At 36.9% G+C, this 144,179-nt stretch overlaps 7 protein-coding genes and 1 pseudogene across 8 annotated transcripts; 5 read left to right on the forward strand and 3 right to left on the reverse strand.

Moving 5' to 3' along the window:
* Nucleotides 1-1,249: 1,249 nt before the first annotated feature.
* LOC106710059 (protein groucho) lies at nucleotides 1,250-53,531 on the reverse strand. The gene is made up of 16 exons (XM_045682756.1): nucleotides 53,258-53,531; nucleotides 46,705-46,802; nucleotides 45,077-45,140; nucleotides 44,093-44,137; nucleotides 28,999-29,136; nucleotides 20,162-20,360; nucleotides 17,071-17,096; nucleotides 6,373-6,474; nucleotides 5,702-5,823; nucleotides 4,423-4,707; nucleotides 3,128-3,374; nucleotides 2,743-2,922; nucleotides 2,279-2,439; nucleotides 2,089-2,171; nucleotides 1,685-1,884; nucleotides 1,250-1,390 (listed from the first exon to the last, which is right to left on the reverse strand). The coding sequence occupies exons 1-16, from the start codon at nucleotides 53,324-53,326 to the stop codon at nucleotides 1,283-1,285; spliced, it is 2,127 nt and encodes a 708-aa protein (XP_045538712.1). The 5' UTR covers nucleotides 53,327-53,531; the 3' UTR covers nucleotides 1,250-1,282.
* A 13,386-nt stretch (nucleotides 53,532-66,917) lies between these two features.
* LOC123722150 lies at nucleotides 66,918-67,341 on the forward strand (annotated as a pseudogene).
* A 5,343-nt stretch (nucleotides 67,342-72,684) lies between these two features.
* On the forward strand, nucleotides 72,685-79,835 carry LOC106710026 (phosphomevalonate kinase). 2 transcript variants are annotated; one of them, XM_045682892.1, is made up of 4 exons: nucleotides 72,685-72,883; nucleotides 73,006-73,202; nucleotides 73,482-73,778; nucleotides 79,800-79,835. In XM_045682892.1, the coding sequence occupies exons 1-3, from the start codon at nucleotides 72,807-72,809 to the stop codon at nucleotides 73,766-73,768; spliced, it is 561 nt and encodes a 186-aa protein (XP_045538848.1). In that variant the 5' UTR covers nucleotides 72,685-72,806; the 3' UTR covers nucleotides 73,769-73,778; nucleotides 79,800-79,835. The 2 variants fall into 2 exon arrangements, with proteins under 2 accessions (XP_045538848.1, XP_045538849.1); XM_045682893.1 differs by lacking the exon at nucleotides 79,800-79,835 and adding an exon at nucleotides 79,618-79,635.
* Nucleotides 74,546-76,205, reverse strand: LOC106710044 (cytochrome P450 6B5). Its single transcript, XM_014502017.2, has 2 exons — nucleotides 74,816-76,205; nucleotides 74,546-74,730 (listed from the first exon to the last, which is right to left on the reverse strand). The coding sequence occupies exons 1-2, from the start codon at nucleotides 76,161-76,163 to the stop codon at nucleotides 74,561-74,563; spliced, it is 1,518 nt and encodes a 505-aa protein (XP_014357503.2). The 5' UTR covers nucleotides 76,164-76,205; the 3' UTR covers nucleotides 74,546-74,560.
* A 2,864-nt stretch (nucleotides 79,836-82,699) lies between the features above and the next one.
* On the reverse strand, nucleotides 82,700-85,742 carry LOC106710043 (cytochrome P450 6B5). The gene is made up of 2 exons (XM_014502016.2): nucleotides 84,353-85,742; nucleotides 82,700-82,927 (listed from the first exon to the last, which is right to left on the reverse strand). The coding sequence occupies exons 1-2, from the start codon at nucleotides 85,701-85,703 to the stop codon at nucleotides 82,758-82,760; spliced, it is 1,521 nt and encodes a 506-aa protein (XP_014357502.2). The 5' UTR covers nucleotides 85,704-85,742; the 3' UTR covers nucleotides 82,700-82,757.
* A 16,068-nt stretch (nucleotides 85,743-101,810) lies between these two features.
* Nucleotides 101,811-103,408, forward strand: LOC123722140 (cytochrome P450 6B5-like). The gene is made up of 2 exons (XM_045682922.1): nucleotides 101,811-103,143; nucleotides 103,245-103,408. Exons 1-2 carry the CDS (start codon nucleotides 101,811-101,813, stop codon nucleotides 103,406-103,408), a joined length of 1,497 nt encoding a protein of 498 aa, XP_045538878.1.
* Nucleotides 103,409-124,596: 21,188 nt separating this feature from the next.
* Nucleotides 124,597-126,201, forward strand: LOC123722141 (cytochrome P450 6B5-like). Its single transcript, XM_045682923.1, has 2 exons — nucleotides 124,597-125,929; nucleotides 126,038-126,201. The coding sequence occupies exons 1-2, from the start codon at nucleotides 124,597-124,599 to the stop codon at nucleotides 126,199-126,201; spliced, it is 1,497 nt and encodes a 498-aa protein (XP_045538879.1).
* A 12,485-nt stretch (nucleotides 126,202-138,686) lies between these two features.
* Nucleotides 138,687-141,726, forward strand: LOC106710052 (cytochrome P450 6B5). The gene is made up of 2 exons (XM_014502023.2): nucleotides 138,687-140,029; nucleotides 141,518-141,726. The coding sequence occupies exons 1-2, from the start codon at nucleotides 138,697-138,699 to the stop codon at nucleotides 141,679-141,681; spliced, it is 1,497 nt and encodes a 498-aa protein (XP_014357509.2). The 5' UTR covers nucleotides 138,687-138,696; the 3' UTR covers nucleotides 141,682-141,726.
* The last annotated feature ends 2,453 nt before the right edge of the window (nucleotides 141,727-144,179 follow it).

Here is a 144,179-nt window from a genome sequence, read left to right on the forward strand (position 1 = left end):
ATCCGTTGCGTAGTTTTAAAGATCTAAGCATACATACGGACATACAGCGAAAGCGACTTTGTTTTATACTATGTATTGATTGATATAGTTTATGTCACACCCTTTTTTATTATTAATACCATATTAAATAATTTTGTATTTTTTGTATTACAGAGCTTGGTAAAGCTTTATGACATTACTAACATTCTCTTTCAAAAAACAAGACATCAACATGTCTCAAAACATGTTTGTCAACAAAAAAAATGCAGTCGAAACGAACGTTTAGATAAAAACGTCATTAGGACAATGGTTTCGTATCAATTGACGCGTGTTTGCGTACAAATAGGAAATCCATTGATAACGATGGTTTCCTATTACAAATTGTTAAATTGAAAACCGACCTTAGTGCGTATAAATGTTTGTTATGTGAAATATAGTTGTGTTCTAAAAGATTCTTATGTTTTACCTTTAGCTCAATTTCTGCTATAAACAAGCTTAAAAATTAAATGAAAGTGAAAACTATTTTTGCATTCTATTGCAACACAATTTTCTTCAAAAACAAAATGTAAACATTTTATCAACATCTGTCTGCGCAGAATTAAAAAAACACCGTAATTAATAGGCTTATGTGTTCTTCAATAATATGGACTACATCTATACTAAATTTCAACGAGATCGCTCTAGCCGTTCTGGACCTTCTAACAAACATTCATCCATACATCTAAACATTCTCATTTATAATATTAGTAAGATGGGTACTTAAGTAAGGGCTAAATGTCTCAAATTGAATATGTCGCGCTACAAAGCAATAATTCTGACATACAATTTTGCAAGCCATACTAATCAATAAAACTGCTGGTTGAGGAGATTCAACGGTTTATTTTTCAAGAAGAATAGATAAGTTATTTTTAAATAGTGACGTGACGGTATCACCGAGTTAACGGATACACACAGGATAACGGGTAAATAATACAAAGATAATACTGTTTGCGCATATTTTTTTCTTTAATACGAGCATTATACAACAATATTGAAACGTAATCGTCAGTTTTGAGATCTGCAGCCAACATGCACTACGGGCGCTCAACAAATAAACATAAACCGCGCACACTAATCTATATAAACAAGTCGCATAAGTACAACAGGCTCTCCCAGGACTGTACACTAAAGCTATATCACCGGCCGCGTCCCGCCCCACTCCACGCCCCGCGCTCTGCCCCGCGCCACGCCCCACTCCACGCCCCGCGCTCTGCCCCGCGCCACGCCCCACTTCACGCCCCGCGCCCCCGCCCCCGCCCCCGCGTTAGTAGATCACCTCGTACACGGTGGCCTTCTTGTCGCCGGAGCCAGTCACTATGTATTTGTCGTCAGACGATATGTCACAGCTCAACACCGACGACGATTCCTTTGACTGCAAACAAATTATTTCATTTACAATCTTCTCCAACTAACTCACTACTCGATTTTTGTTACTAATCGATTATTCTAATGAGTAAGTGCTAGTAAATGCTTTCGATTTCTACGGCGCCTTCTTTTTATTGGCTTTAGAGAGAGATTAAAGGGGTTATGTGGGACTTTGTAATTCGCAGATCTGTGGCGCTGTGTAAGCAATTCAAAAGAATCAAACAAAAAGTCCAGTATTTCTGAAGACAAGTAGATATGACCAAAGTTCTATAGTAAAAAATATACGGTGATGTGTGTATACCTGGAATATGCTGGCACCGTATGGCGTGCGCCAGGCGTTGAGCAGATTGTCCTTTCCTGTGGACACGAACCATTTGCCGCATGAGGCGAAGCGCAATGAGAGCACACACGACTCGTGTAAATGCAACTGGTACTTGTCCGGCTTCACCGCGTGCAGCACTTCCACGTTGCTGTTCTCCATACCCACTGCTAACCACTCGCCTGTAAACAACATATATTACTATCATTTGCCGAAAGATGGCGCTGTAATTAAAACAGTGAAATTTATCAGGCGCGACGTAAGATGGCGCTGTACTTAAAGTCTAATATTGTCTTTTACATGTTATTATAACGGTCCTATTTCAAATGGTATTTTTAATTTATCATAGTTAAATGCTCATAATATAACTAAGCAATATAAAATACCTGTGGGGCAGTAGCCAAGTGAGAATATCTGTGAACTGAAGTCGTGTTGCTGAAGTTGTCTGCCTTCTCTTAAGTCCCATGATCTATGGAAATAAGACATAATTGTTAGTTAGTAATATTTATTTTACGACTTAACAAAAACTTACAAAATTTTGATCGTTGCAGTTACACGAGTGGCGACAAAACTAACCTGACAGTGTTGTCAAGTCCGCCGGTCCAGAGTTTGGTGCCATCAGCGGATATATCGATGCAAGATGCGCCGTCTGTATGTCCTTGGAATTGACGCACCAGTGTCTGGTTGTGTAAGTCCCACACCGCTATGTTGCCATCTGAACAGCAGCTGAAGCACACCTGGAATGGTAAATAAATTATATTAGTACAATGACTGAAGGATCTTTAAATCTGTGCGTTTCCACTACTGAAACATATGTACAAAAATATTTTGGCATATTGGGAATAAGAATACTCTTCTCTCTGACGTACCATCTCAGTATACTGGTTTAGACACCTTGTAAAACAATCTAAAACATTAAAGTATGTTTTTATATTATTTTATAGGTACTTCGACATTAACATACTAAAGCACCACATCTTGTGTGCAGTCATCATAGACAGGATATGTGTTTCTATCTCTCTTGTTTATAACTTATGTACCTTGGAGTCAGGGCTAATGGCGAGGGCGTAGCACGCTGGTGCTGATGAGGTGAGCTCTGCCTTGATCCTGGGCGTGGGCGAGGCGAGGTCCCAGATGGACAGGTTGGACGCCTCGCCGCCCACTATCAGCGTACGCCCATCCGGCAACAGCTTCACTGAACGAATGTAGTTATCCCTTTGCTGGAATATAACAATGCAAATGAGACTTAAAGTGGCAGACGATTTTGGAATAGATAACAATATTAGATATAAAACCAGGTAACGTAAAAGGATGAGTGAGAATGTAAAGCGATAATGGCTTATTTATTAAGATACATATGAAAATAATAGTATAATGTGGGGTATTGTTGTTATAAGGAATGTTATCGGACAGTTACCGACTCACCAGACAGTCGAGCTGGCTGACGGGCGCCTTGCTGGGCTGGCTGATGTCCCACACCTTGACGCAGCCCTTGCCGCCGGTGTAGACGTACTTGGTGGGCGAGGAGACGGTCACCGCGCAGACCACCTCGCCGTGCGCCAGCGCCGACACCTGGCGCGCGTGTCGCGGGATGCCCGGCCCCATTAGTGCGTCCGGCGGGAACGGCACCGGCTGCATCTGACCCTCCGCAGACACGTGGAACGAGTAAGCCCTGCAAGGACGCGGAGACAAAACTAAAACCTCATCTTCACTCAATTTGATCGTTTACTTGGTGACACATAGTATGTCGAGCACCTATCGTAGGCGTCATGGTTAATTATATCAAAATTATTATGATATTTTTGGTGTACTTTACGACCAATAGGGCTTTTAGTAAAAATTTTGTCGATACCGATATGAATAAACGTGTTCGGCTCACAGCACGAATCTGGTCTTTTTCTAAAATATAATTTATAAACATACTCGGTGAATACTTTAAATTACTTGATTATACATGTGTGATAAGTATACTTCTAACGTTAGTGTCTAGAAGTTAAAATATTAAAATTTTGCTATTTGTAAGCGGATATCAAGTGTTATAAAGGTGTTCTTTTTATCACTTCAAGTTCGAATTGAACAAGTAATCATAAAATGTTATTCAACAAACGCTAATAACTGGTATTGAGGTTAATATAAATGATTAATCGTTTCCGATCATCAATTATAATTTAAATAAATTGATACTCATAGTAACGGAAACCGACAATACGTAGGCGGTACTAACATTCACTTGCTGTTTAATAATCATATAAAATTGCTAATTGAGTAACATAGATTATTATATAACTATCTGTCGCCCGCGAGTTCGTCTACGCGGAATTAAAAAAACGTTAATATATAGCCTATATGTTAAGCTTTCTGGAGATACCTTCAAACAAAAATCATTATGCATGTATTTATCCATTCATCCATCTAAATTTTTAAATTTTTTCTGTCATAAGAACCTTTCCCTGACAATAACAAACACAACAAAGTGAAATCGGTCCAGCCGTTCACACATGATGGCGTGACCAAGGGATATAGGGATTAATTTTTATATATATATAGATTTTATGACCAATGTAAACTAATTAATAACTACTGTGTATTGTTTTAAAAAAATATTTAATTTTTGGAACAGTGTATTGTCGAATGTTCGGCATAGTTCATGCGGAAGAAGTTCAAGAATCACATTTTCATTGAGGTTATAGTATTTCTGTTTTGTCAAAGATTATACTTACGGTTTGCCTCCGGGTATGGGCGCGAGTGCGGAGGGACCTATAGGCGCTCGCAGGGGTTCATAGGCTAGGGCCGCTCTTGCAGAGTATCCCGCTAGGCCGTAGGCGTCGTGGGCGCCGTTGCCGAGGTAGGGGTACTGCAGTGCTGGAGGTTTGACAGCGCCTTTGAGTGGCGCTGCACTGGCCCCGCTTGCTGATGTCGGTGTTACGGGCTTAGATATCGGCGTGCTCGGCTTCTCGTCTAACTTTTTTGCCGATGGTGTGGATGCATTGCTCGACGTCCCTGATCTGTTGATTGTTAATATTATTATTTGTTTCCCATTGTCTAACAAAGTAGGTAGGTTAGGTATAGGTGGATACCTAGACCTAGAATACCCATTCTAGTTGATTTTATGGTCTTACGTTCACAGCGATTAATTAAACTCTAGTCATTTTTTTGTATAGAAAAAACAATCGACAATTCCTTTGATAAACTCAATATAAAATAATAATCAGCTTAAATAGTCATTACAAATGTAACCGTTTTTATACGTAGCCGGAGTGACGCGGTATTCGTGTGTTTAAGTGATTAACGAACGGACGGCCATTAGCGTGCTTACCCCATTGTGACCTTAAGCGCGTGTAATGCACCAGTTCACAGAATACGGCTTCGCTAAACGGATACGGAGATTATATCGACGTTTATCGGGCTCGACATAATGCCCGCTCGACTGTAGGCGTAACATTAAACGTAATTCAATACGAAACTCGAAATACGGACTAAAGTTCTGTGTATTACTACGGCCGATACGGATTTACCAAATTAAAAAAAAAAAACTAAGCGGTTATATTTTTGTGTCTCTGTTAATTATGATGATGTAATTTTCAAAGAAGAGATTAATTAACTTCGAGATCGCTCATTAACATTAAATTTATATGGAAGAATAGTTAGCGACACGTCAGTAATTTTGAATAATTTAGCTCCAATTACTTAGTTTATAGTATATTTAATTTTAAGATATTCCCCCCAAGTGACGACAGGCAGGCTGATGCCGTAAAAATTAAGCCAAAACCTTGTGCGCCGAACCACGTGACTGGGTTAAGGCCAGAAAAATTATGGAGTTATAGACTCGTCAGTTCACAAAGTGCCTCTTAACTTTGTCTTAAAAATTAGTTAACAAACTTTTACTTCAAATTTTACAAAAATCATCAGAATACTACATTTTTTTAAAGCGATCAGTCATTTTTAAGAACTAAAGGGGCTATAAACACCATCTTTTTTTAACTACAAACATATACGAACCTGGGACTATGAGGCGGGTGTTCTTTTTTAGGCTGCAGTTTGTCCAGTCCATTTTCTCTTGGTGACGGAGCACCATTATGTGGTGACGTTGGCTCTTCGCTCGCGTCGTCTACTACTAATTCCTGCAAAACAAAAAGAAAACCCAATATTAAATACATAGAATTATAAATGTAACATTAAATTATCAAAAGTAAATAAATTTGTCAAACATATAAAAGTAGAGGAAGTTTGTATAATAATCCGGTTTCTTGTAACAAGCGATGTTTCCTTGAAAGTATTCTGCTTAGCTGTGCGACGGCACATCTGCAGTCTAATGCAAAATTCATATCTTAGTTCCCATCTCGCAACCAGGTGTTCACAACTGTGGGATAACTTTTATAAAAGGACGTGGCTCAGTAAAATGTTTTAGTGGTAAGAATTTTTACATTATTCCTATGTATGTTGGATTTAAGTGTGTAGATACATTTTAAATAACTTTGTTAATATCTTAAACAGAAACATAACTCATTAAATAGTAAAACCCACTTTATCTTAAAACATATTTTTTTTGGTGAAGCATAAATGTATGTGAAATATTCACATAGATTATTGATTCCACGACAAACCACTGCGCGGCTTTATTTTTTAATTGAATGAATAAAATAAAAATATCGGTAGCGCTTTTAACTTACATGACCCATATCCTTTTCCTCTTTTTTGAGTTTTTTGTGTTCCGGTTCAGCGGGGCTTCGCGTTCTGTACTTCTCCCGCTCGCCCGGTGATATGGAATTTCTCTGCAAAACGAAAACATAAAAGGTGAGAGGTCGATACTCGATGCACGCTATCTCTTGTTAGTAGTACAAATAAGAGAGGGTAAACATAATCAAAACGTTTACGGGCTTACGTACGTATTGGCAATCAATCGATCATTGTTCGCAAATAAATCGACACGCAGCGAGGCGGACGCTACGGTCAATATCGATATCAAAACACGTTGAGGCAGAACAAACTGACCGCATGATTAGCTGCGGGTGAGGCTGCCCGGGGGAGACGAGATAAAAGGGGAGGAAGCGTGTGGGGAATGTGGGGGAGGCTGCAGGTTTTGCCCCGACAGTACGACCTAATGAAATAATCATATGTGACCAACCACGGCCACTATAACTCGTTCCATTTCGTAGTCCGCCTGAAACTGTCAAATGTCTATGGCTCTCGAAGCACTTTGTGCGCGTTTGCGCTTCAAATATTCCACATTTCGGAATATTGAGTGACGTTGTTAATTTGGTAGCGAGTGGTTCCCTTTGTTGCATCGACGTGAAGCACTTGAATTGTCTAATGCCTAATAAAGTGTAGGTATATTAAGCTCAGCTAATATTTCAACATCTTACACTTTCACTACCTAATCTATATAACTTGTTTACATAGGTAAATGTAGAAATCATTAGTGTCGCAAGATCAATAAATATTACAAAAAAGCACATTAATAAGATTCGGTTTTGAGTAGTATAAGTACGTAATTTTAAAAGTGGGAATTACTTTCAGGCTTTTAGATACAAGTTATTACAAAATCTAGTATGTTAATGTCTGTTGTACATTGTTGCTTACATATAAATTGGTTAGGTCGTTTATAATTGGAATGAGAAATGTCTGTTGTCTAATCCGGGTTTCTCAGGGGATCTGCAGCGCTCGGCAGCGCCTCGCCGGAGGGGTCTAACAGGCCTAATTTTACGAGGCACTACGTTAGAGACCAGCGGAAAACGGCTGTTAATTTGACCGCCACGTCGCCTGTCGCCGCCCGTTCTGACTTACGACCCTCCCTCCGCGCCTGCCGCCCGATACCGACACAATAACCCTAACGTAGAGATTCCAATCAGCTTATCGCTATACCACAAACTATTAAAGCAATAATAATTATTAGCAGAATAAATACGTATGATCCTTTGTTTACGATCACAGCGGGCTGGGCGGTGGATTTATTATGCATATAATCGTAGAATATACCTTGTTTGGAATTAGGCCGTCCACAAATAAAACCTAACGTTGTAAACAGAGATGCTCTCAACACTGATTGTTATACTCCAACATTTTTATAGTAAATACAATGCGTAAGACAATGTGTACCTTATATTGGATTCTTGGATATTTGATAGGTCAGACGTAACGTATAAAGTTTTATTGCGGGTGCGAAAAGCGAGAATACGTGGCCGTGCGGGTATTACGTGTTGGGGCACGGATCGCTTCGAGGGTCAAATTTTACGAGCGGCCGATCTCCACAGCATCGGGTATCGAATTTCGAGCGTTGCTATTCCGAGAGGCGAGTAATGCGACGTGTCGGTCTCGATTGGATGGATTTTATGTCGAAGGAGAGAACGGTTCTAGGGCGCGCCATTTGCGGTTAATCGCTAATTTAATAGATTGAATTTGCGGTTCGCTTCCGAATCTAGGCGGTTCACTCTGTTATTATTATATTTGGAAACTTTAATGAAGACAGATTTGCATCTTTTGAATTTATTATATTAAATGTTGTGCTTATCATCACATGCTTCATAAAAATTCGGAGCGATATTGCCAAAACATATTTATTAATTCTATGCCAACATAGATTAGTATTTCAAGTAATAAGATCAAAAAGAAAACAAATAGAAATTTCAACTTTAAAGAAAAATATGTCAATATAAAGTGTATCGAAAACTTTTCCCCATTTTCGAGTAGAAAAGCGAATAGAGCTAATCTGTACTTTATCCCATTACTTGGGTCGACCTCAAGAAAAAGGCAATTGAGTCGGTCCCGGGGGTCGCGAGACGGGGCGGGCGGGTCGGAGGGGGGGGGAATCGGTGCTAAACAAGTACGAGGCACTACAAGCTCCAACAACACGACTTATCGGCTACCGCGGCACTGCGCAGGGCTCGCACATGTGTCGCGTGCAAGCGGGAGCGGAGGCAGACGCGGGACGGGGGCGTGACGTAACGTATAAAGTGGTAACACACAGGCGCGCCGCTAACGCTGGCCGGGCTTATTGTCTGCGGTCACGCGACGAGCCGTTTAGCCGCGCGCGCCTCGCCGCCGCCCGGTTAACCGGAAGGGGGGCGGTTAACCGGACGTCGGGGGCGGAAGCGGGGGAAATAGATAAATAGACCGCCCGCCCGCCACTCGGAAATGTGCGGATTGAGTTCTGACTATATTTCAGAAGTAATAGTTTTCCAAATGTTACACGATTTACACGCGAGGCTTTACCACTTTTTATCATGACTACCGTTGTGTAAGGTCTTTTTTCTGTATGACATTGAAAAGTTTTCTTGTTTATCGTTCCTTAGAAAAAAATATTTTTTCGTGTGAAATTAGTAGGTAAGTTTGTTCGCCGTACTTAATCAAGTAACTGTAAAACACTGTTTGTCACTCAAGAAACAAGAAGAAAAAGTTAACTAGCGGAATCCGAAAAAGATAAAGAAAATGTTTTGCGAAAAATAAAATGAATTCGTCATTGCGCGTGCAAACCGCGGCGCGGGGTGCTGAGCGACTTTAAAATTAACTTTACCGGTTCATTCGTATACATAAATAATGAAGGAATTTCTGAATACACATTAAACTCCAATAAAGAATACATTAGCATGAATTTATAGCGGCGAGTCGGAGTCGCGAGCCCGTTTTTCCGTGACTCGTAAAGTTTACAGTCGCGAGTGCCGGATTGCGTTTACTGCGCCCGCTATCGGTTTATGGCCCGACCCCAAATAACCGAATCGCTTGATGCTCGCTCTCTGACGTGTCCTCGCCCGCCGTACGGCACGGCATGCACCACGCCATCCTGCCCTCCCCGTCTCCATTCGCCCGTCGAATACACGCTTGGACACTTGCCCAACATTATTGTTATGTGCTCCGGTCACTGCTGAGGCATTAAGTTCACAATAAATGCCACGCTGCATGCATTCTGTCACAGTTTCACAATGCAACTGAAGCTGTATTTAACATATTTAAACATTTATATTGCACATTAAGATGTGCGAATAAAAAAATACCATTATTACAACTGATATGAACACAATTTAAAATCAACTACATTAACTAACGATAACGGTTAGTTAAAATAAATATGACATGATTTATATCTACATGTGTATCGTAATGCGATTGAAAACACGCAATATAAAACACAAAACATTAAAAAGGAACGATTAAATAATTAACAAAAACAATATGGAGTTATTTAATTAAGTAATGAAGTGAAATTTGAAGCAGATGTATCAGTCGAGATCAGGGTAGCGGGCGATAAGCAATCTCACCCCAGCGTTGTTCGATTACAGGAGTAATTAGCACAATTAACAGCGGGAGGGTTAGATTAAGGCGCGCGGTGGGATGTGGGGTTGGAGGGAGGGGGCTCGGCTGCGATCGTTTTCATGCACGCAAACAAATGTCACGTGGCGCGCCGGGGCCTTAATTAAAACGGTAATTGAGTTGACTTGCGAAACTCATCCGACGATTTGGGAGTTGACAAAGTTTACGACGCAACCCTTGCGAACTGCGAGGCCCTTAAGTGTCGACTGTCGACGACTTTAATTTTGTGTTAGCGTCTACTTTGCGGTCTGGGGGCAAATTTTAATACGTCTAGTAATACGCGTTGGCACTCTCTACTGCTGTGGAAATAAATTAACAGTCTAATTGAACGTCTGTTGCAACGCGATGGGTTAGTAAATTACAAGCGTTAAAACATAGTGCAACTAAATTATAATATAGCTGGTACATTTTAAGACAAGTGGCTATATATTCAAAATAATGTTAATAATGAATGAACTACTTGTTTTTTTCTGTTTCTGTTGGTACAATTTACTAATATGAACCAGTATTGAATGCACACATAAACATGCATTTCATACTGGTCTAACCATTAATTGACGCCAGCTTATTAAAAATAATTTTATTTATTATTACAATAAGCATGTTGATTGATTTTAATAAAAGTATAAATGAAAACGATAAATAATCGTTCACGATATAATAATGCAAGAGTTCAATATCAAGGGTCCTATGGCACAAGTTATGGACAAAAGGCGTTTCATTTAATTGGCAGAGGAGGGGTAGGCGCGTCAATCCCTCGCAGAATTCGTGCGCAATATGTGCCCTGCTCTGCCTGCGCCTTTCTTGTACCCTCTCTGCGCTTGCCTGCGCCTAGCCAGCCCCCGCCGACTAATGCTCGAGATAAACAATTCGTTCCGGCTCCGAGACCGATTCGCCGTGACCAAGTAATAGCTATTCAAATGGATTTGTAAGGGTGAACGGCCTGCGAAAATAACACACAAACAGCTAACTAGTTATTTTTTAAAGTTTTGCTTTACGTAAAAGAATTAAAACATCATGATCAAAAACATATTTAGATATTTAGAGATGTTTTGTCGTTTTTTTTTTGACAGCTTTTTAGACGTCAAGCAATGATTAAGTCAAGTGCAGTACACGAATCTTTAAACTAGAAAGCCAGTGACAAATACAGATCGCGTAACTGATATTTCCGTAACGAAACCCCCGAGACGTGTATAATAAACACCAAGTTATTACTTTAGACTACCATTCATGTGTATCTTTATAAAGAAGCATTATGATGTCTCGCTATAGAAGGATCATAAAGCTATTTAGTAACACGATAAAATGTGTAGAAGACGGCGGCGGCGCGGGCGACGGTATTTAAACGACCACTCCCCCGTCGGCCGTCAATAAAACATTAAACACGTAACAAGTTTACGCGGCAACCCTACAGGATTCCAGCACTTCGTTAATCCTTGGCGGGGGTAGCCCTGAATTAGGGTCGACACGAGCCTTAATCCCCCGTTCGTCGCGACGGGGGATTTATATTGTTATTGCTACGTCCGGAATTATACGAGGGTTGAGGGACTAATGAAAGGGGAAATTTAATTCCTAATGATTCTCGTCTTAGCCCTTAACGAGGAACTCGAAAAAGGTCGCAGACCTTTTTATTTTGAATTGGTTTATGCGAATTGGTGGATTGTATAAATCTAAATGGCATACAAATATTTTCTGTTATTACAGAAGTGATACGGACAATAAAGGGTCTTCATATATCAGAGATAAGTTGTATCTACCTACAAAGGATAATTAGTCTATAGTACATAAGGACAAATAATTGGTGGTTGTCTTTTATTCTTTCTCGGTATAATTGCTGAATAAATGTAATTAAATCTTGGTGTTGTTGGATAACACTAGTTAATCTATTAATTGTTTGTTATTAACAATTACAATGCGAACTTCGTTCAGTGTTTTGACGTTGCAAAATATTACTGTGATCAAAGTGACTTTGGTGGCTTCAATGTATGTAACATTTAGAATGTACTGTAGTGTGTACAATGCTTGTGTAAAGCGGGGCGGGTGTAGGAGGGAGGGGTGAGGAAACACCGCACGCTGCATTGTTACACACGTACCCGACGACCGCAGAGGACGCTTTCCTACCACACCGCAAAGCTCGCCCTTGCTCTTTAATTACACTAAGTAAAAATAAACAGTAAACAATTTTATTATCAGATTTAAATATTAACTTTTTTAACAACATTTACAAATTGCTTCCACTATGACATCAGGATTTAGACGATTTTAGGTTTATGGTTAATTAAAGGGTTAAGGTAAATTTATGTACGATTATTTTACATAATGTTTAACAATTAAATTAGGTTTATGAAACATTTTGCCGGGCAATGACAATTCATTAAAATGTTGTTTATAGTTTAACAAGTGACAACACTATGTGATTATAACAACGTTATTTATTTAAACAATATATGTGAGGTAAAGGTTGTTATGTGCAGGTGTGTAGTATGTGTGACCACATTATGGAGTCGTAACGTCGGACTCAACTTGCGGTTTCGGTACAGACATTATTTATGACCCGTGTCAAATCAACGCTGACTACTGTGACCTGAATATACGGTGTATCTTTTGAAATACTTCACGTTTATATCCTTTCTTAGAATATTTGCTGTTTAAAATTAATGTATTGTTTTCGATAATAAACTCCTTTATTATGTTAAATTAACATAAAAATAACGCATATAATGTATTAAAGCAAATTGGAATGATTAATTTATAACGGTTATGTTACCTACTTAATTAAGTTGCATAAAGACATTACACCCGGGGTAACCAATTTCAATTAACAGTTTAAAGTAAAGAACATTGAAACAGAGTATTCGCTAGTCACACGATAATCCGTACTAACGCGGTAATCCTTTGTATCCAGGCAACAGGGACGCGAGCAGGTACTGCTGCGGGGGTTGCGCGGGGTGAAGTGCGCGGTGGGGGGGAGTGCGATTCGATCAGGCCTGCATAAATCTACGCGATCCGGATCGGGAACAAAGCCGCAAGCCAGCAGAGCAATACCTCCCTCCTACCCTAGCCCCCCGCTGCCGCCTGACGCGCCCCTCCATTGTGTCACATCGGTAAGCATTTTACGAAGAATGCTACTTCCTTTGTTGCTTTTCTGTGAACTTTTCAATTCATATTTCTGCTGTTATTTCTTGATTTGTTATTTTTATTTCCAATAGCAGTTCGCGGCCAGTTGCTCGAATGAATTTCAATATTGCATGTTATAAAAATAATAATAGCCTGTGTTACTTCTGAATGATGAGTTTTCTTATGATAAAAGAACCAATAACATTAGTCTGCTTTTCATTAGAAACATAACCTCATTTTGTTATGTTCTGTGTATTTAACTTATATTGTAGTTAGTTAGTAGTAGGGGCTCAGTTCTCCGCAACTCCACGACAAGCGCGTATTTTGCGTGAAGGCAGGCTGTGGGTTACTCCAGCCAGCCCAGCTCGCCAAAGAACCCCAGCAATCCCTTAATGTTGCTGGTGATCTCTGGCGGCGACCTCGGCGGACCGAGGTATCTGTCCCTGTAGTCGGACACTGCCGGGCAGTGTTGTATAACGTGCAATGCTGTTTCTTCTTCCTCCATGCACGCCCTGCATAAAGGACTGTCTGTGATACCTAAGTTAAAAAGGTGTTTGTTAAAGTGGCCGTGACCTGTCAGAGCAGCTACAGCTATTCTGAGCTGTGGCTTACTTAAACTTAAACTTATATTGTAACAAAGAACTTTAAGTAGATATCAGGTAAAGACCATTTATATCACATTAAATCAGTGTTTAATCGCAATGCGACTTACATTATACAAGCTACAGGAGTGAGAAATTGCAATCTACGGACATCAGGTACCGTAATATCAAGATGGATTTGCTAACGCTTCCACTCAAGTTATCTCTTGTCAGATGCAATCTATAAGCGAGACTTTGATGTGCCAATTATTATTATTCAAAAGATTTACTGTTGGTGTTCTATTATCTTTTAACGAAAATCTTGTATAAAAATTCGTTGACAGAAAAATACAAATTATAATGAAAAGCAAAAGGCATGTTTATTTCGTTTATTGTCGGGAAAAAGCTAAAGCATGTCGAGGAGCGCTATCGTACAATCTGTTTCAGTTTAGGGCGTCTTAATAATTACAAGTGGCCATTTCTTCCAATTAAGAAAAGTCTCGGGCGATAAATTGCGAGGAGGGCTGCCGCGCTCCTCGTGCCCGCCGCCCTCTGCCGACGACGCGCGTAAACATGCCGCCACTGGTGCACAAACACCTCCGTACGATTTCGTTTTAATGGTTTAATAAAGCGGCCGGGCGCCAGCGCAATAAATAAGTCGCATTTACACGCACCGCCGCTACCTTAATTAAAGTCGCGCGGGCACTTTCCGACATGAAACGAGCGAGGCGTATCGGAGAACAAACGCAAATTTATTCCGAGTGGAGTTTTTTCGGCATCTATTAAATAAAGAAGTCGAGGAGAATGCTAAACAAGGTCGAGCAGCCCTCGCCCTGCGAGTTTTCCACTCGAAGCGGTTTGAGAGCGGCGTGGGGCGGTGGGGTCGCGGGGGCGCTATCCACGGCGGCTTAGATAAGGTAAGGAGGATGAAGAGGCGAGATGCGCGCCGTAATGAACCCGCTCTGAGCACTTTTTGTGCGGTTCACCCGCTAAATTGAATATTAGACGCGATTTGGTAGCGAACGAACGGGCGACCGGAATAACTCCGCGGTTATTATGTTACCTAAATGAGATTGCGGCGCGGCGGCCCCGGTAGGCGCCGCTGCTCAATTATGTGTTCGTAAAACTGCCAGAGTTTATACCGATTCAATTGAGGAAACTTTAAATCATTTCTTCCCTTCGACTATGAGCAGCAGCGGTGTATTAAATTAAATTACATTTACTATTAACAAAATGTTACTAACGCTGTCGGTTGGCGCTTTCCTATTTCTATTTTTCAACAAAATAAAAACGAACGAGAGTTGCGAAAATAAATATTTGCTATGACGAGTAAATAAAATGCGGACATAAAAAGTTGGACACACGCGGGCTAGATAAAATTTTGCTCAGCTGTAAAATAGAAATCTGAGAAGCGAACACGACGTGTCCGTAAATAAATAACGGAATTGCAACAGAGTAGAGTCTGCGTGATTCGCAACAAAAAGACGACGGTCGCGTCTCTCTGTGTAAACCTTATTACGGTGCCCTTCTGCTGCTTTATCGAGTGGCAAGGCGATGCATTACCCAGCCGGCATCGGCAACTCCGTGAGCTGACTGCTAACGACCCCGTATCGGTGTCACGCTGCAATTCTAGACATGTTACACGACGTTTCGAAACTATGTTTTGGTAAATATTTTAAATGGTTGTGACAATCGATTTGATATTTGTAAAATATCACAATGTAGCAAATATGTTTTACTCTTAGTTGTACTATCTTTAACACTATCAACATAATTTAAACCTTGTCAAACTGGAATTCTTAACAAAATTGGTATTAACCACCAATCTTTTATAAAGATAATATGTCTGCGAGCTTTGCATTAGTAAGAAAAAATATCTAAAAAAAGTAATATAACAGAACTTTCAACGAAGAAATGTAGTACGAGCATTGTTAGAGGGAGCGTTGATTGCAGGAGCTGATGCAAATATCCCTGCGTCGCGTCGCACAGTTCAGACATTAACGCGCGTCAAAGTGACAAAAGCATTCGGCGTGAGAGTTCGCGAAGTAGGTTAGTCAACAAAGTGTTAGGAGGTGACGGTGTGCGGTATCGATTCCCGTGCATGCCGGTTGCCGGAAGCACTTCACTTTAGGGCTGTACAAACATTTCGTATTATAATCGACATTGTAATTTAAAAAAAACAATACCCTTTTGGTCAGCCGCTTAATAAACATACGAGTAATACTGAGTGTATGCTAGTGTATTTTTTGGAGTTTCAAAAGTATATAGTAGTCTTTATTACATCTTACAATTGTAATTGGAGCACTTCTTCTTTAAAACAGATTAATCTCATTACACTTTGTATTTTTTAATTGTATATTTCATCATAGTTTCTGTTTTTAAAGTATTAGTGTATGATAAGCTTAATTTGTGTCCAACTTCACATCAAAATTTTTAATAGTTTTTATTTCATTAGAAAGTCTCCAAACCGCAATTATCCAAAGAGGAACAACCAAAATCATCGCAATCATCCCAATTGCTTAATGTAATCCAGTTGCACGTTGCATTACACTTAATAAAAATTCACTCCCTCTCGAAATACTTGAAATCCCGTGAGGCATGTCGGGAATAAACTTGTCAATGTGGATCAACCCTGACGCGCTGCGTTCAGTGGAGTGGCAAGGGTGGTGCAACCCCCGCCCGTCGTACCCCGCCGCTGACACCTCGCTAACGTATGCCGCTGCACTTCACGCTAGGGTTGACATATATTGATTTTTTTGCTAGTGTTAAGGGACGTATTTGATGAAGTTATTTTATGAATATCGTAGCTACTTACACCTCCTAAATATAGGTGCGATAGAATAACTGTAACTGCAATTGATAGCTGATAAAAAATGCTTTGGTATTTATTGAAAACTGAGTCATGTTTTAAATAAAATATATTCATTTTTCTTGTAACTTCTGAAATATTTCTTCAATATTTTGTCCTGATAGTGTCGACAATATTTTCATATATTTTATTAATAAATTGTTGTCAACCCTAGATGTGAGCCGCGTCAGTGGCAACCGCCCTCTTGTTTCAGGCGGCGCGGCGGCGGCGCGGTGTTATGAAATCAACGTGTTCGAGCGACACTCGAGGTTCGCGTTCTCGAATAGAAATTCTTGCATATGTGCCTGAATTTTTGCAAAGCGAAATGCGGCCAAATATTTTACCACGTTTCAATAATAAATTGCTGCACATTACGAATATCGTTTGTATAAAATTCTACTAGATTGCATAGGTATGCATACTTCGTAATAAACAATACAGTAATCAGCGTTTTATGTTACAAAATCGATATTGTGCAATGCAATAAAATGTTTCTATAAAACTTTTAATCAACTTACATGTCTTTCTTCCGCTGAACTGATACCTGTGAACAAATTAATTTATATGAGTATCAATTACGTGAAATGAATAAATCACAATAAATCAATAAGAGCAACCGAAACCGACGTGCATGTACGAAGGTGTATAGATGTAGAAGAAGCGAGAAAGATGTGTCAGGACCGCGCCAAGGGGTATGTGTATCTGCCTACCCCGCTGGGTTACAGACGTGAGTTATATTGGCGTAAATAATATAGGCAAGGCTAAATCGTCACGACGATGCCATGACCTTCTTGTGATAGACTACAATTATATCGATCCTATTAACAAAATATTAGGAAGTCGTCAAGTTCATGTCACGTCTCGACATATTATCAAAGCTATAACCTTAGGAAATGGAACACAAGTAGATGTATAGGTAAGGTTCAGGTGCGGCTGTAAAGTGGTGTATTAATACTGCAGCAGTTGTCGGCGCGAGTGTACGCGCCCCCGTCTGTCAAACGATACCTTAATTATGTATCAAGCTTATCCGTTCTATTTATGTTATTTGGAGTGTCGCTGAATTGTTTATCTCATTTATTATCTTACTAATATTATAATGCGAATGTTTGGATGGATGTTTTTAAAAGGTATCTTCGAACGGCTACATAGATCATGCTGAAAAGCATAGATATAAAACATACCATGAACATATACGCTAATAATTTCCATTTTTCTTAAATTCCGCGCGGACAGTCGCAGGCGACAGCTAGTAATCTATGATCAATATATTGATTTATAAATATGAATCTTAATTATAAATAAATAATATAATAATGATTTAATCTAAAATGGGGGGCGGAGGGATTCTATATTATTGAAAAAGGGGATGTACGAAAATAAATACTTTCATTGTTTATGACTTGAGACAATAACATGAAATTAGATATTCGATTGAGCTGCATAATAATCACCAGCAATACATAGTACTACATATATATGCTTACGTGTTAGATTGTCTGTCTCACTATCGCTCATATTAATTTAAGCATATAGCATCAATTAGCCGGAAGATGGCGCTGTATTCCACGACCACTGCCGCCCAATTAAATACATCTAATATGCACGTTTGTGTACAAAGTGCTGCATTATGCTGTTTGTGCGCTATACCGAGTAATTTATGCATGTATCTATTAGTTCTGCGTTTGTTAGAACAGGTGTCGCATAAATGTGCTGAGAAGAAAGATATGTTAATTATAAACAAGTACATTTTATTACTGGTTATTAATGAAAGATTACCTACGATACTCGTAGTTACCTATACTTGTTAATTTTGGTATCTAAAGTTTGTATGTAAAAGTTGAATAAGGAATTTAAAAAACGTAAAGTTGTTCACTTCCATATAAATATTTACTTGTGTGTTTACCCAATCAATTTATAAAAAGTGATATTTAAGTTTACATAGCTTAAATAAAAAAGCATTAACAAGGGAGCAGCACGTTAAAGAGCGGGCAGCCATTAGGGCAATTATTCGTAATAACACACCTATGCCATTATCATTGTAATTACGGCCGCCGCCGGACATTAATCATATTAATCCTCGCATGTATAATTTAGCGAGCACTAAAACGCTGCGCTCGAGTCGGGCGGCGGCGGTGGCAGCGGCGGCGGCGGTGGCGGCGGGCGGCGGGCGATGGCGCGCACTCAAGTCACCCGCAAAATTACGTTACTAATTGACTAAAACACGCGACTCTCACACCAGCCGGGAATAATTAATTGAGCGCGGGCTGTGTGAGGGGCGGGGGCAGGGCGGGTGGGGGCCATCTGCGCGGTAACTCTTACATCAGTACACCGATAATGGCACAAATTAGCCGGGGAAGTGGCAGGCGAGGCACCGGGCTACCGGGGGGCGGGGTGGTGGATGCCGGAACATCCCGGAGCGCAGATTACCGCTTGCTTTTGTAATTAACCGGGGCGTCGGGCGACGGGCGGCTTCCAAATCCATTTCTGTGTTACATTTTCATTTGCGGCGTTCTCGCAGCCCCCCGTCCCAACAGCTCCGCCGCCGCCGCGCGGATTACCCGTTCCACACCACCGACTCGCTTCCTGTTTGCGAGGATAAGTATACAATCCGCAACTGCTGAAAAGCTATCCCTTATCCCGTCCCCATAGTATTTATTTATATGACTGTATTACGAACTATATATTACTTTAGCCTTCTTATGAAGAGGGCTTATAAGGGCAACATTGAATCAACTTCTGTTTTTTGACAAGAAGACTAATATAAAAAAACTCCATGATATTATTAATAGGAAACGAAAAATTATTAGATAAGTTAATGATTTCATTATATGTATAATATCGTTTCCAAAACTGCAAAACAACTTATATGAATTTTATCACATACACTTAGTACACGTAAAATCAAATACTTTAAGGTTTGATATCGGCGTTTACGAGTAGTGTCGCTGCAAGTGTTTGTTTAGTCTGCGCAAACATAAGGGTAGGTACGATTTGAGGAAGTGAATCAGGCGCACACGAACCGATATCTCCGGAGGCGTAGCCGTCAGCGATCCGAAAACACGCAAACATCGAGTTCAAAAAGCCTCTCGAAGATTGTAAATATTGATAGAGAAGCGGGATCGAGCTGGCGGCGCGGAACGAGGGCTCTAATAGTCCCCATACCCGGCACAACACAAACAAGACGGTCTCACGACGAGGCTTTTAAAGTATTCACTCGGAGGTTATCGATCCGAAATAATTCTAAGTTTTCTCAACTATGAACCGGAGGCAACGTTACACAATTCTATATTTTACTCAAAAGACATGAATAATTTTTTTAAATGTTGTTTTACGAGCGTGCTAATGAACTTGTGCTTAAATTGCTTTAAAAATATTTCAATTTTTAAAATGTTTAAATAACATTATACCGTAACCAAATAAAGATAAAGTAAATTATCAGTTTTATCAGTACTTGTGTTAAAGTTCTTACTAAATAGGCTTATGTAGGATAAGTGTAATTACAATTAATATTATTAGTATCTTTTGTGCATTTGGATCAGCCCAGCCCATACGAGTGACTTTTTTTTAAGTAAATGAAGTGCTTGTATTGAGTTAAGATTATTAACTTACCGTTTCCCTTGTCGTCAGGTCTGTGAATTTCCGGTGGTTTAGCTAAAACTGACAGTGGATGGTGCGGCACGCCGAGGCCGAGCAGACCCGCAGGTGGTAACGCGCCCTGGCCCAGCAGAGGAAGCGGCGGCGCACCGTGCGCGGGTAGGTGCGCCGCGTGCATCTGTTGCAGTAACCGTGGCAGATCTGGCCGTTGTTGCTGGTAACAAAATAAAATACAATAATTAATATAAAATACAGAAATTACGAAACCGCTTCAAAATACAAATTGGCAACGGAACAATTTTATTTCTTTAGTTTGCCAACATCGTTATATGTTTTCTTAAGCTGTATCATTTTTATTGGGTAGCTTAAACATAGTAAAATCTTCCAATACATTTACACAGTTCGACAAATTATACATCGTTCCGTTAATAAATAGTTGGGAGTTTAGTTTGTATTTAAGATTTGATGGCTACTTTATTAATATTTTAGGAGCACTCACTACAAAATTATGAAGAGGTTATACACAAAAACGTATGATTAGTGGTAAAGATTCCCTCTGGCACTATAAACAATCGTGCACGGATCAAGTGATTGTGTCGTAGGGAGACGTGCATTTTTAAACTATCAAATTAAAAAGTCCCTCACGGGTCTCTCCCCTACGCGCGGTGATATTTTAAAATTTAAATGAGAGCCCCGCTGCCGGCGGCGTCGAGTGGGCGAAATTGATTACTCCTTCTGAATTATTCCCCTTTTTCCACTCAACGTTCGGGGCTACCCTCTCCTATCTCGTCTCGTTTAAGTTTATTAATACCGCGCCCTGATCTTCACTCGTTACTACTCTATCGCTTCCTCTCCCGCGTGCGCATCCGCCTCCGCCCTGACCCTCTCAACTCCGCTGCCCGGGATTTTTTTCGCTCCGCCGAGCGGGATATTTTTTTCACTCGTCGAAAATTAATTGGTTTTTCGGCGAGGGTGGAACATGTTTTTTATTGGCCGCTCGCTGCTGTGATTTATTGTGTGTCAAAAGGTGGCGAGCGACACTTAGCCCGAAGTGCGTTTTCATCGAGGGGATTTTCGTAGGTATAGTAAATTAGTTTTATACCAATTACTTCAAAACAAATTCTAATAACATCAAATATCATTTGATAGCATCTATTAGGTAATTAACGTTGCGTGTGGTGTGGGCGTCGGTACCTAATGGTCATGTTTTTATAATTAGACGGCGGCTTTGAGTTATAATCATTAGATTACCATTCCAAACATTAGACCGGTTTTTTAAAGTAAAACTTGTATATCGCATAAAAACAAGGTAAAAATGTATCAAAAATAGAAACAATTTACGATCCGAACATGTTTTGTTTTAGTTTTTTTATTATTATTAAAGGCAACGTGTAAAAGTAGAGAGATGGGTAAGTGCAAAACCCCTGGAGGAATCTAAACTAGAGTGGAGACACAAAGCCGTGGCACGTTGAAACGGCTGGTACAACACGAGCCGCTATCGAGAGCGACGCGCCCCTAACCTCAACGCCCACCCCCTGCCTGCACCCGCCGCCTCCTCGCGCCTGTTATGAATGACAATAACGTGGCGTGTTGATATTTCGCTGCGATATTTTTTTGGCTCGCATACTCTGAAGTGATTAAATGTGGGTAATAGTCTCCGGGGTATTATGTTTTTTTGCCTCAATGTTGTAAGTAATATTTGATATTTTTGTCCTCATACCCTTGTAGTTGTTCATAGATTCATATCTCATTGGGAAGACAAAATATTTCATTTTCTTTTATCAAAACTTGTATTTCGATACAATTAGTAAATTATGTGATATTTAAAATAAATAAATAAATAAAAATCATTTAATTCAGACCATTACAAGTCCATAAGTTTAAAAGAGGCTCGATAAAAACTTGAACATTATTGTCTTTTTTATTATTTAAAACTTATGTAGATATTTCTGAGACGAAACATCGTTTTTTAACTTTAATTTGCATATTTATTAGTCGACATGTTTAATATCTTAATGCCTATGCTAATTTCGTATCACATTTTATGAATTATACATAACAAGTCAACAGTGTAACTAGTTTTTTTTTTAATTTTTGTCATACAAAAAATCTCGGTAAATTTATTTTAATATAACTTTTAATGTGGTATTACAAAAATAGAATAAATCATATTCGACATCCAACATTAAACGTTTGAACAATTTCTTGTAATTTAAAATAGAGATAGAAAACTACATTGGTGTTAACGTTAAAAAGACGTTGTTACGTTCGAAGCGTGAAAAGATTGTTCAAAAAAGTTGTACGTACTAAAAGAAAGAATAACAAAAATGGTCTCCCCCACGTTCAATGTAATGTTATTAGGATGCGAGAGAGCAGACGTGCTCGCTCTTGAAAGCTATTGTCACGAGAATAATGCCCCAACGCGTTCTGGTTTTCACGCCGCATTTACTGTCTCAATGTCATAGGATTATTATTTATTTATTCAGATATTTTAAGCTTACGTATGTCTACTTAAAGTCAACACGTCTTCAGTTCAATTAAAGTAAAATACTTTTGATTTGCTGTCTGAATTCTTAGCCCATCACACAAAAAGGTAAACTTAAAAATTCTTATTATAAAATAATACTAGCAGTTGCATAAATAAAACCCATATAAATATGCCTTGAAATAGCGTAGCTTCCCAACAGTGAAAGTATTTTTAAATCGGTTCAGTAGTTTCGGACCATATTCAATGCAAACAAGCAATCAAATCTTTTCTCTTTATAATATTAGTATATCATAAATTATCATAAATTAATTTATTAATACCTACAGATTTAAACACTATATTTATTGGATTAAGGTTATATAATATTTAAAGTTTATTTATTTAATTAACTAAGAAAACTATAAACACTTTAACAAGTTTGTTAACAATGTTGGATATTTAATAATTAGGTAGCGAGAAACGTCCAATAAACTAAAGTAATACGAAAAGAATTTTACAAATTCAAAGCGCTGCAGCAATAGAAATGGAAAAACAAGAGGTGGCGAAACAGTCCCCTGGTAAAGGCTAACCGAAGCCGACAGCGTTCGCTGTAAAGAGGGCAGTTTATCGAGACGGGGTGGCAGGGGTGTGAGGTGGGAGTGAAGGCGGCAGGGGGCAGGGGAATGGGATCAGTCCTCACGCACCATTAGACGGGAAGCCTCGAGGCGGCACGCGACGTCGACACGTGTTACACTTTCAACGTAATTGCTTCTAATGATACATCAGTTATATTGCGCCCTATCGACAAATCTAAACACCATTTGTGGAACTGGAGCCGTTTCTTGTTAACTTTTCAATTACGTTGGTTTGAGACTTGGTTTGTTATAATGTATTTTTTTATAAAGAATGTAATAAAGAAGTTATGGAACGAGCATATGGCATTTAGAAAGCTAATTTCTATCTGTTTTATATGTTTATGAAAAATATATGGATTAGAAAATTAACACAGTAAAAGAACATAGCACTCAAGACGTTTCTATTAACATAATATAATATTTTAAAAAACATTTGCTGAAAACTGGTAGATGCTTGGTAAATAAAAAAATGTAATGAACATATATAGACAAACTTAACAGGTAGTGTTTATGAGAGAAACTAGAGTTTCATTAGTAAGTAAAGAGTGCAAGGTGTTAACATAAATTTAATTTAAGATTATAAAAACGTAGTTCAAGAAAAACATCAGCAATGCAATATTCATTATCCGCTTCGAAACGTTCTCTAGGAAAAAATGACAAATTCCCGCAGCTCGCTTGAGTGTCAGTAGTTACCCGAGCGAGCGGCATTTCATTTCCTGTCATCATTTTTTCACTCGACTCGCAAACTGGTTGAGAATCTAACATTATAGAGTTATCGACGAAGAAATAAACGGCGCTAGTGTTTGTTGGAAGCGTCGTGTTTGTTTCTATGTCACCGGAGGTAATGTTCCGCAAACTAGATACCACATAATAATTTCTCTGCGGTATTATGTCAATTATGGTATTCATATTTATCTTTAGTGGTGTATACTACATGTATATTTATTATGGTATAACAACAAAAGACATGTCGCAAGATTTATATCGTGTATAGTTGAGTCGGGGTTCCATGTCCTATCGATTTGCAGATGTTTCGTGAATATTGTTTCAATGTGAAGAACATTTGTGTCATGTATAGGTGAGCCGAGGGGGGATTGTATCTGGAAGCTATTACCTCGATGGTCGGGCACCACCCCTGCTCGACGATGCGGAATAAAATCAAAACGAGAAATGATATACCCGCCCGCTGCGCCCGTTAGCGTGCCGTAGCGACGACGTCAAGATAAATTCTCTGTTATTGTTGATCAGTTCACGCATATTACCTTCACACAATAGTCACTTGGCACATTCAAACGTCGTTCCCGGGATCTTGATTTGTACGAAATAAGGGAAAATGTATTTTCGTTGCGCACTAATAAACATAATAAATCAAATAGAAGAGAAAAATTGCTGAAGCTTATAAACAAATTTAATGGAAAAGACGACTTTATTAAAAACAATGAATCTTATGTTCGAAGGAGGTTCACTTGAGACGGTAAGTGATTTTAATAGTCGAGCAAATAGTCCCCAATTTGAGGAGTATTCCCTGTTCACAAATCGGCGTGCGGCGGAATCGTTGCAAATCAGACGGTGTGGAGCGGCGACGCGGGCGCGGGGCTGCTCCCGAGGGAGAGCCCCTTTGATCCCTCGCTGACCCCAAAATAAAAAAGGTTCGTAATAAAAAAGGACCGACATACGGAAGGTGGCGCCGCTTTTTTATTTAAATTAGAGTGCTTTATAGGGGAAAAGCGATATTGCGTTTTGCCGGCTTCTCTCCAAGAACGGTAAAACATACCTATAGCAATTTTGTAAATTTCGGAGTCAATGAACTTTAAGAAGATGTAAAAGAAAAATTTGCAAGAATGCAAATTCTACAAAATATTGCTACCTCAAATGTAATATGTATTAATATAACATGTTGATAACATCAACAAATCTAATTTTGCCCCCAATAAATCTTTATTCAATTCTAAAATAATTATTTAAAAACATTGTATTTCGTGTGACCTTCAAATATATAAGATGATAGACTGGTGTGGCCGGACAGGTAATTATCAATGACTATTAACACGACGCAATTTTAAAGATTTATATTAATAATGCATGAAATAGTTGATTCGCGGCCAACATTTTATATCACTTTCAATAAATATTTATTAAAATATTTGATGATGGGAAAATTAAAACCACATAAAGTGACAGAATTCTGATACCTTCCGATATCAATTTATTTACATTATTTTCTCTTTACAAATATGATTTCAATTGCTATGGAACTTAAAGTTTATGATTCCATATGAAGCATATTTATTATTTGCGAAAACACATGTTAAATACACGATAGTAAAAAAAAAACAAATCCATGTAGCGTGGTCATAGACTGGCCTGTATTTGACAATTGATAAAATGTGAAGTGTTCTCAGTTCACTCAATAAAACATATAAGATTTTTGTGTGATAAATCCATGTCAGGTGGTGATTTGAATTGATAAGTGGCGAGTGTCTGGTGAGGTTACTAATCGTGTTGGCGTAAGTCCAACTCGGCTCGAGCTATCGAGCGCACTGACTGCTGACGAACGACGAGTGTTTCACCGCTTTATTTTGGAACTCATTATCTACAAAGTGATTAATTTTAGCCGTCGACTACCCTGGATACCAAACGACTCGTTGAAATGTGCGAACGATTTAATGATTTGCTTATTATTTCTACACATTGCGGTTGTAGAATTGTGTGGTTTAAAAATATATTTAATTATTTACATTAAATTACAATATTAACATTTTGGAAGTTAAGAGTGTAAAAAATGAAACGTAAATAACTATAAGACTTCATTCAAAAGTAACGCTATTTGTTAGACTAGAATTTTCGCTTGTGAGTCTTTTGAACTTATTGAAACTTGAGCTTTATTATAGGTATATTATAAATCTTACTAATATTATAAATTCGAATGTTTAGATGGATGGATGTTTGTTTGAAGGTATCTCCGGAACGGCTGAACGGATCTACATGAAATTTAGCACAGACATAGAATTTAGTCTGAAAGAATACACAAGCTACCTATTAAGCTTTTTATCAATTCCGCGCGGTTGCGTGTGATAGCTAGTTCTATTATAATTTAAACCCACAACTAAAGAACAACATAACATCGCTGGAAGGTTACAGTAACACCATACGTTAAATTCTTTAAATGTAAGATTTCGATGTGTAAAGCTAACAATAACTAAAGACATAAATAAATGAAGCAATTGTGATATTACTTAGAAAAACACTTCGCTAGATTTGTTTAACGAGCGTATGCGAATTGATGTGAGCGCTAATAAGAGTGTAATGTACGTGTTTTCATTAGGCGGTACACACTAATAGTGTAGCCTCGTTCACATGTCACAACCAGTTAAACATATACTATTTTATTGTTGAGATTGTTTTTACACTTTGTTTTTGTTTACATTCTACACCACTAATTACATTGCAAAGACGGCAAAATTGGCATTGGAATATTTAGAGTTTAAATTTATCCAAGGATTTCTAAAAAAAATACTCTTTCTTGAAATTCAACAACATAATTTGTCACTCAAATATCTAATTACATTACGTAATGTTTGTTTTTAAACGTAAAATCATCATGGGATGGAAAGACATCGAGTTAATGAGGCAAAATATTTTCATCTCAGACGTATTCGAGTTGGTAGCAATTTTATCAATTCGCTGTCGTTGGCGAGGAGCCAACTCTACGGCTTAGACCGTTTAATTAACGATCGTGGAACTTTCGACCTGTTGAAAGCAGCGCCTTCATGGAATTAACTTATTTTACACAACTCCCCCCTCACCCCTCGTTCGGTTCCAACGGATATATTGCACGGTTTACCGCTACCACCGACTTGGAGTTCCACTTGTTATATTCTAATGTAAATCTTGTTATACAAAGCCGTGCTGAGCGGTTAACATTATTAATTAATGTTCAACAATTAATTTTATTAGCTTGTATTATATTAATTTAACAAGTTGAACAACGTTATAATCCAAAAGATAAAGTTGAATGGATTATTTTATTTTAAGGCGAAGTTCATTGAAATAAGACTGGCCGAAAGTAATACTTATCAGAGCCGTCTTTTGAATTAAACTCCTCAATTTGTTAAAACGCTTGTGATATCATGATATTCATTATTGGTACAAGTCACATTTCTAAACAGAATCAATCACGTATTTAGATAGATCCTTCACCATGGCTTACCTGCGTAATTTAACATTTAAATATGAAACGACAGAGCAAATTGAGACTGTTGTAAAATGTAGAGCGAAGGCCAAATACTATTTGATCTATTAAAAACAACAAGAGCTGTTTAATCAATTAAACTAGACAGAATGAAGTCTTATATTCTCGTAACCTATGGTAGAGGCAAAGAGTAATAAAGTACGGCATCGAGCAGTGGATTGTTTGGACAGATGCCACAAGGCGCGGGGGCAGCCGGGAGAGGGCAGCACTGCTAAACATTCCACGGCACATTTACATCGGGCCGCTGTACAAACAAAACACGTGTTTAAATCGCTCCAGCCACGTTACCTCGCCAACAAATTAATAGTTATATCTTAGCTAGAATTTTAACATGATTTATGATATGTTATACCCGCTGCGTTTAAATGTTTACGCGTTTCTATCGACGCCCCGTGTAAATTGCTTAACGGGATTAATACTTAATGATGAATATATTCATTCGTGATTTTTATGATTAAAACATAGAGTCGCGCGTAGAATAGAAAGCTAGATGCATGTTAATATTATCGATTAAACCAATCAAAAAGGTTTTTATTTAGTTGTCATTTAACTTTCAGGTTTATTAGGATCTACAAAGGTCAGAAGACGTAGGAAACAAGAGTATCTTATATGATTAGACTATATATTAAAGCAACCTCTACCGATCTCTGTATATGGTTAAGTTTCATATTGATTTTACATGTATCGAAAATTAATATACTGTATAAGCGATCTCTTGTACTTCATACTAATAGTATAAATGCGAATGTTAACACAGATGGATGTATGGATGTTTATTTGAATGTATCTCCGAAACGGCTCAATTGATCTTGATGAAATATGGCACAAATGTAGAACATAGTCTGGAAGGACACAGGCTACTTGTTACGTTTTTTTTTAAATTCCTCGCGAACGAAGTCGCTGGCGACAGCTAGTATTTTATAAATATTCTTTTTAATAGATATTTGAGAGTCGTAATTGATCACTTTACTGGACCATCTGTGCAAATATTCTGGCGTTGACGTTTGTACTTCGATACTTGTTTCAACATCTGAATAAACTAACATTTTACATCACTCGATATGAACATTACAATGTGCAGTTTTCAATAGCTAAATAAACAATGCTTACACAGTATAATGATGTCATAATGATTCATGAACATGTAACAATCACGCCCATTATCGAAAGGTATATAATATAATATACGAGTGACATTAAAGACCACGTCAATTTGGTCAATATTTTAGCCGCTGTTATTATGGATTTGGTGCAAGAAATGACAAAGAATGTCACATAAATCAATGTCTTTTTGCCCTGGTATTTTATGTAAATGCACTACTTTCCACCTTCCAGATTATTTAAGTCTTGCGGTTCCACAATACATTTTACAGAGAGCCGCATAATAGGGAAGGCAGCAGTGGACTGAATAAAGGCAGATGTTAATGTTGATAAAAAGTTCTAAACTGTGCTAAAGATGTCAGTTAGGTGAGAAGATTAGTTTCAAATGTATGCTTACCCCAATGATTGCGTTGAGTTCCGTCATGGTGACCTGTTTCGCTCGCTCCACGGCAGACGCGACTTGCTGTTGGTGCTCTTGCGACAGGAATGGTAGAATCTGAGCTATTATTGCGTTCAGTCTTTTTGCGATCTCCGTCTGTAACACAAAAATAATGTAAGAAAAATAAAAGCTTTACTAAATAAAAAAATTAAATAAAAACTAACTGTCGTTTCATGAGAAGATACTTATTATTGGTCATAATATGTTACTATTAATTACGGAACATATCAAGAATTTACGTTGACAGTATAGCTAATTAATTTCATATACTATTAATAGCCATATTGAAAGGCAATTCACAAAGCTCATCGAGGTAACTATGCACGTAATTAACATATTATCGTACGATATAACGGCAGTAATCAATGAAGTGGCGTGCCGTTAATAATTACACGTATAAATACTGCACCGCAAAACGTTGCCGCAACACAAAGCGGTACAAATTCAATAATAACCCGACTATACATAATTGCAACCGATAAAGCGAGCGGGCGCGATGTATAAATTATAGTGATAAACAATGCACGAGGGAAATAAACTGGATCCCTTGTTACGGTCGCCGCACACTCACTATTTGATTGCGAGATCTACGCATGCGAACTTAGGGCCGTGCCACATAAACAACTTCGAAAGCAGCAGCTTAGAGCTGTCCGTGTACAGTAACCCTTACTCGTGGGAAGTATTTGCGTAATGTCTGTTATTAGTAAAGTCGTTAAGTCAACGTTTAGATTTAAGCTATTTACCCATGCTTGACGTTTCCGACATTGTATAGTATTCCTGCATTCTTAATAACAGAACGAAAATAGAAGAAACTAGTATGGTATCTTACTAATATTATAAATGCGAATTTTTAGATGGGTAGATAGATAAATGGATGTTTGTTTGAAGGTATCTCCAGAACGGCTAAACGAATCTTGCTGAAATTTGGCAAAGATGTAGAATGGCAAAGAGGAGGAACACATAGGCTACTGATTAAGTTTTTTTTTCATTTGGCGCGACGGAGTCGCGGGCTACAGCTAGTAATAAAATATTTACAAGTATAATGAGCTGTATAAAATGATAGGAAATTTGCGAAATATAAATGGCACGTTATAGAAATCAATAGAATGATAAGCTATTCCAAGGTTGTATAATGACAGGTATTCATATTCATGAATAACATCGACCTTATTATTAGCAGTTATGAAACACGCTAATCGCTAATAAACTATTTATTGATGGAAATGATTTTGATAACTGAGTAGCTAATGAACTTGCATTTACATATTAATTAAACTTCTATTATAATTAATATAATTTATACGGTAATCCATCGGTAACTTCTATAATTTATACATTTATTTAGATAATTTTGCAATCGTTTTTCTTGGCTTAATTAAAATAAGTTTAGTCACTTATTATTCAACGAATTAAGACATAAATATTTATAATTTTGATAAATCAAATAAAAGAAACTTATTTGCAACTTATTCAGTACTAATTGTACTGAAAAATTACAAATGAGTACAATTTGTGATACGTTAAATATGGTCAGCAAGTGAGCGAGTTAATACAGTGTTGCGGCGACCACTGGGCCGGAATGAAAGTGCAATTTGCGGTTGCGGCCGCGTCCATCTTCCACTGCTGATGCTGTCAAAATAATCCGTTAACCGAAAAAATGAATCCCCGGATTTAATAATTGACAGTAACATACTTCTTTACTTCTAAGTTATCTAATAGCGTTTTGAAGACGACTAAAGATATTTTCAATAACTTGCGAATGTTTAGAGAAATGCATGGTTGGATGGCTGTTTGTCAGAAGGTATCTCCAGAACGGTTCAACGGAACTTGATGAAATTTGACATAAATATTGAACATAAAACTTATAGCTACTTATAAAGTGTTTTTAAAGTCCCGGGCAAAAACTAGGATTAATATAATTTCTTATGGTTATTTTAGGTTTCGTGCGAAGTCATATTGGAGAAATTCAAGATTTTGAATTTGTTACTAACTTATCACTTTATAAGTATTAACATTACAATAAAATGTTTGAAAGAAAAAAAAAAGTTTTACATAATAATAACAGGGTAACTGTTAAACAAATAAAATAACTTAATGAAATGATTATCGCATCAAACGGAGCTAATGTAACAATGAATGAATCACATTGTTGTTATTGAATTATAAAATGTTTTTGTTTGTGTAAGTGATACACGCGACGCGACACAATTGTGCGGGACGTGTCGATCGACCGCAAATCACGGCCGCGTTCATCGTTCGCCGCGTAACTTTATCGCATAGTGGAGTTGCTAATTTGCTTTTGCTATTTAATTTTAAATAAATTGGAATCTCTATGCATTAAGAAAGGCCTATGCCCAACAGTGGTCAGATAAAGGCTGTTGATGATGAATCTCTATAGTTCGAACGTTGTTAATTCTAAGTTCTCAATAAGTCTAAAAAATGCCGTTCCCTTCCGCTGAACACTCAAATGCTCAGTATCTCGAATTATGAATAATTCGAGAGTTATCCAGTATAAACATGTGCTCAAGAATATTCATACTTGATAACTCTGTAATTTGAAGTTGCTAAACTAACGTATTTCTAGGATTTGCCCGTCGAATACTTGAACACTTAATAAGTCGAAGTATTATGCATTTCCTTTCACGTTCGAGAAATCGAGATTTTACTGTACCTAATATATTTTTAAATTCGTGTCGTATTAAATAAACTTATAAGTTAGTTTCCTCAACTAACACAAGAACTGTTTTATTGCCATTGTTTACTAGATTTAATAACGGTTTAACGGTAATTATTAATTTTGTAAACTGATTAAAAAGTCCTTAATTAACCTGTCCTGTTAGTAGAATCTACTGCTTGTTAATAATAACTAATGCCTGCCTATTGTTATATGTGTATTGTTATTTATTTTTACAATAATATGCTTATTATGTTTTTAATAGGTAATTATAATGATAAATTAAACAATGCGTCATTTAAAGATATTCATGTCGCGGTGTATAGCAACCTAAATTAAAAAGTAATGAGCAACGAAATACGTTTGAAAAACGGCAACCACATTCGTATACGTCGGAGTTCGCTTTATAAATGCTTGGAAACGGGTCTGAATAAAAAGCGAGCCACAAAAGGGCCGCAAAATACGTACTTCAGTGAGCTCTCCACAAAAGATATAGTAAGGTTTGTCATTAAGGAGTTCATCCCCGCGCGAGAAATAAAAGAGGTACGTCGGGGTTTCGGAGCGCGGGCGAGGGCGGGGTGCGGGCGCGGGGTGGCTGGGAGGCTGGGGTGGCTGCACTAATGGCTCCGACACTCATCCGCTAATGCCGCGGGTGACTCCTCTTTTTGTACGATTTTCACGTGGTTTAGTCGGTCGAGCTTTTAATCTGGAGCTGCATCTTGCAGCGATGCTCCATTTAGTTGCTACAGACCGTGGAAACGTCATCAAAATACATTACTATTCCCACTCTTTTATTTTATTATTCATGGTTCATTTTCTTTTTCAACCTCCTGCTTCTTGTCTTGCTTTATTTGTACCCTTTAAATTTCATAATTAGGTCGTACCGAGATTCTTAAAGGAAAAAGCAGGTTTAATTTTTAGCGTTAGATTAGGATAGAGTAAAAGTAATTTCTATTCAAAAAAAGAAAGAGTTCTTTTTTAAAGAGAGAGAGAAAGAAGAACTTCTTGGACAACAGACAACTTAGAAGGTGGAAAGGCTGCCCCCATACTCCGATAATGTGTGTTAACAGGGTATAAGGTCTATTAAAACAAATGTATACGATTCTTCAATTGTGGGAATAGCAAGCTGAGTAAATACCGCGGATTAAAGTGTGGTGTGGGGGTGCGAGGGAAGTGGAGGGGGCGAGTGTCGTGCACATGGCGCAAGCGAGGAGGCGGTGACCCAGATGTGGCTGCACATTGTCTATCAATGCTCGCCTTCCAACGACACACCACACCAATCCTTTAATTTTTCTTAAAAATCAACAAATTTTCCCATGTTGACATATTTTATAAGTAATAAAAAATTATTTAATATTGATATTTCTTTGAAATGTTTACCGTAATTTTATTAGAACTTTAACTGCTAAAAGTTATTACCTTGTCACAGGGCAATTAAGCTACAATCCCAATTAGCTAATGCATATTCTATTCCGCGAATACATGCGTGGAATAGTAGAAAGTCTCAAGAGCCAGAATGTAACGAGATAATAAATCTTAATTGAATTGTGCAGTGAACGAATAAATTTTAAGAATATTTGAACATAATTTGGGCAATTAGACATTAGTCTGTACAATAGGTGGGAACTTGTACATTGGCAAGATGAACTTTAGCCGCGATTGTGTTGAGCAACACGCGACCGCGAGACCCAGCTGCGGTTTCTCTATTAATGGCCGACTGGAGCTCTTTTATGAATTATTTAAGCACGCCTCGCCGCGCTCCACTTAGCCGCAGCGCTGGCGAACTTTACACTTTATTAAACTAAACAATCGACGCTAGAGACCGAATGAAATCTATTGAACTGTTACGACGTCGACTGCATGACTAGACAAATTATACATTTTTTGTTTCCAGACTGGGATGTTTGTTATCTTTTTATTTAAAAAATAGATGTCGCCCGCGACTCCGTCCGCGTGGAATTAAAAAAACTAATTAGTATGTGTTCTTCCAGGCTATTTCCTACACATAAATTTAAGCGAGATCAGTGCAGCCGTTCTGGAAATACCTTCAAACAAACATCCCTCGATCCATCCATCTAAACATTGGCATTTATAATATTAGTAAGATTACAGATGACATAATCATTAATTGACTATATAAATATACAATTTTAAATTAAAAGTGTAAATTGGGCTGCAACGTTTTTTGATTACGATATTGTCAGAGGCTGGCTACAAATATCTCTTACAAAGTTAAAGGTTTGATAAACTCAAATGATAAACTTGACATACACCATTAATAAATAATGATATAACTTCAATGTAAAGATGTGTATCGGGTAACGGTGGCCACTATCGGTTAGATATGTATTGCGATTAGATAGTGGAGTGGGCGACTACGACCGAGAGACCACTATCTTTGAGTCATCATATAACGTCAGTCATTGATTGGTAACGTACACATTCGTAATGAAAAATGAAAGATATAAAAAGCGAGTGGTTACAATTCATTATAAACAAATAGATAATAATTACTCGACTCGAACGAGTCGAGTCGAGTGATATCGAGTGTTCGCGTGAAGCGGGAGACATCGTTATCTTGATATCGGATGTTAAGTGCGTCACAAGACCTGTATAGTACAGAAGGGGCGAGAGCGGGGTGAGGGCGACGTGGTTGTAGCTCCCTGATCCGTGATCAGATAGTATTCGGTCGAGAGGCGGCGTGCTTCACCGAGCCCCGCTCGATCCTCTAAGCCCCACAATAACGAACCGCTAAGAACAATACACTACGGAGCTGGCGTACACTTTTACGTACATTTCACGTATTATGATTACCCTCTTTGTTTTACGAGTATGATTTAAGTAGCATGGGGTGAATTCCGTCAGGAGACAACTGTTTATCGCAGTTGTTTTGTTTAATGTAGAATTTATACAGTTAACTAAAAGCTTAATATTTCAACACTCATAAAAAGACATTAGATAAGTTTGTGTTAAATAACATCTACTTATTAATTACTTATTAATAAAATTCAAATAAACTTCACATTCACATGAAACACATGTTACATGAATGTTTTGATTTATAAATTATGTTATAAATATAAAAGGTTGAAACTTTTCCATACATATTTTTTCAACATAAAATGGTGTCGCCTCCTGACAAAGTTTATAAGCGAACAGTTTGTTGACTTGCGTGTTTCTCGCCAAATAAAAAACAAGCTTCCTAGCTACCCTTGTTTGTTTAGGTCCACACCAAACGTTTGCTGCCCTTTGTGTACCCTACCTCCCGCTAAAGCGTTAAGCCTTTTTGACTCGGCACTTTTTGGAGGGCCCTTATTACGCGGATATGGTGTCTGTAGATACTTTATGAAGTAAATAGAGAAGGTTAGTAAACTTAACGTACATAATATACAAAGATATCTCATGCACTTTCCCACTATGGCCAAACAGAACCGATTTCAAAAATATTTTATGCGCACTGGCGTTTTAGGTACCTATTGTTAAACATCATAAAAAAATAAACATCTAAGAAAAATAAAACAAAATAACATGTCTCAATGAAGATTTTAAAAAGTAAATTGTCATACTTTAACCGTGCTATTTCTATTTAACTAGGTACTATTTATATTTCCTATGTAGATTTTAATGTGAACACACAATAGAGTAGGTATTTTAAGGACTTTTAACAACTATTCGATACTGTTTCAAATACTTTTATTACATTAAAATAAAAATAAAACTCAAACAAATCGATGTCTGATTCAACCGACACACTTGGACGATTTTTAACGACGACTCAATCGGTGTTTGTGTCAATGAATCGCTTTGTCACGCAATGACACATTGGTTTTTAGATATTACGAACTGTCGCCCTCGTTTTTATCTGTTAAATTAAAAAGTTCAATTAAAAAAAACTCAATTATTAGCCTGTGTTCTAGACTCCGTTCTACATCTATGTCAAATATATTTTTATAGTATAAGTAAGAAGTAAATTAAAAAAAACCGTTTTACAGATTTACTCTGAAATGAATTAGCAAGCAATGTTTGTAGTCTAACGTACAGTGGAAAACCAATATTAAATGTTAAATTCCAATTAGATGAATATAGCACTTGAGGATACAAAGCATATTGATTCTAACTCTAGTGGTTATTACTGGCAAATGATAAAGTAAAGTTTAAAAATAAATAAAGTACATTGGTACATATATTACAATACCTCACAAAGACTAGGTATCAAAAACACATGTGAATGCACAAAACTAAGATTTCATATAAAAAAACAAATACGGAACATTAGTAAACATTTGAAAATTCAATTTTCAGTAACAACTAAAAACGCATGTAAATATTTACATTTGTTTTGGTTAGACTAAAAACGGACGAGTGCTAAGGCAATGTTTACACATAATTCCAATCGAGTTCCGTGTGTTGGTGTAAACATAGATATTCCGAAATATATACGATACATTTGTTGATTAAAATGATAGAACAAGCATTTGCGATGATTGAAATTGGTTATACGAACAAGTTCAGATTACTAACATTTTCATTGATATTTTTTTTAGAAATGGGTAAACGTTAATTATGATTTGAGTTTTTTTAGTGATATAAATCAATATAAATTTTAAACAAAATGGTCGAAAAATAATTGAAACGACGATGGCTAGTCTGTCCGCATCTCAATGTTTACTTACTCCGTTTGCTGTTTGTTTGGTAGAACCAGCACAGAGTACGGGCAATGCAAACAGAATACCCTGCTACCGACAAAAAATACCTAAGATTTAAGAAAAAATCACCCTAAATTTTTGCAATGAAAGTATAAATAGGATATGATCATAGACCTAAGTCGCAAATTAGTACTCTAGATAAGTAAAATATTTCATTAAGTAGATATAAGATTCTCCATCCAGTATAACTCTGTACATAACAGAAGCCGGGCGGCAATGTTTGCACAGTACAGAGTAGAATTTGCAAAGGATGTTTGCTTCCGTATATGCTTATTGCAAGCGCCTGACGTCAGAGCTTTCTGTTTTATTTGTCTCAGCAACGAATAAACAGCATTTACTAATTGTATTTTACAATTTTATATTAATAAGATTACATATAGCGCATAGAGATTGAATAATTAATTTTTACCGCAGTATTTTTGTGGGAATAATTAAAACAGCCACTATATGTTATTACTTGTTTGTTTTGGCACACCCATCATTAATCGCGTTAGTGCTTGACTATCTATTTTTTTTTTCATTAATTTTATATATTTAAATATAAAGTAATACAAAATAGTGTTAATGAGTAGGATGTTAAGGTATAAAACAGCTTGTACAAGTGGCATCGGGTCGGAGTAGCATTGTGAAGCGTTGCGGTTGTATCGGGACAGCGGCGCGAGGTCCGCTGGAGACCGCAGACCGCCGGCGCGGCTGACCGCAACCCGGGCCCCCGCGCCTCCCGCCTCAACAGTCCATGCTAAGCTGGACTCGTCCTTTATCACAATCCCAGCTTTTTGATACATTGTTATGTTAGTCCTACATAAAAACTTAGTTTTTTTTATAAAAACAAATAATTCGTAAGGATAGATATATGCTTCATAATACGAACTTTTTAATTAAAGAAGTAGAAAACATTTGATTAAAGCACGTAACATATTAAGATATATTCGCGAAACACGTATAAAAATTTAATAATTCACTTAATCTGCATTGTGATTTCATATTATACATATTTGAATATAAAATCAGCGAATTTTACTACGAAAAATGCAAATGACTTCCTAATTATCTTAGCATAAAACACCAGATTTCATAAAAATAAATGTTTCAACAGATTTTGATTATAATAATCACTAGGTTTGCAATTTATTACTTTTAAATTATTACGGACTATTTTCTGTACATTATAGCAAACTACTTATACTTGCACAGATTTCAGAATTAATACGAAAATTATTCGACTTTTGCTTAAATCGACTATTAACCCTTACACATATGACAGCAGTTTGTTTCTTTTAATACCAACATCTCAAGAAATTTTGAGATGTTATAATTGAAACTAATTGCATAAAGTGAATCATAGCATTTTAGTACGTACATATAGTTATCTGCCAGCTGTAGTGTACTTAACCTAGTTCTTATGTTCTTAGGAAAACTTTGTAGTATCAGTAAAAGAGGCTTGCTGCTTGCTGCTTGCCACTCAATCGATTCTTACGTTAGTGCCGTTATACAAGCTCGTAAGCCTTAAGTAACACTCACAAGACTTCAAGACATTTATTCTTAATTCAAATTTATCCCTTTAGTGCGGTCTGGGTTCCTCACATATATGTAGAGCATTGCTTTCACTATCTCGTGATCAAAATCGGCAAAACTAGATTTTAAATAAAATACAAAGTTTGTAATAATTAAGTTATTTGTGATTTAACAAATCATTTTAATACGGTTTAAAGCGTACTACACTAGTGTCAAATTGTGAGGGAATGAAACTTCAATAACTTCGAGGGTGGGCGCCCCTTTTATTTGTTACCCCTTCCATCATTTGGGTCGTTTCGTGTTTGTAGATGGGTTCGCTATCGAACAACAGATGTACAGCTTTGTTACATGTATGCGGAGATTTAATAAAGTAAGCAAGGATTTTTTTGTTTTTTTATTTATATTAGCGTTTCAACTGTATTTATTTTTAACGATCAAACACATGTGGTAATTCAAAAACAGTCCTCTGAGAGCTTCCGAATGCTAACAACAAAAATGTTTGATTTCTGCGAGGTAGTAAATAGTTTTAAAGTTAGTTATTTGTACATTTCTGATTGAAAGATACAGTTTTTACAGCTTTTGGTTGTTGCTAAATGCGTGAGGAAAGTTTTAATTTGGCGAAGGATTCGTCGGCCTCATCGCTAAATAATGCAATTTAAAATAATTAAGGAAAAAAAAAACCTAAACTGATGCGTGAACAGAATAAAGGAAAATAGAAACGGTACACAGTAAAATCGAACACGTATACATATCTGGTTAGCATTTGTTTCGGCCGCGGCGTATTTAATTTTGAATACTTACGCAAGGAAACAATGGTAATGCGGTCTCCTTAGCATTCGGAGAGCGGGCGAGCTGCATTTTTACGGAGTATTACAGTGAATGTGAAATGAGTGAGTCATAGGCGTGTAGTTTACGAGTCGAATAGAAATCGTCCGCTTTGAATGAAGAACGAAGGAGCGAACGTGGCGTGCATTATTCATGAGGGCCGATTCACGCGCGGCCGACACGGCCGGCAGCAGCGGCGTTGCGAGTGTTTCCAAATCAATATCCGTGTCTCAATCAGTGCAATTAAGGTGGCCCATCCGACGGAGACACTCTCTCTACAAACCTCACACGACCGCAATAAAACTAAATAAACTTTTTGCTTGACAATATACTCTTAATCTGTACTAAAATAAATTCTCACGATATTTATACAACGATTGTAATCAATCAAGGGAGCTTGATGCATTCGGGACACATCGAGCATGACTAATGTTTATATCTTGGGGAAATTATTGGGACAAGTCAGCCCAGTAGGGGACCAATCGTACAATAGTAAACTCATTAAAAAGTAAGATTGTAACTGTTAATAATAATAAATATAAAAATGATTATTGAATATAATAACTAATTCTGAATTTATGATGTTCGATTTCGGGTTTGAAATTTATAAAATGTTAGTTTTAGCATAGGTTAGATATTTTTGGAAGTCGTTTAACATTTATAAAGTAATAACAAAAGCTGTAGAAAACAAGTTATAATATTCGTAAAGCTTTCTCGCACGAACAGTTACGGATGCATTGTGCGGAGCGAAATTAATAATGCGTTAGGGGACGTCGTCGAGGCGCCCTATTTCTTCACATGGCGTCCCATATCAATGTAGGGTAGAAATTTGAAAACACAATTAGAGTTAATACAGAGGTGATTGTTGCCGGGCGAGGGTCGACTGTGAGGGGTTACGGTAAATCCTTTAATTTGGATGTACGAGGGGCAGCGGGTGAGCGGGCTATATTGCTCGGTGGTTTTATTGCAAGCGCCATCTGCCGCGCGACGCTCTCTGTAGATGGAGAGATAATTTCCCTTTTAAAGCGGAGGGGCGACGCTACGGAACGTCGATTGTGAGCTGTCGGGTTCATTTAGACAATTCACAGCGGCGGCGGTGAATACGTCTGTAGATGCAGCAGATAGCGGCCCATTATGCGGGACCCCTGACGACGGCCCGCACGATGTGAACACTCGACGGCTATAATTTGATAAGGCGCTTCACACGCTCCGCCGCGCACCGAGCGCACCGTGCGCGCCTATAAACTCGTTCCATTGATAATTAATGTTTACAACCCGACATACTTAACTCTGTATGTTATCGCTAAACGAAATATAAATTCAGAAGTTCGTATTCGATAACATAACATGTTAATCTTGATTACATGTTGTAAATAGATCAAAGGCGATTAATTTATCAATGTTAAATTTTATTATGATAATCATAATTTAGTCTATAGACACTTTTATTTCAAATAAATTAAGTTAAGAAGTTACTACTTATCTATTCTTAGGACTTTATTAAACGAAACAAAACCGATACGATACATTTTTAGTGATATCAACATAACATTAGTTACTGAATTTTGTATTTGAAAACCTGAATTATTAGGGACAGTAAACGCTATTTTCTCTGAGTACATTCAGTTAAAAGACATTTGATTGCAAATCAGCCGAACAAAGCGCACCCTAATTACAATTACCAGGGTAACATAGTTGACTAGTAGTCGGTCGATAGTCTGAAAGCTCAGTGGAAAACAAACAGGATTAGAGTAGGCCGCAGCCCCTGTTGTTTCATTATATAGCGGCTAAGCGGATCGGGCACGTGCAATGTTTTCATCACCGGCCGACGGACGCGGCTCTAATGCAAGGGTAAACAAGCCCTGCTCTCCCCTACATCCCCCAGCTCCCGGCGTATGAATAATTTGAACGCATCACGCCGAGGGACAGCCGGCGTGGAATCGCAATAACCCGTAAATTATTTAATTATACGGACAAACTTCGGGCTTGGAATGAAACGCGGGAACCGTGGAATTCACTTTGAGGTCGATTTTTATTTTATATTGTGGTTTTATAAGCTTTTTGTGTTGTTGGGAAGTGAAAGCTTTTTAAGATGCATATCTTACATGATTAATTAATGTGCATATTGAATAACTACGAGTCGCCAAGAAATTCTGATTAAGATCTTGTTAATAGAGGGAAACGGTATTTAAAATAATGAAAAAGTACGTAACCGTCCAATTATTGTGGTTGAAAAATATATTGTAAAGAACTAAAAGGGTAGACAAAAATTATTTCCGTTTACTCTTTATTGAAGTAGGTCAACTAATAAATGCTTAGTATACGTTAAAATACGTATACAAAAAGTTTTTTTGTATTAATACATTTTATGAAAGTATTAAAAATCGTCGGATAGACACATTGTTATTGGATTCACAATAAACAGAGTAGATATTGTACGAGGGTGCGGTAGTTTTTCAACGGCGTCAAAGTTTCATAACGTGGGGGGGTTGGTGCGGCCCCGAGCGGCCCCAAGCGGCGCTCGTAAAACAAACACAAAGCTGAGCGCGACCCGTATTGTGCAGCCCTTTTGTGTCGTTATGACGCTTGTGCCACTCCACCAAATCACTGCTCAAAACTCTGTCATACTTTTTGCAATGCACCGACAAACTAGTAATTATGAATTCTGAGTTGTAAGGATTATCACAGAACAGTTGCGTTACACACGACAATAATATCGGAAACCGTATCCTAAAAGGTAGTGGTTAGAAGATTATTAACGTTATTTTAGGATATGTTTAGCATAAAAATGACGTTATCTACGTTTGTTTTTGGATCAATGCATACTACTGTTACATCAGCGTAATCTTAGAAGATGTAATAATGTATAATAGACATAAACACAAGCAAGGCATATCAGCAACATTCGTGTATACGTGAAAGTCCATCAGAGCGTGAATAATATAAGAGTGAATGCGCGCAACAATAACTCGGCGTGTCGATACAGGCACAAAGACGCAACAATCAATTCACGGCGTAAGTAGGTGTGATTCGCCACGGCCCAGCCCCGAGACTAACAAAAGAAAATCTAAGCAATTAGTCGTCGACAGAAAGAGCGGAAAACACGCGTTAGACGCGGTCACGATTTCAACTCTGCTAAACCAAAATGTACCTTATCGACCAACAGCTTTAGTAAGAATACTGTTCTTTTTGTTTTTGACTGTGACAAGATCATAACTTAGAACATACTGTACATTTAATTTATTTTTATTAAACTTCAAATGAAATAAGTGGGTTGATTGATTCGACTATTAGTGTATTAATACTAGTGATTGTGCTTCATGAAGCATGGCGGAGATAAATCTATTAGTTAGGTTAACACCTTTAATAGCCGACAGACCTGTCGTATAATTAACTTACGTGGATAATTACGAAGGTGTCGGGCTTTATTATGAACAAAATAATGTGAACAAAGAGTACTTTTATAGCACAGCTTTCAAAATAATGACTTGACTATCGTAACTTAGCATTGTCTTAATTTAAGATTTTTTTTTTTTAAGTAATTAGTGACATGCGATTGGTGCACATGAATGTTCATAATCCGTGAAATGACCAGTCGAACTAATTTGTATTCAATCTCATACTAGATGCTACAAAAAAAACTTTAATAATGGAATAGTTGAACCGTCACGCAATAGCAGTCACAAAAACAAGCACAATGTCGGACTACGATGTAAAAACATCGCTCGTTACAACCATTATGTTAGAACGCAGAGTTTAACAAAGTGGAGGGGTACATTTCTGATTCTCGCTCGACTGAGCGTGTTAAGTGCTAATGTAATAATCCATTACAATGAAACGCAGCAGTGTACGCTAAATAGCGCATTCAAGCATTGAGCGGCAGTGCCGCCATCTGTCCGCCACAATGGCAAACAATGGCCCCTTCTAAATCACCCTCACTAGTTCGCCGGCCCTGTGCAAATATTACGCCGCGTATCGAGCCCTGGATAATTTTATGGACGGTGTCATCAATAATACATGAAGACCGGCGCGGGCGGGGTTGCATGTTCGCTATATTTACGCGTTTAACAAAACAGAGGAAGAATTATTGTTCGTTGTTGTCAACTTGTTATAATGTACGTATGAAATAAAAATATGCTTTGCCTTTTACTGTTTTTTTATTGAAGTTACGTTTAAAAGTATTCGCAACAAATTATTTATTCGGTTATCTCAGTAACCCGGTGTCATTTCTTTATTTATCTAAATTATTGTGTGTTTTTATAACTTTTAATTTAATCGTCACTTTGAAACTAAGTTTTTGATGAATATAATTTTGAATTATGTAATTATGTTTTTGAGTTGTATGTACAAATATCGGTATGAAAGTAACATCTTATCATACATTTATTTTTATATTGTTTTCAAAATGTTCTCAATAACTTATTCTCACATTGTCAAATATCTTTGATTTCATTCAGAGAGGCGTAAATTGATTTTGTTTTAGCTTTGAGTACGTGTTAAAGTACTGTTATTATTAAAAGTGGGGTTCTCGTAGGAAGGAGGGCGAGGAGCGTAAAATCAACAGATTACCGAAGGACCCCCGCGGGTCGCCCCTGGGGCGCGGACCCCGGCGCAACGCTCATATCTATTCGTTACCTACCCTATTGTTACACTGCGGTTAGGGCTGTCGATTCAATGCAAGGGGATTTCAATTTTAACATTGCAGTTAAACTAAGCTATTAGGATAGATTCGTAGTAAATAGCAGGTAGTTAAACCATTTGTTTGTTGAATTTTACAAGTGGGTAAGTCTATTGAAGCAACTTTTTTTGTTGTAATTTTGATATCGTATTGTTAGTTGTCATGAATTTATAAATGCAAATATATTTGCTATTCGTTCTTAAGAAAATTATAGAATATTGAGTAAAAATTATAATTGTAAATTTAAAAATCTACAACCCTAGAAACGGGCTCGATTTGTGAATTCTTCTAAGCATCCCTAACTAAAAGATATATGTCGTTCGTTTTAGTTGCACGGCCCGAGGGGAGCTCGTTCAGCTCCCTCCCCCTATCATATTTCGATCATAACGCACTGTATTGAAATAAACGCCATCACAACATTTCTCTATTACTGCCGACGACTGCGTTTGTTGGTCGAGTTATTCTTGTATTTTTATCTACGCGATAAAAGATAAATAAATGATGTTTTCTCCCTCTATTTAGGTATGTCATGATTGTACCTACTTCTATAAATACACCGCACATATTTGTGATTGTTTCATTTTTGCATAATATAATTAGGTACTTTGTTTTACAATAAAGCAGTAACATAATTTGTAATAACGTTATACATACCTGTTTGTGCATTTCCACATTGAGTCCGTACGACATTTCATAGTACTGAAACACAAATGACACAAATTAGTGGACATACATTACTGGAGGCAAAACGAATACGACACAGAAAGCGTTTGGCGAGGATTAGCCTCCTCAAATCGTCGGGGCCGAGTGACTAAACATCCGCACTAGCTTGGAAACAAGCCAGAAGTGTTTCCGACACATAAAAATGCTCCTGAGAATTTCCTCTGAAGCATATTAAAATAAATTGCAAGCGATTTGGCAACACTTAATCGTGATTCATATCGGAATGGTAGCAGCATACGGGAGCGAGAGCCCGCCAAATATCGGTACGTTTTTTATATTTAATGTTGCCAGTTTTTTGCGGTTAATGCTCCATTTAGAATTGGTTTTATACTGCTACTGGATTACTAAAGCATCTTTATAGCTTATTTTCTTTTGAATCTTATATTATTCTTCCGATAAAAAGAAATTAAAAGTTTAGATGATTTTTTTAGGCAAACATAAGTAAGTTCAACATTGCAACCATCATCACCACTATAATCGTAACGCTATATGAAGTTTGCCATAGACATTAAGAAAAACTGATATATGAATGCTAGTGATATAGTTAAATTCTAACCCTTTTAAATGACTTAAAAAAGTAGGTTCTCAATTCGTGTGTATGTTTTGCAAAATATTATACAGGATGACTGACTCAGAAAAGAATAAAAACAAACTCGATTGAATACTTTTTCTAGAGAATAAAAAATGTTAAAGTTGACAAACATGGCATCGTTATTAGCGTGTAATTTTGTTATAATTACACATTCGACGTATAAGGATAATGACAAGTCATAATTCAGTATAAACAGATGCTCATGTATTACTCATGACCATTGCGGGCAAATGATCAAACCGCAAAACGAACTAATGTAATTAATAAATCATCATAAGGACAAAGAACTTTTGTTTTTTACAAATAAAAAAAGCTAAACTTACCATAACATAATGCCTCTGTATTTCGATTTTTTCACTAGCCAGCTTCTCGCATTCTAATTTTAAACTGTAACAATAAAAATAAACTAATGTTTCTGTCGGTTTCCAATTCAGTGACAATTTGTATTGATACATATTGTTTGCCTTTGTTTTTTCAAAGAGAATGTAAGGGATGATAATGCGTCAATACAAGTGTCACTGTCGAAACCCACAATTATCGAGTATTGAATGTATCGATGGGTGTTTCCCGTTGGGCCAGTCGGCCTATCGATAACTTGGCTCTATGGGAAAAAATTCCCATTGGGCCGATGGACCCAACGAGAAACACCCGTATCGATTGAGTCACATTATCTTGATAGGTAATAAAAGTAAAAAGGTAATGGTGTCGGGTCGTTAGTTCGCCGCGTGGTGGCAGGGCAATAAATGTTAGAGGCGATTACAGTAAATGCCAGTTCGCTTGTGTGTGAGTAAAGAACTTATACGAGTACAAGCCCCTACATGACACATGTTTAATCATGTCTCATACGAAATTTGTCTTCGATGATGGGCACACAATAGGCTCAAAACTTGTCACGTTTAGTGGCAAATAATTACTGATAAATATACTAAAATTGTCTTTCTATTAGGTTTACCACCACCAAAAAAGTTTATGGATGTTATACCTTTTTATATATATCTTTTACACTTGCCTATTGTAATCAGATATGGGTTTCCCCAGCAGGTTATTAACCAAATATTTTTAGTACATTAAAATTATTTCATTTTATTTAGCTCAATATTTAATAAACAAAACACTACAAAATCAGCAATTATAATAAATTCACTATAACAATTATAAAACGTGCTAATTGAATAAAATGAGCAACGAGAATATCTTTGTTAATACCGCTTTCTGTCTGTGTCATTAAACGTGTATCGTAAAGCGGACAACTTTAATCGATGTTATTTACTTGACGCTATACAATAAAAAATCGATAACACCACTGACCTAGTGGAAAGAACAATCATTAAACCAGCTATGCTAGGTATTAAAAACTTCTTATCGTGTAGGTATAACAAGGAGCTGTTTAAACGAAACATCGAGTTAAGCCGTTTTTAATTTTATTATGTTTCGAGCTTGAAATAGAATATTTACCTGAGACTTACTATTATTGGATTGGTTGTAACATTAATAAAACTTATCTCCTGCTAATAAAATTTAATTTTATTCATTGAATATGATAAAGGAGGTTAGAGGTTAAATTAAATTTGATCATTTTAAATTCATATTTGCCAAAAAAATAAAGGCCATAAGTTGATATAATCCAACGATATATGTGACATGCAATGATAGATCAATGGAATAGCTATAATCTATAAAATAAAAAGGGCACAAAAGGATTGTTCAGAGTATCCCCGAGAGCACAGGTAAGAAATGACCTTACCGATATACAACGACAAAGGCGATCCCGGATCAATCTATTTTATAGATGTTTTGTTGCTTAAATGTACGGATACAACAAGTATCCATTTTTTAACAAATAAATAGACCATTTTTTCTTTTAAATCTTTACAAGTAAGAGCAAACAGTAATAGGATAGAATTAAAAGGACAGGTACGAAGAAAAAATGGTATAGATTGTTGATACTTACTTGTGATATTGTGCTTGTAAAAAATTAAATTCTTCTTTAATTCGGTCGCAGGATTCACCCACTGTGAACTTGATAGGCTGGCCAGGCTGTGGCGGACCCTGTGGGAAGAGAGTTAATGTAAATAAATGGGAAAAAAAACATAAAGACAATTATTAGGAGATGTCAAGTCTCGTTTAACGTTATTGTCTCAATATTTGGTTTACAGTAATAAGATTGCTATACACCAAGTATGTACCTACATATTGGAACGCATTTAAATTTCTGACAGAAATAAAAAATAAGTAAACAGTGTAAATTTTATTTTTATCATGGTATCGAAGGTGTTTTATAGTAGAATATAAACTCATTTCTTGAAACTAAATATAAAAACCATTTAAATTATAATAAAATAACAGATCAATTACAACCACCGCACGAAAACATTCCTATTACAAAACAAAAAATTACACGCATCCCAAATTACCATAATACAAATTATCCTTTAATAACCATAATTCGGTGTGAGGGCCGATTAATAAGAAAGAAAAACAACAACGCCGACCGACCGCTCACCTCTTAACACAGAAATAAAGCAAAGCGAACACGCGAGCGCGTAATAATAAAGTAAAAAAGAGAAATTAAAAAAAACCAACGCCATAATAAGAAGCAGAAAAATAAAAAAATAAAACGAGGGACACGACAACACACGGTCGCCGGGAGGCCGGGCGGCAAAAAATAAATAACCGTCGCCCGACGGCGTGCGAGGAACAAACGGACTTTAAAAATAATAAAAGGAGCGTAAATAAAAGCGTAAAAGGAACTGGCGCGGCGTGTAGACGTTGTAAATGGAGCCGCGGACAATCGAGCCCGGGAGAAATGCGCCCGGGTATTTAGTGAATGTAACCGCCGGGGAGAGGCGACCACAGCGCCCCCCAGCGACGCTAATGACCGATCGTACTCAATGACCTGATGCGTGAGGGACGGCAGCCACGGCCCAGCCACTTCCCGCGCACTACAAGCACTTCAATTAAAAACGAGTGCACAATCAATGCAGACAACCTGCCACTCGATTCAATGGAACGAATATTTTTAATTCGTCATGTTGATATACTAAAGTTCCTCTCGACTCGAACGGTCTTTAATAAGAATATCGTTATATTTGAAAGACATAATACGAGAAAACTCTTTGGTGAAGTAAAAAATCCCAGAAATCGTCAGCTATAAAAAGTTATCGTAAGTTTTGTTATCATTTTGTTATATCAAAACATTTAGAGTAAAAAAAAAACGTTATCACACCTGCATCGTGATGTGCGCTGCTTTATTACATGTTTACTTAATCTCAAGTGTATGCACACGGCTTCTTTACTTTAAAGAACTACTTAACACCAACTTAGAGCTGTCAAGTTACATATCTTTCAAAAAAATTAATGCACGCATTTAATTTCCGTACACAGAATCATATTTGAAGGAGGGAATCAATTTATATGTATGAACTGGCCGCCATCTTGATCCAGAATGACGATATAGAAATTATATAAATGAGCTAATGTTTTATCATTCACAGTAGGAGATGAAAGTTTATGAACCAGTGAAACAATACTTTTTTATGTTATTACCAAAATATTAAAAAAACAAAAGCAGTCATAAACAACATTTTTTCTGTCCATTACAAAAAACTTCTTAAATACATAATCCAGCAAAAAAATTATAACTTACGTACAATAGCATAAACGTTACCCGGAGAAAAAATATCTTCCCATAAATTATCACTGAAAAGGTCAAATTAAAATACAATAAGGAGTTTTTGAGTGGCAGCATTGTGGAGGCTCGGATGAAAGGCCCGCATGCAGCGACCGCTCGTAAGAACAAAACTCAAACAGAATGCGTTTAAACGGATATAAAAAGAAATACGTGTTCCCATTTCCAATTATTGAATACGTCTGGCCGCGTCTACCTGTGCGCTCCGTGGGCCCTCGCTCCTTCTTTTGTCCCACAATACTAAATTCCAAAGAAATGAATGAACGGAATTTGATAGCATTCTCTGCTTAGTTTTATAACCTGAGCTAAAATCTTTTTTAATTTACATCCCATTTAGGTTACTACTTTAAAAGGAAAGTGAAAGTATCACAAATATGTTATTAAAAATATGTTTTTAAAAACGATTGCTGAAAAATTATATTTTGCTAAGTTTTAAGTTCTATCAATCTTCATAAATTTTTAAATATAATTTTTTATAATAAAAACGTTCTTGGGTATGATTTTTAGCAATGCGCAATTTTGATTAGAAGCAGAAAAAAATTATGAACAAAAACGCTGTGTTTTTTGTATTATATCCGGTAAGCGGTAACTCCTTACGTGGTTTTTTGTCCCTATTTTTTCAATGTTAACAAAGCGTTCGTGGAACCGACCATAGGCCGGTGTCAAGTTTTAATTAGCGACATTACAGTACGACACGAGACCGCGCATAGTCCGGCGGCTCGGTAAACATCTAAACACCATTCGCACTTACAAAATAAACAAACAGGCGAATGTAAATATTTAAACGTTAGGATTGCCTCCTCAGTGCTTAGAATCCGCTACAGCTAATTTATGCCCAGTTTGGATCTCATTACAGCTCATAAAATCAACGACACGGTCTAAATATATCGGCCTCCACAAAGAAAACAGTGGAGGATAGCCAGTCAAACTAATATAATGTATGGGGGTTCGACGAGTCGGCTTAGTTTTCTGAGAAACATCGCTACCGCCTGACACATGCTTTGTTTTTTCAGTTAATCTTCCGGGAAAGTTATTTTATAGACTTTTTCATATTAATTTATCTTTGTATAGGTTTCTCCTATTATTTGAAATCGATCCTGTGTAAAATTAAAACAGTTTAAATAAAATTAAATCTATTTGGAATCGATGGCTTAAATAAATGCCAACAACCTCTGACTGGGTAATTTATTTACCTAATGCTGATGCTGTCCTTGTGTATATAAGCTTACATAAAATATCATCGAAAGTTGGAAAATATATAAAGCTGCAAGGTGAATGATTTGACGATATCCTGATTATGACGAAGTGGTGTTTGCATACTCCAAATGCTTTGTTTGTACAAACTGATAGGCGTTATCTAAGTACAAATGTCGGGAATTATTTTGGACCGAGCACTGACTCAAGGCACTTCACTTATCAGATTAGTTCTGATGTGCAAATCCATTTCTATATATCTACAAGATACATTTCCGTAGATAACATTTCGAATTATCATTATTATTTAACTTATTTTTAAAGATAGAAGGAAACAAACTACTACTACAAGTTATTACGAGGCGTTACAATTGTGTTACTACAATAAAAGATTATTTTCCAATCGTTCTTCATAGTATGTATAATTAAGAAAAAAATTAAACGATTAATATTTGAAAAGAACTTGCCATGTTTAATCTCAATAATCAGAAATTACGTAGGTAAAATATAAAAATCGAGCCGATCAAAACTATCTTCATAACTCTTCTTTGTAAATATTTACTGCTTTTGAAAGATTTGGACATTAACTGTTTCGTCACACAATTACACACTAATACTACATATTTTCTATATCAATTTAATATTTTAAAATGTCAACATAAAAGTTGTCCGTGAGTGTTCGGCGAGGGAAAGCTGTTATTTGAGTAGTCGGAGAGGCGGGAAGGCGTCTAGCGTTTGTTCGTAGCGGTAATTCCGACACTCAAATATTGACTAAGCGACGAGCGCCGAGTACCTAGGACGCGACACGGATTCTCAGCAAACACACGAATAGACATTTACATTAACACCCTCCCCCACCCCCCTCTGCACTCTGTCTTCCTCACCCCCAACCTTTCACAAGTCATGAAACCAATTGAAAAAACGGGTTTAATTACACATCTTTACTGATCATGGAAATTAATTATGCAATAGAATGAAAAAAAAAGTAATGTTAAGATGTTATAAACATAATAAAATAAACATAAACATAACAAAAAGATTTGTTAGTTAATAATTACTTATATTTAATGTAAGCCACCTTCATTTTTTTTATCTTATTTATTTACTTTTATACAAAAAGTAAGATAATAAAATATCTTTTATAGAAAGAAGAAGTCTTGTAATCTTACTATTATTATAAATGTGAAAGTTTAGATGAATGGATGTATGTTTGTTAGAAGGTATGTCCGGAACGGCTCAACAGATCTTGATGAAATTTGGCACAGATGTAGAACATAGGAACCACACATAGGCTACTTATTAAGTTTTTTATTCCACGCTGACGGAGTTGTGGGCAACAGCCAGTATGGACATAAAATAAAGCCATTTTTTTTAAATACAAGATGTCAAGAAGTCAGAGTTAAAATCATGTCAAGATTTTCTCTACAAAAACAAAGATTCATCTCATAATCTCTAAATTGTGTATTATTTAAGTACAAATAAATGTTATTTAAATGACTGCCATCACTTAAGCTAAATACCTTAATTTTAAATATGTTTGCAATTAACACAGATTTAGTAATGGCTTTTTAATAGTTTATGCTTTTTTTTTAAAACTCATTTTAATACACACTAATCTTCTGTGTCGAAGGGAACAAAATAAAATTCTGTATTATTGGTCGGTACAAAAAATGTACAAAAATGTTATCCAAAATACCTAATTAACAAGTTCATTTGGCGAGCTGGGCTGGCTGGAGTAACCTACAGCCTGCCTTCACGCAAAATACGCGCTTGTCGTGGAGTTATGGAAAACTTAGCCCCTACTACTAACTTAACAAGTTCATACACGGACACTGGTGGGCAGTGTTGTATGAGTTGCTTCTTCTTCCTCCATACATTCCCTACATTTAGGGCTGTCAGTGAAACCCATTTATTATTCAAATGTTTGTTGAAGCTGCCGTTACCTGTAAGGGCAGCTAAAATTGCCCGGAGTTGTGGCTTACCTATTTAAAGTAGCCTACTGGTGGTCTGGTTATTTATTTTTGGCAGTTTACTTGGTCTGTCTGCATTCAGTTGTGTTATCCCAGAGCATAATATGCATCTTATGTAGTTTTTTAATGACTAATTAGCATTTAAAAGCTTTAATAATTTTAAATTATATCTTTGCTTCAGCATTTGTTGAATGATACAAAATTTAATGTGTGATAATTAAGCAACATTAAAGATTTTCAGATCACAAAATAATAACATTTTTAACAGTGACAATTGAAATGTTTTTTCTCAATTAAAATGTATTGATAGTCTATTAAAAGTTTCACATATGTAATTGTTTTTATCTGCCAAAATTTACTACTAATTGGAAACTTTTTATAAGAATCTGTAATTGACAGCATATTATTTAGTTATATTAAACCATGAAAATAAGTGAAGAACTGGCTGATCTTAAAGTGCAATAATTCCAAATTCAAACATAAGCACAAAAGGAAAACAAATCTATCCTAGAAACTACATAAAAAATATCTTCCACATTAAATTTGCCAGAACCAACCTCGGTCGCAATAGTCCTTTGGTCGGAATGTGTAATGAGTATAACGTCATAAACAACTCCAATATCGATATATTCAATGATGGTTTGACCTCATTTAAAAACAAATTATACAAATTAGTAATAATATAACTAGTTAGTAAGAATTACACATGTGTCCGATGTAATTTGTACATGCCTTTAATTGGTATACATGTTATCTAAAATGTATCAGTGAACTTTTAATATGTTTCCATTTAATATGTATGCTGTTGGTGTGATTAAATAAATAAATAAACCTAATAACATTACAATTCAAAGTTAAAAGTCAATTGTAAATATTAGGTAAATATCTTACTAATATTGTAAATGTCAATGTTTGTCTGAAGGTATCTCCAGAACGGTTCAATGAATCTCAATTAAAGTTTGCATAGATGTAGATCATAGTCTGGAAGAACACGTAGACTACTTAATATGTTTTTTTCTATTCGGCGCGGACGGAGTTGCGGGCGACAGCTAGTTTTAAATAAGTATTGAAACTACGCATAGAAATTAAAAATGATTGAATAATATAAACTCAAATAAAATAGCAGTTGTAATGGTTAGGAGCTGCGGTTTGTTAGCCGTCGGAAAACGCGACAGATGCGTTGCGGCTTGCGGTTATTTACACTCCGTTAATACCGCTCTTATGGATAGAGATTTAAAGATCAATTTAGAACAATAATTGTAAATAAAGGCTCAAATTACAAATTAGAACACGTAAATGTATTAAACCACATTATAGCTATTTCATCACTAAAGTTAGCGAGATCATATTATTAAAATACGTTGTAGACATGTTGCATGTCTTTTTTGTAATGTATGTCAGATAAATCGGTATTTTTACTTGTGTATGTCAATGTCAGAATTTTAAAGTGACTTGAATGTTCTTATATAGTTCTAGCAAGGTTGTTTTTATTTGAAAGACATCGTCAAACTTTTTAAATTGATCTTCATATAATTTAAAGTTTTGTTAAAAACAAAGTGCAATTATTATTTGTGCGATTTATAATAGAAGGAAGGGTGAAATTCATTGGTGTGTTGTGTTGAATTGAGCAGAGTATGGTCGTTGCCGCTTACCGGATGCCTCGCGGCCGCCACGGCAGCAGCGGCTGCGGCGGCATTCATTGCGCCCGCGCTCGGATACATCCCCGCGTCAGACACACGCGGTCATCGTCTTTAAACACACAAATATAAAACAAACAGGCCACAGCACACACTACACAACACTTGATCATACACCAGTAGCACACTTTGCGTCGCGGTCAGTCACTCGCGTTTAGTTTATTTAAATCGTCAACACACAGACGTCAGCCGCACACGAAGGCTGGCAGCAAACTAACCGCCGGCGCGGGGGGACACCCGCTCTCCCCCGGTACCCAATCTCCTCGACCACCCTTCGCATACCGCTGCCATACATATTTTCTCCACTTGAATTTTTCGAAGACTATCTTTATGTTTGAAGAATACTTAAGCGAATCAGAAACGTGTACTTTGGATGGAATAGTATAATATAATTTATTTGTTGATTGGTGATAACACTGTTTTTTAATTAGATTTACCCTAATCAATCTTGATCAACTTATTGCTCGTGTTATTTTATTTGAAACCGTTCTAAAAATGTGGATTTCAATTAGTAAAGTTAATACAAGTTTATTTATTACAACCAATAAAAATGTCTCAAAGATAATTCCGAAATACATATTTTTTATCTGGGATTATAGATTTAAAAATATTATTAGGTAGGTATTTATGAAATAAAAAAGATAACATCGGAACTATGGAAACAATACGTATTGTTACATCTCTATTATGTCGGATATAAAGCAGATTTAATGCTTGATTTTCTATAAGCATTTGTTATTTCAAACTAAATATTATAAAACAAATAAAGTCCATTTTTTATAAACAAAAAAATAACATGATATATCAATTTAAGAGCTACATTATGCCCGTAAACATTTTTGCGGAAAAAACAATTTGTTAACTGAGAAGTTACATAAAGAAAAATTTTAAGCAAAAGTCCCGGAACTTCTAATATTTTAAAACTTATCAGGAATTTCGTAAAACTATATCAAAAGATTAATTAAGTTTCTTCACTTGCTGGTCTTCTTTGGGATATTGCATCACTGGTAATCTGTATTATTTCCCAACTGACAGAAGGGTTTTTCGCGTGTATGTAATCTTTGACTCATTCTTTACCTCTTCCCCTCCTTGATTTTTTCAATTACCATCTAAGTTATATCTGCAGTATAAAATAGATTTATCGATAATTTATTTAAAAATCGATGGAGCGCTGTTTTTCTATATTTGGTATCAATGTGATAAGCTATCGCGACTATGTAACAAATCTCGATGAGCAGCAATCGGCTACTAGTGTTATCTATATTTTAACATTCTTCAATAAACTTTGATGTTTATCATTTATCGTCATTAATCAGTTTTATTCATTTATTTACCTACTTATTAATTATTTTACACGTTCGTTGGTTGACAAGGAGCTGCATAACCTAAAATTTTAATCACTGATGATAATAAACGAGCAGATGCCTGCTGTTAAATCATCTCTGATCATCGTTAACGAATAAACGTCCAAAACCAAATAAAGAAAAATTTAGCAGGAAGCTTTACTGATATATTCGCGTTCAACCAAGATATCATTGATTCTAATCACATAACGAGTAATTAAAAATTAAAGTCATCATCATCAGCTCACTATACGTCCCCACTGAGGCGCTCGGAGTTAGGGATGACTACCCCAAGTTAGGGATGATTAGGCCATAGTTAACCACGCTGACCAAGTGCGGTTCGGTTGACTTCACACATATCATTCAATTTCTTCTCAGATATGTGCAGGTTGCATTACGATGTTTACCTTCACCGTAAGAACGTCGGAGAAAAAATAAATAAAAATAATAAATAAATAAGAATAGGAGAAAACTTTTAACCTCAAAGGCCGGTCCATACTGTGGGAACTAGTGTTAGGAATAAAAAATATAAACATGTCTCATGAATACGTAATTACAAACAAAATTACTAATAATTTGCGGTTAAATTTTGAAGATCGGAGTACGTACTACTAATTGCAGGCGATGTGTGCTGTTTAAAAAACAACCGGTAAATTCATTTATGAAAAGCTGTTACTTTAGCGGCTCTGCGCCACTTGGCTACCGTTTGCACGTATCTCGTGATTCACGTCGCATCTCCTGGCGTCGACCAACTTGCGACGATAAAAAAACAACTCTGCCGACGGACGCCTGTACACTTTTTGTTTTGCGTTCTACAGTTTTTTTCAACGATGGGCTTTTTTAATTTATTTTTGAGACCCTGCAGCCGTTTTGCTCGAGGCCCACAATATGTCGCCTACGGAAGTTAATAATAACCTTATAACAATGCATATGGCATAGGATTTTTTTGTCTTTTGTTTTTGAAGTCATGTGTTATGTCAATACCATGTTATCCTATTGATTATTGGTTGATGAAATTGTTGCCATAATTTAAATTAATAAAAGGCAGGTAAATTATGATAAGTAATTTGGTACGATAACTTCCTGTTGAAATGGGTCAATTTCTAAACATTCTCAGATTGACAACACTACTAAAATTAATGGAATGAAAAAATTACAGTTTCGGTACAAGTGATGTTATGTAATAAAAGAAAGGTATATATATTTAACGTTTCATTATATTATATAAACAATTCTTCGAAATACAGCAACGCTGAGCAGATGAGGTTAACAAAATGTTTTTAAATTGGCGAGGTCCCGTAGCGACGCGCTCCGTACAGATAAGCAATAATTAATTAGGCGGGAAACCACGCTTAATCGGCTGCCGTTATTTCGCGCCCATTATAATTATTGTTCTCACTTCATAACCGTTATATGACCTGCTGATTAATTCGTTATTTAACTCTATAACTTTTTTTAATGTCACAAATGATAATCGGTAAATATTTTGATAGATAGTGGGGCAGTTGTCTTAAGATAATATTAAGTATGTACATACATATTTTATTATAAAAAATATTTTCTTGAATCATTCAATTCCAAATTATTCCTATATCTATTTGAGAGGAGTATCAAAATTGTAATTAACACAAAAAGAGAATTTTAGCAGCAAAAAGAGGAAAAAAAACGTATGCAAACTTTTTTTTTACTGTTAACTTTTTCGTATAAATTACTAGCACGGTTAAGAACGCAACTTTAAAATTGAACGCAGCGAAATTACATTTCAGTAATTCAAGTGACGCCACGCCATCCGATTTCCGGTGACAAAGGACAATAAAACCATGCTATATTTAGACTTTAAGAAAATTATATTTTCATCGTAAGTGTTAATACAAGTGTATTAGATAAGTGTTAAGTGTATATAATACGCGAATAATACATACAATCGTGCCTTTTACAAAACATTTGCTGTAAAATCGGCAGTGAAATGGAGAGGAAGCGAGTCAATAAAACATGTTAATCGAACATAATAATATTATCTGTAGCATTACAAGGCGAGTCGCGACCCCAGCGCCGCCCCACGCACCGGACGAACTTAGTAAACAAAACACACCGTATAATTAACCGGCGCGAACGATTAGTTGTATAACCTGCCATTGTTGTGCGCAAAAAGTGATCGTTTGAAAAAGTCACCTCAGTTCCCAGAAGGCCAGTGCTTCGACTTGCATTTAGGGCATCGAAACTCGGTTCAATTTTGAAAACCCGGGTTTTCGGGTCTAAGAGTATCAAAACCCGGGTAGACCGGTTTTTTCTAGCATTTCGATCTTTCCATTGAAATTTTTTTAAATACACTAATCTGCGTTTATATATCGATTTCCTACAATGAATACAAAATGTAAAGGAAAATAAAATGACAATTTCTCGCAGGTCTTGGTCTGGCGCTGGCAAATTTTCAAGAGGTATATATATATTTTTTGGTTGTGCGTTTAATCAGATTAACAATTTCGTTTAGCATTTCATCACCTGTAGGCCGATAAAAACAGTTTTATCTTCATTTTCAAAGTTCTCAAAATATTTACCCGGATTAGTCAAGTACTGTAGTGTTGCTGCTTGAGTTAGTCTTCTTTTTGCGTATCGTTTGCCAATGCAGTTGCCATTTTGTGACTTAGTGGTGTCTTCATTTGATCCATTTTCTTCAAAGCATATTTTAGGGAAACATCAGCTGTAAGTAAAGTTGCATCGCGTCGATATAGCGCCTCGATGACAGTTTTAATAACATCCAATATTTTATGGATCTCATCTATATTTCTCTAGTCATCATCAGTAAATGCAATGTCTGTTTTTAAAGCAATTAAAGCTTTTGTAATAGATATTTTCAATTTCAGAAACCGACCTAACATGGCAGAAATGCAACTCCAGCGCGTTTTCCCATCTAACAGCAGGGAGTACTCCTGTCCAAATCAGCTCTGACATGTTTTTGAAGGACGTCATCGTTTTTTGTCGATTTTTTGAAGATTTTTACCACTTTTCGTACATTTGATACCAGATCGTTGTATCTAAAATATGGTGAACTGAAAGACCCCATAAACGAGGATTCATTATTAAGTTCAACACCATCCTCGTCATTGTCTGTAGAATTTGTGTCGTCGTTAAATTCTACAGTTCGCAGTCTTTGAGCCAATACTGATGAAGGTAAATCTTCATCCTCGTCAAGTTCGGCAAGCTGAGCGACGTTTTCCTCGAAGCCGGCATTGTGTTTGTACATTACATCCACAATTGCCAGCTTAACAGCATGAGCGATGCATAGCTGATGGTATGACTTAAGGGACTTCCCTAATGCAACCACCCCCATATTCGTCCAACTTGGCCTAAATCAATTGTACGCATGAGGCTGCAATCAAGGACCTGTAAATTCGTATGAGACCTAGATTTCGAAAACTGCTATCCCTTGCAAAATTTGGTGAATGTAAAGTGAGCCCTATATAAGTTCTATTTTTATTAGATGTCCATTCATCGAATGATATCGCACAATTGATAGGAACGTAGCAACGAAGCTACGTTTTACATAATAGTTAATAATTTATCAAAGCGTATTTTTATTACATTTACTTATTATTGCATTCGAAGTGGCTTAAACTTAATAAATTACAAAAACAAAAGTTTTAAAAAAACCCGATAAACCCGAGTTTTAATAATCAGACCCGGGTTTTTTTGTAATCCTCAGAACCGGGAAAAACCGGGTTTTTTCGGTCCGGGTATACCCGGTCTCGATGCCCTACTTGCATTAATACGGCCTACGTTCGAGTTATTTTTTTTTCTTTTAACGCGAAGGCGACTTCACATCAAATATAGCAACCGTGTGTTTTGGATCGTATCCTTTGAAGTAATTTTAATACGTATTATAGAAATGCTGTAAGTCAAATTTTTCTTGATAAATGTAGTTAAAGTTACTATTTAGTTACTTTAATTATATTTATCAAATAATATTATATAATCTGCTACTAGTTAAAAAACACATAATGATTCCTAATTCCTTCTAGAATTCTTTTGAAATGAAATCGAATATTGTTGGATATTAGAATATAATTGCGCAATATTAGACATTGGCAATTATTGTGATAGCAAATGTGGTATTAGGGGAGGGCAATTAATAAGCCGTTAGAGCAGCGAGACAGGCGCGGGTAGAGAGCTGCAATAACACGTGCATTATTCATAGTCGAAGCAATTAGTTCGAGACACGGATATTTTACTAAGATATTAACCTGCACTCGAAACGAATTTTACATGTCTTTACCCTTTCTTTCTATATGGAATTTTAAATGTACGCTAGTACTACCTAAAAATTTTTAATTTTTAGATAGCAGGTAATGGATAGTCTTTTTGCCCTAGTGTAATCAGGGTAATGTGTTTATGAGGTATCTATGTTTTAATGTATGCGGGCAAAGGGCTGTAATGATTTTGGCGAATGCGGTATTATTAAATTTGTATTCTGCTTATGTCTGGGTACCTACATTCAGGATTTATTGTCTTATAAATTAACGAATCAAAAATAAAGGGGAAAGTATTCATCAATAATATTAATTTAACGAAGGTTTTATTATCTGTTACATGAACCGTTAAATTGATTTGTATGTTAAATATATATTTTGTTCCATGTATTTGCTATAACGAAATTGCAGTTCATTTTTGAACTTAGTGGTTGCTATTTCTCTTTAACACGTTCAATGTCACTAAGATTTTTTTCGTTAGAAACTCGCCAGGCGAGTCGGTAGCAACGAGTTACATCATCCATTCCCGTAGGTCCTGTAACCTCATACCGCGGTGGACACAATACGCCCCCGCATCGATAAATATCTCCCGAGTCCGTCTGACTTTGACTATAAAAAAAGGACTAGGCAAGTCGCCGACTTTTAAATCCTGACAATATTCGCGGGGGGATACGTAAAGATGACAATTACACGTGCATATTTGAAAAAAATTACATAATTACATCAAACTTTTGAATTTGTTGTTAGTTTTTATTTGACACGAGGTAATGCGCGAGCTGGACATATCCTGTTATTAAAAGTCAAAGCCGCCTTACATCCTGTGAGTCGTTAGTCGTGAGTCGTGCCTCCGTACGCCCGCGTCACATACCAACTCACAAACATCTTATCTCACATCCAATCTCTTGGAACGTATCGATTTACAAAGCGCGACTGGCTTGATGATGCATCCGCTTTGTCTGTTTGTTTGTTATTACCTCGTATTTACATTAGTTTATTACTAACTTTGTCTTTGTTATGCGTCTCACGATTTTTTTTACCTACCTACAGCGTAAACGAAATGAAAATTTATTTTTAGAGTGTTTTTTAGGGTCGTAGTGTTAAGTTAAAATTTAAACATAGAAAGCCTATAACATATAGGTATCTTACATACCTTTAAAGTATATATGTAGGTACTGTAATAAAAATCTATTCATTTAAGTATCATCATCAACATCCTTTATCTGCCCACTGCTGGGCATAGGCCTTAAACATTAGGCATTTAAGTAGACCTATTCTTAATATCGTAGACAAAAAATAACCTGTCCAATAGGTCGGGTAGGTGTCTAGGCATTAATTGATTTAGATTATCGAAGTAGGTACCTACCTACCTATAAATAACAACTTTCTTATGATAGGTAGGTATTTGTTTGTATGCTTATACTCAATAAAACGTGTAATTTTCAGGAAAGTTTATTTTTGTTATACTGAGCTTACCCCTACCTACTCACTGTAGACTTTGCATTTGTTTTTATGATAATCTACAGAAGTAACAAATCGTTGTAACGAATAACCCGATATCATGGAATTATCTAATACAGCAACATGGTAAACGAACAACACGTTGTTTGTACGATATTAATTATTGATGTGAACACAGAGCAACATTATCTGCTCCACGGTGAAGTAGGTATTAGGCGGCCGTACGAAACTATTTGTCCGGCTTTGTGCCGAGCCTCAATGTGAGCCGGTGAGGGAATGTGCAATGCAGCGATAGAGGCATCAAGTGAGAAGGAGGTCGTGTCACTCGGCAGTGCACACCAAAGAGCAGGAAGTGCCGCGCGGCGCGGTGCGAGGCACAGCGAGCTGCGAGCCGCGGCGTGCCATTAGCGCCACGCATTCAATAATAATGAACGAGCCGCACCGAAATATCCCCTGTTTACACCCACTCGCCCGCTCGTCGCTCGCCGCTCGCCGCTCGCCGCCACCGCTCGTCCGCCGCCGCGCACCGACCGCATTTTATTTTTTCGCTGTCGCACATTTCGCCGTCATAGCTATTTCCACTCGAGGCATTATACTCGGCCGCATGTGTGCGTCGGTCCACGTGGACCGCTTCGCCGCCGCCGAGCGGAACCCGACGAATGCGGCCGTGCGATTGGCGCATACGGCGAGATCGCTTATTAAGGGTGGAGTTACACGCGCTCCGGCACAACGGTTGGCCCGAGCATGGCGCGAAAACGCAATCATTGGTCGAGGCGATTTTTATAAGGTTCTCGGTCCACGTGGACTCGTTTATCTATTCAGACGCCGGCGGCGCGGTCGCGGGGGGCGTACGGGGGGTATACGGGCAATCAGTAAAGGCGGGAGGAATACGGCCATATTTATAAGAGCTGCGGGGATGCAATCACGAAGCGGCGCGGGGGTCGGCGCGGGGGCGCACGCGGGCCGGGGGGCGGCGGCCATTTTGAGGGCGGCTCTTTTTATTCGTTTTTCGCGCGGGGTGCGTCGCGGACGGGAGCGCGGCGTGCGCTAATTGCGGGGGTAATGAGGACGCTCGAGTCGACTCGACTCGCTCACTCTATTAAACTCGCTCGCTATCGCCGCCTTATTGATTCGTCCTTAATCGAACCGCACGCGGCGGAGAGCGGTGAGACACGCCGCGCCCGGTGTAAACAAAGCGACCGCGGCCGCTGCCGATTGAGTCGCAGCTCGCACCGCCACTACGAGCGACCGACCCAACGACTGTTTTAATGCACTCGCTAATAATATCAAACGCTCAATATCAGCGCTTCCGTTAGTTCGCTTCGGGATTAAGAAGCGGCCGAGGCCGAGATCGTCTTGCATTTAATATTTATCGTTTTAATACATTTGCGTACAATTTATTCTGGTATAGTAATGCCTATCAGAAATACTTAATGTATATTTTACGAGGTGCGCTAGTAGCGGCATAGTCATAATACGAGGGCATGTTGCACTTTATTACTACAGCATGTTGTTAACAGAGTCTTTGTAATATCGTCGTTGTTTAATTTAGCTTCTATTGCCATACTCGATATATTGTCCATGCATTTAACAACGATGAAAGGCCAGCCAGAGGTCGTGAGCTCAATTTTCATCTTTTTTGTAGGTCAACGGGCAAAAGAGTGGACGTCTCGCCAGATATTAAATGATTATCTACCATCTTCAACCATTTAATGAAACATGCAGCTTGCTGTGCTTTTACCTATACATTACTTTTTTGACCTTAAATCGCACTTTAACGTATGAATCTGTCAGTTGATTTAGAAAAGATCTGTCCGTGTAATACGATAAGGCAGCAAGTGCGGCGCGGTCTATGACAAAGGACTCGCTCCTGTTTACCCTCCCGTTTTAAAAACAAGTTAATCGATAATATTGGGGGAACGTTGTGGCATATTGAAGTGATGGCGGATATAATTAATAACTACGCTATTTATTGAAAGTTGAAGGAGTTATTAGAGTTTGGTTTTTTGTCTACCTCAAATTATAATTTCTATAGTTAAAAATGGCTTTTTAGCATTAGTAGGTACCTAACCATAAGAGTCAATTTTATTGAAAGGTGTAATATTACGCCTTCAATATTACAAAAGAGCTTATTTACTTAGAATTGCAATTTAATGCAAACGAATTCTGATGTGATGTAATATGTTCCTGAATAAGTCATAACATAATATCGTATAATTTGATTCGTGTGGTGTCGCTGCATGTTAACACGAGGCTGAGGGCGCGACAGACGGAATTCATTTAATAAACATTAAATAGGTGCGATTCAAACCTCGCTTATTATTAAAATTACAAAAAAAAAAAACTATCGTGCACCGACATACACTATCTTTGTTTATTTTGTTTGTAAACTTTCGTAACGAGTCAATCATAAAATTATTCTCAGATATAATTCCCAGGTTAAGTTTAAGGAATTTATTCTCGAAAAATACAAAAAGTCACACGACAACTCTAATTTTATTGTTAAATTTTTAAATTTAATTAAATTACGTTGACTTCTGTTTTACGCGAACTGCGAATGCACGTAAAATACAAAATTAAAAGAGTAATTTAAACTGCCAAGGTTTATTTGTCTTAATAGGGTGTTGAATAATAAAAGGTTTTTAGGAAATTATTCACAATCTTGGATGTCTTACAGCATCTGTTATAATGGACTTGGATGGATGGATTCAAGCTTTATTTATTAGTAACACTTATAAGCGAATTCAATTTACTATTTAATAACTATAATCATTCGATTGTTCAAGAAAAAATACTTAAATAGTCTAATGAAGGAGCAAAAACTTTTAATACGAGTAAAATTGTTTCTTACCTACAACTTATTGTACGGCACAACTTCGTCGCGTCTCCTTCAGACCTCAGGTGTCTTGGACCACTTTGGACAAGTCGTTCAGAATACAGAATGATGCGCGCAGATTTGATTCCAAACTATTTAGAGAGCGAAGCGATAAATTAAATTGAACAGAGCCATCACATCGTAAAGTTTAATTGCTCTAATAAAATAAAGGTTAATCTGTTTTGAACGTATGCGCTAGATAATACGTTTTATGTGTGCGAATTTGTAATAATGTTATCAAAATCATATGCCGTTCAAAAGATAGCTTGATTCGTTTGAATTTTGAATATAAAAAGAAGTATAATTATGACATCAATGGGTAAAAAATAAATGTATTTATCTAATACATTGTAATGTGGCGGCACGTCTATATGTTGAAATCTGTTTTGTTCGTATATATTTCATAGAAAAAAGCCGAAAAATTGTTGATACATCATGTATTTTTTATATTTGTACATAAAAATGTAAACAAATCATAAACTGTACAGCTGTAAAGTGGGTAATTGTGTCAAAGTCAGTTCGTTAGCCAAATGTTTAGACTTGATGAATTTATCAGTTGCGTACAATCTACGAATCCAGGGCATTTTAATTTTAGATTTACCTTATTAACAAAAGAAGCACTAATATATAAGATGATTCTTCATATCGTTTAATCGAGTGAGTTATCAGATCTAGAATACATTTTGAATAATAAAAGACAGTTTAACAATTGATTCTACTAATATACATAGGCCATACCTAAGTAAGTTACAATAGTCGAAACCAAAAGTCGAATATAATAGGTAAGTATTAAATTATAGACTTCGGGGCGGTGTGCAATGGAGCGGGAACAAGGCGAGACCGAGGCCCGGCGATATGAAATTTCATTAACAAGGGTCGCCGCGGCTCTCTACAAGACGGCGGCCAAACGGCGCGCGTGAACCCACGAATAATTCACACGCGAGCCCTACAAATAACGTACCCGGACCCCGCTTTCCCCGGTCGCTCCTCAGTCCGCAAACTGAGTTATTTATCGCCCCTACCTCCCCTCGGGCCAACAGGACCCGCCACGGGGACAGGAAATACCCGCACGTATTTTTACTCGTGGCCGAACAATGCGCGACGTACAGCGACATCTCTCGGAGGGCAGCGGCATTGTTGACTCACAACGATTTTCTGTTTTTGTTTCAACAAGTTTGTAATTTTACACTTCTGCTACACAATATTATTTGAAATTGAAAGTATGCCGTTAGGAATGGGAGTTCGCCAGCATTATAAGTAGATAACTATTTGTATTGTTATTTTTTTATTTAAGTTTTTAGAGTCTAAGCCGATTTTAAGCGATGTTAGATATATTTTTTTTGAGATTTGAGATTTGAGTGTCTGTGGAATTTATTACCTTCTGAAGTACTGCAAAAGACTCGTTAGTGCAATTTTATTGAGTGGTTACTAATTTAAGAATTAATAGTTGTTATTATATTTTTCATATTCATGAATTATAATTTTTGCAATTTAAGTCCGGTTATTTAAATTGTTTAAATTCAAATAGAGGTCATAATTTACATTTTTCTTGATGAATAAATTGATTTTACTATTTTATGCAAACTATAGGTTAATTTTTAGCAATCGTGTATATTTTTTTTAGTAAGAATACATTAATTAAATTAATTTATAACTTATCATATAATAAAAAATCTAGACACCAAATTTAAATTAAAATTTTCAGAATTTTTAATATTAAGCAAAAATTATAAAGTAAAATGCTTTAGAACTTAGTATGGAAGTGTAATAATTTTCTTTATATTTAGGTTAGGAAAACCTTACTTGAATAATGATAATATTTATATATCATTTGAAAAACTTGGTACCTATATAGTATAGGTCCTTGCATTAAATGTATTGAAGTGACTACGGTTTCTAAGTTCAGAAAAACTGGATCGTTTGCCATTTCTGAGTAAAAAATATAGCAAAATGTTTCTTATTACTTGATAGTCCTAGGTCTGATTTTAAACCCTCGTCAATGTCTGTACGACAAATATGTTTGTTTTTGCATAACTTCTGAATGTAAGATATTTTCAGGTTGCAGGAACCCCCAAATTATTATCAACCTCTAATTATCTGAAACGCAGCGACATCAATGCTGTGGAAATCTTTATAAGCAAGGGTTTTAATGCATGTGTCTGTCGAGACTCAATGTTGGCGAACTTCTGTGTGCTTTGGCCCAACCATTGTCGGACCTAGCAGACGCCGTCCGCAGCATGGTGTTGAAGGCCTTATAAAATTGTAAATACTTTTTCTTGCTATCATTATTTGCTCTTTTTTTTGTTGTTGTTATTTTCTTGTAAATGTATGTGAAATGATATTGTAAGTTGTTATCTACGGGAATGACATGTTCATAAGCACCAAAGTCCCTATAAAAATAAAGAGAAAAAAAAATTCGCATGTGTCAGCTAGCCATTATGATCATTGTCCGCATTAGTCACTTTTAGTGTAACCTACAAATGTTGTCAACATTATTTCTTTCGTTTTATTTTATATTATACCTACACAGTCGGTTCGTAATACGATTGACTAGTCAAAGCCTTATAGCTTATCGATTTCGTCGAGGATCCGAGGATTGCTGTGAACGGGGATCGGTTCACTGGTTCCTGGGAGCAATCTAGTTATCACGCAAACCCTTTACATAACCGGCATAACATTTTACATTTGAAATATTTTTTTAAAAGAATTTTCTTGCATCTGTTTACATAAATCTAACGTGTTATCTCTTTATTTTAAGTATTAATGTAATTAATAGTAATTTATTGAAATTTGTTGCAGTTTCATATAACTTTTTTTAACACAAGGTATCCTCAACTTATATTTAAAAATGGTCGCAACTCGAGAACTTGTAGACATTCTACTTATATTATTTTTATTGTTGAAATTTTTAAAATAAATAAATGAAATTTTAGTAGTCAGTGTGCAGCGTTATTTTCACATTATCAGCCAACTTATCCAATACTTAAATATGTCGTTATTTTTAGTTTTAATACATTAATGAATAAAGTTACTTTTTATAGAATAACTATAGTTTCCTGTGTGCTGACACATAGTTCTTTGTTAATTAGTGACATGGTTTGTTCAAACAGGAAAATATAAAACCACATGTTGTTTTAAGTTGTTTGGATAGCATTTATTCGCGTAATTAATTCTACATGTTACTATTATTACAAACTATATCACCCCATATGTATCTAATAATAAAAAAAACTTGAGAGGTGTCAAGGGACACCAGGATGGAACGAAGTTCCTTTCGATTAATTAGTGAAGGAACCAATGTTTATTCTATGAATAAAAAACTTAAGTCTTCACAAGAAGTACATTTTATTTCTATGAATTTTCGTTATATATTGTCACGTCGTTGCCATGGTGAAGTAGCGCTCATTCGTCGTTAACATACTTACTATAGCAAAAAGTGTCGTGACAACTTTTCGTAAGATTTTTTTCCGTCTAGCCCCTTTTCACAACGCGCGATAAGGAACTTCGTTCCAAAAATAATTAATGATCACTGGGAAAACTTAATTATAGGTCTACCAGGATCTGATGGCAAAAAAAAGTTTAAAAATAGCGATTTTCATATGGGGCAACAAAGAAAAAATGTCATCTGTCAACTGAAATTTCGAGGAATTCTTTTTGGTTTGGCTTCAAATTTCCTTTAAAAAGTGGTGAAAATGTCGAAGAAACCTCTTCGATCGCAAGCAAGAAATATTGTTTTTAATGTTTATCAAAGAATACTTGATGAACAAGGTGCAGAACAAACACAATCATCGATATTAAGCCATGTGCAAACGTTGACTGGTTAGTAGGAATGAAACGTCTTGATACTTTGGTTTATTGCATTTTTCGTGTGTATTAATGTGTGTTACAATATACCTGTAAGTGATATAAAATCTTGAACAGAAGAAGCTTTCTCTCAGATAGAGATCGATGAATGACGAAAATCTTGTGAACATGTAATAAACATTGGAAATCAGTTCATAGAACAATATCGATAAAAGGGAGACGTCTTCTCTTCGTCTTCCTCTTCTGATGAAAACTTTTTAATGAATGTGCAGTATTTGGAACCATGTTCAAGTTCTGATAGTCTATAATTAATTAATAAACTCATGAACAGAGTAATTGGCGTTTTCATCTAAATTTCGAATACCTACCACATTCGCCGCAGTGAGATTGTCAAAAATATTCTTGATCATTGGATAATTTTTATATTTGCATGTATCACACACATAATCAGCCGCTATAAGGGAAAACTTACTCCAATTTCCCTAGTATTGCTAGCGTCAATTTCTTTTTTCTCTTTTTGCCATCAGATTCTGGTAGACCTATATATCCGTTAATTAAAAGATTTTAGGTATGTATTTTGCAAATAAAAAGTGTGTTTTTATTATTTTCTAAAAGATCATTTTTAAATTTATTAACTCATGCCAGTGATCTTTCTTTGATGTGTGTTCTTCTTTTGGTAGCCGTATCATAAAATTATAATAGATAGATGGTTGGATGGATGTGTTCAGAACGGCTAATTTAGAACTTCGATTTTCACCAATTTGAATAGGTTTCACCTAACATTTAGTGTTTGTTTTATCTCAATTACCTAGTGCACAAATAAAACAGAATGACTAAACTCTGTAATTTATTTGGCATAACAAAGCATGGCTGGTAATTTCATTACGTACATTATGAAAATATGGTAATGAAAGTACCTAAGTATATACTAATGGTAAAGTAAGTACCTATACCTACAGTCGAACTTGGATAAGTGAGAGTCCAAGGAACTGCGATATTTTTCTCGCTTACAGAAGTTACTTTCCAACCCGAGTTTCTCGCTTATGCATATCGATTATCAGCAACAATGACTCCCGCTTATGGAAGTTTCCCGCTTATCCAGGTTCGACTGTATTTGGAGAGCTTTTGTATTTAAAAGACTTCATTTTGCTAGTACCTATAACTTTCCTACTTGCTCGTACTCGTGCAGCGCGTATGTTACGACCAAAACTCGTAGGTAGATCGAGCTAGTATTCCTCGGCTTTGAATTGGCTGATGTCTAATGATGAATTCAGTCGCAGTACGAACTGCGACGTCGTTCGTTCACTTGGCTCCAGTCAAGTATAACGCTTAATTCTATTCCGATTGAACTCCCTTCATTCGATTCCAACGTGTCTCGTAAATAGTTTGTGTTCAACTATTCCGAAACTGTTCACTTAATATCTTGTTCAATAATTAGCAGTTTGACGAAAAGTTTCAAATTATATTAGTTATTTTTTACACTGCTGAAAATTTTATTGATGATTATGAAAATATTAATAACACACATTGGAGATTGTGGTTATACATTCTAGAAGTTTGATGTCTAACTACTGCCTACTGTGTAAGGTTTAGGTATTATTATTTATTTAGGAGCTAGATGCTACTTAAAAATCAACTTATTTATAATTCGATATGAATAGCAATTAATAGATAAATTTGTTAGTTCCACTATTTAGTAATACCTATTAAATACTTACTACTACTAAGATGCTTATAATTTTAAATCAACATGGTTTAATTCGGGTTCCGTTTCGTTTTGTTTAGCCGCTTTTACTTTATCGTTATTTTCATCAGCTCTGTTTGCTATTTTTTGTTTTGTAACATTTTTTTGTCGCATTTGAATTAAGTTTGATTTTTTAGAGACACAACTTCATTTATTTCTTGTCTAATAATAAAGTGGTAAAATGTTTAATTACTACGTCCAGGTTCGATACCAGTCATGTAGGGACCAATGTGTTTTTCGATTTTCTAATTTCATACATTCATCCGACGTTCTTACAATGAAATGAATGAAAATGCAAGCTCCATATATCTGCGAAGGAATTCAAACATATGTGTAGTTAACCAACCCGTACTAGGACAGCGTGGTTGACTATGGCCTAGTACCTAACCCTATCTTGGTTAGGCTCCGAGCTCCTCGGCGAGGACGTGCTGAAAAAAAATTGTTTCTTGAAACATTGAGTTGTAAAAGTAGGTACCTACCTACGTACTATATACCACTAACTTTGTAGCCACAATTATACTTGTGGTTTTTTTTTTGTTTCAAGCAATAATTAAACAATATTGTTATAAACGAACATTTACATAAGCCACCTTTGACCTAACACACCGAAACGTAAAAACATCAAATTGATCTTTTTACTACCTAGTTATATCATAAAACATAGGAAATGAGAAAATAAAAATGTTAACCCATTGTCTCCGTATCTGAGATCATCAGTTTTGACACAAACATAATATACAAATGGTCATCAATACCTCGCGTCAGAATGAACAGACCGGGGCGGACGACAAGCCACACGCACGCATACATTATTCAACTCAAACAAAAAAGGGAATAAATGCTCGAATAAAATACTTTTAATTTCCCCGGGCGCCGCTAATCGGGCGACGGCAATGGAGGGCGCCCAATCGCCCTTTTTATTTTTCTGTATGAACGCAAATCCGGCGGGAAAACGTCCGAGGCTAGCGAGCGGGCCAAGGGGAGGAGGGGCACGCGCTTGGAATTAGTGGTCCCGTGCCCCCTCTGGCCCCGCACTCGATCCTAGAGGGTAGGGTTGTCACCTTTTAAAAGAAATAATTTATTTTGTAAAAAAATATGGTAGAAATACTTGCGATAAGAAATAATAGCAGGTACATGTACCTACCTGCCTACCATCTCATAAGACGTAATAGATATACTATCTTAATTTATTTACTTTATGATATTCTTAAATATTAACTTAATACGATAAGTATTAAATTAATATTTAAAAGAATCTTAAGTATTAACTATTAGCGAATTTAACAATATTGCGCTTCGTGCTTCCCTAAGTTGATAAAATTCATCATTATCATCAGCTTACTATACCTCCTTACGTCCTCACTGAGGGGTCCGAGTTCGTCGAGCCTACCCTAAGTTAGTGGTGATAGTGCGGGTTGACTTCACACACATCTTTGAATTTCATCCACGACACGTGCATATTGCAGCCCAATTTTTTCTTTCGCCGTAAAAATATAAGATTTGAATATAGGTACCTACATATCACTTATTACTGCAATGTAGTTATTTAGTGAATTTGACTATACTAAATATGTTATATGATGATTTTTTGTTATGGGTGGCAACCCTATTCGAAGGTGTCACTAAGCACGTCCTAAAATGTGCCCGCAAAAAATGGGGAGCAACATCGCGACGAAGTGCCTGCTGTAGGTAGCGGGGAGTGGAGAGCGGGCGACGCACTGATTTCTCTTTTTAATTTATTGCCATTGTTTCGATTTCTTAATATATTGTCCCTATTTGACCTGGATGTGACGTAAACGATTCAATGCGCTTAAACCGCAACCAGTGCCCTTGTATGAAATTAGACATTTTACCATAAGATTCATAAATACGACTGGGTACGTAAGTATAATAATTATGACAGAATACTGGCCTCAGGAGTTATATTTTAAAATACCCTAACCCTCACTTAATTAATTTAATGATTCGAATCAATTAAATGAGTTCTATTTAGATGTTTACTCGTTAACTAAGCTATATTAAAATAGCGTGGTCCAATACGAAAAAAATGTAAGATATTAAACTTGTGAATCGGGATAATGAATTAAAGCAGATGTTGATGTTACAATAAATAACTCCAAACACTAGTGTCAACTCTCAAAATTTTGCGCGCATCAAAACCTCCCGCTGCTGCCTGCTCGCCTGCCCGCTTCGGTACAACAGTTGACTCAGAGCACACGTACCCACACAAACAGAGGCGCCGTGCTCTGCTGGTCTTACTACAATAACAGCGGGCGGCCGCGGGGGGTGAGCACGCGGGAGGCGCGTTGTGACGAGACGATGCAGTTTGCACCGCGGCCTCCTCAAACCTTCACCAACTTGCGCTCATGTTCTCGGGAATCGTTTTAAATTCAAGAGCCGCAAGCCGTTTAACTACCGTAATGCACCTTACTCACCAGCAACAACGTTCAAATTACAATGTGCCACATTCTCCGAGTCATTTGACAACGGATATCGTTTCCGTCATAACGCGAGACTTAAGACCTTATCCGACTTGCACAAAGTTGAAAATCGTATAGATTATACAAAAATGGCAGCCGACCTCGGTGTGAGTGCGGAGGTGAGAAATACATTAGTGGTGGCGTTTTCCATTGGCCATCGCTCCCGTGTTGATATTAAGCAGTCCACGTGGACCGCTCCGCGGTCTCTTGTCTCGTTTTTTTCGGCGGGTGTCTCGCTATCCGTCTCATTCTAATCTACAACGAAACGTGGAATGTCATGTCCGGAGTTGTTCAGAAAGTCGTGAGCGTGCATCGTGCTTCGAGCTTAGTATCGGAGACGAAACGAAACACGTCTCAGAAAACGACTTGTAAACTAAACTTGAAGCTATCCTTCTTACGGTTCAATTTTAGCTGTTATGTAAAGGCGAGTGCGTCGTGTCTATATTAGACATTGATAAGCATTTTTAAGTCAATTAAGGTTGTAAGCTAAAAGCGGTTGTTGCTACATTTAAATTATCGGTCGGCATTCAAATAACGCCATTTTTTCGTGTCGGCACGATTTTATTTATAGTTATATGTTATAGCGAGTGTAATAACGTAACGTGGGCGATATGTTTTAAGGCGTATCGAATATGGGCGATTCGATCAATTAGTCCCTCCAGCTGTGCTCATAAATGGTGGAAACCAGTAGACATGGCTAAGTTAGGCAAATTGATTAAAAAGTAAATAAAGTTTAATAATTTAATAACACATTTGAAATTGATTTTACAATGTATAGTGGAAAATTTCTTACAACTGAATTTCTGTTTCTGATTCAGGTATGGTGGCATAAAATTATTATTAAAAATGAAAATGTTTTTCGCAGATTTTCTTAACTGCTATCTTTATTTATGCTAAGATTAAACCACTAATTTCTCCGTAATTATTATTATCGATTGAAACTAGACATCAAAAACTACTTAGTTTAAAAATTATAATCTTTGGGAATAACTACCGTCATCTATCGTATTAAAGTATAGATATTTCATTCATTACACCTTGGAAACTTTTATCAGTAAACGATAGATGGCGCAATTTTTCAAACAATTTATTTTTGATAATGATACAAAATGAAGAGGTTTTACGAGTAACGTGTCCATAAGTATTATAAATACTTTTTTAATATTTATTTTTCCCTAAGAAATGTTTTCCTTTAAATCTTAAAAATTAAGTTCTAACAATTCTTAATCTGTGTTGCTTCTTGCTTTTGTTTGTTTTTTGACATTGTAATTAAAACAACGAAGTTGACAGTTCATTTGACTTTGACAACAACAACATTCCATGTTCCATTGTCAACATAAATAATTACTTATTATTAAACCAATGTAAATTACTAAATCGATTTTTTTTTGTATCAATATACACTTGAGTAATTGTTAGGTTGTCTCTTTCTTTATTTTAATAAGAAGAGACATGTAATCTTAAGTATAACCTTCAGACTGACTTAGTTAATATTCGTTCATAATATATGTTTCCTTGGTCCCCTTACTTTTCACACTCAAGTTCACACAAAGATGCCTCAAGTTATTTTATTGTTCAGTGGCAAAAGAAAGTCAGGAAAGGATTTTTTGACAGATCACTTGCAGAAAATGTAAGTATGTCAATTAATAAGTTACAAAAGTGTGTTAAAATGAATGCTGGAAATTAATAACTAAAAATACTTTGCTATGTATATTTTATACTCTCTTACATCTTTAACTTGTGTATTTTCAGATTGCTAGACAAATGTGAAATCATCAAAATATCTAAGCCCATTAAAAGTCACTGGGCTAAAGTAAAAGGCCTTAATTTAGATGAATTATTGAGTGACGGTAAATACAAGGAGCAGTACCGTTTGGATATGATACAATGGAGTGAGGAGATGAGATTTAAAGATTATGGATGCTTCTGTCATTCTGCATGTCAAAATGGTAACATACTGCAAAGTCACAACTGCTATAAATGCATTGTTCATTTTCTAAGAGTTTTTTTTATGATAAATAATAACTCATGAGGCATAATGCAAAAGATCAAGTACCTTTACTTACTTCCTAGCTTTGATTTCTTTTACTATCCTGCTGTAATTGTCCAAATTGTGTACTAATTGCAACTGCTGGTTCGAGTTCTATACCTATTGCTCCATTTCATCTTTAAAATGATAAATTTGAATAGATTTTTCTCTTTTTCCTTATTGTGTTTATTTGTTTCAGCGGTGGATAAACCTGTATGGATTGTTAGTGATATTAGACGAAAAACTGACATTCAGTGGTTCAAGGAAAATTACAGTGATGTTATAAGAAATATCCGAATTACCGCTGATGATGATACAAGAAAGGCCAGAGGATATAATTTCCAATTAGGCGTTGATGATGTTGCTTCTGAATGTGATTTAGATGATTATAATGATTGGGATCTTATTATAAACAATGGTAAAAATGGACAAAGTTTAGAAGAACAAATAAGTGCAATTTTAACATTGATACAACATGTGGTGTAAATTGTAAGAGATAATAAATAGCCTAATGGTAAAGGGTATGGAAATGTAATCACAAGGTTGTGGGTTCGAATACCACCTGCTTATAGTGTAATTGAAATAGTTACAAAAATGTTGGTAAATTAACAAAAATCTAATGATATTTTGTAAAAAAAATTGGTTTTGGACTAGGAATTCATTTTTTTCTTTTTTATAAGTAAAATCTATATTGAGAAAATAAATCAGGGTTTCTAGAGATACAGTTTGTAGCTATATACTGTCATTAAATAATGTTTATGTAAATCATGTTAAAGGAAAAATTAATTATGATTGGTGGTTAGTGGTTTGTTTTGTCAACTATTTTTATATGTGTTGCTCAATAGTTTTTCCTCTGATATTGTAACTTGTCCATGTTTTTTTAAAATATTGTTTAAAAAATGACTAAGTTATATCAATAGATTCATGGTGGGTGATTGATTTACTGTTAAGTACAGGCTGGTATGTGTAAAATTTGTTTACATTTAAAAAAATAAAGGTATTTATTTTTTAACACGAATCTCTAAAAAGTTGTATTTTTGTCTTGGTGTGTGTATTTTAACTTCATAAATTTTCTTTGAATGTATTATTTTGGTGGAAGATTAATTGTGAAATGAAGTTGTAGTATTTGATATTGATATTATTAAATTTAGTTTTATAGATGATGCTTTTTCTTTTTTTTAAATTTACAATATTTATATTTAGTTATTACTTCTATTATTGTGTATTAATAGCACTTTTTCATCTTAATTATTGCTGCTATGTTTTAAAAACACATGCTCATACATTCCTGGAAGTTAAATTTAAATAAATTCCATTTTTAGGTCCTATTAAAACCCTTTTAGGATCAAATTGCATGACTTCTGGAGTGTTCTCAGATGGCTCCACACGGAATTTTGATAAGAGCTTCGTTATGCATATACGTGACTGCACTTTAGCAAACCGCATTCCTGAAGAAAAAAAAAAAACAGATTTTTAATTACATCCTGCGAGTTCTTAAAATGTTTAATATATTTAAAAAAAAAATTGACAAACCTATGCAATTCCTTGGCCCTATACCAAATGGCATATAAGCACAAGGATGCCGATCTTTTACTTTTTCTGAAGAAAATCTCTCGGGGTCAAATACTTCTGGGTTTGGGTAATACTTAGGATCATGTTGAATACCCATTGTCGATACAAATATTTTTTGTCCCTTTTTGATGACAACTTTCGTATTTGGTATCGTATAGTCCACTTGTGCTCGGCGCTGTATCGGGTCAACTAAAGGATATTTTCGTAATGTTTCATCAAAAACTTTCTCCATGTACTTCATGTCGCTTAAAGTTTCATATGTTATTTCTCCATTATTTCTTTTGAGAACGTCATCTATCTCTTTGATTAATTTGTCTTGTATATTGGGATTTTTAGCTAGTTCATACAGCATGAAAGACATAGTAGTTGCGCTTGTTTCATATCCCGCCGCGTAGAAAACGAACGCTTGTGCCGCAATAATACTATCGCTAAGTTCTAATGTAGTCTCTTTGTCTTCGTCGGATCTTCTGGCCCCTTTAATTTCACCTTTCTCTCTCAACTCCAAGACCAAGTCCATAAAATCTTTTCTGTTCGAAGGCTTACCACCTCTTTCGTTTATCACAGTTTTTACCAAATCTTCAAAGAAATATCTAAGCTCCACAGAAAAAATTGTACTGTTGAACTTTTTCAGAATTCCCGGAAACAGCATATCAATTTCTCTTGCGTAAGATAATGAGAAAATGATTTTATCGATTTTCTTAAACATTTCCATTTTATCCGCCATCGCATCAAAGTCTAGACCGAAGGCACAAGCTGAGATCGTTGCCATTGTGTAGCGTTGAATAAGAGAATGTATTTCATGTTCGCTTTTTTGTAAACAAATGTGGCTTACTTCTCTTACGAACTTGTCGCCTCTATCGTTCAATAAGTGGATCATGTTTTTTAATTTACCGGAAGTAAATATTGGTGTGAATTGGTTTCTCAAAACCCGCCATATATCGGTGTCTGCGTGAAACAAATTCGCACCAAGACCATCTTTGCTGAACGAAACTCCTCGATCAGAAAAACAATCGAAGTCCTTGATCATGACGTGCTTTATAACTTCCAAGTCGCGTATTAACAGAGTCGGTGTCGTCAATCTGAATACACCAACGACCTTCTCTTCAGGAAAATCATGATAAATCTTTTGCATTACCTCAGCTATGTTTTTTCTTCGAAGAGTCGATGTTATTATGTTCCCGAACAATGGAACCGGTTTTGGTCCAACGACTTTTATATTCTTCCAGTAGTTAAAATTTTTTGTAATAAAACAATTTATATAATATATAATAACTATAACTAATACTCCTAAAATTAGAAACGGATCCATGATAATTACGACACAATACGTCCTTGCTCACGGTATAGTACTAAACAAAAATAGCCGACTTCAAAACAAAAAAAACTATCTCAAACAAAATGCGCTCAAAAGTAACTTAAAAAAAACAATTTCAAACAAAATGCACTCAAAAGTAACGTAAAAAAACAATTTCAAACAAAATGCACTCAAAAGTAACGTAAAAAAAACAATTTCAAACAAAATTCACTCAAAAGTAACATAAAAAAACAATTTCAAACAAAATGCATTCAAAAGTACCATAAAAAACAATCTCAAACAAAATACACTAAAAAGAAACAAAATAATGTCATGAAAACTTCTTTCTTTCTTTCTTCTCTCTTTCAAAAACCCTCTAAACTCTAAAGAAAGTTCTCTTCTTTCTTGTAACATGTCTATATTGTATAATTATTGTTATTTCGCAGTCGGTGTCGGCCGAAGTAAATAGGTGACATTTTATATTTGAGATGTATTAGACATACTTACGTTTATGTCCCTACTTAGGCCGAAACCGACTCCAAAATAACAATAATTATACAATATAGACATGTTACAAGAAAGAAGAGAACTTTCTTTAGAGTTTAGAGGGTTTTTGAAAGAGAGAAGAAAGAAAGAAAGAAGTTTTCATGACATTATTTTGTTTCTTTTTAGTGTATTTTGTTTGAGATTGTTTTTTATGGTACTTTTGAATGCATTTTGTTTGAAATTGTTTTTTTATGTTACTTTTGAGTGAATTTTGTTTGAAATTGTTTTTTTTACGTTACTTTTGAGTGCATTTTGTTTGAAATTGTTTTTTTACGTTACTTTTGAGTGCATTTTGTTTGAAATTGTTTTTTTTAAGTTACTTTTGAGCGCATTTTGTTTGAGATAGTTTTTTTTGTTTTGAAGTCGGCTATTTTTTTTTTTTAAAATGTTTGTTTTATTTCTCAATTTTTAGTGAATTTGAAGTTTAATTACAAATTTCCTTAATACGTATAAGGACATAAATAAGACAAATAAAGAAAAGGACTTTCCTATTTAATATGTGTGTACTTCAATTCAAAAACTAATTTAGAATACACCAGATAACCACTTATCCTTTAAACAATGAAATAATTATCAAAATCGGTATACAAATTGAAAATTAACGAACTAATACATCGTAGCGTGCCTTTAATTTTGTCCAGCCGCGCGCCACAGTAGCATTTTTCGAATGCGCGTAGTTTTTAATAATTTAATATCTTCCAAACTATTGATCAGAATTACATAGTTTAAAGGCTAATGTAATCTGCATTTAATACTCTAGCCATCAAACATATTTATTTGGATAAGGATTCATATCGAATATAATATAATAGCGCCGTAAGCTTACGACGCTGTTTTTCGTGTGCAATTTAATCGAAGTTTGTTCATAATAACATGGTTTTTGTGAGACATCCATAGATGATAGATATATGCCACCTGAGACTTTTATTTAGCAAATTTAAGGATCTATAATTACTCGATACATCATTTTAATGTAGGTCATATAGTTTGACCTACGTAAGCCCAGAAAGCAAATTTGTGCTGTTCATTGTAACGCGATGTAGCATTTTTCGTTTCCGCGTAATATTATTCTTACGATATCTCCTAAACTATTAGACAGAATGATATAGTTTCAATTGCAAATATAATCTACATTAAATTCTCTTGATAATGAACATATTTATTTACATAAGGGTTAATACTGAACTTGAATAATAGCGTCGGAAATAGGGCAAGAATTTAATTAATGTTTCGTAAAGAAAAGAATGGTTATTGTGAGAAAACTATAAAAGATAGATATATGCTATCGCGGACTTTTATTTAGCACATTTAAAGAGCTACAATTCGCCATACGTCATTTTGATGTAGGTCTTATAGTTTAGCCTACGTAAGCGCTGAAAGCAAAAATGTCCCTAATTTTCGCAACAAATTTTGAAGCTTATTCAAAATCTACTAGTCTTCTAGTTATTTAAAAAAAAAAACAAAAAAATGGGACCCACCTGCAAGCACTTCCTTTCGATTAAAATAATTTTTATCAAAATCGGACCACCAGGGGCGGAGATTCGCGGTAACACACATAAAAAAAAAAAAAAAAAAAAATTCAGTCGAATTGATAACCTCCTTCTTTTTGAAGTCGGCTAAAAAGTGAATTCATCGTACTTGACTAAATATATCTTATGCCGGCTAAACACGTTGGTCGAGGCTTGTCCAGTCTCGCTTGTCTATACCTTTGGCAAGTCTGTAAAACAAGAATGCAAGTGGCAAATTTATATAAGTGACTAGCTGTCACCCGCGACATCGTCTGCGTGGAATTAAAAACTTAATATGTAGCCTATATGTTCTTCAAGACTATGTTTTATATCTATACCAAATTTCATTAAGATCCATTAAGCCTTTCTGGAGATACCTTCAAAACAAACATCATTATCCATCCATCCATCTTCTTTTTTTATTTTTTCTGTCATAAGAACCTTCTCCTCACAATAACAAACACAAAAAAAAGTGAAATCGGTAAAGCCGTTAACGCTTGATGGCGTGACCAAGGGATATAGGGATTCATTTTTATATACAAGTGATTAATTTTTACTGGGGCAAGGGCAAATGTGTAGACACCAATGGCCAAGCGCGCGATGGGCGTCGTTATTTTTTGTGCAGAAAAGCCGAAAGCCGCTCAGTAATGAAGAAAGTGGTTGCGAGCACCAGCGAGTCGTGAAATGTACGTCAAATGAGCTTTATACACGTTGGAGCGATAGCAAGCAATGCCGTCTATACGTTGCCAATCGCCTTCGCTCGGAAAACCTCGGCCAACGTGTATCGCCAGCATTATAACAACGATTTTTTTATCATTTTATATGCCTATGATGTCAGCAAAAGGTTACGGTATTGAGATAAACACCCTTTAGTTTCAAAACTATCATGTGTACTAAATATATTCGTAGATTAAATAGACAAAATTTATGTCTTAAATATTTGGAATCATTTATTGTTATTCATCATTATTTATGATGTGATTTAATTAATTAACATTGAAATTAAAAAAAATTATAGAAACTAAAGCAGGCCATACATGTTGGCCGAGGGTTGCTGATTGAAGGCCAATGGTAGTGTTGGTAAATTAATACAAATCAAATGCTACTTACTGTCTACGCCTTTGGCAAGTCTAGCAAACACCAATGCAAGTGGCCAGTTTAGACAAGTGATTAAGCCCGCTTTATATATATTAACGCTATATATTTTATTCGTTTTATTCTTGAACATATATTTTCGATTATATACCAAACAGAATATATAGTTCTAAGATCCGTATTGTATTATTTTAATAGGTGTATATTTTGTGGTTATATCCGTAAGTCCGTATGATTTTTTAAATAAGTTGATTAAAATTATTTTTAAAAAGCAATATCATTTAATTTGGTGGCTACTTTTTGAGTAAATTTTATTTTAAACTAGCTTTTACCCGCGACGCCGTCTGCGCGGAATAAAAAAAAATGCACACAATATAAAAAAGTTCCTATGTCCTTCTCCAAGTTCTAAGCTACCTCCCCATCAATTTTCAGCTAAATCAGTTCGACCGATCTTGAGTTACAAATAGTATAACTAACACGACTTTCTTTTATATATATAAGTACTAGCTTTTACCCGCGACTCCGTCCGCGCGGAATAAAAAATAGAAAAAGGGTAAAAATTCTATGTCCGTTTCCTGGTTCTAAGCTACCAATTTTCAGTCAAATCGATTCGGCCGTTCTTGAGTTATAAATAGTGTAACTAACAAGACTTTCTTTTATATATATAAGAAGACGTAGATTTTTCATATAGAACGATGTTAGTATTACCGACATCTTTTGTACAGACGCGGAAATAAATATAAAAAGTATTGTCACATAGTATAAGCAGCGACCGCTAGATGGCTTTTATAATAATTTAAAAGCCTAATTAGGAAATTATTTGCCTTATTTACTCGTTTGCCTTGCAATATCATATAAAAATAAAAAAACAAAACTTTTAATATAAAACAAGATTGAATGCCATATTTTATTACAACATGTAATTACTTCTGCCGTATCCGTTATATTATTTAAAAAAACTTTAATAGGTAAGATAGGTTTAAACATAACATCTGAAATAGGCGATGGGACTTGTGGGTTTCCTTTGTAATAAAAAAGATGGGAAAAATAATGAAGGGCGGTATTAAGATCACATTGTTGCGGTAACGACAGAGGTATGTTAGGGTCCCACACATTAACAGTCCGCCGGCTGATATTAGACTGTCAGTTAATCGAAATAGACCACACACTCAGTTTTCACACAGTTATCTTATAAGTCGTCAGTTCAAAACCTCATTGCGATTAACTGACAGACTATTATCGGCCGGCGGACTATTAATGTGTGGGACCCTTTAGGAAGTCTCTATCTTTATCTATTCCTTTGGGCTACGGGCTTGAATTGTGTTGTTGTTGTAAATTTAGTTACGTAAGAAATATAATTTTCATTTTTTTCTAACGCACTTCTAAAGAAGAAGTTAACCAAAAATTTTTATTTTATTAAAAAAATATGGGGTGGACTATATTTCGTTGAAATATACAAAGAATGAACAATAGCTGTAGTAGGTATTCGGTAGAATTAGCTTATTCATCCATCAGCAAGTCAACGCGTGGCTCTAGCATCTTAGCATTGAGATTTATCGTAATGACTTGCTAAGTATATATATACACTATTGTTGTACTTGTTTTTAAATTTATAGATAGTGAATAAAAGACAAAAGATGTAAAACTATGTTTATAAAGAACTAGGGTTAAATGTTATCAATGTAATAACAGTTTAATATGTTTTTTTCCACTGGCTAGCTTATCAGCTATCTCTATCAGCATTCTATCGAATAGGACGTAGAATGACCAAACAGGGCTATCTTAACCATATGACATCCGGGTGTGTAAATCAGTGTGGCGCCTTTAAAAATAGTATGTCCATTGGATGGCGCTCTCACGGCCCAACCGAAAAAAAATCCTTTAAAATGTTGACTACCTACTTAAACGCCATTACATCTTGCTTCTTACTAAGTATTTTTCTTATCTTTATGAAATCTTATAAATCAAAGTCGCTTTGACCTCTGTTTGACTCAAATGTCCTGCTAAAACTTAAAATGGATCAAAATACGGTTTTCACCATCATTTAGGTTGTGTATTCTGGCAAATTCCGCGCGGACAAAGTCGTGGGGAAAAGCTATATACACTGTACTTAGTATATTTTTATCGCATTAAAATAAGTAATAGTCATTTCGATGTCTAGTCGTGATAATATTTCATTTATTGTCATATCTTAAATTAACATCCTTTTATAAACGTTTTATCTTATCACTGAATTACGGTTGAAACTGAGAATTAGTATTAAAATTTGTGTAAAATTTGTATCAGGCAGGTAAAAAATAGCCTATGTGTTCTTCCACACTATATTCTATATTTGTGCCAAATTTCATCAAGATCTGTTGAGCCGTTTCGGAGATACCTTTTAATAAACATCCATCTATCCATCTAAACTTTCGCATTTATAATGTAAAGTAAGATAAGTATGGTTACTTATTACTTTAATATAATATTATAAATGAGAATTTTTGGATGGATGGATGTTTGTTTGAAGGTATATCCGAAACGGCTGCATGGATCTCGCTGAAATTTAGCATAGATGTAGAACATAGTCTGGAAGAACACATAGGCTACTTAAGATTTTTTTTTAATTCCGCGCAGACGGAGTTGCGGGCGACAGCTAGTAATTTTATATATTCGTGCTAGGTGCATCGGTATGTTGGCTTTGAAAACTGATGGTGATATAATAGCTAAACACTTAGCTTGATACTGTAAAAAAGTCCAATACAATCGTATATATCGCCAAAATACTAGATATATAAAATATAAATACTACTACTAATATAAAATACTAATCGTAAACACGGCTTTGAATTTTAACGCCTTATGCTTGTAAAACTAAAAATAAAACTATGGAATAAAGTTTATAGAATAGAAATATTTTATTCTACAAATGATTTGATATTTGTAGGTAAAAAGTTATTTAAGTAGTGGCGATTTTATGTATTTAATGCTTTAAAACATTTTACAAATTGTTTTTTTGGGTAAAAGTAAAGTAATATATGCATGAATATGACTTTTTTTATACATTCCATACAAATGCAGACAATTTTATTAACTGTATGGGTTATATAAACTAACAGACATTATCTTGTAGATTCTTGAACTCGACCGTTATAATAGAATCATCATCATCTCCTTGACCTTGTTCCACTCACGCAGGGTCGTAGCACCAGGTTTCCGTCCTCCAAATCATCCTCCAGATCAATGATTTGGAGGACTGTTATAATATAATATGATAAAAAATCTCTCAGTAATTAACAGGCACCATCTACCAAGTCCACTTGAGATCCTAAAACCTAAACACTTACTTATACAAAAATTTATTGAAGTCGATTTATCGTTGGTGTCTTAACAGCTTTGCAGGAGTTTAATAAGTAATAAACATGAGTTAAATATGTTTTATTTTAAATTACAATTAGGCTTCAAGACAATCGGTAGTCTTTTAAATATTTCTAGGCACGAAAGTAAGGTGAACACCGTTATGGGGTCCCATGATCGGTCGCTTAGGGTCAAATTGCATTTTATCCATAGTTTTCTTGCTCGGCACAACGCGGAAATTGGACAATAGCTTGGCTATACACACGTGACTTTGTAATTTAGCGAAGCGCATACCTGAAATAAAAAAATTAGATAATAAGAATAAATAGTTATAATATGCTAAATTTATAACTCGCGTATTATTTTTAATTACGGAGTCTTTTGTAGTATAAAACATAAATAAAAAGAATTATTATTAATAAATTATGTGAGCGGTCTGTGTATGTGTTGTTAGTCAATTTTTTCGTACGAGTATTTCAGCAGAATAAAACTGCGGTCAGTGTAGAATTTGTGAGATATATCAAGGCGGTTTTAAATAAAATATAAATTAACCAGGTTAATTGTCATTTCGAAGGCGATATTCAAATGTTATTCAATATCGTAGGTGAAACCTTATTCACCTTTGGTTAAGTACAAAATGGCTATTTCTATAATAGATAACAATTTTCTGCAATAACTTATAATTACTTAAATTATTATATATTTGTAGTATGTTATAAATATATACACTTGTATGGTAAGTTATTATTACCGTAGTAATAATAATAATAAACTCCTTCGCAATGACATTTGTATTTGAAAAAATTTAATAGAATATAAACACAGTACATCGTGAACGAATCTTTTCCACTGGTTCCATTTCAGTTGTTAAGTTTCATATGTGGAGTCGTGTCACTATATTGACCTTTTATAAGAGAAGGGGTCATCCGCAACACCAGTGTAACTGCAGATGCGTTGCCAAACATGTTATAAAACATTTTTAAACATTGTAATAAGCTATCGCTGTTGTTTAATACGTTCAACAGCCGAATGACCAGAAATAAATAACGGGAAATATTATAAACTGGTTTTTATTCGCACTTGCGAGTTTTTGTGGTGAATGATAATGGCCACCAATTTATAATTCTACTAGCGACCCGTTCTGATTTCGTAGAGTCAGCAAACAATACCTCTGTATTTAACATCTTATGCCACATGCCAGCTTTATTGGCCTCACAATAGTAATCATTGAAAAAACTTAATTATTATAGTGAGAATATATCAAAATCAAAATACATAAGTGATCAAACTTGGTTTTTTATGATCACCACGACAGTCGTACGTAGTTTAATATTAATGCTATATATTTTTAAATCAATGCAGCGTAAAATCAATTAATGTTTTTTTGTTTTAACAAATATTTTTTCATTCGGATAAATGTATATCTAATAAAACTTCAGAGGTTCTATTGTCGGGAACAGGGTTTATAACAAAGTCCTTGAAAGGCGATACTATTAACGATTCATGACGTTATATTATTGAGTATATTGTACTGTATTGAGAATCCTTAAGAGATGTAACTCATTTCGTCGCATGAGTGAAAATGTGTACATTTTATTTTAATTTAATTAGAGAAAAAACATATTACTATCACTGTTTTGTCAAAGATAATGACAGGGATCACGATATGTTTTATACAGAGGTTTTGGTCTCCCACGGTTAGATACTAAATTTACTTACCGATACAGTTTCTGGGCCCAACGCCAAATGGAAGATACGCGCAAGGATGTCTGTTTTTGCTATTCTCTGGATTAAATCTCTCGGGATCGAATTTTTCTGGGTTCGTATAGTACTTTTCATCGTTGTGAATACCGAAGGGAGATATCAGAACAGTTTGGTCTTTTTTAACAGTCACTTCAGTGCCGGGAATTTTGTAATCTATCACGGCATTTCTTTGCAAAGGTTCTACGAGAGGATACTTCCGCAAAGTTTCCGCAACAACATTTTCAAGATATTTTAATTCATTAAGCATTTCATATGTCATTTCACCATTGTACTTCCTTAATGCTGTATCTATTTCCTCGATGGCTTTATTTTGTACATCCGGGTTTTTGGCTAACTCGTACAGAAGAAAAGACATAGTCGTGGCACTAGTTTCGTATCCAGCCGCATAAAATACGAAAGCCTGAGCAGCTATCAAACTCTCGGAAAGCTCCACAATCTTTTCTTTTTCGTTTTCTTGTTTCTTTGGTCCCGTTATCTTGTCTTGTTGCCTCAATTCCAAAAGGAGGTCCATAAAATCTTTTCTGTTCGTTGGCATACCATCTCTTAACTTCACTACTGTTTTTACAAGATCGTCAAAAAAATCGGTCACCTTTTTGGGAAATAATGAACTATTCAATTTTTTTAATATGCCTGGATACATATAGTCTAGTTCAATGGCATAGCTGGAAGTAAATATGAGCTTGTCAACAGTTTCCAAGGCCTTCAAGTTTTCGGGAGTGAAAGAGTCGAGGTCGATTCCGAATGCGCACGCCGATATTGTAGCCAAAGTATACTTTTGGACGAGTGAATGTGCCTCTAATTCAGTAGGTTGCTTGTTGCAAATCTCTTTGATGTGGTTAACAAAGATGTCACCGCGGCCGATCATCAAGTATAACATATTTTTCAGTTTTCCAGAAGTAAATATTGGAGTAAAACGGTTCCTCAAGACCCGCCAGGTGTCGCCGTCAGCGTGGAACAAGTTCATGCCGAGGCCACTCTTGCTGAATTCCACGCCGCGATCCACGAACGAGTCGAAATCTTTAATCATTATATGTTTGATTACATCCAAATCTCTCAGAAGTAAACACGGAGTAGTCATTCTATAAATACCTATTACTTTTTCTTCGGGAAAGGCATCATACATTTCTTTGAAAACAACACCCACGTTTTTACGACGCAGAGTGGATTCCAATAAATTTCCAAAAAACACAACAGGTGTCGGCCCCTTTACATTTTTACTTTTCCAATAATTAAATGTTCTCGTAAAGTAACTGTACAACAAAATTACGAATGATATTAAAATCACTGGTATATAAGAGTAATCCATTTTAAGAGATGCGCGCGGATCGAGGAAAAACTCGCTGTGTCTGATAATATGCTGCTGAGATTCTTTTATATACTTTATGCGGGATTTAAAAGTGGACCTGTATTATCAAACAAATCTATAAACCGCTCAGTATAACATTTATTTTAAAAAAGTACAGTTAACTGTAATTTATCAAAACATTTCTAAACCTGTTTAAGAGTTTAAATATGTGCAATAGTTGTGTTTTTTCAACTATTTCATTGTGCATTTTTATTTATTGATATTACTCCACTTAAAATAAATATGTCTTGTTTAATACTATGCTTACATGGTTACTTTGGAATTACCAGAAAAAAATATAGTGTTACCTGTTGCCGATACTGATTGTATTTAAGAAATAATGATGTGCAATGAAATGTGCAAAATCGAAAAATTCCCGAGAAATCCTACAAAAAACCTAATCATCGGTCGATTGCTGTTTTTTTTATTTTTTATTTTATTTATTTACAAAAATATAACACACCTGTTATTTATAAATATAACTACGGTGGTGAGGATTCGAACTAAAAATAGATATAAAATTATCTCTCACTAACATTAACAAACGCATTTAAATCGGAATTAATCAAAAGTTGTCATTTCCAAACAAATCACCTATCCATTTATGGAGATCAGTGGTCAGCACTGTCGGTCATCGACAACTATCAGGAGCAAAAGACAGTTTTTCTTCCCATTGGATGTATTTTTTTAAATGCGGGCAAGTAGTAAAAACTACTATTATAAAGAATGCTGACGCAGTTTTATGATCACGTCAGCGTTCTGACAGTATATAAAAAACAATCTCAAACAAAATGCACTAAAAAGCAACATAAAAAACACTTTCAAACAAAATGCACTAAAAAGTAACAAAATAATGTCATGAAAACCCTCTAAAGAAAGTTCTCTTCTTTCTTGTAACATGTCTATATTGTGTAATTATTGTTATTTCGCAGTCGGTGTCGGCCGAAGTAAATAGGTGACATTTTATATTTGAGATGTATTAGACATACTTACGTTTATGTCCCTACTTACATTTAATATTCTAGCCTTCAAACATATTTATTTGGATAAGGATTCATATCGAATACAATATAATAGCGCCGTAAACTTACGACGCTGTTTTTCGTGTGCATTTTAATCGACTTTTGTTGTCTCACAATAACATGGCTATTGTGAGACATCCATAAATGATAGATATATGCCAAGGCCTTTTATTTAGAAAATTTAAGGATCTATAATTACTCCATACATCATTTTTATGTAGGTCATATAGTTTGACCTACGTAAGCCCAGAAAGCAAAATTGTGCTTTTCATTGTAACGCGATGTAGCATTTTTCGTTTCAGCGTAATTTTATTTTTTCGATATCTCCTAAACTATTAGACAGAATGATATAGATTCAAGGGCAAATGTAATCCATATTAAATTTTCTTGAATGAACATATTTATTTACATAAGGGTTAATAATTAACTCGAATAATAGCGTCGGAAATAAGGCATGAATTTAATTGATGTTTCTAAAGAAAAAAATGGTTATTGTGAGAAAACTATAAAAGATAGATATTAGGTCCTTACATATGAAATTGGCGTTTTGTATGGGAGGAACAAAAAGTCGAATATTTTTTAATATAATATATTTAATTAATCAAAGTATGAACCATTATTTTCTATGCACTTTTGCCATCTCATAGGTAGTTCATTGATCCCTTTACTAAAAAAAACCAGTCGGACGGGAATCAATAAAATCTTTGAAGGCGATTTGGACTGCCCCATCGGAGTTGAATTTTTTCCCTTGCAAGAAGTTATCCAAATTTCGAAAAAAATGGTAATATGTTGGAGCAAGGTCCGGGGAGGACGGAGGATGTCTTAGACTTTCCAATTGAAGCTCTTCTAATTTAGTAGCCGTCTGTTGCGCAGTGTGTGGTCTAGCGTTGTCGTGAAGCAGCAGTGGCGTGGAGCGATTGACCAGTCTAGGTTGTTTAGCCGCTAGCTTTTCCATCATGGTTTGCAATTGCTGACAATAGACATCAGCCGTAATAGTCTGGCCAGATTTGAGAAAACTGTAATGAACAATACCGGCACTAGTCCACCAAACGCTTACAAGTAACTTTTTTGGGGTTAATTTTCGCTTGGGGCAGGATTTGGATGGCTGGCCAGGATCCAACCATTGCGCTGAGCGCTTCCGATTATCGTAAAGAACCCATTTTTCATCACAGGTAATGATTCGGTTTAAAATACCTTCATTATTGTGCCGGTTTAGTAATGTAACGCAACAGTCGACGCGCGTTTGCCGGTTTGCTTCAGTCAATTCGTGAGGTACCCACCTTTCAAGCTTTTTAATCTTCCCAATTTGCTTCAAGTGAATTAAAACAGTTTTATCACTAATATCGCAGCCTGCAGCTAACTCGGACGTGGTTTGCGATGGATCCGCTTCCACAATAGCCTTCAACTCTTCATTATCAACTTGAATCTCAGGCCGTCCACGGGGCTTGTTCTGCAGATCGAAATTTCCAGAACGAAAACGTTGGAACCAAAAACGAACTGTGTTTTCTTTTGCAACACGACCGCCATACACATAATTCACCCTTCGAGTCGTTTCCGCAGCACTAGTGCCACGGCGGAACTCGTACTCGTAAATAATGCGATATTTTAAGTTTTCCATTTTGTAAAATGAGTGACGCAAACAGAAAAAAACAGAAGGAAAAAAACAAATGAATGACGGTCATCAAACCACAAATACATGAGTCTATAGCTGTACAAATTTGAATTTGGAATCCCTTACCAAAGAGGAGAAATTCGTGATTAAAGTGGCCAGTACGAAAAACGCCAATTTCATATGTAAGGACCTAATATTAGGTCCTTACATATGGCCCCGTGGACGGCCTGAGACTCAAGTTGATAATAAAGAGTTGAAGGCTATTGTGGAAGCGGATCCATCGCAAACCACGTCCGAGTTAGCTGCAGGCTGCGATATTAGTGATAAAACTGTTTTAATTCACTTGAAGCAAATTGGGAAGATTAAAAAGCTTGAAAGGTGGGTACCTCACGAATTGACTGAAGCAAACCGGCAAACGCGCGTCGACTGTTGCGTTACATTACTAAACCGGCACAATAATGAAGGTATTTTAAACCGAATCATTACCTGTGATGAAAAATGGGTTCTTTACGATAATCGGAAGCGCTCAGCGCAATGGTTGGATCCTGGCCAGCCAGCCAAATCCTGCCCCAAGCGAAAATTAACCCCAAAAAAGTTACTTGTAAGCGTTTGGTGGACTAGTGCCGGTATTGTTCATTACAGTTTTCTCAAATCTGGCCAGACTATTACGGCTGATGTCTATTGTCAGCAATTGCAAACCATGATGGAAAAGCTAGCGGCTAAACAACCTAGACTGGTCAATCGCTCCACGCCACTGCTGCTTCACGACAACGCTAGACCACACACTGCGCAACAGACGGCTACTAAATTAGAAGAGCTTCAATTGGAAAGTCTAAGACATCCTCCGTACTCCCCGGACCTTGCTCCAACATATTACCATTTTTTTCGAAATTTGGATAACTTCTTGCAAGGGAAAAAATTCAACTCCGATGGGGCAGTCCAAATCGCCTTCAAAGATTTTATTGATTCCCGTCCGACTGGTTTTTTTAGTAAAGGGATCAATGAACTACCTATGAGATGGCAAAAGTGCATAGAAAATAATGGTTCATACTTTGATTAATTAAATATATTATATTAAAAAATATTCGACTTTTTGTTCCTCCCATACAAAACGCCAATTTCATATGTAAGGACCTAATATATGCTATTGCGGACTTTTATTTAGCACATTTAAAGAGCTACAATTCTTCCATACATGATTTTTATGTAGGTACTATAGTTTAGCCTACGTAAGCGCTGAAAGCAAAAATGTCCCTAATTTCCGCAACACATGTTGAAGCTAAATTCAAAATCTACTAGTATTCTAGTAATGAAAAAAAATAAAAAATGGGACCCATCTGCAAGCACTTCCTTTTGATTAAAATAATTTTTATCAAAATCGGACCACTAGGGGTGGAGCAGCGCGGTAACACACATTAAAAAAATACAGTGGATTTGATAACCTCCTTCTTTTTGAAGTCGGCTAAAAAATAAGTTGTGCTCGGTATCCTCAAAATAGTTGAAGGGTTCAAAGGTCGCCTGCACGGGCAATGACTGCGCACGCGCCTACTATGTGACAAATAGGCGTAATTGAGAAAGGAAAAAATTTATTACAACGAGTAATGCTGGATGAATGAGTTATCTGATGGAGCAGCTTCGCAGTATAAAAATAAATATAACTTTGCTAATTTAATAAATCACACAAATGATTTTGGTGTTGAAGTGGAATGGAATTTTTTTTGTCACATTTCATGGCAAAGGAGCGTGTGACGGCTTAGCAGGGAGTGTAAAGAGACAGGCTTATCGTGCTAGCCTTCAACGTGGCAATAATAAGTTCATAACAACACCACGTTCCTTATTCCAGTGGGCCAAATGTTCATTTAAAAAAAATAATTTTACTTTTTGATGACTTACATGAACAAAAGTATCAACAACGATTCGAACAAGCAGTTACAATAAAAATACTCGTCAATTTCATTATAAACCACTGATGAAGTATCACTGCAATGTAAGCTTGTGTCGTTGTAACAAAGTTTTTTTTTTTTTTTTAAATAAAGATAAGTGTAAAAAATTTAATATTTAATTACTATTTCTTTATTCCTGTTTTTGTTGAATAATAGAGAGTTAATTTATTATATTAGTCATAATATTGATGATAATAATAAAATTGGTTTGATAATCATATTTTTAATAGTTATTTGTAATTATAATTAACCGAAGCTGCAATATAGTCTGACACTCAGCCACCCGGTGTTCTGACAGCAGCGCTTGGCGCCTGGCGCGCTGTGATAAATAAATTCATATTGTTTAAACTTATCGCGAGCAGTGAATTTTTTTTGGAATAATGAACTTAAATAAATAACGCATGTAACCGACAAAAAAAATCATTATTTACCGAGAAGTCAATGAAATTTTTATTTCTTAACTTAAAAGTTAATTAACCACAGGTGGGCACAGTTAATCGAAAAGTTAACTTCGTTAATCGTTAATCCGTTAATTAAAAAATTAACTTCGTTAATCGTTAAAGCGTTAAATTCTCGAAAATTTAACGCAAGTTAAAGTTAATCGTTAACAGTTAACCATACCAAAATTATACATACTAATTTCGCACTTATTGTGGCGACACTTGTTTAAAATAGTAATTTGACTGCACATTCTATAACACATTAGTATTAGAGACAAGTATGAATGCATTATAGTATATTTTATTACGAGTGCGGAAAGCCTGTCATTGCAAAGAGTTCCGACAAATGTCTACCCGAGCCGAGGCGCAGCCGAAGGTGAGGGTTGACAGTAGGAACCAGTTGTAATGACAGTTCCGCACGTGTACTAAACAACTATTTTAATACGGTTGCGAAAAAATTAAGCAATTTAATAGAATAATAAAAAAAAAATACAGTCGAATTGATAACCTCCTTCTTTTTGAAGTCGGCTAAAAACACAATAAACTCAACTAACTAAAATGTTTGAAAAATGGCGCCAACCGTAAAAGAATACAAACAAAGATTTTTTTGTTTTCTTCGCCCATTCTTGGTAGGCAAAGGGAACCATGCCCAAACAGCCAAGGTTTCAGTAGATTATTTTTATTGATATGAAATGAAAATGAAATTTAATGAGATGAAATAAAATGAAACCTAACCTAATTCATTGAATCAAATCATTAAATCTGATATTGTAACAAATTAGGAGCTTCTTTGTAGAAACATTTGCATGAATCATAAAAACTTCAATGATTTTTTTTTTGTAAAAACTTCGTGGTTGGTTTTTTTTGTTTTTAATAGACATCATTTTTACAGTTGGGAAAGAGAAGGCACGAGTATAGTGTTTTAATACAGTTGCTCAAAAAGTGGCGTATTGCAGGGGCGAAGAGCGTTCGGAATGTGGGCTATTACATACTCATGCTTTTATATACTCGTAATGAAATATACTATTTCGAACCTTCTTTTGTTTTAGTCCTGTTGGTCACGTCTTCCCGGACGCTCTGATGCATCACAGTTGTACGCGAACTTCACATATATCAATTATCAACTCGTTGGTTCACCATTCGAGTCGCCGACAGTCGCCCAACATAGTTGAACTTACGAGCGTGGCGTGGCACGTAATTTAAACAAAATGACAGCACGTCTCCAAGTTTCTAATTTAACGATTAACGGACTTTTATTAACGGAAGTTGAGGCTAACGGAAGTTAACAAAAGCGTTAACACTTTTTGAAGTTAACTTAAAAGTTAATCCGTTAAGCAAAATGTTAACTTCGTTAATTAACGATTAACGGATTAACGAGTTAATGCCCAGCTCTGTAATTAACAATATGATAATAAACAAATAATTTTTAGCTATTACTATTTTATTAAAATATAAACATTTAACAATAAATCCTGAAAGTTTCATTAATTTATCTGTATCGGTTGATTTAAAATCTATTTTTTAATTAAAAGTACCGAAAATTTTTGTTGTAAAAAATATTGTTAAAATTAAAATTTCTAAAAATCGTGTAGGGGATTAATTTTTCATACTAACTACTTCTGAAAAAAGTACATGGACTTAATTTTTATGATCAAGGAAAATAGGGGGTCCACTTGACGTGATCTTGCTTATACGTTTTGACGTCCAGAAGTCCTCTAAACTCGAGTACACAAGTCAGTATAGCAGTATTTTGACAATCGCTTTCGTACCGTCATCGTTATCAAAATTATTATCAGATTTTTGGTGTACTTTACGCCCGACAGACGATGATAAGATAGCGATTTTATTTGATGATACGAGTTTGTCTACAATGACGTTCTGTGTATGCCGTAATTCCTCTGTGTAGTAAAAGACATAGCCACAGGATCCCATGGTCTCTTTTCGTATCATCTCTCCATATTTGTGTATATTTTTATTAGTAGCGATGCAGATTTTGTAATTATTTGGTGAAAACATCGATATACTCATAACTATGTATTCAGAATACAGTTAATTCATAGTTTTTTCTTAAAATTAACAGAAAATTCTTTAATCAAATAGTGAAAATAACTAAAAGAATTAAGAACTATAGTAAATGTTAAAAGTTAAAATATTATAATAATTCTCAATTCCGAAGATAATCTGCAACGTACTTCTGAGGGGCACGGAGCTTACCCAAAGTTGGGGTCAACCACGCTGACCCAGTGAGGGTTGGTTGAGAAAAATGTTTTAATGCAAGTTTCTCCAGCAAAATTTTACAGTCACAACGGATAGTTTATCTCTCTAGAGTCGGTCCCTCATGTCTGAGGATCGTGGTCAGCATCAGGGTTAGTTCTGGAGTAGATGATTCTTTTCCACCGACTGCGGTCCAGCGCGTCCCTAACGACCGCGTAGAAATCAGATGACACTTAGTCGCTCCATCTGATTGGTGAGCGGCCGCGCGATCTCTTGCCGTCAGTGTTCCCGACCACTATGAGCTTCTCTAGGCTTTCGTCTCCTCTGCGCATTGTGTGACCGAAATATGCAAAAATGCGCTGAAGGCATGTTAGTTGCAAGTTAAGCATGCAAGGATAGTTTATAAACAGTCGATATTGTCAAATTGTGAATAATGAATAGTGAAAAATTTTCAGTTCACAATTCGTCGCGAGAAACGTGCCTAGTTCGATTAAGAAGTTACGAAAATCACACTTTGTCGGTAACGTACAAATATCGTAAGTTTGATTACGCAATTAAGTGAGTTGGACTCACAGTACAAAGTCTAAATGCTGATACATCTTTATATAAGCATTTAGACTTTGTACTGTATTGGAATATTCACATTATCGTCATCGATATATACGATAAAATGATAGCGCAAAACTGTGAGTCATCATAAAGCAGGTGATAAAGCTCGAATATACATGGTTACTGCTATTTTATTCGGTTACTTATCAACGTCACTTCATTTTATTATATGTAAGATAAAGAACTATTCCGTTCACACATGACGGTTTTGTAGCCCCTGCCGTCCCCTTCCTCAACTTGAATATCTCGTAACTGCCATAAAATTAAATGTCGTCATGCAAGTACTACATGCAAGTCAGCTACAGACACATGCAAGTATCTTGCATCCAAGTGTGCCAGATACTGGCATGGGTATTCGCCTCTTTAGGGCAAAGCCGCGATTGCGCAAGCGCAGACGCATGTCAGTTCATATTTCCCCCAACCTATACTTTTGATGCAATCGATCTTTTTTTTTAATCGGCAAACGAGCAAGCGGCTGAATCTGAATTTGCCGAAGTAGCGAAGCGACCGCTGCCCATAGACATCCGAAATTGCAGATGCCTTGCCTACCCTTAATCGGCATAGAAAGCGGTATATATTCCCTTCCTAGGAATCCCCTCCTCCCTCAAATCCACTTTCTCATCCATCCTTTCCTCAAAAGAAAAGTGTGGGAAGGGAAAGGGGACTAAAATTAAGACTCCGGTACACACACTCATCAGACGAATCGTGGAATTGCTTCTACTTTAAACCTGTCGTATTCGTGCAACAGATGTTGTTGCTAGCGTCTACCACTGTTATCGACTTCCTTTTTAGTCGACTTTTTACGTGATTACGTGATACTTTTATAGCATTTTTGTAAAGTCGTTTCCACAGGTGGGCACAGTTAATCGAAAAATTAACTTCGTTAATCGTTAATTCGTTAATTAAAAAATTAACTTCGTTAATCGTTAAAGCGTTAAATTCTCGAAAATTTAACGCAAGTTAAAGTTAATCGTTAACAGTTAACCATACCAAAATTATACATACTAATTTCACACTTATGTGGCGACACTTGTTTAAAATAGAAATTTGACTATACATTTATAGAATGTACACATTAGTATTAGAGACAAGTATGAATGCATTATAGTATATTTCATTACGAGTGCGAAAAGCCTGTCATTGCAAAGAGTTCCAACAAATGTCTATCCGAGCCGAGGCGCAGCCGAAGGTAAGGGTTGACAGTTGGAACAAGTTGTAATGACGGTTCCGCACGTGTACTAAACAACTATTTTTAATACAGTTGCGAAAAAATGAAGCAATTTAATAGAATAATAAAAACACAATAAACTCAACTAACTAAAATGTTTGGAAAATGGCGCCAACCGTAAAAGAATACAAACAGAGATTTTTTTTGTTTTCTTCACCCATTCTGGGTAGGCAAAGGGAACTATGCCCAAACAACCAAGTCTTCAGTAGATTATTTTTATTGATATGAAATGAAAATGAAATTTAATGAGATGAAATAAAATGAAAAGTAACCTAATTCATTGAATCAAATCATTAAATCTGATATTGTAACAAATAAGGAGCTTCTTTTTAGAAAAATTTGCATGAATCATAAAAACTTCAATGATTTTTTTTGTAGAAACTTCGTGGTTGGTTTTTCTTTTTAACAGACATTATTTTGACAGTTGGGAAAGAGAACGCACGAGTTTAGAAACGCTAAAGAAAAAGCACGAGTAAAAACGTATTTTAATACAGTTGCTCAAAAAGTGGCGTATTGCAGGGACGAAGAGCGTTCGGAATGTGGGCTATTACATACTCGTGCTTTTATATACTCGTAATGAAATATACTATTTCGACCCTGCTTTTGATTTTGTCCTGTTGGTCACGTCTTTCCCGGACGCTCTGACGCATCACAGTTGCACGCGAACTTCACATATATCAATTATCAACTCGTTCGTTCACCATTCGAGTCGCCGACAGTCGCCCAACATAACTGAACTTACGAGCGTGGCGTGGCGCTTAATTTAAACAAAATGACAGCACGTCTCCAAGTTTCTAATTTAACGATTAACGGACTTTTATTAACGGAAGTTGAATTTAACGGAAGTTAACAAAAGCGTTAACACTTTCTGAAGTTAACTTAAAAGTTAATCCGTTAAGCAAAATGTTAACTTCGTTAATTAACGATTAACGGATTAACGAGTTAATGCCCAGCTCTGGTCGTTTCATTTAATTTCACACGTACTCGATTGGTTTTAAGTCACAGTCAGTGATAAATGATAATGTGGTAATCGAGATACTACGTGATCATTATTTTTTAATGAATATCGGTTAGCTGACTATATTGAACGTAATTGCCGGTGCCGGGCAAGTGCGGGTGCGTTAATGAGGAAGGGGTGCTCATCGGCATACATTCTGCGATCTAGTAGTAGTTATAGAGAGGCCATTTTTTTCCTTTAGACAGTTTTCACATAGTCGAAGAAATTAATATTCAAAATCACGTGTAAATTACTCACCCGTCCGATAGATGTCATAAAATAATAGAAAACGCGTTATTTGAATAGAATATATCGTGCTTCTTACTATTTTTTTATAAGAGAAGGGGGCAAACGAGCAGCGTGAACACCAAGGTGTTCATCGACGCTCATGGACATCTGCAATACCAGAGGAATCGCAGATGCGTTGCCGGCCTTTGAGATGGTGATACGCTCGCTTCTTGAAGGACCCTAAGTCGAAGCTGTTTGGAAATACCGCCAAGGACAGACCATTCCACAACGCGGCCGTCAGCGGCAAATTTCGCGAGAACCGCACTGTTGTGGAATGCCAGCCATCCAGATGGTATGGATGGTGGACGTGGTGGTCTGTCGGGTCGTCCGATGACGAAACTCGGCGGCAGGAATTGTTCCAAACAAACATTATAAATCAGCAAATTTAGATGGATGCGTGTTTTATTTATTAGGTAACTAGCTGTGCCCGCGACTTCGTCCGCGTGAAATTCTGTCTTCGGATAGAATTTTTTTAGGCTCATTATTTTACTTAACCAACGTGCTATGATTTGATGTATGGATGTAGAAGAACATAGAGAGAGGTGTGTCAGGACCGCGGAAAATGTCTAAAATGTTCCCAAACAAAATTTCATCCCCTATTTTTATTTAGCACCCTTGAGGGTAACATTTCTTCAAACGTTGAATTTCATATTTATTTATATCAAATTAGCAGTCACAAAAATAAGTTTTAAACTTGTAACTGTAAAAATTACGATACTTCCATACAAATTTCCACCCCCACTTTCAACTCCTTACAAACCCTTTTTCGCGTTAAAATGTGCCCTATGTCCTTCCTCAGGCTCTAGACTAAATATTGGTAAAACATATTAAACAAAACATTCACCAAAACCTCACATATTGCCAAACAAAATTTCATCCCTTATTGTTATTTAGCACCCTTGGGGGTAACATTTTTACAAAAAAATAATTTCATATTTTTTATATCAAATTAGCAGCTTTAAAAATAAGTTTCAAGCTTCTACCTGTAAAAATGACGATAATTCCATACAAACTTTCACCCCCACTTTCAACCCCTTACAACACCTTTTTCGCGTTAAAATGTAGCCTATGTCCTTCCTCAGGCTCTAAACTATCTGTGTACCAAATTTCATTTAAATCGGTTCAGTAGTTTTGGCGTGAAAGCAAGACAGACAGACAGACAGACAGAGATATTAGTAAGGATTAATAGTTTTATACAACATTTGTGTATTTTCCAGTTTCAGTATATTAGTTTTAGTTGTAAGTCCATAGCTATCTAAACTATAGCGCAAAATGGAATCTACTAAATACATGTATAGGCATTTTAATGTGCTAACAACCACTCCATAACTTAATTGCACGAACTTTTGGAACGAAGTTCCTTATCGCGCGTTGTGAAAGGGGGCTAGACGGAAAAAATTCTTACGAAAAGTTGTCATGACACTTTTTGCTATAGTAAGTATGTTAACGACGAATGAGCGCTACTTCACCATGGCAACGACGTGACAATATATAACGAAAATTCATAGAAATAAAATGTACTTCTTGTGAAGACTTAAGTTTTTTATTCATAGAATAAACATTGGTTCCTTCACTAATTAATCTAAAGGAACTTCGTTCCATCCGGGTGTCCCTTGACACCTCTCAAGTTTTTTATTATGTACACATGAAAATGTATGGGCAAACAGAGGAAAAGGAATATTTTTAAATACGGCGAGTGGATAATTCGTATATGCGATTTGTATATATATTTTATTATAAATATATTATATATATATTTTTTGTTAATTTTAGAATAAATAAAAAAAAACATGAGTATACCATGCGTAATACCAGACTACGTCCTAGTACCGTGATAATTGGAGGCCCGTGGTCTCTTCATATAAAATCCAGAAGTTAAAGGAGGAGAAAGTAAACCTTTTTGAGAGAGGTTGCATTGGAAATAAAAATAAACGGAAAATATTACTATATATATATATATATAAAATATATAAAAAGCGATACTCAAACTATTTTGACACGTTAAAATTACTGCTGATTTGGTTGGTTTTCGTTTTTTCGGTCAATATTCCGGAATTTCTCACGATAAAAATGCCCCCATTGTCCCTTAGCTTTCGTTGATTTTTTTTTTATTATTGAAAAAACGCTTGACCACGGCCCCCACATCGTACTTGAACGGAAAAACTGACGCCGGCAACTTATTCCAATCCTTAGTAGTACGCACAAGGAACGATGATTCAAACTTTTTCGTTCGAACGCGCGGCACGTCTACTACATAAGGATGGATTCCAGCAGTATGTCTGAACGTCCGATGGTAAAATGGTGATGGTGGAATTATATCATGTAATTCCTGGCCACTCTCCCCAAAATTCAGCCTGTAAAACACCGAGAGACTAGCCACTCTACGCCTGTGCTCAAGACTGATTAAAGTTATGTCTTGGTTACCGAACAACTTTTTGGCTCGCCTCTCCACCGAATCTAGTGCCGCGAGTTGGTACTTTGCTTCGCCTGCCCAGATACGAGTATGACAGCAGTACTCCACACATGGCCGGATCTGTGCTTTGTACAGGGTCAAAAGCTGTCCCGGTGGAAAGTACCGCCGTACCTTTGAAAGGACTCCAAGTTTCCTAGCAGCTACCTTCGCCTTAGACTCTATGAACTATCCGAAGTTAAGATTCGTCGAAATTTCGACGCCAAGTAGAAAGTGGGCGCTAGGGTGAACTCGCTCTTTTTGGCGGTGAATACACACGCTTGTGTTTTGGCGGCGTTGAATCGCACAAGATTGGCCTGTCCCCAAGATGAGACTGCCTCGAGTGTGCGATTAGTACGCTCTACCATGGCCTCACGTTCAGACTGTACTTGATCCCGACTGGTCCGACCTACCGGTAGATATCACTCTATAACTGTGCTGTCATCTGCATACCCAAAGATACCGGGAATGAGCAGATCGTTAATATGCAGCAAAAAAGAGTTGCAGAGAGGCTGGAAGCTTGCTAATAATGCTGGCGTGCTTAACCCCGTCAAAAGCCTTTGAGATATCGAGAGAGATAGCAATGGCCTCCCCGTTCTTTTCTAGGACCTCGCCAATTAGGTGAGTGGCTTACACTAGAAGGTCTCCTGTCGACCGATTTCGGCGAAATCCGTATTGTCGGTCGCTGAGGAGATCATTCTTTTTTTTTTTTTTTCAGGAAAAAAAAAACACTATTTATAAATTAATGTCCGCCAAACCACTCACGTGGTTTGTAGGCGTCCCACCTTTTCAAACAAACTTTCCAAACACATAAATGTAAACTTAATTAAATACAATTTTAAACTAACGCTGTCAAGTTATAAGTTATTTATGTATTTACTAGCTTTTACCCGCGACTCCGTCCGCGCGGAATAATAAAAAAATAGAAAACGGGGTAAAAATTATCCTATGTCCGTTTCCTGGTTCTAAGCTACATGCCCACCAATTTTCAGTCAAATCGATTCAGCCGTTCTTGAGTTATAAATGGTGTAACTAACACGACTTTCTTTTATATATATAGATTGCTGAGCCTTCGATCAAGAATAATTCATTGTTGATTGAAGGCTACAGCAGCATATTTTTCAATGTTTGCTTCAGTGAGCCCCTACTATTTACAGAACTATTCACGATTGAACTACGAACTACTAAAGGTCTTAAGAATTTATTAAAAAGCTTTGGAGCCAAGTATTCTCTGGTTCATTCGCCGTAATAATTATAAGCTCTGGCTTCGCGTACGTTACCCGCAGCGACAGCCCTCGTGTTAGAATTATTAGTATTTACTTCTAAATCCGTAACCTTTTCATTTTTATAGTATAACTGTAACATTATTAGGTAGTGTGTTTTTTATCAATAGGTAATATCTGACATTCTTTAAAGAGTTTATAATAATCCTGTTTATATTTATCTTTAAATTTTTATCTACAATTAATTTCAATAAACGTAACTGTATTTTTTTAATTTGATCCGTATAAGTTTTAAATGTTAATCCGTATGAACTTAAACCATAACTTATCACTGAATCTGCTAACGCGTAGTATACCATGAACATAATATCTTTATTAACCACTCTTTTGAGCTGATATAAGCTCTTAATCTGTCTACTACCGCAGGGTTGCCTGGAGGGCTATACGCCAAAGCGATTGATGTGACTCAGGCGAGCCTTCTGCAAAATCCTTTTGTAAGACTTGGCGGCTTGGTTAAAGGCTTTTTTCCTATCAGCTAAATCCGGTAATTTACGCTGTCGAGCCTCAGACCATGCAAGATGTTTAAACGTTGATGCATTATGTTAAAAAAAAATAATCTTATAATCGATTGTTTACTTTTACTATGAAGAATATACCTATATTTATGATTCATGCGGACAAAGTTCTTCAGCGAAAGTAATCAAGACTTCTGATGATAAATATTTAAAGATGGCGCAATGGACACATTGTCACTTATAGATATGAACATACATTTGTGTCAAATATTATCCAAACAATAATATTTGACATAAATGTACCTTTTTTTTTACGTCACGTACCTAATGCATTTACACACCCTACGCCGGGCTGTGCAATGGCGTAGGGAGTGTGGGACTCGCCGGCCGCAGAAGGCGACCGGAATACCCACTTAAACCTGACTGCCCTCCGACGCATTATGGCGGGGCCACGGGAACGCGTGAGCTTACTTCCGTGACCCCGCCAGCGTTTTCGCCCTAAGGCGGCTCCTCTCACATGTTTGTGGGGGGAAGGGCGGCGGCGTATTGCCGCCTCCTACTCCCCACTCTACGGCGTCGGAGCGGGGGCGCCAGAGGGTCTCTCTCGCGCTCCCGCTCCTGTGCCTCCTTCTGCGAAATCACCTCTTCGCAGAAGGATGCAAACACAAATGTGCCTGGACCTAAACCGCTACCATTGTTCGTCAAAATTAAAGACAGCGTATTCAGAAGTAAGCACGCTGCGTTAGTTTTCAAAAGTATTTACGATGCATATCCTACCGATAACGTGGCTGGTGTTTACAGAATGACCACTCCGTGTATTCTGCTGCGTGACTTGGACGTTATTAAGCAAGTCATTATTAAAAACTTTGAACTATTCGTCGACAGAGGAATCACATTTAGTAAAGAAGTACTAGGACTTAACTTATTTCGTGCTGATGACCACACATGGAAAGTGCTGAGGAACAGATTTACACCAGTTTTTACTTCTGGTAAACTGAGGAACATGTTGTATCTCATGACTGAACGAGGTGAAGAACACTTTGTTGAGTATGTCGATAACCTTAGAGCAAAAGAATCGGAACAACCAATAAATCTCTTTGTTCAGAAATTTACAATGGCTACTATTGCAGCATGTGCCTTTGGCTTGGATTAAGATATGTACAAAAATTTAAACATAATAGATAAAAAAATACTTTGGTTTAATAAATGATATAATCCTTCATTAAACCAAAGTAGTTAATTTTTAGGAGTTGATTTCACTAATTCTTACATCTAGATTATAGGTCGTTCTAGACACTGTAGAACGGCAATTATATTGATTAAAAATGAATATTAATTATTAATATAACTACATTACAATCATTTTACAATGCATCTAGACGTTATGTAAAATGACAAACTAATCACTCAAACTACAACAAAAATAATTGTTTGTTGTTTATTTAGCTATTTATCATGAACATAATCTAATCGTATATATACAGCGATCGCGGATTTTTTTTATTCAGTAATCGAGCACAGTCATACAATGCTGTATTTTTTAGTTACCTTCGCAAGTGTACTTACACTTTTATATTTTTATTTTACAAGGACTTTCAACTACTGGAAGAATAGAAATGTACCTGGACCTACACCGTTGCCGTTCGTTGGTAATCTTAAGGATTCTACTCTGAGGCGTAGTCATTATGCCGTAGTTTTTAAAAGTATTTACGATGCATATCCCAATGAAAAAGTGGTTGGAGTTTACAGAATGACCACACCGTGTCTACTGCTGCGTGACTTAGACATTATTAAGCAAGTTATGATTAAAGATTTTGAACTGTTCCTCGACAGAGGAGTGGAATTCAGTAAAGATGGACTAGGCCTTAATCTTTTCCATGCTGATGGCGATACATGGAAGGTCCTAAGAAGTAGATTTACACCAGTTTTTACTTCAGGTAAACTGAGGAACATGTTGTATCTTATGACTGAACGCGGCGAACACTTTGTTGAGTATGTTGACAGCCTTCGTGCAAAAAAACCGGAACAACCTATAAATGTCCTCGTCCAGAAGTTCACAATGGCTACAATTTCAGCATGTGCCTTTGGTATGGACTTAGATAAAGATATGTACCAAATATTGGACAAAATAGATAAAATGATTTTTACTCAAAGTTATACCAGGGAATTGGATATGATGTTCCCTGGCATAATGAAAAAGTTTAATAGTTCATTTTTTCCCAAGTACGTAACCTCGTTCTTCGATAACCTCGCACAAACTGTTGTGAAACAAAGAGGTGGACTTCCGACAAACAGAAACGACTTTATGGATTTAATATTGGCATTGAGACAACAAAAAACAATTGAAGGAACGAAGAAACTGGACAATGAAAAGCGGAGGATAGTTGAACTGACTGATAACGTGATTGCGGCACAGGCTTTCGTGTTCTATGCGGCCGGCTACGAGACAAGCGCCTCCACCATGACGTTCTTGTTTTATGAACTAGCGAAACATCCTGAGATACAAGATAAAGTCATTGCGGAAATTGACGAAGTTCTTAAACGGCACAATGGCGAAATGAACTACGACTGCTTAAATGAAATGACTTATTTGCAACAAGTATTTGATGAAACATTACGGAAATATCCAATTGTAGATCCTTTACAACGCAACGCTCAAGCGGACTACATAATCCCAGGAACTAATGTTACAATCAAGAAAGGACAAACTATACTCGTCAGTACTTCGGGTATCCATTACGATCCTAAATACTACCCCAACCCAGAGAAGTTTGACCCTGAGCGGTTTAGTCCTGAAAATGAGAAAGACAGACATTCGTGTGCTTATTTACCGTTTGGAACTGGACCCAGGAACTGCATAGGTAAGTAACCTTATAAAATTTTCAGCCGAATTTCAATTACAGTCAAAGACAATTAACTAATGTAATGTTTTGTTAATAATAATAAATTGTGTGTATTCCAGGTATGCGGTTTGCCAAGGTGCAGTCCCGAGTGTGTGTAGCCAAGTTCCTGTCCAAGTTCCGTGTAGAGCCTTCGCAAAAAACACCAACGGTGTTGAAATACGATCCCATGCGTGTTGTTCTGTCCTCCAAGGGAGGAATTCACCTTAATATTTTACGTCGGTAATTTTTTTTTCTATTTCTGGAACAGCAACACTGTCTTTGACAGGTCGAATTTATACTTTCTTTGTATTTTTAATTTTGAATCATAGACTAAGAATATAACTAGACTATCTGTTCGGGTATGCCCGTAAAGGACAATCCATAAGTAAGTTTAACTTTGTATCGTCATAAAAATAATATTGCCAGGTCATGTAAATACGATTTAAATAAACGTAGTTTTTTCATTCATCCAGAAACAATAAATCGAGTGTAACGTGTATTGTTCTTTTATAAAAAGGTTTTATATACTTCTATATATTTATAGTTTTATATTGTCTTTGAATTTCATTGTGGCTTGCTATGGGAGAGTTTGTTGTGATTGTCAGAAAACTAGATATTAAATTGAGGTGTGGTGAACTACACCTCTTTTACTGTAGTCACCAATTGTCTATTCTGAATATACGTGCCTACACACGCATGTGTACACGTATCTGAATCGAGGTACCTACGTATCCCGTCGATAATAACTCTAAATCGGAATGCATCCATCACTGAATCGAGATACCTACGTACCTCGTCGATCTTTATGTAAGATGAACATTCTTAAGCAAGGGTTTTGCACCCCGCGAATCTCTATCTAAGATGAACATCCTAAAGCAAGGGTTTTAAACCCCGCCAATCTCTGAATTTCTCTGCTTAATATCAACAAACAACTCACCTCAGTGATACATACACAGAAATGTCGCATATAAACTGTACTTCTGATATTAATGGCAATTGTTTAATCGCTTACCAACTATTTCTCTAAATCCTCGCTTACCAACTGTATCTCTGAATCTGAATCAAAACTGAATCTCGATCTCTGTCTGCCTTTTTATATTATTCAGCCAAAGCGAGTAAATCATTACCCTCCATTATGAAAATATTCTGAAGTTGACAGGAGAAAAATGTTGCTAGTTCAAATACTTAGTTTTTTACCGAACTAATTCGCGTGCGTTCGCGACAAGCTCGCTAAAAATCTTTGCCATCTAGCATATAGCCCGTCAATGTTGTCAAGATTTGATGGTTCGGGCATTCGATATTCCACACTGCCAGACAATGTTAAACTTGTAATGTTCTTCCAACTAAACTTACGCTTAATGTTTTTCAACAATTGCGGGCGTGAAGGTTTGTATCAAAGACTGCGCCATGTACTAATTTGTATGTTGTCTTAATATTACACACTTTTAATAAATAAAAATCATTTAATATTTCACTAATATATTACCAGCTTTTTCTTTTATTTACATGATATTAATTTTTCTACCGCTAATAAAACATAGATTAAAAATAAAGAGTATGTCACTGCAACCCTAAGGTTGCCACACTGCCTTCCATTTACAAAACAATATAATGAAACCCTATTCAGGAGAATACCCCTAGGGATCGCCGCGAAGGATTTTTAATTACCGGTTAAGCAGAGCTCGCAGGATTGTAGAAAATGTATTTGGTATCACAGCATCTGTGTTCAGAGTTTAACGAAAACCTATGCTCCTTCAGCCCGAAACCGTGGAGACTATAGTCATAGCTATTGCACACTTGCATAATTTTTTGAGAAACACGGATTCATCTAAAAACTAGTATGCACCCCCTGGATCACTTGACAGTGACCAAAACGAAAGATTATGTGACGGTAGTTGGCGGAGAGATACTGAAATGTCATCTTTACTTCCATTGAATAATGTACCTAGAAGGGCTGCCTTAACAGCAAAACAAATGAGAGATGAGTTTAATGACTATTTTGTGAACGAGGGTACAGTTTCATGGCAGAATACATATTGTTAAGTTTTTTATCTAGTCTGTTCGCAGAGTATGTTTATTTGAACAGTGGAAGTGGATTGCCATAGAAACACTTGTATAATTTTGAAAAGAACGTTTATTTTAATTTTACAAACTTTTACATTTTATAAACCGTGTACTTAACTTGACACTCAAATAAGAAGGAAGCCATAGGTCAACAAAATTGTTTTTTTAAAGAATTGAGTGTTGCCTTATCCAACACACCCCCTCAACAATCAATTCATTTTTTTCTTTTATATTATACCCTTAACATTTTTACATGACACCCCCTTAATAAGTACAGTTAAGAAACTTAATTACAAAATTTAAATAAAATTATTCTTTGACCGACTGGCTTTAGTTTAACAACATATAACAAATTTATAATACTTATTTCACTATACAATCTCTAAACTTCTCAAAACATTGCTTGCCTAATAACTTTGTAAACATGTCTGCTACATTCTCATTTGTATTAACATATGTCACATTAACTTCACCATTACAAACCTTTTCCATTATATAATGATATTTTATATCTACATGTTTTAATCTTTTATTACTGTCACTAGATGACGAAATTTTTAATACACGTAAGTTATCTTCTAAAATCTATATATATAAAAGAAAGTCGTGTTAGTTACACTATTTATAACTCAAGATCGGTCGAACTGATTTAGCTGAAAATTGATGGGGAGGTAGCTTAGAACTAGGAGACGGACATAGGAACTTTTTTTATATTGTGTGCATTTTTTTTATTCCGCGCGGACGGAGTCGCGGGTAAAAGCTAGTATTTATATAAGTATTATATCCAAAATCAATTAATAATTGCTTAAGCCAGCAGCCTTCAGTTATAGCTAAACACAATGCTATATATTCTGCTTCGCATGACGACAATGATACAGATTTTTGTTTTTTGTACCCCATGAAATAGGACAATTAAATATATAATACAGTGATTCTCAACCTTGTTTTGTTGCGGCACATATTTAACGATTTCAAAATTTGGCGGCACACAAAGAAAATGATAAAAATTATTTACTTACTACAACACACTGCATAAATAGTTTATCAACTGTATAAAATTAATTGTATCTATATGACATTTCTAGACGCTAATTGTTTTTTTTAAAACTATTTTTCTGCCATTTTTCTTTTATGCGAAGAAATACAGACACAGTGTGCGTGTGCAGCAAGTCAGCACATAAGCTCGGGATTCCCCGTGAGATGTGTACACAGCGCACGTGTTGAATCACAGTAGCAATTAGAGTGCGATAAAAACAAAAAAAAAAACTTATTTGGAAAACCGTGTAAAAGCGAAAACGTGTAAAACAAGTACCGTTTAAATCATTGGATATGTGTACTGCAAAGTTAATAAGTTTACAAATTTATAAATTGACACTACATGCAATTAAATTAATATTAAAGCGAATCACATACATTTGCCAATTTTAACGAAAGAAAAGGTGCAGTAACTACTATGCAACACCTTGTGAATCCCAACTATAACTAACTAACTAATAACTAAGTGGCAAGTGTGCGCCGACTTGAGACATATTCCTATTACTATGCACGCCACTTCATCATAATTTGGCACTAAGAAAAACCGCGTTGCAAAGCAAATAATAAAATAATTTAGTTTTTTGTGGATTTAAATATACGTGGGAAACTCAGAAAGTTTTGCGACACTAAAAAAATGTTCTATAGGTAAATATATTTTTATTACATCTTTTCAAAGTACTCTTCACCAGCCTCTATACAAAGTTTCATGCGTCTGAACCAGTTTTCGAAACACTTTTTCCAGTCCGCCGCAGACACCTCGTTTACAGCCTGCTCGAACGCTGAGAGCGCATCATCCGGCGACGAAAATTGATATATAACTTCAAACTTTCGTGGTTTTTACTAATATAGTGTTCGTAAGAAACGGGATTCTTACCACGATTAGGCTGTTTGATGTAAATATGACCATAAAGACAATGTCCCACTCAGACCCATAGTGAGCCAAATTGACTCACCCACGTATTACCTGGCAAAACATGTTGCGAATGTGCTGCAACCTTTAGTGGGTCGTACAACATCTCACGTGAAGGATTCTCGACATGTCGTAAATATCTTAAGAGACACTAGAGTTGAAGCGGATGAGATCATGGTCAGTTTCGACGTCGATTCGCTCTTCACCAATGTACCCATTAAAGATAGCATAGATGTCATAAAGGTGATTCTGAGTAAAAATAACATCCCGATGGAATATGCCAAGTTACTTGAACACTGCTTGGTTACGAGTTACTTTCTGTACAATGGTCAGTATTATAAACAGATTGATGGCGTGGCTATGGGAAGCCCTGTTGCCCCCGTAGTTGCTAACATCTGGATGGAACATTTTGAAAACATTGCCATCACAGCCACACCATCACCAGTTAAACTGTGGAAAAGATATGTAGATGACGTTTTTTGTATTATGAGGGGTAACCAGGCAGACATAGAGTGTTACTTGTCATATCTCAACAGCATCCACGACAAAATAAAGTTCACCTGTGAGGTAGAAAAAGAGAGGAAACTACCTTTTTTGGATGTTTTGGTTAAGGTTCGACCGGATGGATCACTCGGCCACTCTGTGTACCGGAAGCCAACTCACACTGACAGGTACCTTCACGCGAGCTCACACCATCATCCACTACACCTGAACGCTGTAGTGACGTCACTAGTTAATCGAGCCCATGATCTTTGTGACAAAGATCACTTACCAGGTGAACTCGACCATTTGTCGAACGTACTGCGGCGGAATGGATATGATGGAAAGCTGAAAGCACGACGACACAAACGGAATAGGCCGATGGAGGTGGCGAGACAGCCTGCTTTTTTGCCGTACGTCAGAGGGGTAACTGACAAACTGTCAAGATTTTGAGCAAATACGCGATAAAAACTATTTTTACCCCTGACAGTAAGATAGCACAAAAACTGCGATCGCCCAAAGACCGTATTCCGTTTGAAACACCCGGTGTCTACAAAATCAACTGCAGCTGCGGCAGCTCGTATATAGGACAAACCAAGCGCACCATCACCAGTCGCATAAAGGAACATATACGAGCTGTTAAAAACAACGATCCTCAGAAGTCGGCTATAGCTGAACACCTTTTGGACCCCTCTACCAATCACTGGATTGAACTTCATAGTCCCCAGGTACTATCGACAGAACGCCACTACATACCAAGATTGGTAAGAGAAGCGATTGAAATTGCTAAATGCAAAAACTTCAATCGCGAAGATGGGTTTAAATTGTCGAGTGCCTGGAATCCAGTGATCCAGTATTACAACAAGACTGGACAGCAACCGACTTCGAGTACGCGCACAAATGTAGACACAGTGAGTGTAGTTTGTCGACAAACAAAAATAACATCGAGTGCGGACTTAATGTGCAGTGAGAACGCGGACAGTGGTAGTGGTCGCCGAATCAGGAAGAAGGTAGACCGATACGGCTATCTTTAACATTTTTTACACTACCGCACAACACCAGTCAACCCGTGAACATGGCGCATGCAACTGTGCCGAAATATCGGGAGCTCAAACAGCCTAATCGTGGTAAGAATCCCGTTTCTTACGAACATTAGACGAAAATTGAGTTGATCCCTTTGAGTTGATTTTTTATTTTTGGGAATAAGAAGAAGTCACACGGTGCTAGGTTAGGGTTGTAAGGAGGGTGACCCAGGAGTTTGACCAGTGTGCTGTCTAGGAAGTCCCTCATTTTGATTGCGGTGTAGGCGGGCGCATTATCGCGGTGGAGCAGTAGCCCGTGGAGACCTGTGTTTGGTCGCTTGATGCTCACAGCAGAGAAAACTTCTGCCAAGCATTTGGTAGTATACAATTCGGCGTAAATGGTTCTTTGGTTTCGTAAAGGAATTGACACCAAGTAGCCAGTCAAATTGAAAAAGTTCGCGATCAAAATCTTGCCCCCGCTTCTAGCTCGCTTTACTTTGGTAGGCGTTAATTCGTTTTGAAACACCCAAACCGTCGACTGGCGCTTTGTTTCTGGATCGAATTGATAAATCCAGGATTCATCACCTTTAACGATGTCGTATACACGCCGAGACTAGCCAGCTTCAAATTTGTCTATCATATCATGGCACCAATTCACCCTTGCCTGCTTTTGAACATCGGTGAGGTTGTGCGGCACCCTGCGTGAAACTATGCTCTGCACTCGTAGATGCACGTGTAGAAACTCGTGAAGGCTTCCTGATCCAATCTGCAGTATATGCTGAATCTCTTGATATGTAAGTCGTCTATTGTCTTGGACCAAATTTTTCATTGCTAGCACGTCTCCTCCGTAACAGCCGTCAAAGGGCGACCACTTCTTTCTTCATCCCCCAAAGTTAGTCGACCTAGCTTAAATTCATTATACCAACGATACACGGTTGCCTTAGAAGGGCCTTCAACCAATAATACCATTAGAAGTCTATCGTACGATTCGTCCGGTTTCAGGCTACATTTAAAATCGTAAAAAATCATAGCGCAAAAATGTTCTCGACGCAAATCCATTTTTCAATGAGACACGGTAATTTTAATAAGCTCGCAGAAGAAAGCTTTTTACTTATAACTAATCATATTTTTAAATAAATTATAACAGACCAGTCTCACATACATAAAAACTTTTTTTCGCAACACTTTCTGAGTGACCTGGTATATTCATGTTGAAAATATTTTTCTTTTTAAATGATATAGGGTGTCTCAGTAAGAGTGCACTTTTTAAAATTGGAATATTTCTTTTTTCGTGCAAGTGGCGAGTCTGAAATTTTAAAGTTGTCACCTCTGTTTATTCCGATTATTAAAAAAGGTGCGCTTTTCGAAAGAACAACGCGTTATAATTGTGAAAACTTATTACAAAAATGGGGAAAATTACAGCCGAGAAAGTGCACCCAATGCGTCAACCATTCGAAGAGTGGTCAAAAAATTTATATGATAATAAGAATCCTTTGCGTCAACGTACCGGTCGGTCTCTGAAAACATTGCTGCTGTAAACGAGAGTATCGCCGAAAATCCGAAAACATCAATACAACATCGTTCTCAACAACTTTAAATTTCACAATTTTTCGAAAAAAGTCATTTTCTCCGATGATCCATATCGATCCATGAATGGCTTCGTGAATACACAAAATTGTCGAATTTGGGACTCATAAAATTCTCATGCAATCCATGAGAAACAAATGCACCCCACAACGAGTAACTGTCTGGTGCAGATTTTGATTAGGCGGCGTGATTGGACCTTACTTTTTTGAAAATGAGGCCGAAATTGCAGTGACTGTGAACGGCATTCGTTACAGGAATATGATTACGGACTCCTTGTGGCCTCAACTGAACGGTATGAATCTGGACAACATGTGGTTTCAGCAGGACGGCGCAACCTGCCACACCGCGAATAAAACAATCGACTTATTGCAGCAACGATTTCCAGAAAACATTATTTCACGAAATTCTGATGTCAACTGGCCACCAAGATCATGCGATTTTTTTCTTTGGGGTTTTGTGAAATCTCGGGTTTATGCGAATAAACCCGAAACAATTCCTGAACTGTGATCGGAAATCCAACGCGTCATCGGTGAGATCAGCCACATATCTGTGTCAAAGTCATAGAAAATTTCATGAAAAGAGTAATGGCCTGTCATCGGAGCCGTGGGGGTCATTTGCCAGATATTTAATTCCATACTTAATCGGAACATGTCTTCTTTACAATACAATAAAAATATCACAACTCTGTCATAAAATACTTGTTTTTATTTTAAAATGAAAAAGTGCACTCTTACTGAGACATCCTTTATAATTTAATAATATTAACATTTTATACATTTGCATTATTTGACGGCTCACTTTTGAAATTTGGCGGCACACAAAAGTGCCGCGGCACAGTGGTTGAGAATCACTGATATAATACACTCGGCGTCAAAAAAATCGCACATCCGAAAAAAATAATTTAAATACTATTTTAACACAACAGGCCAATGAAATGTTGTGGTTTGAGGGTATCATTCGAAAGGTAATTTCATTAGCTTTTAGGAATTTTAATTGAATTTTACTTTTATAACGAGACGAAAGAGAAATTAAAGAAAAAGACAGGGTATGTACAAATTTGCAAATTAATAACTTAAAAAAAAATTAATAAACACAAAAAAAGTTCTTAAAACCTAGTGTTACCCCCCCTTGCCTTGATAACGGCTTCCATGCGATCTTTCATGGACCTTACAAGGGTCGCAACAGCCTCTTGGGGTATTTGATCCCACTCTTCAAGTACCGCATCTTGGAGCTCTTGAGGAGTGGTTGGAGCTGGATCTCGAGCTCGCACGCGCCGTTTTAGGTCATCCCAGAGATGTTCTATTGGGTTAAGGTCTGGACTTCGTGCTGGCCAATGCATAACAGGGATATCGACCTCCTGTAAATAATCCCGTACAATAGCCGCGGTGTGGCAACGAGCATTTGGTCAAAAATTTCAGGACCCGAAGGCGGCGGTGGACGCCGCGAAAGCGCGGTTCGTGGCGGCTGCGGCGGCATGCGGCGCGGTGCTGCCGGACCTGCAACGGGTCAGCTCGGCGCTCGCCGCGCGCACTCCCGCCGACCGCTCCCTGAGGTTTCTCAAGTTCACGCCGGAAGAAGTGTATCACATTATTGTATTTCGCATTCCACACAAGTCGACTAAAGACGTGTTCGATATCTCAATGGAACTATTAAACATAGTCGCGAAGCCCTTGTCTCCGTGTCTATCGGAGCTATTCAATATGTGTATCGACGAAGGCGTATATCCGAAGTCATTTAAATTAAGCAAAATTTCACCACTGTTTAAGGGGAGGGGCAAAAGGGATGACATAGACGGATATAGGCCAAAATATTCGAGAACGGCATCAGCGCCCGCCTTACGAAATACCTGTCCGATGCGGGTGCGCTGTCCGAACGACAGTACGCCTACCGGGCCGGGCGACCACGTCGCTGACCCGCGAACTCATTCGGCGCGTGCTCGAAGCTCGCGAACGTAAGCTTCAGGTTGCAGTCCAATGCTGTGATCTGTCGAAGGCTTTCGACGTCGCTGACCACAGCGTGCTCGCGTGCAAACTGCGCTATTACGGTATAACCGGGAACGCTCATGATTTACTTACAGACCTGTTGAAACATCGGGAACAAGTAGTCGTCTGTAAGAGACATCTGTAAAATGAGAGTTTAGGGCCACATCATTTGGAGGAATACTTTCATAACTACTATTCAATCATCTTCTAATTCAATCATCATCTTTTAATACATTATGTTATTTCTTTTGTCTGAACTGAATTGTTTATCTTCTTTTTTTATGTACTTTTCCTACTACATTATAATTCATAAATATAAAATAAAAATTTATATGTATTTACCGTTAGCATTAAGATTTTTTTTACTATAACAAAATTGGTGTGTAGATGTTAACGTAAACGATTAAATGTAAGCTTTTTTTTGTAATTATTCCAAATTCTACATATTGTTTCACTAATTCGAACGAACAACATTTTAAGGACGGTGTGTATGATAATAACTTTGTTACTTTTACACTGTTTTGGCAACCGATTTACGTTTAAATTAATTCAGTTTTTCTGTTGTTGACCAGTTACTTAAGTTTGTTGTATTGTTATTGCTTTGAATTATATTTTATCTGGAGAGGGATGTTGTAATGTATTATTGTAAATGTGGGTAGGTTATGTTAACCTACCCTACTGGTTTCGTAAAATAAATCAGTCCCCAGCAAACCGCCGTTTGATTCACACCATATATTACAATATATGAATAATGTTATTATTGCGTAAATTTGAAAAAAAGAGTAGGTACAGATCGAGACGCGATAAAACACACGGAAACCTAATAAGACGAAGTAGGCAAACGTAGCTACGCAAACGTTGTGGTTTTTTTAATAAAATTGATAAGTTAAAATGGTCCGGACGCGGACAAAGCCAAATTGGCGAGGTGATTATTCCGAGCTGTAGACGGGTTAAAAAACGGCCTGGGGGTAAATACCGGGAAATCTGAAACTTTAAAATAAATTGTTACTACGAGCTTAGTGCTCATAGCGGCAAAGCTTAGCGCTTGCACGCACAAAGTTGTAAAGAAATTGTTATTACGAGCTTATTGCTCATAGCGTCAAAGCTTAGCGCTTGAACCCACAAATAAAATCATGAACAAATTGATAATGATCTGTGAACTCACAGCGGCGGAGCTGAGTGCACGCAAATAAATATATAATACAAATTGCTATTAAAAAAGAGCTAGGAGGGCACATTGCTTCATCGAATTGTGCCGTACATGACGGGTTCGGGTCCCGCGGCACAACCTGCCTTAGACTACGTATCGCAATGGTTGGCGTAATATTGTAAATATATGAACTGGCACTCACCTACTCGATGCCCCGTTCACCGCCTGCAGGTGCCTGGTCACTCTGTCGGTGTCAGTCGAGTCAAAACAGTCACAGTCATACAGTCTAAAGGCGCCAGCAATGCTGCACTCCTGATGCACCCGATGCACCGCTTCCCGTAAGCGCCCTATAGACGCGTCCTTTACCGAACCGAACGCGGAACCGTAAACTTAGCGACCCTGTACGCTAAATAATAGAGACGTCCGATGTGCTATCCAACTGCCGACCACTTTCTATGCTGCCACGATGAGCTCCGTCGACTCACTCCTTCCCCGCACAAGCCCCCCGCAGGCACCGCACCCGTCCGTAGCGGAGAGGGATTTCTAACTACCCGCTTGTGCGGGAGAATAAAAATGAGTCGACCTACCAACATAAAACCCGTATTGGTCAACCGCGAAATTCAAAACGGCATTAACACGACGTAAACACATGGCAACTATACCGAACAGTCCCCCGCCCCAGCCAGACGATATCTGGCTGCGTCTAAAACCGAAATTCGAAACCACAAATTAAACGAGCTGGGGGAGAGTTGCCACTGCTCGCTTTAACACCAAGTGGCCTAATAAAATCTATGTAACCATCCAATTCGCTTTACCTGTTCCGCGAATAAATCCGTAATCCGTATCCGTATCCGGTCGATCCGCGACCGTAAATGTTCCACCGACCGTATTTAAACAATGCATCCCTATGAACCCGAGTCCAAAACCGCGCACGTGGTTACCTATTTACTCCGAAGAGAACCGACGCGAACCTGAGCGGTGGACAGCGAAACCGTACTAAGCGATGAGATGCATTGCGATGGAACTGTGGAACGAATTATCGTTCCTGTGAAGATTTATTTATATGTGGTGTGGAGGAAAGGCGATCACTTATCACCTGATGATCCGATCGATGCGGCCGGCGACGCTCCAACCGAGGCCAGTCCATAAAGTGAAGTGGCGAGCGAACTCCGGCCGTACAAGGCTCCTCTGCCGCAGCTTGAGGGGCGCTGCAGGAGTCACGCGCCCCCCCGCCCGTGCTCGCTGGTGAACCCTGAACGCATTGCCGTCCGTGGTTTGCACTAAGCCGTGGTGGAGACCTAACATCACGGCGACCTGATGTCCGCTGCATAGCTCCAGACCAATGTTCATCCGTATTTTTATTATGAACAGGGGAAGTTACAAGTCCCCGAGTGGTTGGCGAGTGCGAACCGTTGCGGTTTCCGCACAGCAGGAGATGATGCCTACCTCCACACTGACCGCACGCACGAGTTGACTGGCAGTGCGAGACAAGGTGGTTCCCCAAGCAGCAATAACACCAAAACCGTTGGCGAGCAATACCGCGTCGAGCTTGCCAACGTAGTTCCCGGAACTTGGGGCAACCCGTAACACCGTGTCCTGTATCCCGACAATAATTGCAGTGAATGTCCTGTGCCTGTCGTACCGCTGCGTTAAACATCCGCGGCCTACTATGCGCCCAAACCGGTGGACGGTGTTCTTTACCCGCGGGCCTCGCTCTATGAGCAACTACGGGAGGCTCTGGAGGAGGAGGAGGGACATTCTCCGTTCGACGACACTCATCTTCTAAGTACAAAATTAACTCGTCGAACGTGGGGAGGTGAATGGCGGAATCACCACCGTATTCTAATTCGAACCTATTTCGTAATTCGTGAGGTAATTTGGAAAGAATTATGTGTAATAATAAAAAGGACCACGTGGACACAGGTAAATCCAAACCCTTGAGACCGTTGACCACTATTAACAAAGGATTTAGAAGTCGTGTGCGCAACGACTGCGTAACCGAAATCCTAGGTAGGCCTAGGATAGCAGCAACGTGACTATCCGCTAATCGCCGAACATTCTGATACCTACGATTGAGTAAGTCCCGGGCGATTTCATAATTACCGTCAACAAGACCTAAATGTTGGACAAGGCCCTTGGCCTCTCCTGTTAACGACGCCAACAAATAGGCAAGCTTCTGAGCAGGGGTCAAATCCCTACGACTGTGAACAATGCTTTCAAATAAATTGTTAAAAGCAACCCACTGTTCCAAGTCACCGTTAAATTGTGGCAAATCGAGCAGCGGCAATCTACTCATGAGCGCTGGTGACGCCTCCGACTCCGCAGTAACGCGCGCGTCAGCAGCGCTTGACCCCTTAAGGCAACCAACAGCCTGAATAATTTGATCAGCCAGGTCGTCGGCCTGATCAATGTCAGCATTAATCTTCGCCATGGCATCCGCTTCTAAACCTAACTCTAGAATGCCACGGTACGCCGCATATAGATCCGCCATTTGATCGTCTAAAACCTGATATCTAGCCATAAGGGCCTGCGCACGGTCCGGCCTAGAAATATTCAAAACCGCTGAGCCGAGCCATCTCAGCACGCCTTATATCCTAGAGGTATATTTGCCGGCCATGATTAATAAAATAAAAATAAAAAAAAGGACGGTAGAAAATTATCGACGCTTCCAGAAACCGCTTAGTACAAATGGTCGTTAAAAGGAAAAAAAATCTAAATGGTGGGTAGATAATTCTCGCCTTAACCAAATGTATGAAACCCGTTACAAAGAATTACCTAATGAAAAAAAAAACAAAAAAAAACCAACCGTAATGAAAACTGACCAACTTAAATTATCGACGATAACATAAAAACTACCAAACGAAAAAAAATACTAAATTAAATTATTAACCGTAATATTAAAAAAAAAACAAATTAAAAAATCACCAAATTATATTATGCACCGTAAAATAAACTACAAAAAAAACCGTTACGTAAAAAAGCCCTTATTTAAATATACTAGAAAAAACCGTGAAATTACTCAATTTAATATAAAACTATTATGAAAGAACCCTAAATGAAATAATCTAAACTATAAGAAATCAACAAACGGAACCCTAATGGCCGATTAATATTACGTAGCAATCGTACAATAAAAAATGTAACGTAAACGACCCGATTAAAAACCTAATATATTGTACGACGTAATATTATAATAATGTTGTATTCCGTTGTATTCCGTATTATTCCGCGCGAGAAGGAAGTTACAATATTTCGCCAAGCAATGAAAATACGTACCCGAAAAACCACCGAACATAACCACGCGGTTATAACCTACGTGTTAACCTAACCACGCTCTGCTACCATCGAATTGTGCCGTACACGACGGGTTCGGGTCCCGCGGCACAACCTGCCTTAGACTACGTATCGTAATGGTTGGCGTAAATATTGAAAATATATGAACTGGCACTCACCCACTCGATGCCCCGTTCACCGCCTGCAGGTGCCTGGTCACTCTGTCGGTGTCAGTCGAGTCAAGTAAGTCACTGTCATACAGTCTAAAGGCGCCAGCAATGCTGCACTCCTGATGCACCCGATGCACCGCTTCCCGTAAGCGGCCTATAGACGCGACCTTTATCGAACCGAACGCGGAACCGTAAACTTAGCGACCCTGTACGCTAAATAATAGAGACGTCCGATGTGCTATCCAACTGCCGACCACTTTCTATGCTGCCACGATGAGCTCCGTCGACTCACTCCTTCCCCGCACAAGCCCCCCGCAGGCACCGCACCCGTCCGTAGCGGAGAGGGATTTCTAACTACCCGCTTGTGCGGGAGAATAAAAATGAGTCGACCTACCAACATAAAACCCGTATTGGTCAACCGCGAAATTCAAAACGGCATTAACACGACGTAAACACATGGCAACTATGCCGAACAAACGGCTATCACACTAATAGCTTTATAATTATTAAACTTACGGCGATTCTTGATACTCGCGTAAGGTCATTTGAAGATTGAACCACAGAAATTATGAAAGCTCGCATAGATATAATATTGAAACTAAACTTACGGCGATTCAAGTTACTCGCGTAAAATCATTTGACGATTGAACTACAGAAATTATAAACGCTCGCACAGATATAATAATATTGGGACTAACTTACGGCAATTAGCGTTACTCGCGTAAGGTCATTTGAAGATTGAACTACAGAAATTATAAACGCTCGCACAGATATAATAATATTGGGACTAAACTTATATATATATATATATATATATATATAATATTTATAATAAAATATATATACAAATCGCATATACGAATTATCCACTCGCCGTATTTACAAATATCCCTTCTCCTCTGTTTGCCCATACATTTTCATGTGTACATAATAAAAAGTCTAATTGCAGTTGTGAACTCATAGAAAGAGTGAAATGTATAACTTATCTTGGAATAAAAGTAGACGAACACTATTCATGGTCGAGTCACGTATATTTTATACATCAAAAACTAAAAATATTATTTAAAAAGTTCGTGCCATTAAGTTATGGAGTGGTTGTACATGTATTTAGTAGATTCCATTTTGAGCTATGGTTTAGACATTATGCAATTACAACTAAAACTAATATACAGAAACTGGAAAATACACAAATAAGTTGTATAAATGTATTTTTTGTATTGCAGATGTCCATGAGCGTCGATGAACACCTTGGTGTTCTCGCTGCTCGTTTGCCCCCTTCTCTTATAAAAAAAATAGTAAGAAGCACGATATATTCTATTCAAATAACGCGTTTTCTATTATTTTATGACATCTATCGGACGGGTGAGTAATTTACACGTGATTTTGAATATTAATTTCTTCGACTATGTGAAAACTGTCTAAGGGAAAAAAATGGCCTCTCTATAACTACTACTAGATCGCAGAATGTATGCCGATGAGCACCCCTTCCTCATTAACGCACCCGCACTTGCCCGGCACCGGCAATTACGTTCAATATAGTCAGCTAACCGATATTCATTAAAAAATAATGATCACGTAGTATCTCGATTACCACATTATCATTTATCACTGACTGTGACTTAAACCCAATCGAGTACGTGTGAAATTAAATGACACAACTTTACAAAAATGCTATAAAAGTATCACGTAATCACGTAAAAAGTCGACTAAAAAGGAAGTCGATAACAGTGGTAGACGCTAGCAACAACATCTGTTGCACGAATACGACTCGCCCACTTCACCACGCCCACAGGCTTCAAGGAGAAGCAATTCCACGTTTTGTCTGATGAGTGTGTGTACCGGCGTCTTAATTTTAGTCCCCTTTCCCTTCACACACTTTTCTTTTCAGGAAAGGATGTTTTGTAATTTGGTTAGCGCAGCGAATAACACTATTTCAAAATTAGTAAATAATGTTTATTATTAAACTAATACAAATTCATGTTATAACAGCATGCAAAATTACTTCAATTAATATTCTAACTCAAGAACATATTCGAATATAAAAACATGTCACATTTTTAAAATGTCTTGCTTTTACAATGCCAGTCTTACAATGTACGATCTTTTTAGATCTCAAAGAAGATCCTATTTACAACAGGATGGAAGAGAAGTGGATTTGAGGAAGGAGGGGATTCTTGGGAAGGGAATATATACCGCTTTCTATGCCGATTAAGGGTAGGCAACGCATCTGCAATTTCGGATGTCTATGGGCAGCGGTCACTTCGCTACTTCGGCAAATTCAGATTCAGCCGCTTGCTCGTTTGCCGATTAAAAAAAAAGATCGATTGCATCAAAAGTATAGGTTGGGGGAAATATGAACTGACATGCGTCTGCGCTTGCGCAATCGCGGCTTTGCCCTAAAGAGGCGAATACCCATGCCAGTATCTGGCACACTTGGATGCAAGATACTTGCATGTGTCTGTAGCTGACTTGCATGTAGTACTTGCATGACGACATTTAATTTTATGGCAGTTACGAGATATTCAAGTTGAGGAAGGGGACGGCAGGGGCTACAAAACCGTCATGTGTGAACGGAATAGTTCTTTATCTTACATATAATAAAATGAAGTGACGTTGATAAGTAACCGAATAAAATAGCAGTAACCATGTATATTCGAGCTTTATTACCTGCTTTATGATGACTCACAGTTTTGCGCTATCATTTTATCGTATATATCGATGACGATAATGTGTATATTCCAATACAGTACAAAGTCTAAATGCTTATATAAAGATGTATCAGCATTTAGACTTTGTACTGTGAGTCCAACTCACTTAATTGCGTAATCAAACTTACGATATTTGTACGTCACCGACAAAGTGTGATTTTCGTAACTTCTTAATCGAACTAGGCACGTTTCTCGCGACGAATTGTGAACTGAAAATTTGTCACTATTCATTATTCACAATTTGACAATATCGACTGTTTATAAACTCTCCGTTGTGACTGTAAAATTCTGCTAGAGAAACTTGTATTAAAACACCCTCACTGGGTCAGCGTGGTTGACCCCAACTTTGGGTAAGCTCCGAGCCCCTCAGTGGAGACGTGTGATGATGATTATATCAATGAGAACAAGATGGAAGTACGTTGTAGATTAACTTCGGAATTGAGAACTATTAATTACTATACTTCTTGATTGTTTTAGTTATTTTCACTTTTTGATTAAAGAATGTTTTATTTTAAGAATGAACTATGAATTAACTGTTATTCTGAATTCATAGTTCTGAGTGTATCGATGTTGTCACCGAATAATTACAAAATCTGGATCGTTACAAAAAAATGTACACAAATATGGAGAGATGATACGAAAAGAGACTATGGGAGCCTGTGGCTATGTCTTTTACTACACAGAGGAATTACGGCATACACAGAACGTCATTAGCCGTCTCTGGAAACGGACAACGTGACCGAGCGCCATAGACAAACTCGTATCATCAAATCGTCATTCGCTAACAGGTCTAGTGGGCCTAGCACGAATGTTTGTGATAATCGCTATCTTATCATCGTCTGTCCGGCGCGGCTAAAGTACACCAAAAATCTCATACTAATTTTAACATAATTGACGATGACGATACGAAGGCGATTGTCAAAATACTGCTCTACTGACTTGTGTACTCGAGTTTAGAGGACTTCTAGACGTCAAAAACGTATCAGATTTTGTCAGTGAGTTCGTTGATTTGGGGAAAGAATAATGGTTTGTGTCCGTATTTGTATGTCGTATTTGAAGCCAGCGTCGTAACATGCACTCTTGACGCTTTGCATTGTCTCAATCAATCCCCAGACCTCAAAGCGCACGCGTAGATCATGCTTCAAAGAAGAACTGTTCCAAATTAGGATGCCGTGTACAACCTGTCCCAACAACTTTGGAATTGTTAAGGCGCTCCTTACTTGAACTTTCGTGTTTCTAGGAGGATGAAGGATACACTAAGCAATTGCGCGGGGCCCCGCGCGGAATCGGCCGCGCGCATGGCTCGCCTCGCATAATTTGAACCCACCCGTTGATGTTAATACTATATATATTCAAAGCTGGGAATTAACTCGTTAATCCGTTAATCGTTAATTAACGAAGTTAACATTTTGCTTAACGGATTAACTTTTAAGTTAACTTCAAAAAGTGTAAACGCTTTTGTTAACTTCCGTTAAACTCAACTTCCGGTAATTAAGTCCGTCAATCGTTACATTAGAAACTTGGAGACTTGCTATCATTTTGTTTAAATTACGCGGCACGCCACGCTCGTAAGTTAAGCTATGTTGGGCGAATGTCGGCGACTCTAATAGTGAACGAAAGAGTTGATATTTGATATATGTGAAATTCGCGTGCAAGTGTGATGCATCAGAGCGTCCGGGAAAGACGTGACCAACAGGACAAAATCAAAAGAAGGTTCGAAATAATATATTTCATTACGAGTGCGAAAAGCCTATCATTGCAAAGAGTTCCGACAAATGTCTACTCGAGCCGAGGCGCAGCCGAAAATATATATATATATATATATATTGTTAATTTTAGAATAAATAAAAAAAACATGAGTATACCATGCGTAATACCAGACTACGTCCTAGTACCGTGATAATTGGAGGCCCGTGGTCTCTTCATATAAAATCCAGAAGTAAAAGGAGAAGAAAGTAAACCTTTTTGAGAGAGGTTGCATTGGAAATGAAAATAAACGGAAAATATTACTATATTTATAAAATATATAAAAAGTGATACTCAAACTATTTTAGACTCGTTAAAATTACTGGTAATGTGGTTGATTTTCTTTTTTCGGTCAATATTCCGGAATTTCTCACGATGAAAATGCCCCCATTGTCCCTTAGCTTTCGTTAATTTTTTTTTAATATTGAAAAAACGCTTGACCATGGATCCCACATCGTACTTGAACGGAAAAACTGACGCCGGCAACTTATTCCAATCCTTAGCAGTACGCACAAGGAACGATGATTCAAACTTTTTCGTTCGAACGCGCGGCACGTCTACTACATAAGGATGGATTCCAGCCGTATGTCTGAACGTCCGATGGTAAAATGGTGATGGTGGAATTATATCGTGTAATTCCTGCGCACTTTCCCCAAAATTCAGCCTGTAAAACACCGAGAGACTAGCCACTCTACGCCTGTGCTCAAGACTGATTAAAGTTATGTCTTGGTCACCGAACAACTTTTTGGCTCGCCTCTCCACCGAATCTAGTGCCGCGAGTTGGTATTTTGCTTCGCCTGCCCAGATACGAGTATGACAGCAGTACTCCACACATGGCCGGATCTGTGCTTTGTACAGGGTCAAAAGCTGTCCCGGTGTAAAGTACCGCCGTACCTTTGAAAGGACTCCAAGTTTCCTAGCAGCTACCTTCGCCTTAGACTCTATGAACTGTCCGAAGTTAAGATTCGTCGAAATTTCGACGCCCAGTAACTGCTGACAGTTGGTGAATTCGAGGGACACATTCTGGAAAGTGGGAGCTAGGGTGAACTCGCTCTTTTTGGCGGTGAATACACACGCTTGTGTTTTGGCGGCGTTGAATCGCACAAGATTGGCCTGTCCCTAAGATGAGACTGCCTAGAGTGTGCGATTAGTACGCTCTACCATGGCCTCACGTTCAGACTGTACTTGATCCCGACTGGTCCGACCTACCAGTAGATATCTCTCTATAACTTAAGAATTTGTTAAAAAGCTTTGGAGCCAAGTATTCTCTGGTTCGTTCGCCGTAATCATTATAAGCTCTGGCTTCGCGTACGTTACCCGCAGCGACAGCCCTCGTGTTATAATTATTAGTATTTACTTCTAAATCCGTAACCTTTTCATTTTTATAGTATAACTGTAACATTATTAGGTAGTGTGTTTTTTATCAATAGGTAATATCTGACATTCTTTAAAGAGTTTATAATAATCCTGTTTATATTTATTTTTAAATTTTTTATCTACAATTAATTTCAATAAACGTAACTGTATTTTTTTAATTTGATCCGTATAAGTTTTAAATGTTAATCCGTATGAACTTAAACCATAACTTATCACTGAATCTGCTAACGCGTAGTATACCATGAACATAATATCTTTATTAACCACTCTTTTGAGCTGATATAAGCTCTTAATCTGTCTACTACCGCAGGGTTGCCTGGAGGGCTATACGCCAAAGCGATTGATGTGACTCAGGCGAGCCTTCTGCAAAATCCTTTTGTAAGACTTGGCGGCTTGGTTAAAGGCTTTTTTCCTATCAGCTAAATCCGGTAATTTACGCTGTCGAGCCTCAGACCATGCAAGATGTTTAAACGTTGATGCATTAGGTTAAAAAAAAAATAATCTTATAATCGATTGTTTACTTTTACTATGAAGAATATACCTATATTTATGATTCATGCGGACAAAGTTCTTCAGCAAAAGTAATCAAGACTTCTGATGATAAATATTTAAAGATGGCGCAATGGACACATTGTCACTTATAGATATGAACATACATTTGTGTCAAATATTATCCAAACAATAATATTTGACATAAATGTACCTTTTTTTTTACGTCACGTACCTAATGCATTTACACACCCTACGCCGGGCTGTGCAATGGCGTAGGGAGTGTGGGACTCGCCGGCCGCAGAAGGCGACCGGAATACCCACTTAAACCTGACTGCCCTCCGACGCATTATGGCGGGGCCACGGGAACGCGTGAGCTTACTTCCGTGACCCCGCCAGCGTTTTCGCCCTAAGGCGGCTCCTCTCACATGTTTGTGGGGGGAAGGGCGGCGGCGTATTGCCGCCTCCTACACCCCACTCTACGGCGTCGGAGCGGGGGCGCCAGAGGGTCTCTCTCGCGCTCCCGCTCCTGCGCCTCCTTCTGCGAAATCACCTCTTCGCAGAAGGATGCAAACACAAATGTGCCTGGACCTAAACCGCTACTATTGTTCGTCAAAATTAAAGACAGCGTATTCAGAAGTAAGCACGCTGCGTTAGTTTTCAAAAGTATTTACGATGCATATCCTACCGATAACGTGGCTGGTGTTTACAGAATGACCACTCCGTGTATTCTGCTGCGTGACTTGGACGTTATTAAGCAAGTCATTATTAAAAACTTTGAACTATTCGTCGACAGAGGAATCACATTTAGTAAAGAAGTACTAGGACTTAACTTATTTCGTGCTGATGACCACACATGGAAAGTGCTGAGGAACAGATTTACACCAGTTTTTACTTCTGGTAAACTGAGGAACATGTTGTATCTCATGACTGAACGAGGTGAAGAACACTTTGTTGAGTATGTCGATAACCTTAGAGCAAAAGAATCGGAACAACCAATAAATCTCTTTGTTCAGAAATTTACAATGGCTACTATTGCAGCATGTGCCTTTGGCTTGGATTAAGATATGTACAAAAATTTAAACATAATAGATAAAAAAATACTTTGGTTTAATAAATGATATAATCCTTCATTAAACCAAAGTAGTTAATTTTTAGGAGTTGATTTCACTAATTCTTACATCTAGATTATAGGTCGTTCTAGACACTGTAGAACGGCAATTATATTGATTAAAAATGAATATTAATTATTAATATAACTACATTACAATCATTTTACAATGCATCTAGACGTTATGTAAAATGACAAACTAATCACTCAAACTACAACAAAAATAATTGTTTGTTGTTTATTTAGCTATTTATCATGAACATAATCTAATCGTATATATACAGCGATCGCGGATTTTTTTTATTCAGTAATCGAGCACAGTCATACAATGCTGTATTTTTTAGTTACCTTCGCAAGTGTACTTACACTTTTATATTTTTATTTTACAAGGACTTTCAACTACTGGAAGAATAGAAATGTACCTGGACCTACACCGTTGCCGTTCGTTGGTAATCTTAAGGATTCTACTCTGAGGCGTAGTCATTATGCCGTAGTTTTTAAAAGTATTTACGATGCATATCCCAATGAAAAAGTGGTTGGAGTTTACAGAATGACCACACCGTGTCTACTGCTGCGTGACTTAGACATTATTAAGCAAGTTATGATTAAAGATTTTGAACTGTTCCTCGACAGAGGAGTGGAATTCAGTAAAGATGGACTAGGCCTTAATCTTTTCCATGCTGATGGCGATACATGGAAGGTCCTAAGAAGTAGATTTACACCAGTTTTTACTTCAGGTAAACTGAGGAACATGTTGTATCTTATGACTGAACGCGGTGAACACTTTGTTGAGTATGTTGACAGCCTTCGTGCAAAAAAACCGGAACAACCTATAAATGTCCTCGTCCAGAAGTTCACAATGGCTACAATTTCAGCATGTGCCTTTGGTATGGACTTAGATAAAGATATGTACCAAATATTGGACAAAATAGATAAAATGATTTTTACTCAAAGTTATACCAGGGAATTGGATATGATGTTCCCTGGCATAATGAAAAAGTTTAATAGTTCATTTTTTCCCAAGTACGTAACCTCGTTCTTCGATAACCTCGCACAAACTGTTGTGAAACAAAGAGGTGGACTTCCGACAAACAGAAACGACTTTATGGATTTAATATTGGCATTGAGACAACAAAAAACAATTGAAGGAACGAAGAAACTGGACAATGAAAAGCGGAGGATAGTTGAACTGACTGATAACGTGATTGCGGCACAGGCTTTCGTGTTCTATGCGGCCGGCTACGAGACAAGCGCCTCCACCATGACGTTCTTGTTTTATGAACTAGCGAAACATCCTGAGATACAAGATAAAGTCATTGCGGAAATTGACGAAGTTCTTAAACGGCACAATGGCGAAATGAACTACGACTGCTTAAATGAAATGACTTATTTGCAACAAGTATTTGATGAAACATTACGGAAATATCCAATTGTAGATCCTTTACAACGCAACGCTCAAGCGGACTACATAATCCCAGGAACTAATGTTACAATCAAGAAAGGACAAACTATACTCGTCAGTACTTCGGGTATCCATTACGATCCTAAATACTACCCCAACCCAGAGAAGTTTGACCCTGACCGGTTTAGTCCTGAAAATGAGAAAGACAGACATTCGTGTGCTTATTTACCGTTTGGAACTGGACCCAGGAACTGCATAGGTAAGTGAAATATAACCTTATAAAATTTTCAGCCGAATTTCAATTACAGTCAAAGACAATTAACTAATGTAATGTTTTGTTAATAATAATAAATTGTGTGTATTCCAGGTATGCGGTTTGCCAAGGTGCAGTCCCGAGTGTGTGTAGCCAAGTTCCTGTCCAAGTTCCGTGTAGAGCCTTCGCAAAAAACACCAACGGTGTTGAAATACGATCCCATGCGTGTTGTTCTGTCCTCCAAGGGAGGAATTCACCTTAATATTTTACGTCGGTAATTTTTTTTACTATTTCTGGAACAGCAACACTGTCTTTGACAGGTCGAATTTATACTTTCTTTGTATTTTTAATTTTGAATCATAGACTAAGAATATAACTAGACTATCTGTTCGGGTATGCCCGTAAAGGACAATCCATAAGTAAGTTTAACTTTGTATCGTCATAAAAATAATATTGCCAGGTCATGTAAATACGATTTAAATAAACGTAGTTTTTTCATTCATCCAGAAACAATAAATCGAGTGTAACGTGTATTGTTCTTTTATAAAAAGGTTTTATATACTTCTATATATTTATAGTTTTATATTGTCTTTGAATTTCATTGTGGCTTGCTATGGGAGAGTTTGTTGTGATTGTCAGAAAACTAGATATTAAATAGAGGTGTGGTGAACTACACCTCTTTTACTGTAGTCACCAATTGTCTATTCTGAATATACGTGCCTACACACGCATGTGTACACGTATCTGAATCGAGGTACCTACGTATCCCGTCGATAATAACTCTAAATCGGAATGCATCCATCACTGAATCGAGATACCTACGTACCTCGTCGATCTTTATGTAAGATGAACATTCTTAAGCAAGGGTTTTGCACCCCGCGAATCTCTATCTAAGATGAACATCCTAAAGCAAGGGTTTTAAACCCCGCCAATCTCTGAATTTCTCTGCTTAATATCAACAAACAACTCACCTCAGTGATACATACACAGTAATGTCGCATATAAACTGTACTTCTGATATTAATGGCAATTGTTTAATCGCTTACCAACTATTTCTCTAAATCCTCGCTTACCAACTGTATCTCTGAATCTGAATCAAAACTGAATCTCGATCTCTGTCTGCCTTTTTATATTATTCAGCCAAAGCGAGTAAATCATTACCCTCCATTATGAAAATATTCTGAAGTTGACAGGAGAAAAATGTTGCTAGTTCAAATACTTAGTTTTTTACCGAACTAATTCGCGTGCGTTCGCGACAAGCTCGCTAAATATCTTTGCCATCTAGCATATAGCCCGTCAATGTTGTCAAGATTTGATGGTTCGGGCATTCGATATTCCACACTGCCAGACAATGTTAAACTTGTAATGTTCTTCCAACTAAACTTACGCTTAATGTTTTTCAACAATTGCGGGCGTGAAGGTTTGTATCAAAGACTGCGCCATGTACTAATTTGTATGTTGTCTTAATATTACACACTTTTAATAAATAAAAATCATTTAATATTTCACTAATATATTACCAGCTTTTTCTTTTATTTACATGATATTAATTTTTCTACCGCTAATAAAACATAGATTAAAAATAAAGAGTATGTCACTGCAACCCTAAGGTTGCCACACTGCCTTCCATTTACAAAACAATATAATGAAACCCTATTCAGGAGAATACCCCTAGGGATCGCCGCGAAGGATTTTTAATTACCGGTTAAGCAGAGCTCGCAGGATTGTAGAAAATGTATTTGGTATCACAGCATCTGTGTTCAGAGTTTAACGAAAACCTATGCTCCTTCAGCCCGAAACCGTGGAGACTATAGTCATAGCTATTGCACACTTGCATAATTTTTTGAGAAACACGGATTCATCTAAAAACTAGTATGCACCCCCTGGATCACTTGACAGTGACCAAAACGAAAGATTATGTGAAGGTAGTTGGCGGAGAGATACTGAAATGTCATCTTTACTTCCATTGAATAAGGGCTGCCTTAACAGCAAAACAAATTAGTGATGAGTTTAATGACTATTATATGAACGAGGGTACAGTTTCTTGGCAGAATACATATTGTTAAGTTTTTTATCTAGTCTGTTCGCAGAGTATGTTTATTTGAACAGTGGAAGTGGATTGGCATAGAAACACTTGTATAATTTTGAAAAGAACGTTTATTTTAATTTTACAAACTTTTACATTTTATAAACCGTGTACTTAACTTGACACTCAAATAAGAAGGAAGCCATAGGTCAACAAAATTGTTTTTTTAAAGAATTGAGTGTTGCCTTATCCAACACACCCCCTCAACAATCAATTCATTTTTTTCTTTTATGTTATACCCTTAACATTTTTACATGACACCCCCTTAATAAGTACAGTTAAGAAACTTAATTACAAAATTTAAATAAAATTATTCTTTGACCGACTGGCTTTAGTTTAACAACATATAACAAATTTATAATACTTATTTCACTATACAATCTCTAAACTTCTCAAAACATTGCTTGCCTAATAACTTTGTAAACATGTCTGCTACATTCTCATTTGTATTAACATATGTCACATTAACTTCACCATTACAAACCTTTTCCATTATATAATGATATTTTATATCTACATGTTTTAATCTTTTATTACTGTCACTAGATGACGAAATTTTTAATACACGTAAGTTATCTTCTAAAATCTATATATATAAAAGAAAGTCGTGTTAGTTACACTATTTATAACTCAAGATCGGTCGAACTGATTTAGCTGAAAATTGATGGGGAGGTAGCTTAGAACTAGGAGACGGACATAGGAACTTTTTTTATATTGTGTGCATTTTTTTTATTCCGCGCGGACGGAGTCGCGGGTAAAAGCTAGTATTTATATAAGTATTATATCCAAAATCAATTAATAATTGCTTAAGCCAGCAGCCTTCAGTTATAGCTAAACACAATGCTATATATTCTGCTTCGCATGACGACAATGATACAGATTTTTGTTTTTTGTACCCCATGAAATAGGACAATTAAATATATAATACAGTGATTCTCAACCTTGTTTTGTTGCGGCACATATTTAACGATTTCAAAATTTGGCGGCACACAAAGAAAATGATAAAAATTATTTACTTACTACAACACACTGCATAAATAGTTTATCAACTGTATAAAATTAATTGTATCTATATGACATTTCTAGACGCTAATTGTTTTTTTTACAACTATTTTTCTGCCATTTTTCTTTTATGCGAAGAAATACAGACACAGTGTGCGTGTGCAGCAAGTCAGCACATAAGCTCGGGATTCCCCGTGAGATGTGTACACAGCGCACGTGTTGAATCACAGTAGCAATTAGAGTGCGATAAAAACAAAAAAAAAAACTTATTTGGAAAACCGTGTAAAAGCGAAAACGTGTAAAACAAGTACCGTGTAAATCATTGGATATGTGTACTGCAAAGTTAATAAGTTTACAAATTTATAAATTGACACTACATGCAATTAAATTAATATTAAAGCGAATCACATACATTTGCCAATTTTAACGAAAGAAAAGGTGCAGTAACTACTATGCAACACCTTGTGAATCCCAACTATAACTAACTAACTAATAACTAAGTGGCAAGTGTGCGCCGACTTGAGACATATTCCTATTACTATGCACGCCGCTTCATCATAATTTGGCACTAAGAAAAACCGCGTTGCAAAGCAAATAATAAAATAATTTAGTTTTTTGTGGATTTAAATATACGTGGGACACTCAGAAAGTTTTGCGACACTAAAAAAATGTTCTATAGGTAAATATATTTTTATTACATCTTTTCAAAGTACTCTTCACCAGCCTCTATACAAAGTTTCATGCGTCTGAACCAGTTTTCGAAACACTTTTTCCAGTCCGCCGCAGACACCTCGTTTACAGCCTGCTCGAACGCTGAGAGCGCATCATCCGGCGACGAAAATTGAGTTGATCCCTTTGAGTTGATTTTTTATTTTTGGGAATAAGAAGAAGTCACACGGTGCTAGGTTAGGGTTGTAAGGAGGGTGACCCAGGAGTTTGACCAGTGTGCTGTCTAGGAAGTCCCTCATTTTGATTGCGGTGTAGGCGGGCGCATTATCGCGGTGGAGCAGTAGCCCGCGGAGACCTGTGTTTGGTCGCTTGATGCTCACAGCAGAGAAAACTTCTGCCAAGCATTTGGTAGTATACAATTCGGCGTAAATGGTTCTTTGGTTTCGTAAAGGAATTGACACCAAGTAGCCAGTCAAATTGAAAAAGTTCGCGATCAAAATCTTGCCCCCGCTTCTAGCTCGCTTTACTTTGGTAGGCGTTAATTCGTTTTGAAACACCCAAACCGTCGACTGGCGCTTTGTTTCTGGATCGAATTGATAAATCCAGGATTCATCACCTTTAACGATGTCGTATACACGCCGAGACTAGCCTGCTTCAAATTTGTCTATCATATCATGGCACCAATTCACCCTTGCCTGCTTTTGAACATTGGTGAGGTTGTGCGGCACCCTGCGTGAAACTATGCTCTGCACTCGTAGATGCACGTGTAGAAACTCGTGAAGGCTTCCTGATCCAATCTGCAGTATATGCTGAATCTCTTGATATGTAACTCGTCTATTGTCTTGGACCAAATTTTACATTGATAGCACGTCTCCTCCGTAACAGCCGTCAAAGGGCGACCACTTCTTTCTTCATCCCCCAAAGTTAGTCGACCTAGCTTAAAAATACACGGTTGCCTTAGAAGGGCCTTCATCCAATAATGCCATTTGAAGTCTATCGTACGATTCGTCCGGTTTCAGGCGACATTTAAAATCGTAAAAAATCATAGCGCAAAAATGTTCTCGACGCAAATCCATTTTTCAATGAGACACGGTAATTTTAATAAGCTCGCAGAAGAAAGCTTTTTACTTATAACTAATCATATTTTTAAATAAATTATAACAGACCAGTCTCACATACATAAAAACTTTTTTTCGCAACACTTTCTGAGTGACCTGGTATATTCATGTTGAAAATATTTTTCTGTTTAAATGATATAATTTAATAATATTAACATTTTATACATTTGCATTATTTGACGGCTCACTTTTGAAATTTGGCGGCACACAAAAGTGCCGCGGCACAGTGGTTGAGAATTTTAATTGAATTTTACTTTTATAACGAGACGAAAGAGAAATTAAAGAAAAAGACAGGGTATGTACAAATTTGCAAATTAATAACTTAAAAAAAAATTAATAAACACAAAAAAAGTTCTTAAAACCTAGTGTTACCCCCCCTTGCCTCTTGGGGTATATGTTCCCACTCTTCAAGTACCGCATCTTGGAGCTCTTGAGGAGTGGTTGGAGCTGGATCTCGAGCTCGCACGCGCCGTTTTAGGTCATCCCAGAGATGTTCTATTGGGTTAAGGTCTGGACTTCGTGCTGGCCAATGCATAACAGGGATATCGACCTCCTGTAAATAATCCCGTACAATAGCCGCCGTGTGGCAACGAGCATTTGGTCAAAAATTTCAGGACCCGAAGGCGGCGGTGGACGCCGCGAAAGCGCGGTTCGTGGCGGCTGCGGCGGCATGCGGCGCGGTGCTGCCGGACCTGCAACGGGTCAGCTCGGCGCTCGCCGCGCGCACTCCCGCCTACCGCTCCCGTAGGTTTCTCAAGTTCACGCCGGAAGAAGTGTATCACATTATTGTATTTCACATTCCACACAAGTCGACTAAAGACGTGTTCGATATCTCAATGGAACTATTAAACATAGTCGCGAAGCCCTTGTCTCCGTGTCTATCGGAGCTATTCAATAGGTGTATCGACGAAGGCGTATATCCGAAGTCATTTAAATTAAGCAAAATTTCACCACTGTTTAAGGGGAGGGGCAAAAGGGATGACATAGACGGATATAGGCCCGTCTCGGTTATCCCTGCCCTTGCCAAAATATTCGAGAACGGCATCAGCGCCCGCCTTACGAAATACCTGTCCGATGCGGGTGCGCTGTCCGAACGACAGTACGCCTACCGGGCCGGGCGACCACGTCGCTGACCCGCGAACTCATCCGGCGCGTGCTCGAAGCTCGCGAACGTAAGCTTCAGGTTGCAGTCCTATGCTGTGATCTGTCGAAGGCTTTCGACGTCGCTGACCACAGCGTGCTCGCGTGCAAACTGCGCTATTACGGTATAACCGGGAACGCTCATGATTTACTTACAGACCTATTGAAACATCGGGAACAAGTAGTCGTCTGTAAGAGACATCTGTAAAATGAGAGTTTAGGGCCACATCATTTGGAGGAATACTTTCATAACTACTATTCAATCATCTTCTAATTCAATCATCATCTTTTAATACATTATGTTATTTCTTTTGTCTGAACTGAATTGTTTATCTTCTTTTTTTATGTACTTTTCCTACTACATTATAATTCATAAATATAAAATAAAAATTTATATGTATTTACCGTTAGCATTAAGATTTTTTTTACTATAACAAAATTGGTGTGTAGATGTTAACGTAAACGATTAAATGTAAGCTTTTTTTTGTAATTATCCCAAATTCTACATATTGTTTCACTAATTCGAACGGACAACATTTTAAGGACGGTGTGTATGATAATAACTTTGTTACTTTTACACTGTTTTGGCAACCGATTTACGTTTAAATTAATTCAGTTTTTCTGTTGTTGACCAGTTACTTAAGTTTGTTCTATTGTTATTGCTTTGCATTATATTTTATCTGGAGAGGGATGTTGTAATGTATTATTGTAAATGTGGGTAGGTTATGTTAACCTACCCTACTGGTTTCGTAAAATAAATCAGTCCCCAGCAAACCGCCGTTTGATTCACACCATATATCCTTACTAATATTATAAATGCGAAAGTAACTCTGTCTGTCTGTCTGTCTGTCTCGCTTTCACGCCAAAACTACTGAACCGATTTAAATGAAATTTGGTACACAGATAGTCTAGAGCCTGAGGATAGACATAGGCTATATTTTAACGCGAAAAAAGGGTTGTAAGGGGTTGAAAGTGGGGGTGAAAGTTTGTATGGAAGTGTCGCCTACTATTGTTTACTGAACCGATTTAAATGAAATTTGGTACACAGATATTCTAGAGCCTCAGAAAGAACATAGGCTACTTTTTAACGCAAAAACAGGGTTGTAAGGGGTTGAAAGTGGGGGTGGTAATTTGTATGGAAGTATTGTCATTTTAACAGTTAGAAGCTTGAAATTTCTTTCTAAGGCTGCTAATTTGATAGAAATAAATATGAAATAAATTTTTTGTAAAAATGTTACCCTCAAGGGTGCTAAATAACTATAGGGGATGAATTTTTTTGGGAATATTTTAGACTTTGGTTAATGTTTTGTTTAGTATGTTTTGCTGTTACCCTTACCAATATTTAGTCTAGGGCCTCAGAAAGAACATAGTCTATTTTTAAACGCGAAAAAAGGGTTGTAAGGGGTTGAAAGTAGGGGTGGTGATTTGTATGGAAGTATCGTCATTTTTACAGTTAGAAGCATGAAACTTCTGTCTAAGGCTGCTAATTTGATATAAATAAATATGAAATTCAATTTCTGTAAAAATTTTACCCTGAAGGGTGCTAAATAACAATAGGGGATGAAAATTTGTTTGGGAATATGTGAGGTTTAGGTGAATGTTTTATTTAATATGTTTTGCTGTTACCCTTACTGATATTTAGTCTAGAGCCCGAGAAAGAACAAAGACTACTTTTTAACGCGAAAAAAGGGTTGTAAGGGGTTGAATGTGGGGGTGGTAATTTGTATGGAAGTATCGTCATTTTTACAGTAAGAAGCTTGAAACTTCTTTCTAATGCTGCTAATTTGATATAAATAAGTAAGAATTTCGATTTTTGTAAAAATTTTACCCGTAAGGGTGCTAAATAACAATAGGGGATGAAAATTTGTTTCGCAATATGTGAGGTTTTAATGAATGTTTTGTTTAATATGTTTTACTATTATACTTACTGATATTTGGCTTAGAGTCTGAGAAAGGACAAAGATTAATTTTTATCGTGAAAGAGGGTTTATAAGGGGGTAAAAGTAGGGGTGGAAATTTGTATGGACGTTTGTTGGTGCGGTCGTGGCACACCTATCTCTATGTCTACATCCATACATCAACGCATAGCACGTCGGTCAAGTAAAATAATAATCCTTAAAAAAATGCTTAACGAAAACAGTACTTCACGCGGACGAAGTCGCGGGCACAGCTAGTTAACAATATATGAATAATGTTATTATTGCGTAAATTTGAAAAAAAGAGTAGATACAGATCGAGACGCGATAAAACACACGGAAACCTAATAAGACGAAGTAGGCAAACGTAGCTACGCAAACGTTGTGGTTTTTTTAATAAAATTGATAAGTTAAAATGGTCCGGACGCGGACAAAGCCAAATTGGCGAGGCGATTATTCCGAGCTGTAGACGGGTCAAAAAACGGCCTGGGGGTAAATACCGGGAAATCTGAAACTTTAAAATAAATTGTTACTACGAGCTTAGTGCTCATAGCGGCAAAGCTTAGCGCTTGCACGCACAAAGTTGTAAAGAAATTGTTATTACGAGCTTATTGCTCATAGCGTCAAAGCTTAGCGCTTGAACGCACAAATAAAATCATAAACAAATTGATAATGATCTGTGAACTCACAGCGGCGGAGCTGAGTGCACGCAAATAAATATATAATACACATTGCTATTAAAAAAGAGCTAGGAGGGCACATTGACTAACGGCTATCACACTAATAGCTTTATAATTATTTAACTTACGGCGATTCTTGATACTCGAGTAAGGTCATTTGAAGATTGAACCACAGAAATTATGAAAGCTCGCATAGATATAATAATATTGGGACTAAACTTACGGCAATTAGCGTTACTCGCGTAAGGTCATTTGAAGATTGAACTACAGAAATTATAAACGCTCGCACAGATATAATATTGGGACTAAACTTACGGCTGTAAGCCCGTACCTTCGGCTGCGCCTCGGCTCGGGTAGACATTTGTCGGAACTCTTTGCAATGATAGGCTTTTCGCACTCGTAATGAAATATATTATTTCGAACCTTCTTTTGATTATGTCCTGTTGGTCACGTCTTTCCCGGACGCTCTGATGCATCACACTTGCACGCGAATTTCACATATATCAAATATCAACTCTTTCGTTCACTATTAGAGTCGCCGACATTCGCCCAACATAGCTTAACTTACGAGCGTGGCGTGCCGCGTAATTTAAACAAAATGATAGCAAGTCTCCAAGTTTCTAATGTAACGATTGACGGACTTAATTACCGGAAGTTGAGTTTAACGGAAGTTAACAAAAGCGTTTACACTTTTTGAAGTTAACTTAAAAGTTAATCCGTTAAGCAAAATGTTAACTTCGTTAATTAACGATTAACGGATTAACGAGTTAATTCCCAGCTTTGAATATATATAGTATTAACATCAACGGGTGGGTTCAAATTATGCGAGGCGAGCCATGCGCGCGGCCGATTCCGCGCGGGGCCCCGCGCAATTGCTTAGTGTATCCTTCATCCTCCTAGAAACACGAAAGTTCAAGTAAGGAGCGCCTTAACAATTCCAAAGTTGTTGGGACAGGTTGTACACGGCATCCTAATTTGGAACAGTTCTTCTTTGAAGCATGATCTACGCGTGCGCTTTGAGGTCTGGGGATTGATTGAGACAATGCAAAGCGTCAAGAGTGCATGTTACGACGCTGGCTTCAAATACGACATACAAATACGGACACAAACCATTATTCTTTCCCCAAATCAACGAACTCACTGACAAAATCTGATACGTTTTTGACGTCCAGAAGTCATCTAAACTCGAGTACACAAGTCAGTAGAGCAGTATTTTGACAATCGCTATCGTATCTTCGTATCGTCATCGTCAATTATGTTAAAATTAGTATGAGATTTTTGGTGTACTTTACGCCGCGCCGGACAGACGATGATAAGATAGCGATTATCACAAACATTCGTGCTAGGCCCACTAGACCTGTTAGCGAATGACGATTTGATGATACGAGTTTGTCTATGGCGCTCGGTCACGTTGTCCGTTTCCAGAGACGGCTAATGACGTTCTGTGTATGCCGTAATTCCTCTGTGTAGTAAAAGACATAGCCACAGGCTCCCATAGTCTCTTTTCGTATCATCTCTCCATATTTGTGTACATTTTTTTGTAACGATCCAGATTTTGTAATTATTCGGTGACAACATCGATACACTCAGAACTATGAATTCAGAATAACAGTAAATTCATAGTTTTTTCTTAAAATTTATAGAACATTCTATAATCAAGTAGAGAAAAAAAATGTGAGCCGTCATGGGACGCCTGGCAGATGTGAAACGTCGTGTGTGTACAAGTAATATGCATAAAATATTAAATATATATATATATCTATATATATATATATATATATATATATATGTGTGTATACCTCAGTATAGCGTGGCGACCCGTCGCATCGGCAAGCGTCGCCACGCCAACAATTCGGTTTACAAGTGAGCCTATAGATGTTTCACATCAATAACTAAAACTATCAAGAAGTATAGTACGAGAATTAATAGTTCTCAATTCCGAAGATAATCTGCAACGTACTTCCATCTTGTTCTCATTGATATAATCATCATCACACGTCTCCACTGAGGGGCTCGGAGCTTACCCAAAGTTGGGGTCAACCACGCTGACCCAGTGAGGGTGTTTTAATACAAGTTTCTCTAGCAGAATTTTACAGTCACAACGGAGAGTTTATAAACAGTCGATATTGTCAAATTGTGAATAATGAATAGTGACAAATTTTCAGTTCACAATTCGTCGCGAGAAACGTGCCTAGTTCGATTAAGAAGTTACGAAAATCACACTTTGTCGGTGACGTACAAATATCGTAAGTTTGATTACGCAATTAAGTGAGTTGGACTCACAGTACAAAGTCTAAATGCTGATACATCTTTATATAAGCATTTAGACTTTGTACTGTATTGGAATTAGTGTTGGGATTTCAACCGAGTAAAAACTCGAAATGGATAAATACCGATAATTTCCATCTTTTTGTCGAGTTTTTATCCAAAAACATGGCTCTGGCCAGCCAGCCAAAAACATGGCTCCATATAACGCTGTCGAGCCTCAGACCATGCAAGATGTTTAAATGTTGATGCCTTATGTTATAAAAAATAATCTAAAAATCGATTATTTACTTTACTATGAAGAATATATTTATGATCCATGCGGACAAAGTTCTTCAACAGCGAAAGTAATCAAGACTTCTGATGATAAATATTTAAAGATGACAGAGGACACATTGTCACTTATAGATATGAACATACATTTGTGTCAAATATTATCCAAACGATAACAACGATAACTAAGGTAACACCTTTTCTGTTTTGAAAAATATTTCACTAATGAGACATACATACAAACATGTGCACAAGACAGATGCTGTATTTATTTTATTTAAAGATACAATTCTATCAAGTCATTGCTTTTTGTTCATTCACTGTGCGCAGTGGGAAAATCCAATGTACCTTTAAGTGATTAGCAAGTATATTTACACTTGAATACTTTTATATTACAAGGTCATTCAACTACTGGAAAGACGGAAATGTACCTGGACCTAAACCGCTACCATTGTTCGTCAAAATTAAAGACAGCGTATTCAGAAGTAAGCACGCTGCGTTAGTTTTCAAAAGTATTTACGATGCATATCCTAACGATAACGTGGCTGGTGTTTACAGAATGACCACTCCGTGTATTCTGCTGCGTGACTTGGACGTTATTAAGCAAGTCATTATTAAAAACTTTGAACTATTCGTCGACAGAGGAATCACATTTAGTAAAGAAGTACTAGGACTTAACTTATTTCATGCTGATGACCACACATGGAAAGTGCTGAGGAACAGATTTACACCAGTTTTTACTTCTGGTAAACTGAAAAACAGGTTGTATCTCATGACTGAACGAGGTGAATAACACTTTGTTGAGTATGTCGATAACCTTAGAGCAAAAAAATCGGAACAACCAATACATATCTTTGTTCAGAAATTTACAATGGCTACTATTGCAGCATGTGCCTTTGGCTTGGATTAAGATATGTACAAATTTTTAAACAGAATAGATAAAAAAATACTTTGGTTTAATAAATTATAAAATCTTTCATTAAACCAAAGTAGTTAGTTTTTAGGTGTTGAATTCACTAATTCTTACATTTAGATTATAAGTCCTTCTAAACATTCATCATCAGCTCACTATACGTCCCCACCGAGGGGCTCGGAGCCTACCCCAAGTTAGGGGTGATTAGGCCATAGTCAACCACGCTGGCCAAGTGCGGGTTGGTTGACTTCACACATATTGAATTTCTTCTCAGATATGTGCAGGTTGCATCACGATGTTTTCCTTCACCGTAAGAACGTCGGATAAATGTACATATGTAAATCGAAAATCGAAAAACACATTGGTACATGGCGGGATTCGAACCCAGGACATGCAGATTGCAAGTCAAGTGCTTAACCCCTGAGCCACCGACGCTCTTACGCTCTTACGCTTACGCTCTTTCTAAACATTGTAGAACGGCAATTCTATTGATTAAAAATGAATATAAATTAATATAACTAAATTACAATCATTTTACAATGCATCTAGACGTTATGTAAAAAGACGAACTAATCACTCAAACTACAACAAAAATAAAAACATTTTTGGCAAGTCATGTTTATTTTGCTATTTATCATGAACATAATCTAATCGTATATATACAGCGATCGCGGTTTTTATTTTTATTCAGTAATCGAGCACAGTCATACAATGCTGTATTTTTTAGTTACCTTCGCAAGTGTACTTGCACTTTTATATTTTTATTTTACAAGGACTTTCAACTACTGGAAAGATAGAAATGTACCTGGACCTAAACCGCTGCCGTTCTTTGGCAATTTTAAGGATTCTATTCTGAGGCGTAAGCATCCTGGCGTAGTTTTCAAAAGTATTTACGATGCATATCCCAATGAAAAAGTGGTTGGAATTTATAGACTGACAACACCGTGTCTACTGCTGCGTGACTTAGATCTTATTAAGCACGTTATGATTAAAGACTTTGAACTGTTCATCGACAGAGGAGTGGAATTCAGTAAAGAAGGACTAGGCCTTAACCTATTCCATGCTGATGGCGATACGTGGAGAGTCCTAAGAAACAGATTTACACCAGTTTTTACTTCTGGTAAACTGAGGAACATGTTGTATCTCATGACTGAACGCGGTGAACACTTTGTTGAGTATGTTGACAGCCTTCGTGCAAAAAAACCGGAACAACCTATAAATGTCCTCGTCCAGAAGTTCACAATGGCTACAATATCAGCATGTGCCTTTGGTATGGACTTAGATGAAGATATGTACCAAATATTGGATAAAATAGACAAAATGATTTTTACTCAAAGTTATTCCAGGGAATTAGATATGATGTTCCCTGGCATATTGAAAAAGTTTAATGGTTCATTATTTCCAAAGTACGTAACCACGTTCTTCGATAACCTCGCACAAACTGTTGTGAAACAAAGAGGTGGGCTTCCGACAAACAGAAAGGACTTTATGGATTTAATATTGGCATTGAGACAACAAAAAACAATTGAAGGAACGAAGAAACTGGACAATGAAAAGCGGAGGATAGTTGAACTGACTGATAGCGTGATTGCGGCACAGGCTTTCGTGTTCTATGCGGCTGGCTACGAGACAAGCGCCTCCACCATGACGTACTTGTTTTATGAACTAGCGAAACATCCTGAGATACAAGATAAAGTCATTGCGGAAATTGACGAAGTTCTTAAACGGCACAACGGCGAAATGAACTACGACTGCTTAAATGAAATGACTTATTTGCAACAAGTATTTGATGAAACATTAAGAAAATATCCAATCGTAGATCCTTTGCAACGCAACGCTCAAACGGACTACATAATCCCAGGAACTAATGTTACAATCAAGAAAGGACAAACTGTAATCGTCAATACTTCGGGTATCCATTACGATCCTAAATACTACCCCAACCCAGAGAAGTTTGACCCTGAGCGGTTTAGTCCTGAAAATGAGAAAGACAGACATTCGTGTGCTTATTTACCGTTTGGAACTGGACCCAGGAACTGCATAGGTAAGTAAAATATAACCTTATAAAATTTTCAGCCGAATTATTTACATTTTCTGAAGCCTTTAAACTACAGTACTTTGTGATATTACCATACCTATTATTTTTAAAGCATGTGTTTACAAAATGATAATAATAATTCTGTGAAAATTAATGTTCGAGAATGATAATTATCATAAGAATCTATTTTCTGAAGAGTCAACAACTATCATATTGTTTACCGTTATTATTCCTATTGAGTTTATCAAATGTAGCTTAATTATGAATAAAGCCGCATTCACATTTGTCTGACGTGTTGTGTCGTGATGCGTCAGAAAGGTATCGGTCTCATAGAATTAATATGGTTGCGTGCACACTTCTCTGACGCAGTGTGTTATGATGGCTTGTGTCGTGCCGCGTCAGTTGGGTGAGGTGCGGGGGACGGCGCAGCGACACGACACAGCGGGTCGGACTAGTGTGCACGCGCACGTGTTGTGTTGTGACGCGTCAGAAGTTAGACATTCTAAAATACTGATGAAATTTTTCAGCATCACTCTCAAGCTCTTTAACGAGACAATGAAACTCGCCTTTAGTCTCTCTTTTTGTATTTACTGGATGTATCCAATATCTTCTTCTCTTTCTTTGTTTTATTAGAAGTGTTGCCAGTGCCAATAACTGCATATCTTCTTCATAATCTGAATCTGAATCGTATGATTCATGAAAAAACATTGCGAAGGTGTAAACTCTCTGAGAGCTATAACGGAACTGATTAAAAATGCGTCATAACGCGTCACATAGATGTGAACAGTAGCCATCACAACAGAAAGCATCACGATACAACACGTCAGACAAATGTGAACGCGGCTTAAGCTTCAAATAAGAATTTTTAGCAACCACAAGTGGCCATCTATTAATTACGTCACACGAATTTCATGATTTTTTAACCCCCCTCCTTCCGTCTTTGACACAGCTGGTCATATTTGTCAGGATCCCCTCCCTACATATTTTGCTATTTTGCAATGAAATGACGGCAACGCGCAGTGTGGTGGCATTTATCAAAGGCATGTAACAATAATACAGCGAGTGCAAATGTAGACAGTTTATATACTAGCAAATATTTTTATTTTACTCTTTAGTATATATATGTACATACTTATGGATTTAGTTTGAATTTGTTGTTATAATAGCTAGATATAATAGTGTATATATTTTTTTATGTGAGTTCACATTATTTGAGACCTCTTCCCCTCTTTGTCACACTTCGTCGATCGCCCCCCACTACTTAAGATTTGACGTAAATTATGTATGGCCCCCAACCTTGAAGCAGCAAAGCAAAATGTGAAGATGTAACATTTTCACAAATTAGTTTGATTTTTGTTTATAATCACCTGAGTTGGTTATCATAATGTGTAGACATGTAACGACCTGAAATCGAGTCACATGCTTTCAATTACAGTTAAAGACAATTAACTAGTGTAATGTTTTGTTAATAATAATAAATTGTGTGCATTCCAGGTATGCGGTTTGCCAAGGTGCAGTCCCGAGTGTGTGTAGCCAAGTTCCTGTCCAAGTTCCGTGTAGAGCCTTCGCAAAAAACACCAACGGTGTTGGAATACGATCCCATGCGTGTTGTTCTGTTCCCCAAGGGAGGAATTCACCTTAATATTTTACGTCGGTAATTTTTTTTACTATTTCTGGAACAGCAACACTGTCTTTGACAGGTCGAATTTATACTTTCTTTGTATTTTTAATTTTGAATCATAGACTAAGAATATAACTAGACTATCTGTTCGGGTATACCCGTCAAGGACAATTCATAAGTTAGTTTAACTTGGTATCGTCATAATAATAATATTGCCAGGTCATGTTAATACGATTTAAATAAACGTAGTTTTTTCATTCGTCCAGAAACAATAAATCGAGTGTATTGTTCTTTTATAAAAAGGTTTTATATACTTCTATATGTTTATAGTTTTATATTGTCTTTGAATGTCATTGTGTGACATTCAAACGTTTGTTGTGATTGTCAGAAAACTAGATATTAAATAGATGTTTTCGAAGACTGAACTTTTTGTTTATTTCTTAACAATTATTCATCCAGAAAAATTATTAACTACAACAGGATTTATTCTAGTTGGGCTTACGTAAGATTACGCCCTTTCTTATTTTAACCCGTAAAAGTAAATGTAAAGTAAAATTAATTTACAAAAATCTATATTTTTCAAACAACTACAACCAAATCTGAAGAAAATTATAATATACTAAATGCTCTGCTTTATGCTACTTAATACATATTAATATTAGGTCCTTACATATGAAATTGGCGTTTTTCGTACTGGCCACTTTAATCACGAATTTCTCCTCTTTGGTAAGTAATTCCAAATTCAAACTTGTACAGCTATAGACTCATGTATTTGTGGTTCGATGATCGTCATTCATTTGTTTTTTTTCTCCGGTTTTTTTCTGTTTGCGTCACTCATTTTACAAAATGGAAAACTTAAAATATCGCATTATTTACGAGTACGAGTTCCGCCGTGGCACTAGTGCTGCGGAAACGAATGATGTGTATGGCGGTCGTGTTGCAAAAGAAAACACAGTTCGTTTTTGGTTCCAACGTTTTCGTTCTGGAAATTTCGATCTGCAGAACAAGCCCCGTGGACGGCCTGAGACTCAAGTTGATAATGAAGAGTTGAAGGCTATTGTGGAAGCGGATCCATCGCAAACGCCGTCCGAGTTAGCTGCAGGCTGCGATGTTAGTGATAAAACTGTTTTAATTCACTTGAAGCAAATTGGGAAGATTAAAAAGCTTGAAAGGTGGGTACCTCACGAATTGACTGAAGCAAACCGGCAAACGCGCGTCGACTGTTGCGTTACATTACTAAACCGGCACAATAATGAAGGTATTTTAAACCGAATCATTACCTGTGATGAAAAATTTGGATCCTGGCCAGCCAGCCAAATCCTGCCCCAAGCGAAAATTAACCCCAAAAAAGTTACTTGTAAGCGTTTGGTGGACTAGTGCCGGTATTGTTCATTACAGTTTTCTCAAATCTGGCCAGACTATTACGGCTGATGTCTATTGTCAGCAATTGCAAACCATGATGGAAAAGCTAGCGGCTAAACAACCTAGGCTGGTCAATCGCTCCACGCCACTGCTGCTTCACGACAACGCTAGACCACACACTGCGCAACAGACGGCTACTAAATTAAAAGAGCTTCAATTGGAAAGTCTAAGACATCCTCCGTACTCCCCGGACCTTGCTCCAACAGATTACCATTTTTTTCGAAATTTGGATAACTTCTTGCAAGGGAAAAAATTCAACTCCGATGGGGTAGTCCAAATCGCCTTCAAAGATTTTATTGATTCCCGTCCGACTGTTTTTTTTTAGTAAAGGGATCAATGAACTACCTATGAGATGGCAAAAGTGCATAGAAAATAATGGTTCATACTTTGATTAATTAAATATATTACATTAAAAAATATTCGACTTTTTGTTCCCATACAAAACGCCAATTTCATATGTAAGGACCTAATATAATAAGAGGTGCTGCTATATATAGGCAAAACAAAATGTAAGGAAGAACAATGAGCCTGGCAACAGATATATCACCAAAGGAAAGGAAAGATTTATCTAACAGGTGAATAAAGTTCAGCTCTTTAATCCAAACGACGAATAGATTACCTTTGGTCATAAAAGTCGTTGCTTAATAATTTATCACAATTATGAAATTGCATAGAAAAAATGGATATTACACCAAAATTTTCAAAAAAAAAAAACTACTGACCATGGCTTAGTCACCCTTAACTTGGGGTGGGCTCCGAGCCCCTCAGCTGATGATGAATTGTTTAGTAAATGCAAGTAGACATGGATAAGACATTGTTTATAAGCTATAATTTTTCTTTGTTCCCATTGGAACGTACCTGTTGATATTCCTGACAGTTAATTCTATTTGTATTATTATTCTATCTATCTCTCCTCACCACCGCTAACAACCGCAATAGCACCAAAATGGCGAAAATAAAAAAATCCTAATTCAATAACGACAGTGGTTCAAGGTCAAGTTGTGAGATAACTGAGGCCCAAAAATGTGTACGTGCTAAGAGACAGAAAATGTATGTAGCGGTATCGCTCACTCTCGAAAAATTACTGTAAATATCACTACAGATTAGGCAGTA

This window comes from Papilio machaon, chromosome 20 (assembly GCF_912999745.1).
Source record: "Papilio machaon chromosome 20, ilPapMach1.1, whole genome shotgun sequence".
Lineage (NCBI taxonomy): Eukaryota > Metazoa > Arthropoda > Insecta > Lepidoptera > Papilionidae > Papilio > Papilio machaon.

Bases quoted from the DNA above. Each gene is read 5' to 3' on its own strand.
- LOC106710043 (XM_014502016.2), bottom strand. From the start codon at position 85,703: ATGGATTACTCTTATATACCAGTGATTTTAATATCATTCGTAATTTTG. The intron at 82,928-84,352 runs GTAAGTAAATTT...TTTTTATTTCAG, and splicing joins TGGGCCCAGAAACTGTATCG to GTATGCGCTTCGCTAAATTA.
- LOC106710044 (XM_014502017.2), bottom strand. From the start codon at position 76,163: ATGGATCCGTTTCTAATTTTAGGAGTATTAGTTATAGTTATTATATAT. The intron at 74,731-74,815 runs GTTTGTCAATTT...TTTTTTCTTCAG, and splicing joins AGGGCCAAGGAATTGCATAG to GAATGCGGTTTGCTAAAGTG.
- LOC123722141 (XM_045682923.1), top strand. From the start codon at position 124,597: ATGCTGTATTTTTTAGTTACCTTCGCAAGTGTACTTACACTTTTATAT. The intron at 125,930-126,037 runs GTAAGTGAAATA...TGTGTATTCCAG, and splicing joins TGGACCCAGGAACTGCATAG to GTATGCGGTTTGCCAAGGTG.
- LOC106710052 (XM_014502023.2), top strand. From the start codon at position 138,697: ATGCTGTATTTTTTAGTTACCTTCGCAAGTGTACTTGCACTTTTATAT. The intron at 140,030-141,517 runs GTAAGTAAAATA...TGTGCATTCCAG, and splicing joins TGGACCCAGGAACTGCATAG to GTATGCGGTTTGCCAAGGTG.
- LOC106710059 (XM_045682756.1), bottom strand. From the start codon at position 53,326: ATGTATCCGAGCGCGGGCGCAATGAATGCCGCCGCAGCCGCTGCTGCC. The intron at 29,137-44,092 runs GTATGTATAACG...TTTGTGTTACAG, and splicing joins ATGTGGAAATGCACAAACAG to ACGGAGATCGCAAAAAGACT. The intron at 17,097-20,161 runs GTAAGTTAATAA...ATTTGTTCACAG, and splicing joins ACCTGACGACAAGGGAAACG to GTATCAGTTCAGCGGAAGAA.
- LOC123722140 (XM_045682922.1), top strand. From the start codon at position 101,811: ATGCTGTATTTTTTAGTTACCTTCGCAAGTGTACTTACACTTTTATAT. The intron at 103,144-103,244 runs GTAAGTAACCTT...TGTGTATTCCAG, and splicing joins TGGACCCAGGAACTGCATAG to GTATGCGGTTTGCCAAGGTG.
- LOC106710026 (XM_045682892.1), top strand. From the start codon at position 72,807: ATGCCTCAAGTTATTTTATTGTTCAGTGGCAAAAGAAAGTCAGGAAAG. The intron at 72,884-73,005 runs GTAAGTATGTCA...GTGTATTTTCAG, and splicing joins ACAGATCACTTGCAGAAAAT to ATTGCTAGACAAATGTGAAA. The intron at 73,203-73,481 runs GTAACATACTGC...TATTTGTTTCAG, and splicing joins TCATTCTGCATGTCAAAATG to CGGTGGATAAACCTGTATGG.